General features: G+C 45.0%; 3 protein-coding genes across 6 annotated transcripts; 1 reads left to right on the forward strand and 2 right to left on the reverse strand.

Moving 5' to 3' along the window:
• The first annotated feature begins 8,529 nt into the window (after positions 1 to 8,529).
• On the forward strand, positions 8,530 to 41,441 carry CNNM3 (cyclin and CBS domain divalent metal cation transport mediator 3). 2 transcript variants are annotated; one of them, XR_009632082.2, is made up of 9 exons: positions 8,530 to 10,062; positions 20,811 to 20,954; positions 23,940 to 24,092; positions 25,265 to 25,434; positions 29,309 to 29,405; positions 32,884 to 33,020; positions 34,951 to 35,086; positions 35,962 to 36,064; positions 38,265 to 41,441. XR_009632082.2 is itself a non-coding variant. In XM_060787190.2 (8 exons), exons 1-8 carry the CDS (start codon positions 8,643 to 8,645, stop codon positions 38,321 to 38,323), a joined length of 2,316 nt encoding a protein of 771 aa, XP_060643173.2. In that variant the 5' UTR covers positions 8,530 to 8,642; the 3' UTR covers positions 38,324 to 41,441. The 2 variants fall into 2 exon arrangements, 1 of the variants encoding a protein (XP_060643173.2); XM_060787190.2 differs by lacking the exon at positions 35,962 to 36,064.
• On the reverse strand, positions 40,767 to 72,873 carry ANKRD23 (ankyrin repeat domain 23). Its single transcript, XM_060787192.2, has 9 exons — positions 71,051 to 72,873; positions 57,025 to 57,186; positions 54,132 to 54,263; positions 52,431 to 52,538; positions 51,164 to 51,262; positions 50,390 to 50,488; positions 48,368 to 48,466; positions 46,531 to 46,629; positions 40,767 to 45,913 (listed from the first exon to the last, which is right to left on the reverse strand). Exons 1-9 carry the CDS (start codon positions 71,075 to 71,077, stop codon positions 45,812 to 45,814), a joined length of 927 nt encoding a protein of 308 aa, XP_060643175.2. The 5' UTR covers positions 71,078 to 72,873; the 3' UTR covers positions 40,767 to 45,811.
• A 2,744-nt stretch (positions 72,874 to 75,617) lies between these two features.
• Positions 75,618 to 88,249, reverse strand: ANKRD39 (ankyrin repeat domain 39). Of its 3 annotated transcripts, none has more exons than XM_060787195.2 (5): positions 88,187 to 88,249; positions 83,114 to 83,284; positions 80,561 to 80,664; positions 78,958 to 79,161; positions 75,618 to 76,068 (listed from the first exon to the last, which is right to left on the reverse strand). In XM_060787195.2, exons 2-5 carry the CDS (start codon positions 83,247 to 83,249, stop codon positions 75,919 to 75,921), a joined length of 594 nt encoding a protein of 197 aa, XP_060643178.2. In that variant the 5' UTR covers positions 83,250 to 83,284; positions 88,187 to 88,249; the 3' UTR covers positions 75,618 to 75,918. The 3 variants fall into 3 exon arrangements, with proteins under 3 accessions (XP_060643178.2, XP_060643177.2, XP_060643176.2); XM_060787194.2 differs by having other exon boundaries at positions 88,097 to 88,194; XM_060787193.2 differs by having other exon boundaries at positions 88,037 to 88,194.
• Between the last annotated feature and the right edge of the window lie 24,922 nt (positions 88,250 to 113,171).

Below are 113,171 nucleotides of genomic sequence, written 5' to 3' on the forward strand. Positions count from 1 at the left end.
CTGGACCCCACCAGTGATAGAATTGGGCCAAACTTCCCACACAAAACCCCCATGATCAACAGAAAATATTGTGTTTTCTGATGGTCTTTGGCGACCCTTCTGACACCCCCCTCACCAACCCTCCCCCAAGGATCCCGACCCCCAGGTTGAGAAATGCTGAGCTAGAAAATGCCTAAAGAGGCCACTCTACCTCCTTTCAGGTGTATAGACCAGGTGATAGAGGTGCAGCCTGTATTATGAAGTCCACAAGTTTTACACAAATATGGACCTTAAAACCCTGCTTTTCTTAAAGGGCTTCCCAGATCCTACAAACCAGTCTCAGCAGTGTTTCAAATCAATATTTTGGGTTGTTTAAGCATCATCGTCAGGAAGTGTTAAATACACGAAACCTTGACCACGGTATTAAAACAAGGCAATTGGTCACAAATTGAAAATGGAGTTTGCAATAAACAGCGCCACAGGGCCCGTCCAGACAGTACCTTTAACCCAGGAGCTTCCGCAGCAAACAGGAGGGTGTCCAGATGCCATTCCCTGTAAACCCAGAAGCAATCTATTGTCGAAGGTTTTCATGGCCGGAATCAATGGGTTGTTGTAGGTTTTTTCGAGCTATATGGCCATGGTCTAGAGGCATTCTCTCCTGACGTTTCGCCTGCATCTATGGCAAGCATCCTCAGAGGTAGTGAGGTCTGTTGGAACTAGGAAAAAGGGTTTATATATCTGTGGAATGACCAGGGTGGAACAAAGGGCTCTTGTCTGCTGGAGCTAGGTGTGAATGTTTCAACCTACCACCTTGATTAGCATACAATGGCCTGACTGCCACAGCAACAGCACCACAAAATTGTGCAACAGCACAACAACAGAGAGGAAGCAGGCAGGGACATCTAATCACCTCTCAACAAAAGTTTGCCCCAGGCACAGTCAGGCCATTGTATGCTACTCAAGGTGGTCAGTTGAAACATTCACACCTAGCTCCAGCAGGCAAGAGTCCCTTCTCTCACCCTGGTCATTCCACAGATATATAAACCCATTTTCCTAGTTCCAACAGACCTCACTACCTCTGAGGATGCTTGCCATAGATGCAGGTGAAACGTCAGGAGAGAATGCCTCTAGACCATGGCCATATAGCCCGAAAAAACCTACAACAACCCAGAAGCAATGGCTACAAAAGGCAAAAAAGTGAGATTTCCAGGTGCGGCAATATTGTGGTTTTGAGCCGAATATGCGGATCTTTGCATGTCTGTATGTCCCTGCAACCGGAAATCACAGGATTTTTTAAATCAGAGTTTGTTCCTGATTGGTTGGTTCATTAAAAGAAGGTGACACTTGAATAGAAGGCGAAAACTTTGTTTGTGTGCCAGAAACTTCATGAAACGTGTGGAGGGAGCTACAACATGACAAAGTTGTAGCTCCCTAGTCATTGTTGTACATCTTTTCCCAAGAAGAGCAATCAGGAACAGCCATGTATAACCCAGGAACAGCACCCTGTTGTATGATGCCACAAGTACACAACTAAATCTGTTTGTACAGATGGCCAGGCAGCCAGGCTCTAAAAAGTGTCAATAATGACAAAGTTCTGTTCCTGGCTTGAAAGTGTGTATTCCTGTTTGATTGTGCAGTGCTGACTTGGGCAGAAGTGGTCTTACCTGTAAACTTTGTGTGGCAGATACTTCATGAAACGTCTGGAGGGTATGGTTTCTCTGGCCAGGAAAAAAGAAGGGAACTTTTGCAGTGATTCGCCTATCCAAATCTCTGTATCTTGACTACCAGTTTCTGGCGGAAGTCCCGCAGTGGCCATCTTAGGAGCCTTTAAATCTTGCAACAAAGCATCAACTCTGGACAATGGAGGCAGAAATCCCGGGACCAACAGGTCTGTTTGTGGACCTCTTCCGAAGTCCCGGGATTTTTTGCCCCTGTTTAAAACCCGGGATTTAGTGCTGTCTGGAAGCATCCACAGTCTCCTTGGTGAATTAGTGGCAGCGCTGTCACAGTTTCCCATAATGTTTGAGAGATGAAAGAAAGGGAGCATGAAGGCTATGCCTTCAAGAGCTGTTTCCTACAAAGGCAATTGTCTTGTTTATAGCCCTGTGTTCTGCAGACTGAGGCTGGGTCTACACTGCCATATAATCCAGTTCCTGAATATATTCTAGATTATGTGCTTTGAATTGGATTATATGAATCTACAGCAGGCATGAGCAAACTTGGGGCCTCCAGGTGTTTTGGACTCCAGCTCCCACAATTCCTAACAGCCTAAGAGGCTGTTAGGAATTGTGGGAGTTGAAGTCCAATACACCTGGAGGGCCCAGGTTTGCCCATGCCTGATCTGCACTGTCCTATAATCCAGCTCAAAGCAGATAATTTGGATTCAGAAACTAGATTAAATGGCAGTGTAGATCCGGCCTCACTTTGCAGAACTTACTTAGGCAATCCCTCGTTTGTCTTCCAGTATTCTTGTGGGTCCGTATGTGGCTGTGGAGCTCTATTCTTGCTCTGCATCTTCTCCTGCACTGAGGGCATTGGTTTCTAGGTGGAAGGCGGTCTCAGTTGGGGTTGGCTTGATGCGCCTTCCTCTTGGCACGCTTCTCCCTTTCGCCCTCCATTCGTGCCGCTTCAAATTCTGCAGCACTGCTGGTCACAGCTGACCTCCAGCTGGAGCACTCAAGGGCCAGGGCTTCCCAGTTCTCAGTGTCTATGCCAGAGTTTTTAAGGTTGGCTTTGAGCCCGGCTTTCAATCTCTTTTTCTGTCCACCAACATTCTGTTTTCCGTTCTTGAGTTCGGAATAGAGCAACCGCTTTGGGAGACGGTGGTTGGGCATCCGGACAACGTGGCCGGTCCAGCGGAGTTTATGGTGGAGGACCATCACTTCAATGTTGGTGGTCTTTGCTTCTTCTGACGTTTGTCCACCTGTCTTCCCAAGAGATTTGTAGGATTTTCCGGAGGCAGCGCTAATGGAATCGTTCCAGGAGTTGCATGTGACATCTGTAGACAGTCCACCTCTCACAGGCGTATAGCAGGGTTGGGAGGACAATAGCTTTATAGACAAGCACCTTGGTATCCCTACAGATGTCCCGGTCCTCAAACACTCTCTGCTTCATTTGGGAAAATGCTTCACTTGCAGAGCTCAGGCGGTGTTGTATTTCGGTGTCGATGTTGACTTTGGTGGAGAGGTGGCACCTTGGTCTCCCTACGGATGTCCCAGGATGTGCAGAAACCATAGCTATGAACCAGTAGCAGATCTGCTACAAAAGGCATAGCGATAAAAGAGGCTGATTTCTTCTCCTGCATTTGTTTCCAGATCACTGGAAATTTATTGAATTTTTCATAAAAATAGGGTGAGGGGGGATTATCACGTTTCACACATGCAATTATCACGTTTCACACATGGATTAAGGGTTCCTCCGATTCTGTTTCAGAAGCAATACTCAGGAGAGTTCCTTCTTTGGCCCAAAGAATTTTTTCAAAAAAAAATACTATGCAAGAGGCCAAGATCCATGAAAGTGGTCTCCATCTCTTCCTCTTTAAATTGATTTGAAACGATCTTCTTGGGATCTGTGTGCTTTAATGTTCATTGGACTGTCATGTGTACGTCTCTCACGCGAATGTAGCTTTTTGTTTGACTTTTTGATGTTCTTGGTTGTGTGCGAGGATCGTTGGGGTGATCTTTCCCACCTTTACAAACTCTTACTGTGATTATTATTATTATTCCTAAGGAAAGCGCAGTGGTTTCTCAACATTGGCCCCTTTGTGGGTGGCATGATGTAATTTATTGTAATTTTTGTCTTTGTTTTTTCTTCCGATTTTCGAAACACTAAACTGAAGATCCTAGCTCCCCTAAGGGAGATATGCTTCTTTGAAAATGGAAATAAATAATACCAAATCAAAATGTGGCGCATAACAGTGATTATTTTTTCATAGATAGATAGACAGAGATATACACACAGATGCACACACTATTATTTATTTATTTATTTGTTTATTTGTTTATTTATTTGTGGTGTTTATATCCCGTCTCTTCTCTACCCCGAAAGGGGGACTCAGGACGGCTTACATAGGCAGCAATTCGATGCTGTTACATGAACAACTAATATAATAACCATTAAACAAAACCATCAAACCATTAAAATACATAAGCCATTAGTTAAACAATATAAAATCTTAATCTATATAAATAAAAATGTAACGTTTGTTTGTGATATTAACAGAACTCAAAAACCACTGGGGGAATTGACACCAAATTTGGACACAAGACACCTATCAGGCCAATGTATGTCCTTCACTCAAAAAATTAATTTTGTCATTTGGGAGTTGTAGTTGCTGGGGTTTATAGTTCACCTACAATCAAAGAGCATTCTGAACCCCACTGACGATGGAATTGAACCAAACTTGGCACACAGTTCTCCCATGACCAACAGAAAATACTGGAAGGGTTGGGTGGGCAGTGTCCTTTGGTTTTGGAGTTGTAGTTCATCTACATCCGGAGATCACTGTGGACTCAAACAATGATGGATCTGGACCAAACTCTACATGAATACTCAATATGCCGAAATCTGAACACTGGTGGAGTTTGGGGAAAATAGAATCTTGACATTTGGGAGTTGTAGTTCCTGGAATTTGTAGTTCACCTATAATCACAGAGCATTCTGAACCCCATCGATGATGGAATTGGGCCAAACCTCCCACACATAACCCCCATGACCACCAGAGTGGGCCACAGCAATGCGTGGCAGGGGACAGCCAGTTACCAATAAAACCGTATCCTCATGAAAAATTGTCTTTCCAGTCCATTTCAACCAAAGTGCTGCTTTAGGTCTGCTGACCAAAGGCCTGGTCCCACAACCACGATTTTACTTTCTTCCTGAAAGCCAGGAGGGTTGGGGTCAATCGTATCTCATTTGGAAGCGCATTCCACAGGTGGGGGGCCACAGCCGAGAAGGCCCTGTCCCTCATCGCCACCAGCTGCGTTTGCGATGGTGGAAGCAAGAGCAGAGCCTCCCCGGATGATCTTAGTTTACGAGGTGGGACGTAGAGGCAGATGCGTTCAGACTAGCATGGGTACCGACAAAGTTAATTTTGTAAGTGTCCAAAATGCATAAGGTTGTGGGTGAACTACAACTGCCATCATGCCAGGTTAAACCCAAGAAACTCCCATCAGTACTTAAAATTTATCATGTTGGGTAAGTTTGCTCTAGAGTCATCATTGGTGGGGATCAGTGACTGCAGGGTAAACTACAGCTCCCAGTATGGTGAGACAGTCTCCTCCAAACCCTCTAGTAGGTTCAGTTGATCGTGGGAGTTCTTTGTGTCAAGTTTGGTCCAAATCTGTCGTTGGTAGTGATCACAGGAGCCCCCGGTGGCGCAGTGGGTTAAAGCACTGTGCCGGCAGGACTGAAGACCGACAGGTCGCAAGTTTGAATCAAGGGAGAGGCGGATGAGCTCCCTCTATCAGCTCCAGCTCCTCATGCGGGGACATGAGAGAAGCCTCCCACAAGGATGATAAAAACATTAAATCATCTGGCCGTCCCTTGGACAGCATCCTTGCAGATGGCCAATTCTCTCACACCAGAAGCAACTTGCAGTTTCTCAGGTCGCTCCTGACACTACTATATATATATATATATATATATATATATATATATATATATCTCACAGTGTCTCTGGATATAAGTGAACTACAGCTGCCAGAAATGAAGGTCATCCCCCCCCCCCCCCCCCACACACACACACACACCTCCAGTATTTTCAGTTGGTCATGATAGTTCTGTATGCCAAGTTTGATTCAGGTTCATCGTTGGTGGGGTTCACATTTTCTCTGGTTGTAGGTGAACTAAAACTTCAAAAATCAAGGTCAGTCCCTCCCAAACCCTCCCAGTATTCAAATTTGAGCGTATCAGGCATGTTATGTTGCACAAGTTTACTCTAGATCAGGTATGGGTAAACTAATGCCCGGGGGTTACTTCTTATTTTCCTTGTCCTCTCGGCATAAGGACATGGTGCCCTGCTGCAACCTTATGTAGAAAGGATGGAGAAGGAAGGTACACGCCTGCCAAGAGCCCTCTGGAGCACTCTCAGCCACTACATGTCTCGTCCTCCTCCCAGCATAATGCCGAAAGGACAGCCTGAAGATCAGAGGTGGGAGGATTGGGTCAGTCATCACATGTCTCATTTTCTTCTCGGCATAAAGATGGGTCGAGCTGCCCTGTCCTTATGTAGTGTAGTCTGACATAGTGGTTGTTGGAGTGGTCCATTATTTCCGTGTTCCCAAATAATATGCTGTGTCCAGGTTGGTTCATTGGGTGCTCTGCTATGGCTGACTTCTCTGGTTGAAGTAGTCTGCAGTGCCTTTCATGTTCCTTGATTTGTGTTTGGGCAATGCTGCTGCGTTTGGTGGTCCCTATGTAGACTTGTCCACAGCTGCATGGTATACGGTAGACTCCTGCAGAAGTGAGAGGATCCCTCTTGTCCTTTGCTGAACGTAGCATTTGTTGGATTTTCTTGGTGGGTCTGTAGATAGTTTGGATGTTGTGTTTCCTCATCAGCTTCCTTATGCGGTTAGTGGTTCCCTTGATGTATGGAAAGGCACTGCAGACTACTTCAACCAGAGAAGTCAGCCATAGCAGAGCACCTGATGAACCAACCTGGACACAGCATATTATTTGAGAACATGGAAATGCTGGACCACTCTCACAACCACCATGTCAGACTACACAGAGACGCCATTGAAATCCACAAGCATGTGGACAATTTCATCAGAAAGGAGGAAACCATTAAAATGAACAAAATCTGGCTACCAGTATTAAAAAACTCTAAAATTACAACAGCACAACAACAGAGAGGAAACAAACAAGGACATATAATCACCTCTCAACAAAAGACTGCCCCAGGCACTGCCAGGCCATTATATGCTAATCAACGTGGTCAGTTGAAACATTCACACCTAGCTCCAGCAGACAAGAGTCCTTTGTCCCACCCTGGTCATTCCAAAGATATATAAACCCATTTTCCTCACAACCTCAGGATGCTTGCCATAGATGCAGGCGAAATGTCAGGAGAAAATGCCTCCGGAACATGGCCATATGGCCCGAAAAAACCTACAACAACCCAGTGATTTCAGCCATGAAAGCCTTCGACAATACATTGAGCCTGAGGATGTTAGGAATTTTGGAAATTGAAGTCCAAAACACCTGGAGGGAGGGCCCAAGTTTAACCATGCCTGGTGTAGATGAACTGTACATCAACTCCGCTGGACCGGCCACGTTGTCCGGATGCCTGACCACCATCTCCCAAAGCAGTTGCTCTACTCTGAACTTAAGAACGGAAAACGGAATGTTGGTGGCAAGAAAAGAGATTTAAAGATGGGCTCAAAGCCAACCTTAAAAACTCTGGCGTAGACACTGAGAACTGGGAAGCCCTGGCCCTTGAGCGCTCCAGCTGGAGGTCAGCTGTGACCAGCAGTGCTGCAGAATTCGAGGAGGCATGAGTGGAGGGTGAAAGAGAGAAATGTGCCAGGAGGAAGGCATGTCAAGCCAACCCCGACTGGGACCGCCTTCCACCTGGAAACCAATGCCTTCACTGTGGGAGAAGATGCGGGTCAAGAATAGGGCTCCACAGCCACCTGCAAACCCACAAAAATAGTCATCAAGGAAGACCATCTTACTCGTCCAACGAGGGATCGCCTAAGTAAGTAAGAACTGTACATGGAAAATGTATTGTCGAAGGCTTTCATGGCCGGAATCACTGGGTTGTTGTAGGTTTTCCGGGCTTTATGACCATGTTCTAGAGGCATTTTCTCCTGACGTTTCGCCTGCATCTATGGCAAGCATCCTCAGAGGTAGTGAGGTCTGTTGGAAGTAGGAAAATGGGTTTATATATCTGTGGAAAGACCAGGGTGGGACAAAGGACTCTTGTCTGCTGGAGCTAGGTGTGAATGTTTCAACTGACCACCTTGATTAGCATTTCATGGCCTGGCAGTGCCTGGGGCAATCTTTTGTTGAGAGGTATTTTTGTTGAGAGGCCATGTTCTAGAGGCATTTTCTCCTGACGTTTCGCCTGCATCTTTGGCAAGAGGTAGTGAAATCTGTTGGAAGTAGGAAAATGGGTTTATATATCTGTGGAAAGACCAGGGTGGGACAAAGGACTCTTGTCTGCTGGACCTAGGTGTGAATGTTTCAACTGATCACCTTGATTAGCATTGAATGGCTTGGAAGTGCCTGGGGGAATCTTTCTTTGAGAGGTGATTTGATTGTACATGGACATCCCAACACCATGTTTTCCATCATTTCCTTGCTGGTTGACTTCTGGGAGCTGAAGTCTAAAAGAGAGAGTTGGAGACAAAAGAAAGAGCCGCGGCCCCTTTAAATCCCAGCGCGCTCCTTCCTTCCACCCCCCTCCTCCTCCTTGTTTATAACACGGCGCCACCGAACTTGAGTGCCGTCTCCCCCCTCCTCGTTTGTGAATGGCCGCGCCCAGGTGGTTTCCTATTGGCGGATGGAGTCCAGCGGCGCGCACGTGTTGGCCGACTCGGCTGCAGCTAAGTTAGAGTGCGGCAGAGGGGAGTCAGCTGACAGCCTCGTCCTCCCCTCCCTTGCGCGCTTTGGCTCAGTCCACTCCCACTTCTTTGCTGCTGCTGCTGCATCTGGCTCCAGCCATGGTGGGCAGTGGCAGCTGGCTGTGGCTCTTCTGCGCAGGCGCACTAGCACAGGCCTTGGTGGGCAAGGGCCCTCAGGAGCCAGGGGCCACTCAGGAGAGGAAGGGCCCTCAGAACCTGGAGGCCAAGGGGCTGCAGGAAGGCAGCTCTTCCCACCTTAAGGTGCTGGGCTTCCGCTTGGAGGAAGGAGCCTCGGCCACTGGGGGCCTAGTCAAGGCCACCCCAGGGGCCACTTTCCGCCTGAGGCTCTATGGCACCGGCCTCAGCAACCGGACGGGCCCTTGGGTGGCCTTCGTGGCCACAGGAGACCCCTGTGCGGTCACTTCGGCCAGCGAGGTCCGCGTCCACGACATCCAACCACTTGGGGACCACGCTGCCTTGGTGACCGTCAAAGTGGCCCCGCTCGGCGCCAGGGGAGAGTACCGTCTCTGCAGCCCGGTCGGACCAACCGGTCACTCATGGGCTCCGGCCGCTCCGGGGGACGCGATCTTAGTCACCGAAGACGAAGGCGGCGGTGGTGGAGGTGGCCCCGGCGGGAAAGTGGCCACATTGGTCTTGCCCGCTCCCTTGGCGCCATGGCTTTTGGGCACCTTAGTGGCCCTACTCCTTGCTCTCTTGTCCCTTTTGCGGACTTTGCAACTCGGGACCTTGTGGCTGGACCCGGCAGAGCTCTACGTCCTTCGGGATTGTGGCTCCGAGTCCGAAAGAGAGGCCTCCAAGACGTTGGAGCCCATCCGGCAACGAGGGACCTTCGTGCTCTGCTCCTTGCTACTCCTAAGTTCTGTGGCCAATGCTGCCTTGGCGGTGCTTTTCTACCGCGCTGTGGGACTCCTAGCGCCCGCCATCCTAGGAGTAGCTGGCTTGGTCTTCCTCTTGGCGGAGGTGCTGCCCTTCGCCATCAGCTCGCGCTGGGGGCTCCTGCTGGCCCCGCGCGGCCTGTGGTTGACCCAGCTCTGCATGCTGTTGACGTTTCCCATCTCATTGCCCCTCAGCAAAGTGCTGGAGTTGGCTTTCCACCACGACACCAGCACCTGCCTCTTGCGGGAGAAGATCCTGGACATGGTACGCAACAGCGACCCATACAACGAGTTCGTGCGGGAGGAGTTCAGCAAAGGGGCCCTGCGGAACAAGACGGTGGAGGACGTCCTGACGCCGCTGGACCAGTGCTTCATGCTGGACGCCAACGCGGTGCTGGACTTCAACCACATGTCCACCATCATGCAAAGCGGCTACACCCGCATCCCCGTCTATGAGGAGGAGCGCACCAACCTGGTGGACATGCTCTACGTCAAGGACCTAGCCTTGGTGGACCCAGACGACTGCACCCCTCTCAGCACCATCATCAAGTTCTACAACCACCCGCTCCATTTCGTCTTCAATGACACCAAGCTGGACGCCGTGCTGGAGGAGTTCAAGCGAGGTAAAAAAAAAAAAGAGAAGCTCTCAATACACATATCGAACATGCAGAACATGCTAGGGATCTTGGATAGTCCTTCTCAGGAGCTTCCCAGATTGGAGTATTGAAGCCAAAGGTTTTCCCCACTGGTGGCGGTTCTCCATCTGATCTCTTTCCTAAACCTTTGGAGCTTGAAAAGGATCTTGGGAAGGAGGTGTGTTGGAGTACCACCACCAGTTGAATGGACTCTTTGCCTTCAAACTCTATTCCAGGAAGCTCCTGAGAAAGTTTATCTAAGATCCTTGGCACAAAGATCTGTAATGGTGAATATACTTTCTTAAGAGACAGCTTGCTTGTCATTCCTGATCTTCTAAGGCAGTGCTTCTCAAAGCCTGGAATAGAGTTTGAAGGCAAAGAGTCCATTCAACTGGTGGTGGTACTCCAACACACCTCCTTCCCAAGATCCTTTTCAAGCTCCAAAGGTTTAGGAAAGAGATCAGATGGAGAACCGCCACCAGTGGGGAAAACCTTTGGCTTCAATACTCCAATCTGGGAAGCTCCTGAGAAGGACTATCCAAGATCCCTAGTCCTTCTTCTCAAAGCCGCTTTGAGTCTCCTTGTTGAGAGAATAAGCGTGTTATAAATAAACATCATAATAATAAACATAATAAGGGTGATGATGATATGATGGTAGGTAAAGGTAAAGGTTTTCCCCTGATGTTAAGTTCAGTTGTGTCTGACCCTGGGGGTTGGTGCTCATCTCCATTTCTAAGCTAGTGTTGTCCATAGACACCTCCAAGGCCATGTGGCCAGCATGACTGCATGGAGCATCACCAGCTCTTGACCAAGATGTATTTAAAAAAGAAAGAAACTATGGTAACCAATGAACACAAATGTATTGTTGAATCCCTGGCACTGTGGAATGAGAATAATTGCAAGCACCTCCTGTCATATCGTTTGAGGAGCACTGCTCTAGTGGACCTTCCCATTTTGAAAGCATTGCATTGTATCAACATGGGAGTCCTCAGCATGCACCTTGGGAACTGCTACCAGGCTAGGGCAAACCTTTGTCCTCCAAGTGTTTTGGATTTCAACTCCCACATTTCCTAACAGCTAGGCCAGACACCTTAGGGAAGGCTGAGCGAAGGAAGATAGATGCTTTTGAACTGTGGTGTTGGAGGAAAGTTCTGAGAGTGCCTTGGACTGCGAGAAGATCCAACCAGTCCATCCTCCAGGAAATAAAGCCCGACTGCTCATTGGAGCGAAGGATACTAGAGACAAAGTTGAAGTACTTTGGCCACATCATGAGGAGACAGCAAAGCCTAGAGAAGACAATGATGCTGGGGAAAGTGGAAGGTAAAAGGAAGAGGGGCCGACCAAGGGCAAGATGGATGGATGGCATCCTTGAAGTGACTGGACTGACCTTAAAGGAGCTGGGGGTGGTGATGGCCGACAGGGAGCTCTGGCGTGGGCTGGTCCATGAGGTCACGAAGAGTCGGAGACGACTGAACGAATGAACAACAAGGCCAGACATGGACAAACTTGGGCCCTCCATGTGTTTTGGACTTCCACAACTCGGAATTGTGGGAGTTGAAGTCCAAAACACCTGGAGGGCCAAAGTTTTCCCATGCCTATACTAGAATCTACAAGGTGAGTAATCTAGGTTTCTCCTGGAGATCCTTTACAGACAAGTGTAAAAAGCTTTCCCAAAGGTTTGAAACCAGTGCTAGACTGATCTGATTTGCTTTGGGCTTCCACTCCCACGCTGTGTTGTTTTGGGGGGCAGGAATCCATGTTGTGGTTGGCTTTTCCTCTAAGTAGGGTCCAATTCTTATAACTGTGTACAGGTTGGGCACCCCTAGCTGAAATTCCAAAGAACTCCAAAATTGTCCACATAAGTGACTGAGAGAGGGACGCCTTTGCCGCCTGATAGTTCAGTGTACACAAGCTTTGTGTTATGCACATAATTATAAGAAAATAATTGTACAAAAGTGCATGTGCATAATCAGTGAATGCCATGTATTAGGCATGGAACCCATCTCCAAGATATCTTATTATGTACATATATACCAGTGGTTCCAACCTTTTTATGACCAGAGAGCACTTGACCAGGGACTACTTTGACCAGGGACCACTCTCCAGCATTAGAATCAAAAGGGCTACAAATCAGTGTTTGGTCAGCTTTAGATTTGGTTTGGTCATTTGGGGTGCCGATTCAGAAAATTGCATTGGATAGACCACATCAGCTCTAGTTTCTGATACAAAACCTATGACATCCAGGAGTCGCCATCTGCTCACCCACAGAAAACCATATTTAATAATCTAGAGCTGATGTGGTATGTAATCTTTCGTGGGTCGTCAGCCTCTCTCTTCTCAACAGCCCTGTTGCCTTAGCATTAGAAGAGGGTTTTGCAAGACCAGTTGCTCTCATTGCCGCGTGGTTTTGAAGCAACGATGTAGTAACGGTGAGGCCGCAGATCATATTTTTGTTCTTGGGGTCCACGGATCACAGGTTGGGAGCCACTGATATATACAATGACAAGTATCCCAAAATCTGAAACACTTCTAGTCCCAAGTATTTTTGGATAATGGATACTATGCTGTACTGAGCCAGAAATTGGTTTATGTCAGTGTTTCTCAACCTGGAGGGGTTGCGAGGGGATGTTTATGTCAGTGTTCCTCAACCTGGAGGGGTTGCAAGGGGACACCAAAGACCATCAGAAAACACAGTATTTTCTGTATTGTCGAAGGCTTTCATGACCGGAATCACTGGGTTGTTGTAGGTTTTTCCAGGCTATATGGCCATGTTCTAGAGGCATTTTCTCCTGATGTTTCGCCTGCATCTATGGCAAGCATCCTCAGAGGTAGTGAGGTCTGTTGGAAGTAGGAAAATGGGTTTATATATCTATGGAATGACCAGGGTGGGACAAAGGACTTTTGTCTGCTGGAGCTAGGTGTGAATGTTTCAACTGACCACCTTGATTAGCATTTAATGGCTTGGAAGTGCCTGGGGGAATCTTTTGTCGAGAGGTGATTTGATGTGCCTGATTGTTTACTCTCTGTTGTTTGCTGTTGTAATTTTTGATTTTTTTAATACTGGTAGCCAGATTTTGTTCATTTTCATAGTTTCTTCCTTTCTGTTGAAATTGTCCACATGCTTATGGATTTCAGTGGCTTCTCTGTGTAGTCTGACATGGTGGTGGTGAGAGTGGTCCAGCATTTCTGCGTTCTCAGATAATATGCTGTGTCCAGGTTGATTCATCAGGTGCTCTGCTATGGCTGACTTCTGTGGTTGAAGTAGTCTTTTCTGTTGGTCATGGGGGTTCTGTGTGGGAATTTTGGCCCAATTCGATTGTTGATGAGGTTCAGAATGCTCTTTGATTGTAGGTGAACTATAAACCCAAGCAACTACAACTCCCAAATGTCAAGGTCTATTCTCCCCAAACTCCACCAGTGTTTACATTTGGGCATATTGAGTATTCGTGCCAAGTTTGGTCCAAATCCATCATTGTTTGAGTCCACAGTCTCTGGATGTAGGTAAACTACAACTCCAAAACTCATGATCAATGCCCACCAAACCCTTCCACTAGTTTCTTTTGCTCATGGGAATTCTGTGTGCCAAGTATGGTTCAATTCCATTGTTGGTGGAGTTCAGAATCCTCTTTGATTGTAGGTGAACTATAAATACCAGCAACTACAACTCCCAAATGACAAAATCAATCCTCCTCTCCAACCCCAAATGTGAGCATATTGGGTATTTGGTGCTTTGAATGAAAATACATCCTGCGTTTCAGATATTTCCATGATGATTCATAACAGTCACAAAATTACAGTTATGAAGTAGCATATACGAAAATAATGTTATGGTTGGGGGTCCCCACCACATGAAAAATGTATTAAGGAGTTGTGGCATTTGAAAGGTTGAGAACCACAGGTCTATTGTCTATTAGGGTCTTGAGCCGGGATTCTTTCCAACCTCCCTAGAAATCCCTGGTATTTTTCTGTTGATCTTCCGCCCAAGTGTTAACCAATCTGATTTTGCTTTACTTCTGCAATTGGGTTGGGTGTGTTCAGAAGGCCACAACTTCACTCCTGTTTTGAAGACAGTCAGGTAACTTTGGAAATTATTGCTGCCAGTCAGACTGTACTGGATTAGCTGGCATTCTGTAAGGAAGCCTCCAGTGAAAGTGGGTTTTGATCCTGGAGCTTTGAAGAACCCTGGTTTCTCTCTTTATGAGCCTTATCAAAGCAGCTGCTTTTAATAGAGAACAAAGGCTGGGTAAAAAATAACTTTTATTGGTCCACTTAATTATCTTGCCAGCTATTAACCCTTTTAAAGCCTTTCACCTGTTAATATTTGAATATGCACCCTTTGTAAAGTGCTTATAAGTTTCCTTGGCTCGCTGAAAGGACATGTCTCAGCATTGCCTCCAATTTGAATGGGTTTTTCTTTCTCTCCATGGACAGCAGTAATGTGCGTAGGGCCACATGGGTGCCCATGAGTTGTTGCGTGAGATCTAAAGCATGCAAATATTTGTGTTTTTATGCGCATGGACAAATCAGAGCTTCATTTCTTTGCAAGACGTGTGTTTGTGAATGAATGAAGCTGTTATTGCTCAGATATAGCTTATATATCTGTTTCTACATGGAAGGGTTTATAGCATGTAGGAAAACAACACTTATAGCCCATCTCTATTTCTAAGCCGAAGAGCTGGCATTGTCTGTAGACGCCTCCAAGGTCATGTTGCCGGCATGACTGTATGGAGCGCTGTTACCTTCACACTATGTTATTTATTTTTATTTATCGTGTCAGGAGCAACCAGACATTTGTATTACTTTTTTTGACCAAACAAACAAACAAACAAACAAACAGACAAAATACAAAGTTTGCAAGCATGGTAATTGATTAAATGTTCTTTGACCAGTAGTAGGCCACATGGAGTGCCTCTGGTGTTACCTCAAGGAGGTCCTCCATTGTGTATGTAGCAAGGCTCAGGTTGCATCACAGCAGGTGGTCAGTGGTTTGCTCTTCTCCACACTCACATGTCGTGGATTCCACTTTGTAGCCCCATTTCTTAAGGTTGGCTCTGCATCTCGTGGTGCCAGAGCACAGTCTGTTCAGCGCCTTCCACATCGCCCAGTTTTCTGTGTGCCCAGGGGGGAGTCTCTCATTTGGTATCAGCCTTTGATTGAGGTTCTGGGTTTGAGCAGGCGTTCCAAACCTGTTACAAAACATGAGCTTTTTTGTTGAGTTCCAGGGACAGAGAAGCAGATGGCGGAAACAGAAGTTTGGACTCTCACTTGCTGGGGTGTTCCAATGAGAGTCTCTGTAGATCTTAGAAAACTATTTCTTGATTTAAGTCGTTGATGTGCTGGCTGATAACCAAACAAGGGATGAGTTGGAGATGTCACTGCCTTTCACTATTGGTTACTACTCCTTGGTGGATGTCAGGTGGTGCAATACCGGCTAAACAGTGTAATTTCTCCAGTGGTGTAGGGCGCAGACACCCCGTGATAATGCAGCATGTCTCATTAAGAGCCACACCCACTGTTTTAGCGTGGTGAGATGTGTTCCACACTGGGCATGCATACTCAGCAGCAGAGTAGCACAGCGCAAGGGCAGGTGTCTTCACTGTGTCTGGTTGTGATCCCCAGGTTGTGCAAGTCAGCTTTCGTATGATATTGTTTCTAACACTTACCTTTTGCTTGATATTCAGGCAGTGCTTCTTCTAGATCAGAGCACGGTCCAGAGTAACTCCCAGGTATTTGGGTGTGCTGCAATGCTCTAATGGGATTCCTTCCTTCCCAGGTAATCCTCAGAGCTCGGGATGCTTGTCTGTTCTTAAGGTGAAAATCACATATCTGTGTTTTAGATGGGTTAGGGATCAATTGGTTTTCCCTATAATAGGCAGTAAGAGCACCTAGAGCTTTGGATAGCTTCTGTTCAACCATCTCAAAGCTCCCTGCTTGAGCGGTAATGGCATGATCATCAGCATAGATGAAACTCTCTGTCCCTTCTGGCAGTGGCTGGTCATTTGTGTAGATGTTGAACATGGATGGAGCAAGCACGCTCCCCTGAAGCAGGCCGTTCTTCTGTTTCTGCCATCTGCTTCTCTGTCCCTGGAACTCAACAAAAAAGCTCCTGTTTTGTAACAGGTTTCCTATGAGGCAGGTGAGGTGATAGTCCTTTGTGATACTATACATTTTTCTCAGGAGGAGGCAGTGGTTTACAGTATCATAAGCCGCTGACAGGTCTATGAAGACAGCTCCTGTGATCTGCTGCCTTTCAAAGCCATCTTCTATGTGCTGAGTCAGGTTCAGCACTTGCGATGTGCAGCTTTTGCCTTTCCTGAAGCCAGCTTGCTGTGGAATCAGACATGGGTCTATTTTTTCCATAATTCTATGACAAAATAAGTCTGTCCAGAACTTTGTAGAGGTGGCACAACAGGGAGATTGGTCTATAGCTTTTTGCATCATTACAGTCTTCGCCTGGCTTCAAGATGGTGATGACTCTTGCTTTCCTCCAGATTTTGGGGATCTGACAGGATGCAGTGCAGTTGTTCATCAACCTCAGCAACCAGCACCTTGCTTTTGGGCCAAAGTTCTTGATTTGTTCCATCTGTAGATCATTCAGGCCAGCTGTTTTGCCATTTTTACATATATTGAGAGCCATGTCCAATTCAGTAGATGTAAAAAGTTCATGAAGGTTGTTGTTCTCAATATCTGATTGTCTGGCTATTGGTTTCTTTCCTACTTTGGTAGCAAGGTTGGGTTTCCCATTCTTCAAGAGTTGGTGTGCAATCTGATCTGCCTTTATATTGGCATGGGTATTAGTTTGTGAGGGGTCATTGCTCAACTTTCTTAGCAGCCTCCACTCCTTCTGGCTGCTCCTGCCCATGTCGACCTCTGTGATCAGCTTTATCCACTGTTCTTTCTTGGCTTTAGAGATGGAGGACACAATTTTCTGCTCTGCCTGAAGAGTTTGCTCACTAAATGGGTCTTCGTTGTGGAGCCTGTAATAGTTTTCCAACAAGGCAGCTGTTTCAGAAGTAATGCCCTGAAGGTAGTTGGTTCTGCAGCCTCTCGGTATAGAGGCCCGTGAGCAGGTTTTCACTATTTCAATGAAGTGCTCGTATTCTTCAGGGATTGGCGCGACCGATATGATCATGTCATCTAACATATCTGAGAATTTAGTCCAATCTGCCTTTCTGAAGTTGAATCTTCGTTTATGAAGAAAGTTGCCTGTCCCTTGTGGACAAGATTTAAGCAAGCCACCAGTTGATTCAAAGCCTTGAAGTATTTGTTTAGTATATTGAAGATTTAAGCAACAATAAAAACTTTGTTGAACTTTCTAAGTCTTTAAAAGAACTTTGTGTGGGGAAATCCGAAGGGCCTCTCAGCCAAGGCACCCCCGGTGTCCCGTTGGGCATTCAGAAAACACGTCCTGTTTACAGACTCTTCACAGGCCCAGCGCATGACAGCACAGTGTCAGTTTGAGCTACCGGGCAGGGCACATGGAGACAGAATTAAATGAAGTCAGCCCCCCACATTCATGAGTCCTGCAAGTCGTTTCCAGCAAATGGCACTTCTACAATGAACCTGTTGTGAGAGGGAAGTTTGTTCTTGCCTCCCTCTAAGGCTGAGAGAGTGTGACTTGCTCAAAACGTTGGATGGCCAAGTGGAGATTTCAACCTGGACTCCAGAGTTATATCCCAGCGTTCTAAGCCTGATGTGATTTGTTCAAATGAGCTCTGCATCATTTTTGGGGATCTGGCGAAAATGCCCCAATTGCCCATTTCTGTCGTCCCCCAAAAGCTCCCCTCCGGCCATTTGGCTCCAGGAATTAAGCTTCCTAAGGCTCTTAGCCTTTCGCTCCTTCCTTCCTCCTAAAATCTCCGGTGTAATTATATCTTTGCTTTGAACTGAGAGGTTGTTTTCTGCACACACTTCTCCTGGCATGTGATGGAGATGAATGGGAACCAGCAAGCCGCTTATAGGCAGCCAAAAAGGGAGAAGAAAACAGTCTTTGAAGGAAGGATGGTTTCCTTTCCTCTCTTGGTCCTTTTCTTTGCTTCCACAAAAGAAATCTTAGCGCAACCAGCCAAACGCTTTAATATACGGGTATTCATTAAAGCTGTCCCCTGACCCACTTCTATTTAGCACAGAACGCTGAAACTGCACGTGTGTAATGATATAAGTCTCTATAGGTTACGTACCAATTTACAACTTGGAAATGATAATGGTTTTGATGTGAGAGGTGCTGAAGTGGTGTGAGGTTTGAGAATGGACCCAGTGGAATACAGAGCGGTCCTCCAGTGCCTTTACTTGGAAGGCTGCACACCAAAGGAGATGTTCGATGAGATGAACGAGGTTGATGGTGAGGATTCCCCGTAAATTGATGGTGAGGACTCCATCATAAGATGGAAGCATCTTATGATGGAGTCAAGAACTGGCATCGTCAATTCCAGTGTGGTCGGACTTCGGTGCTGTTGATGAACACGACATCCAGAAAGTGGAGGTCGCCCATCAGTACAATACAACAATATAACACAAAAACATAATAGAACAGTGATGGGCAACCTTTTGAGCTTGGTGTGTCAAAATTCACCAAAAAAGCGAGCATAATTCAGGTGGGGTGCCACTTTGAGGAAAAACCCCATAATTTTGTGATATTTATAGTTTAAATAACAAAAATGCATAATTTTAAAATATAACCGTATTTAATAACCCAAAAACTAATTATTTAACTTACCTGCTTAGTGACTTCTTTGTTCATCCTTCAGTCGGTTCCTTTTGTTGGTCTTGATTTTGTTTAACTTGTGTGGGTTGCCGTAAATTAAGATAAGTGAAGGGGAGGGGAAATTCTTTAACTAAGCTGATTAATGACTTTTTTGTTGCTGAATTTCATTGACTAAATCTTCAATTGAAGGTTGGTATTTTGTACACTTCAAGCCCAAGCAAGTCTGTCAATCTGTTTCTTTTGATGGTTTTGATATTATTTAACACTGGGAATAAGGTCTCACAAAAGTATATGGCCGCATGTCATCAAAAATGGTTACGCGTGTCAGTGCTGACACACGTGTCATAGGTTCGCCATCATGGTAATAGAACCAAGCAGAATACATAAAATGCAAAATCAAAATAATATACGACACAACAATATAAAAAAAGCATTAAAACAAAGAAAATTTCACTAGGCAGGGCCAGATTCAAGGATAATTTTTTTAAAAAAATTAAAACACTGGGAGATAGGACAATGTAAATTATAAGGAGGAGGCTCTGGGAATGAGGAAGGATTTCATTGCATCTCTATCCTTATTAAATCCTTATTCAATCCTCCACCCCAACGCACTAACCGTAACATTTTATGTATAATCATGAAAAACTCTTGCAATAAAGATGATTTTTAAAAAGAGACAGTAAGAAGCCAGACCTAGAAACTGCTAGGCCATTAAATGCTAATCAAGCTGGCCAATGGCAACATTCACACCTGCCTCAAACAGACAAGAGTTCCTTCTTCCACCCTGGACATCATTCCACAGAGATATAAACCCCACTTGCCTAGTTTCCAACAGACCTCACAACCTCTGAGGATGCCTGCCATAGATGTGGGTGAAACATCAGGAGAGAATGCTTCTGGAACATGGCCAGACAGCCCAGAAAACTCGCCGCAACCCAGTGATTCAGGCCACAAAACCCTTCGACAGCACAAGCATAAAGATACCATATTCAATTAGTGAGGGCATCTGCATAGAAGTAAACGTGGCCTTTTGAATTGCTCCTTTTGAATTGTTTGCTGCCTGGAGACATCCATAGCCTGGGTGGTGTTCTTAGCCTGGGTGACACAAAACCCTTGATAGTTTACTGCCTGAAGACTCCCTGTGTCTTGATTCTAGTGCAGTGGTTCTCAACCTTCTTAATGCTGCGACCCCATAATACTGTTCCTCAGTAACTGTAATTTTGCTACTGTTATGAATCGTAATGCTAATATCCGATATGCAGAATGTATTTTCATTCCCAGGTCCAAATTTGACACAATACCCGATATGCCCAAATTTGAATATTGGGGGGTAGGTGGGTGGATAGGTGGGTTATTTTGTCATTTGGGAGTTGTAGTTGCTGGGATTTATAGTTCACCTAAAATCAAAGAGCATTCTGAACTCCGCAAACGATAGAGTTGAGCCAAACTTGGCACACAGAGCTCGCATGACCAAGAGAAAATACTGGAAGGGTTTGGTGGCCATTGACCTTGAGTTTTGGAGTTGTAGTTCACCTACATCCATAGAACATTGTGGACTCAAACAATGATGGATCTGGATCAAAATGGGCATGAATGCTCAATAATGTGAACACTAGTGGAGTTTGGGGGAAAGAGACTTGACATTTGGGAATTGTAATTCCTGGGATTTATAGTTCGCCTCCAATCAAAGAGCATTCTGAACTCCACCAATGATAAAATTGGGCCAAACTTCCCACACAGAACCCCCATGATCAACAAAAAATACTGTGTTTTCTGATGGTCATTGGCGACCCCTCTGACACCCCCTCACGACCCCCCCAAGGGTCCTGACCCCCAGGTTGAAAAATGCTGTTCTAGTGTCTTTCAATACTGGTAGCCAAATTTTGTTCTTTTTCATGGTTCCTTTCTTTCTGTTGAAATTGTTCACGTGCTTGTGAATTTCAATGGCTTCTCTGTGTCCAGGATCCCATCCATTACAAGGTTCGTGCCGCTTTTGCTAAGCCCTGGCTTCCCCTCCTTCCTCTCTGCTCAGGGAAGTCCCACCTGGCCATTGTCCAGAAGGTCAACAACGAAGGTGAAGGGGACCCTTTCTACGAGGTCATGGGCCTGGTGACCCTGGAGGACGTCATTGAGGAGATCATCAAGTCGGAGATCATGGACGAGTCGGATGACTACAGTAAGTGGGGTTTCTTCCAGGTATGGCCTGTGAGGGGCTCGATTCTTTTCATTCTTCTAGTCCTGGCTTTCTTTCCCTCCTTTTTTGCCCCCCAAGTCATAGATGTCTTAGGACATGTTGGGTATCCTTTTATTTTGTACTTGGACACCCAAATCAGCAACACAGTACGGCTGGGTTAGGAGGTGCCTTCTTGCATCTTCATGCCATTGAGATCCTTTCTGTATGATTTTGGTCTGATTGCCCTTAAAACAGGTTGAAAGTTGTGTGGGTTTTGCAGGCCACAAAAGTGGGATCCAATAGAAACTTGTGATATAAATTGTAAATTATCTATATAAATAAAAATGTTCATCTGGAGAGGCCCTGCTCACGATCCCACCTGCGTCGCAAGCATGTTTGGTGGGGACGAGGGACAGGGCCTTCTCTGTGGTGGCCCCCCGACTCTGGAACTCTCTCCCCAAGGACATCAGACAAGCCCCAACGTTGGTAGTCTTTAGGAAGAGCTTGAAGACCTGGCTGTTCCAGTGTGCCTTCCCAGAATAGGAAACACCCAGCATCATGTCCCAAACGCACTTTACCAGGGATTTAAGATTGCCTGCACATCGCACCTACCCTAAAATCTTTACATTTCACCTGTCATGTCCAGCACTTTTAATTTATTCATTACATTTGGCCCGGCCCTAGTTTTAAATGTGTCATGATGTATTATTTTGATGTTTTACTGTTATTGCTTTAATGTTTATTGGTTTGCTTTATGAGTTTTATTGTTGTACTTGTTATGCTGTTGTTTTATTGAGGGCCTTGGCCTTTGTAAGCCGCACCGAGTTCTTCGGGAGATGTTAGCGGGGTACAAATAAAGTTAATAATAATAATAATAATAATAATAATAATAATAATGTTCATTTGTGGGATTAACAGAATTCAAAAACCACTGGATGAATTGACACCAAATTTGGCAGCAAAACACATTCTAATCCGATCTATGTCTTTCAAACAAAAAACCTTTAAAAATGAAGGGGAAATAAGTTAAAACTCCCAAAAAGAAAAATGCCTTACAGAGCATGTGCAAAAGTCCCTCTCCCCATCACACGAGAAAAATGAAGCACCAACCATTGTGAGGGAAGAGAAGCCTCGCCATGGAGTGCCTTTCCATGCCGGAAGGCAGAGTTCTTTTTCTTTTGAGGAGGGATTGAGGAAAGGTAAGAGGGAAGGAAGGAGAAGGCCTGGCCCAATGGAGGGGTGGAGGCTTGGCAAGACAAGCCCCGGCAGCAGCTGGAGCCACCGCAGTGGCTCCATGAGGCCCACGTGGCTACCAGGCAACTCTTCCCCCAAGACCAGAGGATTGCAAGGCAAGCCTGGCTGCACCCCCCCCCCCTCCGTGGTTGGGTGAAGGGAATATGTGAACCATGGGAAGGCCAGCAATTCTCCCGCTTGGGCTCCACATCCCCCCTTTCACCCCCTTTGAAAACCCTTACAAACTGTCCAGGAGGAAAGAGGGGAAAGGAAGGGAAAGGAGAGAAGAAAGGAAGAAAAGGATTGGTGAAGAGAAGGGGGAGATTATGAATGGAAGGAAAGGTAGAACACAGAAATGCTGGAGCACTCTAATCACCACCATGTCGGATTACACAGGGAAGCCATTGAAATCCACAAGCATGTGGACAATTTCAATAGAAAGGAAGAAACCATGAAAATGATCAAAATCTGGCTACCAGTATGAAAAAGAACCCTCTAAAATCAGGACAGTAAATAAAGACAGGGGAGCTCCAGACAAGAAACAATCAGAGACAGCTAATCACCTCTCAAGAAAGGATGCCGCCAGGCAGTAAGAAGCAACACCATGAAAACTGCTAGGCCATTTATTTATTTAGTATATTTGTATACGGCCTTCTGGCGACTCGAGGCGGTTCAAAAGGCAAAAATTCAATGCCACCAAAAACACAGATACAATATACAATATAAAATGTCAACAACAATAAAATCAACACTATAATAAAACATACTTCAGTCAATTAAATGCTAATCAAGGTGGTCAATTAAATTAAAATTAAATAAATAAATAAAATAATTAAATGTAAATTAAATATAAATAAATAAATAAATAAATAAATAAATAAATAAATAAAATGCTAATCAAGGTGGACAATGGAAACTTTCACACGTACCTCCAACAGACGAGCATTCTTTCTCCCACTTTGGACTTTCCACAGATATATAAACTCCACTTGCTTAGTATCCGACAGAACTCACAACCTCTGAGGATGCCTGCCATAGATGCAGGCGAAACGTCAGGAGAGAATGCTACTGGAGCATGGCCAGACAGCTCGAAAAACTTAACAGCTTTGGAGGTTGCAATTTCTAACATTCTTATTATAGGATGGGGTAATAAAACAAATCTGCCCCAGGTTATCCAAATTTATTGATCCGTTATCCATTCTGTACAAGCATATAGGTGTTGCTCCACTTCTGAGACTGTCTTACAATCATGGCTGTGTTGATAAGGACATTGGTCCGACTCTGTACAGCAGGCATGAGCCAACTTTGGCCCTCCAGGTGTTTTGGACTTCAACTTCCTACCGGCTGTTAGGAATTGTGGGAGTTGAAGTCCAAAACACCTGGAGGGCCGAAGTTGGTTCACGCCTGCTGTATGGGATACATTCTTCTAATTCAGTGCTTCCACTCTTCCAAGTGTTTTGGACATCGGCTCTCAAAATCCCCTACTCATTGGCCAAAAGAGGGGAGGATTCTGGGAATTGAAGTCTATTAAAGGCTAGACACCTATGCCTTCCTTTCTGGGGGGAATAATGGAAATACATCTCCCAGAAAACTGAATTCTACCCTGTTGTATTAAAGAAACACCTAGAGTCAACTCCGAAAATTCTCCAGCCTGCATGGCCAGTGTTGTACTGGTGCCACTGGGTGGACTGGGTTTATCTCTCCTTTTCCTTCTCTTCCTCCCCACTTCTTTCCTTCCTCCGTCCTTCTTTCCAGGGGACAACAAACTGAAGAAGAAGCCAGCCCCACTTGGGTCCTTGATGGATCGCAGGAAAGAAGACTTCTCTCTGTTCAAAGTGTCCGATAATGAATACAAGGTGAAAATCTCTCCACAGCTTCTCCTGGCGACGCAGCGCTTCTTATCCAGAGGTAAGATCTGCGGAGAAACCGGCCCAATCATACATTTGGAAGGGATTATCTGATACCGTATGTACTCGAGCATAAGCCAACCCAAATATAAGCCGAGGTGCCTAATTTTACCACAAAAAACTAGGAAAACGTATTGGCTCAAGTATAAGCCAAGGGTGGGAAAGGCAGCAGCGACTGGGAAATCTATATAAATAAAAATGTAATGTTCGTTTCTGGGATTAACATAACTCAAAAACTACTGGATGAATTGACACCAAATTTGGACACAAGACACCTATCAAGCCAAAGAGTGACCGTCACTCATAAAAACACTGAAAAACACAGCGGAAGGGACTTAAAAAGCCAAAAATAAAAAATACATTACAATGCATGCACAAAACTACATATATACACATATACATAAATATACACACACACACACATATATACACACAGAGACTGGGCCACAGCAACACGTGGCAGGGGACAGCTAGTTTCAAAATAAAAATAGATACCAATGAAATTACATTAATTGAGGAGTGCCATGAGTTCCTGCTGTTAGCTCCAGCTTCTGCCAACCTAGCAGTTCAAAAACATGCAAATGTTCACCTTTAATAATATATAGAATCATAGAGTCATAGAATTGGAATAGACCTCATGGGCCATCTAGTCCAACTCCCTGCCAAGAAGCAGGAATATTGCATTCAAATCACCCCTGACAGCCTCTCTTTAAAAGCTTCCAAAGAAGGGGCCTCCACCACACTCCGGGGCAGAGAGTTCCACTGCTGAACGGCTCTCCCAGTCAGGAAGTTCTTCCTAATGCAGATGGAATCTCCTTTCTTATAGTTTGAAGCCATTGTTCCGCGTCCTAGTCTCCAGGGTGGCAGAAAACAAGCTTGCTCCCTCCTCCCTGTGACTTCCTCTCACATATTGCTGTATATACATTTTACCATTATGTGCCAAGCTGCACCATAAATTGTCATCTGTGCTCATTGATCCACACACATTAGGGTTCAATCTAGGTCTTGTGTAACTGAACCAATGGACACCAAAGTCTTGTAAGGCATTGGGCAGTGAGTATAATCTTGATTTTGGTGATTTTTTTCCCCTTACTTGTTTTCACATGCTTTATTTTTAAATGCAAAGCTTGAGCCCCTTGACACTTCTCTCTCCCTTTCTCCCCGTTTCTGAAGAGGTGGACCTCTTTGGCCCGGCCCGCATCTCGGAGAAGGTCCTCTTGCATTTGCTGAAGCATCCCAGCGTCAACCAAGAGGTCAAGTTCGACGAGAGCAACCGCCTGGCCGCCGACCACTATTTGTATCAGCGCAACCAGCCCGTCAACTACTTCATCCTCATCCTGCAGGTGAACATCTTCTTCTTCACTGAGCCAAGGCATAGGGCAGGGAATCTGCTTCTTCTTTCTCCGCTTTTTCTACTTCTTCACAATTCACAATCCCGTTTACCAATGCAAAGACTAGAGTTGTGTATCCTAACAGATTCATCTTCACAATCTGGTGCCTTTAAGACAGGGATGGGTGAGCTTCATCCCTCCAAGTGTTTTGGATTCGAGATACTTGTCTGTTCTTAAGATGAAAAGCATATGTCTGTGTTTTAGATGGATTAGGAATCAGGTGGTTTCCCCTGTAATAGGCAGTAAGAGCACCTAAAGCTTTGGAGGGCTTCTGTTCAACCATTTCAAAACTCCCTGCTTGAGCAGTGGCGCGATCATCAGCATAATTGAAACTCTCTGTTCCTTCTGGCAGTGGCTGATCATTTGTGTAAATGTTAAACACTGATGAAGCAAGCAGCTCCCCTAGGCAAGCCGTTCTTCTGTAGTACTACTAGTAGTAGTCATAATTCAATTCTAAAACACACATCGTAGAATCGCAGGTATATCTTATATATTTTTTGTTGGTGGCGTTGGTACTGAAATTTGGGTTTGTCTTACAATTGATGGCATCTTACAATCGAATAATTAAGGTCAATGACCATCAATGAAACAAACAATATCTATATAAATAAAAATGTAATGTCCGTTTGTGGGAATAACAGAACTCAAAAACCACTGGGCAAATTGACACCAAATTTGGTCACAATACACCTATCACGCCAACGAGTGACCATCACTCATAAAAACATTGAAAAACAGCAGAAGAGACTTCAAAAGCCAAAAAATAAAAAATACATTACAACGCATGCACTTCCCAGATTCGAACCTGCAACCTTTCGGTTAGCAAATTTAACAGCTCAGCAGTTTAACCCAAATTTGGACACAAGACACCTGTCAGGCCATATGGTTCCCCTGACATTAAGTCCAGTCGTGTCCGACTCAGGGGTGTGGTGCTCATCTCCATTTCTAAGCCCAAGAGCCGCCATTGTCCATAGACACCTCTAAGGTCATGTGGCCGCATGACTGCATGGAGCACCGTTACCTTCCTGCCGGAGCACTACCTATTGATCTCACATTTGCATGTTTTTGAACTGCTTGGTTGGCAGAAGCTGGGGTTAACAGCGGGAGCTCATGCCACTCCCCAGAATCGAACCTGCAACCTTTCGTTTAGCAAATTTAACAGCTCAGAGGTTTAACCCAAATTTGGACACATGACACCTGTCAGGCCAACAAGTTATCATCACTCATACAAACACTGAAAAACACAACAGAAGGGACTTAAAAAGGCAAAAAACCAAAAATGCATTACAACACATGTGCAAAACCACATATATACACAAACACACATATATACACACATACACAAATATATACGCACACACACACACACACACACACACATATATGCATATATGCACACAAATACACAGAAAGGGGGAAGGAAGGAAGGAGGTAGGAAGGAGAGAAAGAAGGAAAGAAGGAGAGAAGGAATTAAAAAATGAAAGAAAGAAGGAAAGAGAGAGGGAAGGAAGGAGAGAAGGAACGAAAGTGAGAAAGAGGGAGGGAAGGAAGGAATGAAAGAGAGAAGGAAGGATGGAACCAAAGAGCAAAGAAAGGAAGGAAAGAAACAGAGAAGGAAGAAAGAAGAAGGAAAAGAAAAAGAGGGAGGGAAGGAAGGAAGGAGGGAGGGAAGGTAGGCCACAGCAATGCGTGGCAGGTACAGCTAGTAGAGTATATAAAACATGAGGTGAGTCATAGAATCATGGAGTTGGAATAGACCCCAAGGGCCATCTAGTCCAACCCTATTCAGCCAGGCAGGCAAAGCACAATCAGAGCACCTTTGTTTAAAATACAGTATTAACACACTTAAAAACCAGGGTTAAGACAATCTTGCAGTCAGTGACCAGTTCACCAGAAATGTCACTTTTGGGGGGCAGTCCTCTAATCTCCAAAATGTTGGTGGATTCTGCGAGTTGTCATCCCCCCCAAAAGGAAACTTTCCCATGCTTTGTAGCTTCCTTCTGCTTTGGCAACGTATTAGAAGTTCTAGAATGGACTGGAGCATTTGACACTGGGAGATGTCAACAAATTGGAAACTTCTTACTCCTTTTACTGTCAGTCCTTTCTAATGTACCACGAAGGATCTGGTTTTGCATCCCTAATATTTGCAAGGAATATGGATTTGTCCGTCGTGTCCTTCATAACCCCGCCACCCAAGGTGGTACGGTCCATTGTGTTGCTCCATCATCATCATTTCCTGGTCCTGAGTCAAAGCCATGCAGAAGACGACCTGCTCTGGGGCCAAGGAAGCTGGTCTTCCTCCTCTCCACAGCCCCATCCGGCCCCAAATGAGATACTCTTCCCTGCAGTGCGTAGGACTACCCAGACCCCTTTCTTTTCCTGCATAAATGTAAGAGAGGAATCATAGAAAAACAGAGTGGGAAGAGGCATCCATTGGGTCCCGTCCTAAGCTTGGGCAAACTTGGGTCCTCCAGGTGTTTTGGACTTCAACTCCCACAATCCCTAAAAGCCAGTAGGCTGTTAGGAATTGTGAGAGTTGGTCCAAAACACCTGGAGGACCCAAGTTTGCCCATGCCTGGTGTGGGATCTCTAGTTAGATAGCCAAGGCAAAGACTTGAGTTGGGAAGTCTAGCAGAGTCACATCTTCTGCCTTGATCAAGGAAGTCACATTTTGTGGCCCTGGATACCTAAACCTGGAATTCAACAAAATGGGACAGATGTCCTCTTCCAAGATGGCACCTTCCAAATTTGGGCTTCAATTACCATGCCTATGCCTATGGATGTTCTTGGGTATCCAAAGGCCTTCAAAATAGGGAACTTGCTCCAGAACACCCTCATGGACATCAAGTAGAGACTTACAATGGCCACCCAGTGACATCTGTTGGGGCTTAGGTTACACATAAGTGTTAGTGGGCCTTGATAGCCCCCTAAGAAGCCATGCTGGATCACAACAAAGGCTGTGTATCGAGTGTTCTGTTTGTAAAATGGGCAACCTGGTGGAGAAGAGGACAACTCAAAAACTTTACACAACCTTCTCTCTTGAATGAATGGGATTGAGTGACTCTTCCAGTCATTCCCTCTTACATCAATGGGATTGAATGACTATTCCATGAGACTATTTGAGTCTCATTGTAGAGAGAAAAAGCAGAGTATAAATAAACATAATAATGTCTGTGTTTTAGATGGATTAAGAATCAGTTGGTTTCCCCTGTAATAGGCAGTAAGAGCACCTAAAGCTTTGGAGGGCTTCTGTTCAACCATTTCAAAACTCCCTGCTTGAGCAGTGATGGCGTGCTCATCAGCATAGATGAAACTCTCTGTCCCTTCTGGCAGTGGCTGGTCATTTGTGTAAATGTTGAACATGGATGGAGCAAACATGCTCCCCTGAGGCAGGCCGTTCTTCTGTTTCTGCCATCTGCTTCTCTGGCTCTGTAACTCAACAAAAAAGCTCCTGTTTTGTAGCAGGTTTCCAATGAGGCGGGTGAGGTGGTAATCCTTTGTGATATTATACATTTTTCTCAGGAAGAGGTGGTGGTTTACAGTATCATAAGCTGCTGACATGGCTATGAAGACAGCTCCTGTGATCTGCTGCCTTTCAAAGCCATCTTCTATGTGCTGAGTCAGGTTCAGCACTTGCAATGTGCAGCTTTTGCCTTTCCTGAAGCCATCTATTTTTTCCCATAATTTCCATAAACTGACTAACTAAAAGGGACAAAGGGAAAATCATGTTCAGATATCTGAAAATGATGGAATGGGTGTCTTCCATTGTGTCTTTGTCTGGCTTCCTCGCTTTGACAATAATGTATGTGTTTACCTTCCCCTCCAGGGCAGGGTCGAAGTTGAGATCGGAAAAGAGGGGCTGAAGTTTGAGAACGGGGCCTTCACATATTACGGCGTCTCCGCACTGACGGCGCCTTCTTCCGGTGAGTCCTACACTTCCTTCCCAACTCCTTCCCATTACAGTAGCGTTTCCCAACCTGGGGGTCAGGACATCTGGAGGGGTTGTGAGGGTATTTCAGAGGAGTCACCAAAGACGATCAGAAAACATCTCTTTCTGGTGGTCTCAGGAACCTCTTTAGCTGAAGATCTCTCCGCCTGTCCTTCTCTTCCTTTTTGGAAACAGACAGTGAATCCTCCCACCAAAAACCCTCCTCTGCTGTGATTGGCTGGCCTCTCATCCAAGGGGAGGGCTGTTTCTGAGACTCCAAGCGGGAAGGGGAAAGCAGGTGTGCTCGGCGCATGGCAGCATGGTGAACATGTATGAGCTAGGAAGAGCATGTGAGGCTGGAGGGAGGCTCACGCCAGTGAGTCCCTTCATGGTATGGGAAGTTTGGCCCAATTCTGTCGTTGGTTGGATTAAAAATGCACTTTGATTGTAGGTGAAGTATAAATCCCAACAATTACAACTCCCAAATATCAAGGTCTATTTGGTCTAAATCCATCATTGTTTGCGTCAACAGTACTCACTGGATGTAGGTGAACTTCAGCTCCAAAACTCAAGGTCAATGCCCACCAAACCCTTCCTGTATTTTTTGTTTGTCATGGGAGTTCTGCGTGCCAAGTTTGGTTCAATTCCATCGTTGGTGGAGTTCAGAATGCTCTTTGATTATAGGTGAACTATAAATCCCAGCAACTACAACTCCCCAATGACAAAATAATCCCCCCCCCCCCCGATCCCACCAGTTTTCAAATGTGGACATATCAGGTATTTGTGCCAAATTTGGTCTATCCTGCTTATCAGGTATTTACATTATGATTCATAACAGTAGCAAAATCACAGTTATGAAGTAGCAATGAAAATAATGTTGTGGTTGGAGGAACTGTATTAAGGAGTCGCAGCATTAGGAAGGTAGAGAAACACTGCATTACAGGAAACTCCCGTTTCGGAGGATTTGGCTCCAAAACCTCATGGGTTTTTGTTCAAGGTCATATTCCGAAGTGATGAGAGAAACCCCAGAGGGACTACAATCGATCCGGCCAACTGTCAGTTTGGTTCTTCCAGGACATCAACAAAAGGCATTTCCCAAAGCCTGGCCCTTTGCAAGTGTGTTGGATTACAGTTCATTCCACCCTTGAGCAAAATAACAATAACGCCATTTTTATTCTTTGGTTATAAATTCCATTTCCTAATTGGATGCATCATAAAAACATGGGGAAAGTTTATTAAACTGCAAAACGGAGGACCAAAGACTTGAGAACCACTGGAGTAGAGACTAGACCAGGCCTGGTCGAACTTCGCCCCTCTGGGTGTTTTGAATTTCAACTCCCACAATTCCTAACAGCCTACCAGCTGTTAGGACTTGTGGGAGTAGCAGTGGAAGGCCGAAGTTTTGCCTATGCCTGATTTAGATAGTGAATGTGGATTAGACAGCAGGACTAGAGCTGATGGGAATTGGGATACAGCAACATCTAAGAGGCTGCATTTTGTTCTGTTTAGTCAGTGGTTTCAATTTAGAGGTAAGGCTTGTGGATCAGATACCTGGCTCTAAAATGCCCTTTCACCTCCCCGCCGCCTCAGAGCCACTGTTGGGTTGCACTGCCCATTATCCCCATATAATAACAGATGGGCATTATCGTTTGATAACATCTGGGGACCAAAAGTGGGTAGTAGTAGTAGTAATAATAATAATAATAATACTTTATTTATACCCCATTACCATCTCCCTGTGCCGTCCGCCCAGACGATATAAAAAATAAAACTGTGATGTGCTTCTCTCTATGCCTGAACGAATTGCAGGTGTCTATATTGAGAAGCTTGAGATACTCAGACTGGTTTAAACATCAAAAAGGGATATTTATTTATTCAAAGTCCTTGAAGACTTGGCACAGTTAATCACAGTTCATCAAAGTTGCAAACAAACAAACAGTCAATAGAAGAAGCTACAAAAATATTCTTTCTTTTCTTTAGTACAGAGGCAACCCTTTCTCCAGATGACAGATAAGATCCTGAAATCTTAACACTCTAACCTTAAGCTGTTGTGGTTTAGAAAAAGGCAGGCTTTTTCCCTATCTATAACTTAAGGTCAGTCCTGGAGACAAAGCAGTCACAACTCCCTCTCTATAACTATAACTCAATCTTCTCAAATAAGCTTATCTGTCTAAAATATCTCAATACAGCTCAATACACAATATACTATCTATATTAACTCAATATAGCTTACTTAGTTTAGTTTTTGCAATGGTTTTCCCAGAGCTAACTGCCTAGCCATCAGCACGTCTGAAGTCTTTCCTCAAACTGAAAAGGCAGGGGAGAATCTAAAATGGAGATCTTTCCCTGGGAGAAAAGGCGGTCCCTAAACTCTGCTCTCTAAGCCAATAGTTGCAAAGAGGCCTGCAGACTCTGATACTATTAACCTTTAGGACTCTTGCAAAGATGCAGCAGCCCTGGGAGAAAATGCAAGAGGAAGCAACCTCAAGCAACTATAAAGTAAGGCAAATCAGGCTCCTGGGAGACAGAACACTCCCCAAGGGACTCGGTGCGGCTTACGTGAGGCCAAGCCCACATCAATAACAAGAGCAATAACAAATACAATCAATATAATACAATTAGTATAAATCACATAAACAAAAAAAAATCACATAAACAAAAAAACAATAAACAGTAACACGCAAGCATTTAAAAACCAATGGCCGGGCCAAATGTAATAATTTAAAATTTAAAAAATAACGCTGGGCATGAACAAGGCAGGATATAACTGGGATAGGGTTTTCAAAAAGAGATGAGGGAACGCAGTCAGTCCTAAATCAGTGGTAAAGTGCATTTTGAGGACATATTGCAGAGAGTTTTCCTTATTCTGGGAAGGCACACTGGAACAACCACGTTTTCAGGCTCCTCCCAAAGACTGCCAAAGTTGAGGCATGTCTAATGTCGCTGGGAAGTGAGTTCCAGAGTCAAGGGGCCACCACCGAGAAGGCCCTCTCCCTCGTCCCCACCGTTTGCGCCTGCGAAGGAGGTGGGAGAGCGAGCAGGGCCTCTCCAGATGATCGAAGAGATCATGTTGGTTCGTACACAGAAATGTAAGAAGCACCAGTTAATAACCTGGCTGTCGCCTGTTGTACCAATTGAAATTTCCGGGCCGTTTTCAAGGGCAGCCCCACGTAGAGTGCATTACAGTAGTCCAATCTGGAGGTGACTAAGGCATGGACCACCCTGGCCAGATCCGACATCACGAGGTACGCTCGCAGCTGGCGCACGAGTCTTAATTGCCACCTTCCAGCCATGGTTATTAACAATAACCATAATAAGGCTGATGTAGTCCTCGACTGAAATAGTTTGAGAACTAGGTCTTAATAATAATAATAATAATAATAATAATAATAATAATAATAATAGTAATAATAATAATAATAATAATAATGTGCAAACATCACCCTTTGGCTCCTTGTGTTTTTCTCCAATAGTTCACCAATCCCCAGTATCCACCCTCCGAATGAACCGCCGCGATCAGTCCTCGCTGGACTGCACAGAAGCCACCAACTACTCCGCTTACTGTCCGGATTACACTGTCCGAGCCTTGACCGACCTGCAGTTCATCAAGGTGGGCACCGTCCGGAGGGTCCCAAGGGAGTCAACGGCCCAGACATCCTCCAAAACTTTGCAAGGATTGGTATCTCGCAGGAGATTGACAATCTTTTCTCACACCTTGTTGGAATGTAGATTAGGCAAAATAGACTCCCCCCTATAATTTGGATTTGGGTTCTTGATATAATGTGCAGATATTCAATTTCGTAAGGATTTGGTTTAGGAACTTGCAGCATATCCTGGCACAAAGGAGAACCTTTACTGCCTGCCCCACTTGAAAAGAAGGCCATCGGGGAACTCGCACCTTGTTTCCCACTCAAATCTGTCCCATTGTATATCATGGGACTGAGCATCCATGGGTTTGGGTAACAACAACAACAACAGTTGTGGTGGTGTAATTGTGCCGGCAGGACTGAAGACTGACAGGTCAGAGGTTCGAATTCAGGGAGAGTGTGGATGAGCTCCCTCTGTCAGCTCAAGCTGCCCATGCGAGGACATGAGAGAAGCCTCCCACAAGGATGGTAAAACTTGAAAACATCCAGGCTTCCACTGGACAACGTCCTTGCAGACGGCCAATTCTCTCACACCAGAAGCCACTTGCAGTTACTCAAGTTGCTCCTGACACAAACAAAAAATATCTCTAACGAATAATAATAAGACTCTGGCTTAAGCCAGTCAAGGTGGTCCCAGTGGTGATCGGCACACTAGGTGCAGTGCCTAAAGACCTTGGCCTGCACTTAAAAACAGTCGGCACTGACAAAATCACCATCCATCAGCTGTAAAATCACCATCCATCAGATGTGTGATCAAATACAAAAGCCAGCAGAGAGATCTTGTTTGCTGTGGACTAATCTTGTTGTGTCTATAATAATAATAATAATAATAATAATAATAATAATAATAATAATTCTATGATTCTATTCTATTATTCTATTATATATGTGTGTGTCTGTGTATAATAATAATAATAATAATAATAATAATAATAATTGTTCTGTCACTGCTGGGCTTAAAATGAAGTGCTTTTTAAACAGGATGTGTAAGTTGAGCCCAACGGGAAGCCAAGGGACCTGAAGAGAAGCCCTTAGAGATTTTCCCCCCATAAACAGTCTTTAGAGGGCTTGAAAATATAACAAAGTCTTTATTGATGAACAGAAACTTCTTTTGTCTTCAAAGGTTAAACAAATGCTTCCAGGCTTTAAACAACTGGTGGCTTCTAACTGTTTCTTTGCTTTACTTCAAAGGAAAATCCCTTTCTAGCTCCTCCCAGGCTAACTGTGAACCTAAACCTAACTGATGTGGATCCACTACCGGGCTGAACTGCGTCTCAAAACCGAGTGGACCTACCAGTAGGCCTGTAGTCACTTAGCTGGAGTTCTTGATGTTTAAAGCTGTTATTCCCTCCGAAATTCCTCAGGGCTGTAAGGCTGTTTCCCTGGAACCTTTGGGAATCTTAAAAATGTTCTCCCCCAGGAAGTCTTAAGGGTTGAAGCTTTTGCACAGGAGAACCTTGACACATCCTGTACATTAGCTTCTTGCTGAGACTAAAAAATGGCTCCCTTCCCTTCTCTAAACCCAAAAGGGGGCGGGACTAGAGAACCTAATGATGATGACCAGGTGGCCTGCCCTATAACTGCAAACTTTAACAGGAAGCCACCCTGCTGCAGAATCCCAAGCCTAGGATTGCAAGCAAACATTTAATACAAAGCAAATAAAGTTGGAGCCCCTGGTACAGCCGTACCACAACAACAACAACAATAATAATAGTAATAATAATAATACATTTATTACCCATGTCTCCTTGTAGCGCGACGCAGGGGTTCCTGGAGCTGAACCCCAACAGATACTAAGAACGTATTGTAAACCCATGTCCACTTTTGCACTTGTGAGATGCTTTGCTCTTGACTCTGTGCTCAAAGGGTCTCAACGGCGGGCTCTTTCCGCAGGTGACCCGTCTGCAGTATCTCAATGCCCTGATGGCCTCCAGGATACAGAACTCCCCGCAGTCTCCGGACAACATCGAATTGAAAATCATGCCCAGCAGCCAGACGAAGCTCCTGAATGACAAAAACGCTGCAACAGGTGTGTTTTCCTGTGTGTGCTTACCTGACCCCTTTTGAGCCATGACTGCACCTTTTCATTGATGGCTCACAGGCATCTCATGCACGAGGCCTGAAGATAATTATGTCAGGTGCTCTGTTTTCAATAGTGAACAAAAGTTTGTGTACACTGCAACAATTAGAAAGCGAAGGAGACATTCTTTCAACCTGTCCCGAAGGAAGAGGAAGAGAGGGATAGAGAGGAAAGGTTGAAGGAAGAGAGGGAAAGAAAGAGAAAGAAAGAGATCTTGGGGTAAAAAAAGAAGGGTTGTTTTAGATAGAGGAAGAGAAGAAGAAGGTAGAAGGAAGAAAGGGAAGGAAATAGAGAAGTGGGTCTTAGAGGAAAACAAATAGAAGGAGGAAGGAGATTAGAGAAGAAAGGTAGAGAGAAGGAAGAGAGGGAAGGTAATAGTAAAGTACAGAAAGAGATCTTGGAGGAAAAGGAGGAATGTAAGAGGGAGGAAGAGAGGGGTAGAGAGGAAAGGTAGAAGGTAAATAGGGAAGGAAATAGAGTGGGAATTGGGTCTTGGAGGAAAAGAAATAGGAGGAAGAGAGGAGGAGCAGAGAGAAAAGGTAGAGGGAAGGAAGAGAACAAAGGAAATAGAGAAGGAAGTAGATCTTAGAGGAAAAGGATCTTGGAGGGGGAAGAGAGGGAGCGTATTGTAGGGAGAGAAGGGGGTCTTGGAGGGAGGGTGTGGGTCTTGGAGAGGAAAAGGAGATGGAGTGGAAACACCAAGGGAGGCCTGGCCTTTGTCTCTTTTCACTTTGCCTTTTCCACCACTTGTTCTCTTTCTCCCTGTGCTAAACGCCTCTGTCTCTTCTCTCTCCCCTTCTTCTCTCTCTCCTTTCTCCTTCCAGCCTTCCCGCTAAATCTCTCTTTCTTTGGCACAATTGAGAACTGCATTTAATACAGGCCCCCTCTGCCATATTGCTGGAGTGCCTTTGTTTTGAAAGCCACAAGGTAAATATACTTACTCCACTTTCAGACATTTCCCACCCACGGTCTCCCAGAGAGGGAGGGGGGTGGCCTTTCCTTGGCACCAGGCTGCTGCGTTTGGGGTTTGCAGGGTCATAAATGGCCACCATTTGTCAGGACTTGTCAGGATTTTAAGGTTTCCCCTAATATTAAGTCCAGTCGTGTCCGACTCTGGGGTGGTGGTGCACATCTCCATTTCTAAGCCGAAGAGCCGACATTGCCCGTAGACACCTCCAAAGTCATATCGCTGGCATGACTGCATGAAGCGCCATTACATTCCCTATTGATCTACTCATATTTATTTTATTTATTTACTAGCTGCCTCCTGCCACGCGTTTCTGTGGCCCAGTCGCGTGAGCTGGAAAAGAAAGTAATGGTTTCTAATCTATGTAATTTCTTTATGCTTGTAGGTAAACGATATTTCTTCTTGTTTCTTTGTCAGTGTTGATGTGGAGAGTGTCTGCTTTGCCTACTCTGGAATATGCAACATATCACTTTCCTTCTTTAGGGTTCCCTTTCAAATCTATGATACTATATCTCTCTGTGTGTCAATCATATATATCTATCTATATCTATGGCTGGATGGCTCTTTGTCAGGAGGGCTTTGATTACGTTTTCTTGCCCTGGTGAAAGGAGTTGGACTGGATGGCCTTAAGTATTTTCTGTTGATCATGGGGATTCTGTGTGGGAAGTTTGCCCCAATTCTGTTGTTTGTGGGGTTCAGAATGCTCTTTGATTGTAGGTGACCTATAAATCCCAGTAACTACAACTTCCAAATGTCAATGTCTATTTTCCCCAAACTCCATCTGTGTTCATATTTGGGCATATGGAATATTCGTGGCAAGTTTGGTCCAGATCCATCACTGTTTGAGCCCAAAGTGTGCTCTGGATGTAGGTGAACTACAACTCCCAAACTCAAGGTCAATGCTCTCCAAACCCTTCTAGTGTTTTCTGTTTAAATGTAGTTTCTGGTTGCTTGACCATACCATAAATTTTGTATTGACTTGATCTCCATATTGAAATAGTTATTAAACACAAATTAAAATGAATAAACAACTTAATGTAGTTGTGGGTACTAAAAGTATTATCATCATTAATATTATTATAGACAAAGTAAAGGTTTTCCCCTGGTATTAAGTCTAGTTGTGTCCGACTCTGGGTGGTGGTGCTTATCTCTTTTTCTAAGCCAAGGAGTTGACATTGTCCATAGAAACCTCCAAGGTCATATGGCCAGCATGACTGCATGGAGCGCCATTATCTTCCCACCTGAGTGGTTCCAATTGATCTACTCAAATTTGCATGTTTTCAAACTGCTAGGTTGGCCAGAACTGGGGCTAACAGTGGGAGCTCACCCCACTCCCCGGATTTGAACCACCAACCTTTTGGTCAGCAAGTTCTGCAGCTCAGCAGTTTAACCCGCTGCAGCACCCGGGGCTCCGGCTGTATTATAAGAAGAGCTTATTAAAATGTTAATATTATTTCTCCAGGTTTTTTTTTTTTTTGGCTGGTTGCTTGAGAGATATAGGTTGCTTCCCATAGTTTCCCGAGTGGTCACCTGTGAATTCGCCTTCAAGAGGTTTTTGAGACCCAACCGAGAAAGGGATAAGAACACTAAATCATCTGCGTATATCAGAATGAAAATCTTTCTATTCCTGATTGCTGGTGAAGGGGAGTCAATTTTGGATAAACATGTCACTAAATCATTCACATAGACGTTAAAAAGAGTGGGAGCCAATACACATCCCTGTTTTACTCCACTTGTTGTGAATTTGCAGGCCCAGAGATTACCATATGTGCAATTCACAGTTGACCACGATGGGAAATTCTGGTTGCTGAATTTCCAGTTAACTAAGAGTCTACTGTGGTTTTCAATCTTTATTGTGGTTTTTAAATAAAAGTGTTTTGAAAGTTGTCTTGGGAGACCCAGGCCCCATCTACACTGCCATATAAAATCCAGATTATCTACTTTGAACTGGAATGTATGGCAGTGTGCAAATAATGCAGATTATGTGCTTTGATAGTCTGGATGTTATGGCAGCGCAGAAGGGACCTTAGAGTGGCTTTGAAGTGCATTAGAAGTGGCCGGGATTTCTAATACAGCTCAATGTAGCATTGATGAAGTCCTACTCGTGGTTCATGGGAATTTGCGTGGCTGATCTCTCTCTCTCTCTCCTTTCCGCTGCAGGAAACAGTCGAAGCAAGCTCAACCTTCTGGAAGAGGAGATCCAGAGTTCAGGGGTCTGATGCCGTGGACAATGAGTCAGCTGGGCCTGCAGAGGAGCCCCTTCCCCGAATCCCTTGACCCTCCTGGAGCCCTCCGGCCTCGTTTCCGACAGAGCCTTGTTCTCTTGCTTCCAATCTTGAAAAGACCCCCGAACTCTGTGTGGGGCTTGAGGGGATGCTCTCGATGTTTTGATGCCGGTGCTCTTAACGGGCATTATTTTCCATCGACTCTGGAGGGTGAGCTGAGCTGAGGGGGAACGTGGACTGCGAGGAACTGCCCTCCTAACCCAGCACCTCATTCGCTTTGGCCGAAGCCGGTGCCGTGAGCAGGGACTGGGCCAAGGTGCCGCAGCAACAGCACGTTCCTCTCCTCCCTTGACAGCGTTGTGGTCCCTTGTGTTCCATGCAAAACTACCCCCTTTATCTCCAAACATATGCACTTATCTTTCTTGCACACTTGCAGCAAGTGTGCACATGACACCCCTGGGGTCCGGTCCACATTTTTTCCTCCCTTGAGGTGGAGACTTTGTGTCGGGTCAGCCTTGCTCGGTTATGAGCCGCTGCCCACCCACTCACCAGGCCCAAGGCTTCTTTCGCCTCTCATCCAGGGATTGTGAATGCACCCACTTGGCTGGCAGGGATTGAGAGCATTTGGACCAGTTGTGGGCACCATTCCCTGCCCAGCCTGGCCACACAGAGGCACCCGGAAGGCCTCCTCCCACCCTGGCTCCTGCTCCCACCACTTGCCCAGAATCGTGCCAAAGTCTGCTCCCCAAAGACAAACACCTCCATTCCTTTTCCCTTGGCTTACTGGCTACATGGTAGAGGGGAGTGTGTGCCAAGACGGGGAACAGTCTCTTTCGTCAAAGGAGACCCTCCCTGCCTCTACTTTCCTTTTCCTTCCTCACTCCATCTCTTTCTCTTCATTTATTTTTCCTTTTTTTGCTTTCTTGTCAAACCTTCCTTCAGTTTCTTGTCCAACCTTCCTTCCTTCCTTGTCCTCCCTCCCGCTTGCCTATCCATACTTCCTTCCTTCATGTCTCCAACCTTCCTTTAGTTCTTCTCTTTTTTAAACTTCCTTCCTTTTTCTCTTGTTCAATCTTTCTTTTCATGTCCACATTTTTCTTTTCCTTCCTTCCTTGTCCACCTTTTTTTCTTTCCTTCTCTTGTACAACGTTCCTTCTTCTCTTTTCTAAACTTCCTTCCTGTCTTCTCTAGTCCAACCTTCCTTTTCTTGTCCACACTTTTTCTTTTCCTTCCTTGTCCACCTTTCTTTCTTTCCTTCTCTTGTACAACCTTCCTTCTTCTCTTTTCTAAACTTCCTTCCTTTCTTCTCTAGTCCAACCTTCCTTTTCTTGTCCACACTTTTTCTTTTCCTTCCTTCTCCACCTTTTTTTCTTTCCTTCCTTCCTTCTCTTGTACAACCTTCCTTCTTCTCTTTTCTAAACTTCCTTTCTTCTCTAGCCCAACCTTCCTTTTCTTGTCCACACTTTACTTTTCCTTCCCCCCTTCCTTTTCTTCTCCACCCTTTTTTTCCTTTCCTTCCTTCCTTCTCTTGTACAACTTTTCTTCTTCTTTTTTCTAAACTTCCTTCCTTTCTTCTCTAGTCCAACCTTCCTTTTCTTGTCCACACTTTTCTTTTCCTTCCTTCCTCTTTTCTAAACTTTCTTCCTTTTTTCTCTTGTCCAACCTTCCTCCTTTTTCTTTCTTTGCCTCCATCTCCTTATCCTGAAGGAGCTGGTGTTTTGTCTCTTCTTGATTTTCATGCCAGCCATTGAGTTTGGGAAGGGGGCAGCGTTGGAAAAGAAGGTCTGGAAATGTTTGATTTTCATGTTTCATCTGTTGACTCCCGGGCCCCTGGAATGGATAACCATTGCATTTTGCCGCTGACAACTTCATCACACTAGAGAAAAAATCCACTTAAAATCCAGTTTCTGCCTCCTGAAGAATTCTGGAGTTTGTCATTTAGTAGTAGTAGTAGTAGTAATAACAACAACAACAACAACAATAATAATAATAATAATAATAATAATAAACTTTATTTGTACCCCGCTACCATCTCCCCAATGGGGACTCGGAGCGGCTTACATGGGACCAAGCCTGAACGACAATTACAATAAAAAACGACCGAACACAAACAGAAAACGCAAACAATAAATATCATAATTACATAAAACATATACAAACACAAACACAGTGACAATGGGCGGGCCACATGAAGAACTAATGAAAAGAAGAACTAATGTTGAAGTCTCCCCCCTAAACTACAAACCCTAAAAATCTACAGGAGGCAGCAACCGGATTTAAAGTTGATTTTTTCTCTAGTGTGATGAGGCCCTTCGAGACAGGAGGACATCTCCAACATTTTGTAGTCACTTTGGGGCCATTTCGATACACTCCCTATTGTTCCTAGAATCTCTTCCAGGCGCTAGAAACAAGACGAGAACGTTTAGTGGCAAAAATGTAGAATTCAATTCTTTATTTAATCATTTTTGGTGGAAGATTCCAAGCCCTATAACCTGCCAGAGTTGCCCATTCCTGACCTACAGAAACTGGGGCAGGGAAAGAGAAACGGAGAGGTGCTTTGTCGCTGTTGAAAGGTGAGACACGTCCATCAATCCCACCAATCCAATAAGTAAATTGGGCTCCTCTGCGTTCCCAGACAAGGATGATTTGCGGGATTTCTTTCCCACTTGCCCCTTGAATGGTACGTACCTTCAATAGGACTTGTTCTACACTGCAACTTGTTTTCTCAACATGGGGTTGCCCTATGGCTCCCATAGTTTGGCCTGAATTCACAGGTTTCCTTGCCTCCAGACTGACCACCGCTTCTATTGTCCACGACTCATTTGCCCTCCACTCCAGCTTTGGCAGAGAAAGACTGTCTTTTCCTTCTCCTAGTTGCTACTAACAGTATTTTTCTTCACCCCCCCCCCAAAGGGTTTTATTATTTTTTAAAGGAACACAGAGACTGAAGAGCAAAGAACCCACCTTTTTCTTTTCCTCAACCGACCGCCGCCTTTTGTCTTTAGAAGCCAATGTTACTCTCATTTCAGGTAAATTATTTGTAACCTGCCTCTTCTGTTGTAGACCTTCCTGCTGGGGACTGTACCTTTGTATGGAAAGAAGTCTAAAAAGATCAATGACTTATTTATATACAGCGTGTCGGGAGCAAAGTGGGTTTGCCGACGGCAAAGGAACCTTTGGAGGGGAAACAAAGGAGGTCGGAGGAAAGGAGTCTTTCATCTTGCTCACCCTCAGGAGCACCACAGCTTGTGTTTTGGGTTTAGACTTACAAGGGACATTCAAGAAAGATTTCCCCTGACCCACTTTTATATATCACAGAACACTGAAACTGCACATGTGTCTCTCTAGGTTACATGCCAATTTACAGCTCAGAACTGAGAACGGTCTTGATGTGACAGGTGCTGAAGCTGTGTGAGGTTTGAGAATGGACCCAGCAGAATCCAGAGCCGTCCTCCCTTTGCTTGGAGGGCCGCACACCAAAGACAACGTTTGATAAGAAGAAAGAGGTTTCTGGTGAGGATTCCCCATCATATGATGGAGTCAAGAACTGGCATCGTCAATCCAAATGTGGTCGGACTTTGGTGGAAACAGCTCCAATTCCAGGGTGACCCCATTCTGTTATTGAGAAACATACCATCCTGCAAGTGGAGGTTGCCATTTTGAAAAAACACCACATAACCATTCGCCACCTAGCCCAAAATGTCAAGATTAATGTGGAGTCTGTGGGGAAAAAAATCACCCAAGACTATATTCACCCGCATAAGGTATCTGCTTGCTGTCTCTTGGGCTCTCTTGACAATGATGTGCCGTGGAAACCAGGACTTTGTCAATAGACTGACCACACAGGATGAAAGCTGGGTCCAACACTCTGATCCTGAGACTCAAGTACAGTCAATACAATGGAAGCATCTTAACTCACTGGCTCCAAAGGTGGCACGTGCCCAGCTCTTGGCAGGAAAGGTCATGCTCACAGTATTGTGGGACCAGCATGGAATAGGATTGATGGATTTCCTAGCAAAGGGTGCCGTGATCACCGGGGCATACTATGCTTCACTGCTGTGGAAATGGCAGAAGGCCATCCAAACCAAGATACAATGTGACATGCTCCTCAAAGGTGTCAACCTTCTGCAAGACGATGCACCTGTTCACAACTCACCTGTTGCCCAAATGGAAGATACATTCTCTGGTGGCTGTGACATTCTACCACACACCCCTTATTATGGAGCCCCTGGTGGCACAGTGGGTTAAACCCCTATGCTAGCAGGACTGAAGACTGACAGGTTGCAGGTTCGAATCTGGGGAGAGGCAGATGAGCTCCCTCTATCAGCTCCAGCTCCTCATACGGTGACGAGAGAAGCCTCCCACAAGGATGATAAAAACATCAAATCATCTGGGTGTCCCCTGGGCAGCGTTCTTGCAGACGGCCAATTCTCTCACACCAGAAGCAACTTGCAGTTTCTCAAGTCACTCCTGACATGACAAAAAAAAAAAACCCTTATTCACCCCGACCTCGCACTATCAGACTTCTTGCCAACAAGAAAGTTATTTCTCAGATGATGAGACTCTTGATTTCCGAAGTCACCAAGTGGCTTTTGCAACAACCTGTTGACCTATACAAGCAAGGTGTTTACAGTTGCTTCAAAAGATGGGAGAAGTTTGTGTCCTGAGGTGGTATCCATGAAGAGGAGAGGGACTCAGAACTGGGCCCGGTTTCATTGCTCTCAGTCCACAGGAAGTGGTTCAGGGGAAATCTTTCATGAACACCCCTTGTAAATGCAGTGTGTTGTGGTCTCTGCACATTCTTGAGGGGCAATTCTGGAGCTTTTTTTAAAGAGGCTGGATGGCCATCTATATTGGGAGCTTGTTTATTTTGTCTTCCTGCCTGGCAGAAGGGGGTTGGACTGGATGGCCCTTGGGGGTCCTCGCATTACACTTTGTGCACACAATGTAGGCAAATCCCAATACAATTCTGCTTGAGGTCAGGGAGGGGCAGATGCAGGGGGCAGGGCAGCAAACCCCACCCTCCATGGATTACAACATGTTTGGGGGTATTCAACAAAAGTGATGCTGTCTCACTTCCAGACCCCATTTTTGTCTGTAAATTGCCAATCTGGAATAGCAAACGAGAACTAGATATTCAGTATGGTGTCTGCAATCAGTAGAGCGTGATACATCTTTTTTGTAATTACATTTAGATTCGTCTTGCATAAGAGGTAAGTCTTTGCGTCTATCCTTTTGTAAAGATCCGTTCCAGTCATTTCCTCCAGCCCATGCTGCAATAATTCTCTGCAACTTGGGAGGGGCTCAGATTTGGTCAAAGACCGTTCTCCAGAGTCCAGTTTGATCCCGTGTGACCCAGGAAAGGCCAAGTAGGGTGCACGGGGCCAAGCCCAGCCGGGCTCCGGGGCTCTTTGCGTCACGTTTTTCATCCATAAATAGGTAAGTCTTGGTTTGTTCCTCATTGAAACCCAGTTCCACGAAGAAAGGTCGTTCTCAGCTGGGGAGCTGCTCTGCGCTTCCCAGAAATGTAAGAAAAGTTAGGTAGCAAAGGTCAACTGGCCAGCCAGTGGCAAATATCTTTTCAGGCAGCCAGCTTGACACCAGGACCGGTGCTGCATCCAAGGGACCCTCTTTGGAGCCCTGTTGTTGGGGGCCTTGGCCTGACTGGCAGCACCAAGACCAGCAGATGAGGAATGAGAGGTCCAGGGAATTAATGGCAGGGAGGAGGAAGCGGCTAATGGCACCAAAGGCAAAGAGGAGGAGGGACTGTACTGGCAGGCAGCTGCCTTCTCCAGGTCAATTCATCCTGTCCAGAAATTGCAGGGGAAACGAAGGTGGCAGAGAGAGGAGCGTGTTTCTTTGCTTGCAAAACAAACTGGGAGCTGAAAGGAAAGGCCTAGAGAGAGGACAATCTATGTGTTTCCCTTCCTCCTGAAGCATCTCCCAGCCCTCAACTAATACACCAAGGAAGACTATCATCCTTGAAAGGGAGGACCGGGGCTTGCAAGGGAGAAATGGGGCATCTGGGGAAAGCCGAGGCAAACGCCTCCAAGCTGGGTCTACCATAGTCTTGCTTATCCAACATTCAGTCCTTTCTGAGTTTCCACCCAGAACATTTAAGTGTTGGTGGGACTGAGAGAAGACTCTCCCAAGTAGATCGTAGATGTCTCCCTGGTTCATAGAAAGAGACACAGTCCTTCAGATAACCTGGACCGGAGCCATATAGGGCTCTGTAGGTCAAAACCAGCACTTTGAATTGTGCCTGGAAACGTGTTGGCAGCCAGTGAAGCTGTTGCAACAGAAAAGTTGTGCACTCCCTGTAGCCAGCCCCAGTTTGCAGACTGGCTGCTGCTCTTTAAACCAACTGAAGTTTCTGAGCACTTTTCAAAGTCAGCCCCACTTAGAGTGCATTACAAATACAGTAGAGTCTCACTTATCTGACCTTTGCTTATCTGATATTTGGTTTTATCTGACCCCCCCCTTTTCCTCCAGCATTTTCCCTTCAAATAAAAGAGCTCTCCCCAGTCCTTTCTCCATTCCCAGTAAGTGAAAAAGGCAAGATGAGGAGGGAGGAAAGGGGGAAAAGAGGCAGGACTGGAAGCAGACGCGTCCTCTCCTTCCCTCTGTGATTTCCACACTCCTTATCTACACACTTCTTGCTGGGCTGCTCTAGCCCTGAGGCACTGCCTCGCCGTAACCCTATTGTTAGTATTACCAGCGTCAGACTGGTAACAGTAGTAGACTCCGTATTATCTGACAGTTTCGTTTATCCGATGTTCTGCCAGACCATTTATGTCGGATCAACAAGACTACTGTATCTCCAAAGCACTTCAAAGCAATTCCTCGCTGTGTCCTTAATGCTGCCCAAGATCCAAGATACAGGTAGGGTAAAAGTCTTATCACAGGCATGGGCAAACTTTGGCCCTCCAGGTGTTTTGGACTTCAACTCCCATAATTCCTAACAGCCTCAGGCCCCTTCCTTTTCCCCTTCAGCCGAGAGGGGAAAGGAAAGGGCCTGAAGCTGTCCGAAATTGTGGGAGTTGAAGTTCAAAACACCTGAAGGGAGGACCCAAGTTTGCCCATGCCGGTTGTATAAGACCCAGTCTTAGGGGGAAATACAGCATGGCTTCCTTTCCCTTTTCCCAATTCTGCTTTCTGCCTCGAGACAAAGCAAAGATACAATATCCTTCCTCTCTGTGGTGCCTTCATTTTCCCTCTGAAAAGGGACACTAGATGAGGGACACAAAGGTTGCATCCTCAATGCAGCGCTTGGGAAGGCCTGGGCTGCCCAGCATAGCTGCCAGGCCTGTCCCAGACTGCAGGGAGGCCAAAGGTGGTCTTCCTCCTCCTCCTCGGTCCAAAGGAGTGCGCTAAATCCCCCATGGCACCAAAGAGGAGTGGGGCCCACAGCCCAGTGCAAGAAAGGGACCATGAGGGGACCTTGGTCGCAAGTGGCGAATGGACGACCCCAGCCTCCGCTCCTCAGTTCCTGGCGGTTGGCCCCTGGCGGTCAGCGCAGGCCTGCAGCATCTCCCGGATGCCCTTCTGCCAGTCCTTCACCAGGTCCACCGGCGTCACTCCCTCCTGCCGAGACAGAAAAAGATGGTCAGGAAGTGAGCCCTCCCATTCCTCTCTGGCTGCCTATATTTCAGGTATGGGCAAACTCAGGTCTGGGGGCTGGATGTGGCACCTTGGGCTTTTTTCTCAGGCACTCCTCTCAACATCATATCGCTCCTTCTTTCTCTCTCCTTCTTCTTTCCCTCCCCCCATTCTTTCCTTACCACCCTCTTTCTCCCTCCCAACTTCCTTCTCTTTCACCCTTCCTTCACTCTTTCCTTTCCTTTCTCATTCTTCCTTCTCTTTTGTATTTCCTTCCTTCTCTCTTCCCTTCTTCCCTCCCTCATCTCCCTCTTTTTATCTCTCTCCTTTCCTTTCACCCTTCCTTTTTCCCCTTTTGTCTTTCCTTCCTTTTCTTTCCTTCCCCCTTCCCTCCCTCCCTGCCCTTCTTCTTTCTCCTTCCTTCCTCCCCTTTTGTCTTCCTTCCTTTTCGGTTTTCTCTCGTCCCTCTTTCTTCCTCCCTCCCTCCAAGGGAGCTTATTAACAAAAGATCCTCCTCCAAAAGAACATCCACAAATTCCCATTCATCCGGAAACCTCCAAAACGTTCCCATTGCTCCCACTGCAATAGAAGGCATTCCTCACCTCATTCTCGATGCCAAGCTTTGCACCGTACATCAGTAGCGTCTTCACAGCCTTGAAGCGGCCCAGGCGGACGGCATCGTGGATCGGCGTGTCTCCCTCCTGGCCAAGGGAAACCGCAGGGATGGAGTAGTAAGTAAAGGTACATGGGGCTGAATAAAGGCTTGAGGATCCTATAGTGCCTATAGTGCAGGCACAGGCAAACTTCAGCCCTCTGGGTGTTTTGGACTTCAACTCCCACAATTCCTAACAGCCTACCTGTTGTGGAATATACGTTACTCGATGTTCATTAGAGTGCAATCAGGAAGGAAGAGAACGGAGACAGCAATCGATTCTCAGGCCTTTACTATCGAGCAAGATAGGGTGTATAGAACAAAAGACTGTCACACTTTTGAAGTTGCAATTGCTTCAGTATTTATAGCATAAAATCACTTTTCTACTCATGCGTAGAAAGAGTCTGACATTTACACAGTACAATCATTAACAGGTGTTTCGATGTATAGTTGCCAAGGACATCTTTATCCGGTCTTGGCAGCCATGTTGTGAACACAAATATGTGCTTGATTATGTAACTTATCCCAACCTTCACCCGTTACCCTAAGATGACATGTATAAGTTCAATTGCTTAAATCTCTAATTGAGTTATGACTTATATGCTTATAACATAAGATTTGATCAAGGCAATCTCCTTTAGTTAATTCAGCCTTATAACTTCATTATAACTTATTTCTTTATATGAATAATCATGAAGGAAATTACTTAGGATAAAGCTTTTCTGAAATTGACTACTATTTACATTAAGTAGTCAGAGGATGGCGCTCTCTCACCATATGACCTTAGATGTTCCAAGTCTTGGATCGATACTATTGATCTCTTTGTCCTGCCAAACTTCTCTTGTTGACTTCATATCTAAGTAAACATCGGCTACAGCAAACACTTCTAACTGACCAAGGTCCAGTGACGATCAATAACATCTGTAGGTTTTCTCATGCTTGCAAATGGTCTTGTCCTTTCAAAGGATCAGGTAAGAACTTAAATCTTCTATTCTATTCTAAATTATTATTATTTCCCTTTATTATTATTTTCTCCTAATGGCTGACACATACCAACTGTTGGGAATTGTGGGAGTTGAAGTCCAAAACATCCGGAGAGCTGAAGTTTGCCCGTGTCTGCTGTAATAGCTATCATGGCTGGGAAACTCGAGAAGAACACAGGTGTCATGCAACAAAACTAAAAACAATATGCAATATTCAATATATAGGACCAATGAATGGTTCAGAGTGATATATATATATGAGCTTGTGACAGTTATTCATATAGCAGAAGACCAAGTACGTGGTCTGAGAGATTCTGAAGACCTGAATCTCTCAAAACCAATTTGAGATTCTCAAATCCCCATTCAGCCATGGAAAACCACTCTCTCAGTCCCAGAGGAAGGCAAATGTAAATCCCTTGTGGACAAATCTTAACCAAGCTCAGTCTTGTCAACTCAGACGTAATAAATCAAGGTTACCTTCTGGGCCAACCTAGAGTTTCCTGCGAGGCCTGGCATTTTCCAATCCATGTCACAGGGAAATAAGAAATGGCGTCATTGCACATGAAAACATAGCCCATCCAACCCAGTACCATGAATTCCAACTGGCAGCTAATGCTTTTCAGGGTTTCCCTGGCTTTCCCATCTCAGTATAAACCAGGCCTTGCTTAGCTTCCAAAACTAGACAAATGTATTCAAGCACTGGACAAAACCAAGAGAGTGTTTCCAGCTGAGCTACCTCTTTTTGAGAGGCAGGAAAAGGGATCGCGAAAGCAAACTCAACCTTGTCCATGCAGCTCTTCATACCTTATCTTGCGCATTGATGTTGGCCCCGCAAGCGATGAGGTGCTCTGCACAATCACAGTGCCCTGTCCGGACAGCCACGTGCAAAGGAGTGCTCCACAACTGCCAGGCAAAGGAAGACCATCAGATCCACACCCAGTTCCCAAAATATTAACAGTACAACCCCCATTTCCATGGGAATAGACTTCACAATTTCAATTAAATTATGTCCTCTGGAGACATTGTCTAGATCAGGTATGGGCGAACCCAGGCCCAGGGGATGGATGCGGCTCCTTGGGCTCTATTCTCAAGCCCTCCTCTCTCATCACCCTATCCTCCTTCCTTCTCTCTTTCTTTCCTCCTTCCCTCCCTCCTTCCTTCGCTTCCACCCTTCCCTTTTGTCTTTCCTTCCTTCTCTTTCCCCCCTTCCATCCTTCCTTCCTTCCATTCTTACTCCCTTTCTTCCTTCTCTCTTTCCCTCCCTCCCTCCCTCCCTTTCCTCTCTTTCCCTTAAACCCTTTCGATCTTCTTTCCTTCCCTTTTTCCTCCCTCCTCTTTCTTCCTTCCGTCCCTCTTTCTTCCCTCCTTCCCCCTCATCTTCTTTTCCTTTTCTTTCCTTCTTTTTCCTCCCTCCCTTCCCTCCCTTCATTCCCTTCCACCCTTCTTTCGTTCCATTCTTCTCTTCCTCCCTTTCTTCCTTCCTCCTTCCCTTCCAACCTTTCATTTTTCCTTTCTTCCTTCACTCTTTCCTTTCTCCTTCCCTCTCTCTTTCTCCTCCCTTCCTTACTTCTCTTTCCTCCCTCCATTACCTCCCACTCTTCCTTCCTTACATCCTTCCCTCCCGCCCTCCCTTCCTTCTCTTTCCTTCCTCCTTCCCTCCCTTCCTCTTTCCCTTCCACCCTCCCTTTTGTCATTCCTTCCTTCTCTTTCCCCTCCGTCTCCCCTTCCTTCCTTCCTTCCTTCCATTCTTACTCCCTTTCTTCCTTCTCTCTTTCCTTCCCTCCCTCCCTCCCTTTCCTCTCTCTTTCTTTCCCTTCCACCCTTTCGGTCTTCTTTCCTTCCCTTTTTCCTCCCTCCTCTTTTCCTTCCTTCCCTTTTATCTTTCCTTCTTTTTCCTCCCTCTCTTCCACTCTTTCTTCCACCTTCTCTTCCTCCTTTTCCTCCTTCCCCCTCTCCCTTTCTTTCCTCTTTCTCCCTCCCTTCCCTTCCACCCTTTCTTCCTTCCCTCTTTCTTCCCTCCTTCCCCACTCAACTTTTTTTCCTTTTCCTTTCCTTCTCTTTCCTCCCTCCCATCCCTCCCTTCATTCCCTTCCACCCTTCTTTCCTTCCTCCTTCCCTCCCTCCTTCTTTCCCCTCCACCCTTTCATTCTTCCTTCCTTCACTCTTTCCTTTCTCCTTCCCTCTCTCTTTCTCCTCCCTTCCTTCCCTTTTCTTTCCTTCCTTCTCTTTCCTCCCTCCATTCCCTCCTACCCTTCCTTCCTTCCATCCTTCCCTTCCTCCTTCCCTTCCTTCTCTTTTTCCTTCCTCCTTTCCTCCTGAGGGGTGTTCAGCTGAGAGAAGCTAGAGAGGGAACATGAGAAACATGTTTCAAGATTTTCAAGGGTGTCACATTGAGGAGGAGGGGATACCGGAACCCCCAGCCGATATCAGATCTGGACCAAACTTGGCACACAGACCCAACATGGCCAACTGTTTGTATAGGTGAGGTTAGGGGGTGAATGACCTTGGATCTGGGAGTTGTAGTTCGCCCTTATCCAGAGAGCACTGAACCCAGCCAACGACGGATCTGGACCAAACTTGGCACACAGACCCAACATGGCCAACTGTAAATACTGACAGAGCTTGGGAAGGATTGCCCCCCCCCCGACTTTTTTCTAATAAATAGTGTTACAAATTACCAAACTGATATTACCTAACACTCCAAAACAAACAATGCATTTTTCACGTAACCCGGGCTTCACCAGGTCCCCAACTAGTAGGGATTTATATTTCATCAGCAGCACTTTGAATTGTGAGAATCAAGCCAGCAGCCCGCGGAGCTCTCACCTTGTCACGTGTGGAGATTTTGGCTCCCCGGCTGATCAGGCGCTTGAGGATCTCCAAATGGCCCCCACGACAGGCCCACAGGATAGGGGTGGCTTCCAGCTGGGTCCAGAAAAAGAACAGGATTAATCCACAAGGAGGACAGACAAGAGACAAACATTCAGAAAAGCTGCATTTCAAGACCACAGCTGTCTTCAGTTGCTGTTTTCATAGACCTGTTAGCAGCATATGATCATCACCCTCTCCTGACAAAAAATTATAATATTACAAAGGGCTACCACCTCACCCGCTTCATAGGAAATCTGCTACAAAACAGGAGCTTTTTTGTTGAATTCCAAGGCCAGAGAAGCAGATGGCAAAAACAGAAGAACAGCCTGCCTCAGGGGAGCGTGCTTGCTCCATCAATGTTTAACATTTACACAAATGACCAGCCACTGCCAGAAGGGACAGAGAGTTTAATCTATGCTGACGATCGTGCCATCACCGCCCAAGCAAGGAGCTTTGAGATGGTTGAACCGAAGCTCCGAAGCATGGGGAGCATGACTTCCCTAGATCTAGACACTGGATAGGCTTTTACTAAATGGCTGGATGGCCTTTACTAAAAAAGGAGGTATAACAGGGCTGGACTGAATTGCCTTTGGGGGTCTCTTCCAACTCTAGGATATTTCCTGCTCTGTGCAAAAGCCACTTTCTCCCATTCCCATTATCACTGTAGTGCTCCAAGAGCAGTCAAGTGTTGGACCTGCAGGTATTATCCCATTAGATAATGGCACTCACCATGTCCCTGGGCTCCAGCTTGGCTCCGGCCTCCAGCAGCCTGTCCACGACCTCCATGTGGCCACGCAAGGAGGCCCGGTGTAGGGCCGTGCATCTGAACTGCAGCCGGAAAGACACAAAACGAAGGTATTGGCACGTGGTTTGGGGATACCTGACCCATACAAGCCTCCGCCCATCCCTGTTAAGAGAGACCATTGGCATCCTGCCCAGAACAAAGTTGCTCTGTGTCAACTGCAAGGCACAGACAAAGGAATCCCCTGTCAGCATAAGTAATACAAGCAGTCCCCAAGTTACAAACATATGACTTATGTCCAACTACTAGTTAAGGACAGGGCTGAGAGAAATATTCTCCTCAGAAGGAACGGAAATTCACTCCTGGAAGAGTTATTATCATGGGGAAAAGGGGGCTCCAAAGAAGCTTTATCTCCAATCCTTGTTTGCACAATAAATCACATTTTCCAAAATCCAGTTCTCACAGGGCCAGAAAGTGATGCGAAACCTTCTAAACAGGGACAGCAAAGCAAACAGGAGTGTTCACCCTTCCCTATGCTATCCAAAGCTATAGTTACAGATTGATAGACAGCCCCCCCCCCCCACTCCCACCCCGGTAGCACAGCAGATTAAACTGCTGAGCTGCTGAACTTGCTGATCAAAATGTGAGTGGACCACAACTTAAGAAACTGCAAGTCGTTTCTGGTGTGAGAAAACTGGCTGTCTGCAAAGACGTTGCCCAGGGGACACCAGGATGTTATGATCTTTTTACCATCCTTGTGGGAGGCTTCCCTTATGTCCCCGCATGAGGAGCTGGAGCTGACAGAGGGAGCTCATCCGCGCTCTCCCTGATTCGAACCTGCAACCTGTGAGTCTTCAGTCCTGCCGGCACAGGGGTTTAAGCCTCTGCGCCACCAGGGGCTCCCCATTAACATGCCTTTTAATGATTCTGTAATGATTCCTTTGAGGCAATACTTCCCGCAGCCAGCAGGGGGCATTTGTGTGTCAGGAATATAGAATTGGTTCAGCCTTGAAATCTAGATTTTTAGAATTTTGGACAGCATGCCTTACACAATTGTAGTACATTTATCCCATTTTTAGGGAATCCTGGGGCCTGGGTTGCATTGATTTCCCTGTTGCCCCACAAAAACTACAAATCCCAGGGCTGGATAGCATGCCGCCGTGAAGACTAAAGTGATATCAAATTGTTCTACCCCCTTTCCCTGTTTTATTGGGCCGCAAACACTGGATCCACCTTCAACCCTCTAAGACCTACCTTGTCGTGAGCATTGGGGTCCCCTCCGTCGGCCAGGAACCTCTCAATCACCGGAAGCCTGTTGTCCAGCGCTGCTTGGAGGAACTGCGCTGGGCCAACAGGCCCTACCTAAGGAGCAGAGAAGCCAGTTTAGCTGACAGAGGAAGGCACCCAGTATTGATTCACTAGAGTAAGACCCTCGTATCTGTCGGGGGGAGGGAACATGTTCTCAGCAAGACAAGGGAGACCTGAAACCGCAGAAATGACCAAACGCCTTGAAATTAGCTCACTTCCAGTCCTTACACACATCAATTGTGACTATCTGCATGCCCATCCCCCTCCAAACACCCTACCTGGTCATGCCCAGTACTTTTTAATTTTAATTATTAAATTATTAAATTCTGTAAATAAATAAAGAAATTTTGCTTTTGAACTGCTAGGTAGGCAGAAGCTGGGCTAAGTCCCATTATCCATAAAGCCCAGCCCTATTTGAGCGGCTGATTCAAAAAGCGGCCCCAGTTCCCACCCATCAGTGCTAGTTTTTGAGATGTAGAACATGTAGCAAGTCACCCACCGAAAACCATGAGAATCATATCTAAGAAGCTAGAGCTGGTGTAATCTATCCAATGCAATTTTCTGATTCAGCTTCACTCACTTTCTGAGACCACTGCAATCCTCATCCAATGGCCAATCCAGACCAAACTTGGCACACAGAGCCCCTGTGACCCATTCTACATCTTGGTGCAGTTTTGAGGAGGAGGCACCATGGATAATGGGACTTGAAGTACCTCCAATCCCTTCCCAAGATCTCTGCGACCCTCATCCAATGACCGATCAAGACCAGACTTGGCACACAGAGCCCCCGTGATGCATTCTACATCTTGGTGCAGTTGCGAGGAGGATGCACCATAGATAATGGGGCTTGAAGTACTTCCAATCCCTTCCCAAGATCACTGCAACCCTCATGCAATGACCGATCAAGACCAAACTTGGCACACAGAGCCCCCGTGACCCATTCTACATCTTGGTGCAGTTTTGAGGAGGATGCACCATAGATAATGGGGCTTGAAGTACCTCCAATCACTTCCCAAGATCACTGTGACCCTCATCCTGGATATCCAGATATCCTGGATCAAAACCAAACTTGGTACATTGAGCCCCCATGACCCATTCTACATCCTGGTGCAGTTTTGAGGAGGATAGACCACAGATGATGGGAGTTGAAGTACCTTCACTCACTTCCCGAAACCCTTCATCTAATGACCGATCAAGACCAATATTGGCACACAGAGACCCCATGACCCACTCTACATCCTGGTGCTGTTTGGAGGAGGATGGATCATGGACGATGGGACTCGCAGTACCTTCACTAACTTCCTGAGACCACTGCAAGCCACATAAATAATTGGTAAAGACCAACCTTGGCACACAATGCCTTTCTCAAATAATCCAGGCACCGCCAGGTCCCCAAGCTAGTAAATAAATAAAACTTAAAAGCTGAAATTTCCACACAAAAGAGCTTTAGTATAGTATGGTAATGATGTTTTTAACTTTTCCATGATGCCAATTCTTTCACTGTATTTGTTTTATTTGTATTTGTTTTATCAGCTACTAAAAATCCAAGCCTTTGAAATAAAGGCAGAATACCCAGGAATACTGTAACAAGAATAACAGCAGAACTTTTCCCTAATTCTATTTTGAATAAAGTTGATGGATGCTCACAATCTCTTCCGGCTCTTTCTTCTTGGGGCGGACCACTTTCTTCAACTTCTTCCTCTCCTTGCGAAGTTTAATAATAGCCTGCAAGTCCTCCAGGCTGTCCAGCTTCAGCCTGGAATTGCTAAGCATCTCCAGCTGGAAAAAAGGAGGAGGAAGAAGTCAGGCAACCGACAGCCACAGTCATCAATGCAAACACAGAAGCTTTTGGAAATGGAGTGGGTTTCCAACCTGGAAACTACATCCTTCTTCTTGTAAATTATACAAAATGTTGGATTCAAACTTCTTCAGCCAGGAAGTTTAAATCCAACATTTTGTATAATGCCCTCTTGCAAAGGTTTCATTCATTGTGTTGTTGTGAGTTTTCTGGGCTGTATGACCATGTTCCAGAAGCATTCTCTCCTGACATTTTGCCCACATCTATGGCAGGCATCCTCAGAGGTTGGGACATCTGTTGGAAACTAAGCAAGTAGAGTTTATGTATCTGTGGAATGTCCAGGGTGGAAGAAAGAACTCTTGTCTGTTTGAGCCAAGTGTGAATGTTGCCATTAGCCAGCTTGATTAGCATTGCATAGCCTTGCAGTTTCAAGGTCTGGCCGCTTCCTATTGGGGGAATCCTTTGTTGGGGGGTGATTAGCTGGCCCTGATTGTTTCTTGTCTTTCTTTGTTTCCGGGTCTCTCTTGGGAGGGAGTTCCACAGTCTGGGAGGTGCAGCCACCGAAAAGACCCCCATCTCCTGAGTTTCCACCAAATACACTTGAGAAGGTGGTAGGACCGAGAGAAGACCCTCCCTAGTAGATTGTAGATGTTTCCCCAGTTCACAGAAAGAGATACAGTCCTTCAGATATCCTAGACCGGAGTCATATAGGGCTCTGTAGGTCAAAACCAGCATTTTGAATTGTGCCCGGAAACGTGTTGGCAGCCAGCAAAGCTGTTGCAACAGAAGAGTTGTCCACTTCCTGTAGCTAGTCCCAGTTAGTAGACTGGTTGTTGCTTGTAACGGATTGGCCTAACCTGAAGGGTTGTGTGTAAAGGGTTGGTGTTTAAGGGTTGGTGTATAAAGGGTTGATGTAGAAAGGCAGAAACCAGGCCCAGCTTGCCAAAGCTAAGCAGAGCTGAGGGGTGGAGCAATCAAGCACTCTCTAAGCCAGAATTGCAGTCTGATTGGCTGATAAAATTGGAGGGAAAAGTTCAGTAGCTAGATATGGGCGGAGCCAGAGCCAAAGGGAAGAAGACAGCAGCCATTTTTAGAGCAGTTAGGAGTTTGGTGGGGAAGAATTAGGACCAGGAGTTTTGAAGGGGGGAGGAAGGAAGGAAGAGATTTGGGAACTGCTAATAGGCCTCTATAGTGTTTAGAGAGCTGTGAAGGGAGATTTCAAAAGGTTTTAAAAGATTCCTGTTTGGATTTCTGTGTGGGAAGCTTTGTTTAAAGAAACTCAAGATAGAAATACCATCCCCTGTAACAAGAAAAGCCTGACAAATTATCTGCAACCATTACGCTTATTGGTTGTTCTAAATCAGGGGTCCTCAAACTAAGGCCTGGGGCCCGGATGCGGCCCTCCAAGGTCATTTACCTGGCCCTCGCTCAGGGTCAACCTAAGTCTGTTGCAACCCAAAAGCACACAACAACAACAACCCCATCTCATCTGCCAAAAATAGGCCCACACTTCCCATTGAAATACTAATAAATTTATAGTTCTTAAAATTGTTCTTCATTTTAATTATTGTATTGTTTTTAAGTGGCTTTTGCACTACAAATAAGATATGTGCAATGTGCATAGGAATTCATTCATTTTTTTTCAAATTATAATCCGGCCCTCCGACAGTTTGAGGGACTGTGATCTGGCCCTCTGTTTAAAAAGTTTGAGGACCCCTGTTCTAAATAAACAACAAATTCTGTTTCGTTCTAATTGAAGTCTTTGCGTGACTTTATAAAAATCCCAGTAAAGGAGGTGGCCTGAGAAAATAATAAATTGGTGGCAGTGAAAGAAACCTTTATTAAGAAATTGGAGAGAGCAAAGACAAAACCACTGTCTGGTTTTGTGAGAGTGAGTGTGTATGTGTGCACTGGTTCCCTCACGGCCTCGCCTTGGGCCAAGCCTTGTTGTTTGCCTTTTGTCCTCCATCTTGTGCTGATGAGGAGATATTGGAAAAATAGATATTTATTGATTGATTTATGCATAAAATCATATGTACCTTACAAACACTGAAATGCATAGAAAAATCTCTCTCTGTGTGTGTAAGAAACCCAAGCTGACAAGCGGGCTACATCCCAGGCACAGCCAAGAGGAAGGGGGGGGCATGTTATCTCTACATTCCAGAAGAGAGATAAGCCTGTCCGAGAAGCCCATACTAGGAGCAATGGACTGGTACTAAGAAGCCTCTTGACATCTCAGAGAGGGCCCTTTGATGGATGAGTGTAAGGTGCTTGCTCTGCAGCAAGACACAGACATGCTTTTTCGTATGTTGGAGGGGGAACCTGATATTCTTATGATGCTCAGATGACGTAGGGATGACGATGATGTATGTTGTAGCATGTTCTTTGTTTGATTGAAGCTGAAAAACTATAAAAGCCACAGTCCGCACCTATTTCATTTGCTCTGGTGTTTTTGGGAGTTGACTCCACACCAGGCCCCAGCTGGTAAATAAATCCGTGCTTTCAAACCTCCGGACCTCTCTTGGTCTCCTTTCCTCAAAACCTATTCCCTGCCATTTCAGTGTGTGCATGGTTTTCCTTGCCTGCTGCTGTGGCAAAGGTCTGCCTTCCTCTCCCCACTCCACATCTGTTTGCGATACTGCTCTTTGAACCAACTGAAGATTCCAAACATTTTCCAAAGGCAGTCCCACTGCTATTATGTCCCCTAGGAAAACACCTTGCCCTCCTCACTCACTCACTCACCTTCTTCTTCTTCTCATCTTCTGCCCTCTGCCTCTCCTTGCTGACAGCTTCCCAAACGCCAGATGGGCCTGGAGACCAGCTCTCGGCTTCTCTGGCCACGGAGCCTCGGACCAGCCCCGCAAAACCTCCTCGCACCTTCCCCTCGGGCCTCTCATCGCTGACCTAGAGAACAGGGGAGAAGAGTAGTATTAGGACAGGTGGTTCCCCCATAGCCATACATACTGCACTCACAGACTCAATCAATCACGGTTTGAAAATATTTGGGAAAGCATCCAAAGAAGCAAAACTTGTTTTCCGCACATCACACATTAGGCTGGATGTAAAGAAACAGCCTGATGTTTTCTCTCACCATTCCATAGATGCTCACACTCTTTTCAGAAGTCACTTGAGTTATGTGCAACTGGCCCTCAAAAGGGCCCCATTTTTAATCCCTTAACATTCAACATGCTAGTCAGAACATCTAGCATTTGTAGGCCGGAAATGTTTGAGAACCACTGAGTTAAAGATTGCATGCAGACATGATATTTGTGGCAGGTGAATTGTTATTTGAATCCCAATAGTTGTCTACTGTTTTGCACTAGAAGCCCCAGAAGCCCCCCTCTAGCAAAGCCACTGATTGCTGTGTTGTTGAAGGCTTTCATGGCCAAAATCACTGGGTTGCTGTTGAGTTTTGTTCCAGAAGCATTCTCTCCTGATGTTTCACCAGCATCTATGGCAGGCATCCTCAGAGATTGATGGATCTGTTGGAAACTAAGCAAGTGGGGTTTATATATCTGTGGAATGTCCAGGGTGAGAGAAAGAACTCTTGACTGCTTGTTGCAGGTGTGACTGTTGCAATTGTTCAACATCAAGCAAAAAGTGGGTGCCAGAAACAATATCATACGAAAGCTGATTGGCACAACCTGGGGATCACAACCAGATACAGTGAAGACATCTGCCCTTGCGCTGTGCTACTCCGCTGCTGAGTATGCATGCCCAGTGTGGAACACATCTCACCACACTAAAACAGTGGATGTGGCTCTGAATGAGACATGTCGCATTATCACGGGGTGTCTGCGCCCTACACCACTGGAGAAATTACACTGCTTAGCCAGTATTGCACCACCTGACATCCGCCGGGAAGTAGCAGCCAATAGTGAAAGGACCAAGGCAGAGACATCTCCAGCTCACCCCCTGTTTGGGTATAAGCCAGCACGTCAACGACTTAAATCTAGAAATAGTTTTCTAAGATCTACAGAGACACTCGCTGGAACACCTCAGTAAGCGAGAGTCCAAAAGTGGCAGGCTCAAACCCAACACCTCAACCAATGGCTGATACCAAATGAGAGACTCCCTCCTGGGCACAGAGAAGACTGGGCGACTTGGAAGGCACTGAACAGACTGCGCTCTGGCACCACGAGATGCAGAGCCAACCTTCAGAAATGGGGCTACAAAGTGGAATCCTCGACATGCGAGTGAGGAGAGGAGCAAACCACTGACCACCTGCTGCAATGCAACCTGAGCCCTGCCACATGCACAATGGAGGACCTTCTTGCAGCAACACCGGAAGCACTCCAAGTGGCCAGATACTAGTCAAAGGACATTTAACCAACTACCAAACTCACAAGTTTTGTATTTGTCTGTTTGTTTGCTTTGTTCTGTTAGAAATGTAATATAATGGACTGGTTGCTCTGACACGACAATAAAATACTGTTGCAATTGGCCACATTGATTAGCACTGAATGGCCTTCCAGTTTCAATGCCTAGCTGGTTGCTGCTTAGGGGAATCCCTTGTTGGGAGGTGTTAGCTGGCCTTGATTGATTCTGATCTGGAATTCCCTTGTTTTTTTACTGTTACTGTCCAGATTTTAGAGTTAAGAGTTCAGAGCAGAGCACCTGATGAACCAACCTGGACACAGCACATTATTTGAGAACAGAGACATGCTGGACCACTCTAACAACTAACATGTCAGATTACACAGAGAAGCCATCAAAATCCACAGGCATGTGGACAATTTCAACAGAAAGGAGGAAACCATGAACATGAACAAAGTCTAGTTACCAGTAATTTAAAAACTCTAAAACCAGGACAGTAAATAAAGAGCAATACCCAAAAAACAGGAATTACAGACAGGAAACAATCAGGGCCAGTTAACACCTCCCAACAAGGCATCAACCAGCCAGGCATTGAAGCTGCAAGGCCATTAACTGCAACATTCACACCTGCCTCAAGCAGACAAGAGTTCTTTCTCCCACCCTGGATATTCCACAGATATATAAACCTCACTTGCTTCGTTTCCAACAGACCTCACAACCTCTGAGGATGCCTGCCATTGATGTGGGCAAAATGTCAGGAGAGAATGCTTCTAGAACATGGACATACAGGCCAGAAAACTCACAGCAACCCTCACTCTGCCTAATGACAGGTCCATCCCTGATAACTTTTAGGTAAACTCTGGATAGATGAAAAGACAACTCTTTTGAAAATAACTGTGGTTTTGAAAATAAATTCTTGCTTTGTACCCTATTTTTAAAAAGTGAGCTACTCTGTGTTTCTATCTTGATACAGAAAGGTAGGATACAAATTAGAGAAAACAACATACATCTGGCTGGTCTCCGTGAAAAGGACGGTTCTAACAGATGCTCTCTTTGATCTACCTACATCTTTTTCTTCCAACAGAGAACAAACATTTGAACACCAAAAACACACACATACAAAATTTGGCCTAAAGCATCTCACAAACAGAACTTTAGGAGTGTTAAAGAGTGACATAGGTTGGACTGCAGCTTTCCCAGCTGACATATTGGTTGGAGGATTCTGGGACACGTAGCCTAGAAAAATCTAACTTTTCCAAGCTGTGAACAGATGCTGCTACCCTGATGATGGCACTGAAAATGTCTCATTGTTGGTTAGTCCCAACTTGTTGTTCATTCGTTCAGTTGTCTCCGACTCTTCGTGACCTCATGGACCAGCCCACGCCAGAGCTCCCTGTCGGCCGTCACCACCCCCAGCTCCTTCAAGGTCAGTCCGGTCACTTCAAGGATGCCATCCATCCATCTTGCCCTTGGTCGGCCCTCTTCCTTTTACCTCCCACTTTCCCCAGCATGATTGTCTTCTCCAGTCTTTGCTGTCTCCTCATGATGTGGCCAAAGTACTTCAACTTTGTCTCTAGTATCCTTCCTTCCAATGAGCAGCCATGCTTTATTTCCTGGAGGATGGACTGGTTGTATCTTCTCGCAGTCCAAGGCACTTCTCAGAACTTTCCTCCAACACCACAGCTCAAAAGCATCTATCTTCCTTCGCTCAGCCTTCCCTAAGGTCCAGCTCTCACATCCGTAGGTTACTACAGGGAATACCATGGCTTTGACTAGGCGGATCTTTGTTGCCAGTGTGATGTCTTTACTCTTTACTATTTTATCGAGATTGGACATTGCTCTCCTCCCAAGAAGTCCCAACTAGAGTAGACCTATTGACTTGATTGCTGAATGCAGGTGAATCCCATGGATGCAATGGGTCTCCTATAATCTCATTAGATTTCAGGCATACATGCAAACACACACACGCACGCACACACACACACACATATATATATACACACACACACATTACATGCCTGGTGTAAAGGAGCTGAAGAAATGGTCATTTTAGTAAATACTTACCTACCTAGATGGCTTTCCATGCCACCTTTGTTTTTCTGCCACTGAGTCTCAAATGACAGGAAAGGAGATTCCAATTGCACACTAGGTGTCAGTCTGAGGTAGACCTCAGTGGGAGAAAGGTCTCTGTCTGTGATAAGGTCATACAGTGTGAGGTAGGCCTTCATCTGTAAGAGCAGGCCTCACCGTCTAAGGTAGACCTCAGTATGAGAAGCCCTCATGTGAACAAGCCCACTCGCCCAGAGGTCTCCTAAGATGGCCACCAGAAACTTCAGTGGGTATTTTTTTAAGCCTTAAGATGCGAACATGTGAAGATGCAAATCATTGTCTAAATTCCATTTCTGGGTTATATAAGCTGCAGGGCCATCTGTTCAGACAGGGTGTTGTTCCTGGGTTATACATGTCTGTTCCTGGTTGCTTTTATTGTGAAAAGACGTACAAAGTCAACTTTTTTTTTGTCATGTCAGGAGCGACTTGAGAAACTGTAAGTTGCTTCTGGTGTGAGAGAATTGGCCATCTGCAACGACGTTGCCCAGGGGACACCCGGATGAATTGATGTTTTTATCATCCTTGTGGGAGGCTTCTCTCATGTCCCCGCATGAGGAGCTGGAGCTGATAGACGGAGCTCATCCGCTTCTACCTGGATTCGAACCTGCGACCTATCGGTCTTCAGTCCTGCCGGCACAGGGGTTTAACCCACTGCGCCACTGGGGGCTCCAAAGTCAACCGGGGGGCCACAACTTTGTCCTGGCCAGAGAAAATGTGCCCTCCACACATTTCATAAAGTTTCTGGCACACAAACAAAGTTTTTGCCTTCTTCCCAAGTGTCACCTTTATTTTAGGAACTGACTAATCAGGAATAAATATCTAAAACCCGGGAACAAACCTAGATAAAAAATCCCGTGATTTCCGATTGCAGGGGCATTCAGACATTTGAAGATGCAGATTTTCGGCTCAGAACTGGGATATTCCCACAACTGAAAATCTTGTGCTTTTTGCCGTTTGGAATGCTTCCTCTCGTGTTTTGAGGGAACGGCGTCTGACCACCCTCCTGTGAAAGCTCCTGGATGGACCCTGTGCTGGTACAGTTATACCAGGAGCTCCATTTCTGTTTGCTTTGCATTAAATGTTTGTTTGCAATTCCAGGCTTGGGATTTTGCAGCAGGGTGGCTTCCTGCTATAGTTTGCAATCATAGGGCAAGCCACCTGTCAATTATAGTTAGGTTGCCTGGTCCCGCCCCTTTTTGAGTTTTGGAGGGAATAGGAGCCTTTTTGAATCAGTTCTCACAGAGAAGCCTTTCACACAGGACATAAAACAAAGTAGCTCCTGTAGAAAGCTTCGTCTTCTACGGCTTGGCCGAGGAGATATTCAGCCTACAGCCTACGGCTTGGCCGGGGAGATATACAGTCTACAGCTTGGCCGGGGAGAAAAGGCCCCACAGCTTGGCTGAGGATTTTACAGCCTTACAGCTCCCTTTGCTGAGGGACTTCAGCCAGCCGTCACAGCAACCTGAACTCCTTCTTTTCCCCTGGAAGTCTACAAAGCTCTGCTTGGCAAGGGTCGCTCGCGGAAGCCAGACGCAGTTGGTACCGGGTGCAGGGGCTCCACGCCAACAGAGGCAAAGACAGACTGCCCAGATTAGAAGTTAAGGATTTCCCCATTAGTTAGTACACAATTATGAAGATAGTTCCTGTTCCCAGTGAACAAGATTGCAAGAGCCAATAGACTGTTAAGAAAGCTTGAAAGTACCTGTTTGTTTTCATCAATAAAGAACTTTGTTGGACTTACTTTAAGCCTCTACAGAACTCTGGGGGAATCTAAGGGCCTTTAATCTGAGGCAGCCCCGGCGCCCCGTTGGGCACACAGAATTTATGTCCTGTCTACAGTCATATGCACAGGCCCAGCGTGCGGCAGCACAGACCCTATTATAAAGTGGGGTATAAATTAATACCATAAATATTAGAATACTAATAATCCTTGTCCAGGGGGATTGGTTTCTCTAAGATTGCTGACTCATCTCAAAATGCCACTTTCTTCTTCTTCCTCTGCTGCCGCCAATGGAAATAGTGCCACGTTCCCAGGCCCCGTCTTGCCAAATGCTTGCCATGCCATCGTAGGCTCCTGACCCGGCTGAAACAGCCTCTATTTATACAAACATGTGTTATGTAGACAGCAACAGCATCAGGATGAGACATCATGTGAAATGCCTGCCTGGCGAAGGGGGCAATGGGGCCGGAGTCGGAGACATTCGGGCGCCAGAGGTGGAAAAGTCCATCAGAAAAGCCTTGTGCAAAGGTGCCCTTCTTTCAAAGCAGGCTTGGGGGGGGGGGGGGGAGGCATTAGTTTCATCCTCAAAAAGGTGCCCAAAATCTACTGCCTGAGATGGAGGCAAGAGGTGGCCCTTTTTGGCAACTGGCACCACACTTTTCATTACTAAATATGTTATACTTGAATTTGAAATCCCAGGAATGAAGGCAGTATTTGCTGATGTGCTATGGTACCAAAAATACTTGACTTTGGCGTATTTGGCATCTAAACACATCTACGACAGTGTTTCTCAACCTTCGTAATGCCGCAGCCCCTTAATATAGTTCCTCATGTTGTGGTGATCCCCAACCATAAAATTATTTTCGTTACTACCTCATAAACTGTAGTTTTTCTACTGTTATGAATCGTCATGTAAATATCTGATGTATTTGAAGATGCAAGGCTTTTCAATGCTAATCAAGGGGATTAATTACAACACTCCCACCTGCCTCCAACAGACAAGAGTTCTTTCTATACCCTAAACATTCCACAGATATATAAACCTCCCATGTTTAGTTTCCAACAGACCTCACAGCTTCTGAGAGTGCCTGCCATACATGTGGGTGAAACCTCAGGAGAGAATGCTTCTGCAACATGGCTATACAGCCCGGAAAACTCACCACAACCCAGTGTATGGAAATTATTATTATTATTATTATTATTTATTAACTTTATTTATACCCCGCAAAATCTCCCGAAGGACTTGATGCGGCTCACAAAGGCCAAGGCCGCAACAACAACAACATACAGATATAACAATAAAACTCATAAGCATATAATAAAACTTCAAGCAAAAACAATAAAACACTAAAAACAATGACACCATGACGTATTTAAAACCTAAAGGCCGGGCCAAATGTAATGGACAAAATTTAAAAGTGCTGAAAATTGACAGGAGGTATGTAGAGGTTTTTTGGAGGTAGGTGCAGTGTGCAGACAATCCTGGTCTCTAACGAAGTGCATTTGGGACATGATTCCAGGAGTTTCCTAATCTGGAAAGGCACACTGGAACAGCCAGGTCTTCAGGCTCTTCCTAAAGATGGCCAACGTTGGGGCTTGTCTGATGTCCTAGGGGAGAGAGTTCCAGAGTCGGGGGGCCACCACAGAGAAGGCCCTGTCCCTCGTCCCCACCAAACGCGCTTACGACGCAGGTGGGATCGTGAGCAGGGCCTCTCCAGATGATCGAAGGGAATGCATGGGTTCATATACAGAGATGCGGTCACGCAGGTAGGCGGGTCCCAAATCGTTTAGGGCTTTGTAGGTGAGCACCTGCACCTTGAATTGGGACTGGAAGATGAACGGCAGCCAACGGAGCTCCTTAAGGAGCACCAGTTAACAGCCTGGCCGCCGACCGTTGGACCAGTTGGAATTTCCGAGCCGTTTTCAAGGGCAGCCCCACGTAGAGCGCATTACAGTAGTCCAATCTAGAGGTGACCAAGGCATGGACCACCCTGGCCAGATCAGCCTTTACGAGGTACAGTCACAGTTGGCGCACGAGTCTCAATTGTGCAAAAGCCCTCCTGGCCACCGCCGACGCCTGAGCCTCAAGCGTAAGTGATGAGTCCAGGAGGACACCCAAACTGCGGACCTGTGACTTCAGGGGGAGTATAACCCTGTCCAACACAGGTTGCCACCCTATACCCTGATCCTGTTTACGATCGACCGGGATTAATCTTCAGCTTGTTCCTCCTCATCCAGACAGCCACTGCGGCCAGGCACTCGTCCAGCACACGAGGGGCTTCCTTGGAGTTTGGTGGAAAAGAGTAGTAGAGTTGTGTGTCATCTGCATAGAGATGGCACCTAACTCCAAAACCCCGGATGACCTCTCCCAGCGGTTTCATGTAGATGTTAAAAAGCATAGGAGACAGAATGGAGCCTTTCGGGACCCCACAGGTCAAAGGCCAGGGGTCCGAACAGGCATCTCCTAGCTTCACCAACTGGGTGAAGCTGGTTTAACATGCTAACCAGAACAAAGGCAGAGGCCGTGACAGTGTCAATACTAGGATTTTCTCAATCTCTGCCAATTTGGAAGCTGTAGTCCATAAAAGTATCTTTCCCAAGTTTTGTTCAAATGCTATTGTTGACAGTACAAAATCCAACCATTTTGTCACTATCTATGAAAAATATCTGCCTCTAGCTCTTCCTGTTGGCTTCATATATGACATTTATAATATTAATTATATTAATATTTAATATTAATGTAGTCATCACTACATAGCCACAGATTCTGTACACATAGATTCAGCCATCTATGGCTTTAAAATATAATACATTTGAAAAAGCAGTCGCTTTTGTCATTTTATATAAGGGACGGATCCGCATAGTCAAAGCTATGGTATTCCCCGTAGTAACCTACGGATGTGAAAGCTGGACCTTAGGGAAGGCTGAGCGAAGGAAGATAGATGCTTTTGAACTGTGGTGCTGGAAGAAAGTTCTGAGAGTGCCTTGGACTGCGAGAAGATCCAACCAGTCCATCCTCCAGGAAATAAAGCCCGACTGCTCATTGGAGAGAAGGATACTAGAGACAAAGTTGAAGTACTTTGGCCACATCATGAGAAGAAAGGAAAGCTTAGAGAAGAGTATGATACTGGGGAAAATTGAAGGAAAAAGGAAGAGCGGCCGACCAAAGGCAAGATGGATGGATGGTATCCTTGAAGTGACTGGATTGACCTTGAAGGAACTGGGGGTGGTGACGACCAAAAGGGAGCTCTGGCATGGACTGGTCCATGAAGTCACAAAGAGTCGGAAACAACTGAATGAACAATAAGGGATGGACACCATTTCACTCCAACACTGGATAGAACACTATGTAACATGATTTTTGTTGCTGGGTTATAAATGTCATTTACTAATTGGTCCTATCAAAGCGTTTCTCAACCTGAAGATCGGGACCCCTGGGGATCACGAGGGGGTGCCAGAGAGATCGCCGAAGACCACCAGAAAACACAGTATTTTCTGTTGGTCATGGGAGTTCTGTGTGGGAAGTGTGGTCCAATTCTATCGTTGGAAGGGTTCAGAATGCTCTTTGATTGTAGGTGAACTCTAAATCCCAGCAACTACAACTCCCAAATGCCAAGCTCTATTTTCCCCAAACTCCACCATTGTTTACATTGGGCATATTGAGTATTCGTGCCAAATTTAGTCCAGATCCATCGTTTTGAGTCCACAGTGCTATCTGGATGTAGGTGAACTACAACTCCAAAACACAAGATCAATGCCCACCAAACAACTCCAGTATTTTCTGTTGGTCATGGGAGTTCTGTGTGCCAAGTTTTGTTCAATTCCATCGTTGGCGGAGTTCAGAATGCTCTTTGATTGTAGGTGAACTATAAATCCCAGCAGCTACAACTCTCAAGTGACAATATCAATCTCCCTCCCCCAACCCTACCACTATTCAAATTTGGACTTATCGGGTATTTGTGCCAAATGTGGTCCAGTGAATGAAATATACATATACATATACATATACATATATATATGTGTGTGTGTGTGTGTGTGTGTGTGTGTGTGTGTCGTGTCAGGAGAGACTTGAGAATCTGCAAGTCACTTCTGGTGTGAGAGAATTGGCCGTCTGCAAGGACATTGCCCAGGGGACGCCCGGATGATTTTTTGATGTTTTTTATCAACCTTGTGGGAGGCTTCTCTCATGTTCCCGCATGAGGAGCTGGAGCTGGTAGAGGGAGCTCATCCGCCTCTCCCTGGATTCAAACCTGCGACCTTCAGTCCTGCCGGCACAGGGCTTTAACCCACTGTGCCACCGGGGGCATATCCTCCATATCAGATATTTACATGACAATTCATAACAGTAGCCAAATTACAGTTATGAAGTAGCAAAGAAAATAATTTTATGTTTTGGGGTCACCACAACTTGAGGAACTGTATTATAATTATATATTTATATTACATGTAATATTACTAATAATATTACAGTATAATTGATATAGTGCAATATAGCAATATTTAAAACTGATATTGCACTATGTTAATAATATATTGTATGTATATATACCTTGTAAGCCGTTCTGAGTCCCCTTCGGGGTGAGAAGGGCGGCATATAAATGTCGTAAATAAATAAATAAATATTAAGGGGTGGCGGCATTAGGAAGTTTGAGAAACACTGTTCTATCATAAAAACATGGAAAAGGTGTATTAAACTGCAAAAGCCTTGTTTTTGCGGGACATCCTGTAGCATATTTTGCTCTAGTTATTCAATTAATGTCTCATAAAGTCTCAACCCATTCAACCTAGTTTGTGACAGCCACAAAAACAAAGTTTCTGGTGTACAACAACTCCTTTCAAAACAAGTACCACAAAATTAATCAGGAAATAAAACTTTCAAACCAGGAACAGATTTTTTTTTCCTCCAGATTTTGTTACATAGTGTAATGCAACTGGAGCATCCACAAATTTGGGTCCTGAAGCCAAACTCCAGCAGGTACTAAGGTCTCACCGGAATACGTTTTGATTCTTTTATAATCTATTCCTCTCGTAAAGAGCGTTGTTATTTGCCACCATCTGGAAGACTTGACAAATTATCTTCGAAACGGGAACGGTTAAATAAAACATGGGGTATAGCTAAATGTGACAGATTGACAACATACATAAAAATCTATAGCAAAAAAGAATATTTGAAGAGAGGCAATTGCCACGCGACACGCGGCCCTTTTATACCCTTTTCATTGATACGCCACAAACTACGTCAAGAGGTATTTTTGTCATAAAAGGGACGCTTGTTGCCATGACGAGCGCTCTTAAATTATAATGCCTTTCTTCCTTCTGCCAACTTAAACTTTACATCTTCCCATAAGAAGCAGGTCTTTTAACACCTGCTCCATAACCTTTTCTTTCTCTCCAACGAAAGCGTTGCGGCCCACGCCAACACACATTTGCCCAGGAAGCCTAGGACTGACCCCGTCATCTTGGTGAGTGTAAATCATCTCTTAGCTGCTCCCATTGTGGAGAACTGACATCAAGTTGACTTCAAGCAATGGCAACCCTATGAATGGGAGACCAAGAGCTCTCCCTGTTATCAATATGATTTCAATGACTCAATTGACCAATGTTCTCCCCAAGCAATATATGGCCCACCATGCAAGGAATGCTTTCATTCGGGGACAATTTCATCCTAGGGTTTACATGTTTCCTCCACCACAGGCATCCCTATGTTTCTTATTCTCTCCATTGGAGTGAGATTTGCATGAACCCACCCACTCTTTCTCCCTTAACCCTTTTCTACCTTTTTCTATGGCACACAACAAACAAGAATTTGTCAATGTTCTCCCCAAACACCATACTTCCCACCACCCAAGGAGTGCTTTTATTCGGGGATGATTTCATCCTAGGATTTACATGTTTCCTCCACCACAGACATCCCAGTGTGTCTTAATCTCCCTGTTGGTGTGAGATTTGCATGAACTCACCCACTGTCTCTCTATAAACCCTTTCCTACTCTTTTCAACTCTGCACAACAAACAGAACAGAACTAGCCAGCAATGAAACATACTGGGGCCGAATCCACATGATGGAAGTTGTAGTTCACCCTGCATTAAGTCAGAGCACTATGAACCCCTTCATACAGACACCTGGACCATTTGGGATCTTGGAGGGTGGATTTAAATATACTGTAACATTTTTATGTTCCATTGAAATCATGGAGGATTTTAAAAGGGTCTGGCCCTGTAGGAGAGACCCTGCAGACCCACCAAAGAGGGATCGCTACAATGGTGAGCAAAGAGAAGCCCAATTTAAAATAATTTCCCTAGGTTCCCAAAAAGAATCTCACCAAAGTTGAAGAAAGCGCCACCGAGATGATTTTATTACGATTCAGTTGAAAAGGATGCAAAGCAGAAATCTTTCGCCAAGCTAAGCATAACATGTGTACAAATAAAGGCCATTTTTATAGAACAACAGAGTTGTCCAGTTTGAACCTCCCGCTCCCCGCCCCCCTGCTGGCTTGACGGTGATTGGCTGGCGCTTGAACAGCTGGGAGGAGGCTCAATTGCCTCTCGAGCACCTGGGCCAATCACAAGCCTTCTGCTGCGCGCCTGGGCCAATCAGAGGGCTTCTGCCGCCTTGCTGCTTCAGAGAATCAGGGGAGAAGGAGGCGGGACGAGGGAATACAATGCATTCTTGAATGGATTATGGAAGTTCAGGAAATGTCCAAGGGGCTGGCGAGTCCTAAAAGGCCTACAAGCTTAGCCTTGCTATTGTTTCCAATAAACATTGATGTTGGCGATACCGACATAATCCGGGTTTTCCTTTTACGCCAAGACAGAGGAACAATGGGGGGAAACTTAGGTAGATGTCTTCAGTGAGAGATTGAATGGGTGACAGGTCAGGAGGGGGGAAGCTTTTCGAAGGCTCCCCGCTGTCCTATTGAATATATAATCAAGGTTTGCCAAGCGGCCGTTTCCCTTGGTGGTCAGGACCTTCGAGGCCAGGGGGCACGACCCTTTGTTATAGTCCATGTTTTCTTGTAGTTTGAAGAAGAGAAGGCTGAGAGGAGACATGATAGCCATGTATAAATATGTGAGAGGAAGTCACATGGAGGGAGCAAGCTTGTTTTCTGCTTCCCTGGAGACTATGTCGCGGAACAATGGCTTCAAACTACAAGAAAACATGCCCAGCTCTTTCAGCCACTCCTCATAGGGCTTGTTCTGCAGTCGTCCACCTCTTGACACATTTTAGTCGCCCTCCTCTTGACACATTCCAGCTTGTCAATACATCATAGCTGTTACGTCATAATTTGTTTTTATATATTGGGTTGTCAAATTTCGTTATTATGAGCGTATTGTTTTATGTTCTGGCACTGAATGTCTGCCTTTTATGTTTGGAATCTGCCCTGAGTCCCTACAGGGAGATAGGGCAGAATATAAATCTATATAAATAAAAATGTAATGTTCGTTTGTGGGATTAACATAACTCAAAAACCACTGGACAAATTGACACCAAATTTGGACATAAGACACCTAACAACTCAATGTATGCCATTCACTCAAAAATTTTTTTTTTAATTTGGGAGTTGTAGTTGCTGGGATTTATAGTTCACCTACAATCAAAGAGCATTCTGAACCCCACCAACGATGGAATTGAACCAAACTTGGCACACAGTTCTCCCATGACCAGAAAATATTTATTTATTATTTATTTGCATTATATCTACCCCGTTCATATCAGCCCGAAGGCGACTCAGAGCGGAAAATACTGGAAGGGTTTGGTGGGCAGTGTCCTTTGGTTTTGGAGTTGTAGTTCACCTACATCCAAAGAGCACTGTGAACTCAAACAACGATGGATCTGGACCAAACTCTACACGAATACTCAATATGCCCAAATGTGAACACTGGTGGAGTTTGGGGGAAATAGAATCTTGACATTTGGGAGTTGTAATTGTTCGGATTTGTAGTTCACCTGAATCACACCAACAACAGCCAAACCTCCCACACAGAACCCCCATGACCACCAGAGTAGGCCACAGCAACGCATGGCAGGGGACGGCTAGTAAAGTCATAATAATAATAATAATAATAATAATAATATGAGTATGCCAACTATCTCATGAATAGTATCCTTCTCATCAACCAGTAGTGAACTTACATATGTATACATATAAACATTCACATACATGTTCGCCTGGCCTGGGCAAACTTGGGCCCTCCAGGTGTTTTGACTTCAACTCCCACAATTTCTAACAGCTTACAGGATGGAGAAAATTGTGTTAGACGTGGGCGAATTAATCCACAGATACCGGTCTCATAGGGGTGATGCTGTACTGTGAAAAAGGAGGCAGCAGTAAACCACTTGGAAGTGTCATAGAATCATAGAGTTGGAAGAGACATTGTGAGCCATGCAGTCCAAGAAGCAGGAAAACCGCATTCAAAGCACCCCCAACAGATGGCCATTCAGCCTCTGTTCAAAAGCCTCCAAACAAGGAGCCTCCATCACTTACCATGTCCCTTATCATGATAGCATTACATTAAGACAACTGCCCATCCAAAGTCCTCAAGCGGCCCATCCCGGAGACCAGTAAACCCAGTATGGATGGGCCCTCCCTCCCTCCTCCTCTGCCTCATCCCCTTCTCTTACCAACTGCTGAATGCTGAAAAACTCCATGGTCCCCCCTGTTCCCCAGAGCTGCCAATGCTCACTCTCTGGCAGCTGGGTGTGCGTCCGGTTTTATTCTGGCCCCAGAAGGGTGGGGGCAGGAAGATGTCCAACATTCCCACCCCATCCAAGCAAATGCGATGATTTGGGTGTTATGTCACCCCGGCTAAAATAACTTCATAACTTTAAAGGTTTGCAGAGCAAGGAGGGGAGGGACGGGGAGGAATAGATAGGATTCCCAGACCCAGAGAAGCATGGACGAGTCACACTGTTATTTGGTTGGGAAAAGAGGTTGAGATGGGGACTGCCTTTTCCAAATAAGGATTGCTTTTTTTTCTCCATTTATTATGAAAATCAGCAAAGAAAGGTGAAAATTGCACTCTCAGGTTCTGTAACCCAACTAGAGACATTCAGATTTGTCCTTTTTTTTTTTTTTTTACTAATGGCAACTTGGTGGCACAACGGGTTAAACTGCTGGGCTGCCAAACTTGCTGAACAGAAGGTCGGCAGTTTGAATCGGGGAGCGGGGTGAGCTCCCACTGTTAGCCCCAGCTTCTGCCAACCTAGCAGTTTGCAAACATGCAAGTGTGAAATCAATAGGTACCGCTTCTACGGGAGGATGATGGCGCTCCATGCAGTCATTGTGGCCACATGAGCTTGGAGGTGTCTACAGGCAACACCGCTCTTCGGCTTAGAAATGGAGATGAGCACCACCTCCCAGAGTTGGACACAACTAGACTTAATCTCAGGGGAAACCTTTACCTTTGTAGTGGCAACTTGTAATCTTGTTGTGAGAAGCTACTGTGAAAGGAGATTCCATCTGAACATGAGGAAGAACTTCCTGACTGTGAGAGCCATTCAGCAGTGGAAACTCTCTGCCCCGGAGTGTGGTGGAGGCTCCTTCTTTGGAAGCTTTCAAACAGAGGCTGGATGGCCATCTGTCAGGGATGCTTTGAATGCAATATTCCTGCTTCCCAAGAACAGGCCTCAAACACCAAGAATTTTGGAGAGGTTGTGCTGTATTGTTGTTATTAACACAACACAACCCTCCTGTGTTGTGTTAATCAATAGGGAAAGCACGCTGCTTCTACTCAAAAGACCTCGAGCCCCAAACAGCCCCGCAGATCGTCTCCTCTCCTGCCAAAGTAAGAGTGTCATCACAGGCCGAGAATGGAAAGGAAGGAGTTATGAGGATCTGAAAGCCCTGATTCTGTATCACTAGGCTGCTGGGATACAGTTCATGTTACAGGTACAAGGCAAGCAAGACGGAAATAGCCTTGAGATAGGATGATACTTAATCCCAGTGTGATGATATAGGGTTTCTTCTCCCCCTCCCCTTCCATCCCTCTCTGTTGTCAAGGCTCTCAAGGTGACACACACACACATACACACACACACACACACACACACACACACACACACACACACAGAGCCTCCATGGGTCTCCTTCAGGAAGTCTGTCCTTTCAAAGGGGACACAGATGAACCTGGGGAGCAAGGGAGGGGGGGTTCACAAGGGATCAAAACCTAGCACAGTGTTTCTCAACCTTCCTAATGCTCCAACCCCTTGATACAGTTCCTCGTGTTGTGGTGACCCCCAACCATAAAATTATTTTTGTTACTACTTCATAACTGTAGTTTTGCTACTGGCATGAATCATAATCCTGATATGCAGGATGCATTTTCATTCACTGGACCAAATTCAGCACAAATACCCAATACGCTCAAATTTGAATACTGGTGGGGTTGTGGGGGATTGATTTATCATTTGGGAGTTGCAGTTGCTGGGATTTATAGTTCACCTACAATCAATTATAGTTCACCTACTGATCAGTATCTAAGCCATTCTGGTCTTCCCCAAGATGTTGTGTTTCTTGGTCAAGTGTTAGTTGTGTGAGAATTTGGAATCTATTGTGTAACTGCAGCTGAGCAGAAGTATTCTGAGGCTTCCTGGTCCTATGTCTCTTTCTAAGGGTGACATTCCTCCAAGCCCGAGGGTTGTCCACATCTGAGGTGATTTCCTAATGAGCCTCCCCATTTGTTGGTCATTCGTTCAGTCGTCTCCAACTCTTTGTGACCTCAGCCTCCCCAGAATGTTGGTGTAATATGGGTTGTGTGTCTAGGACAGTGTGCTGTGTAGTGTCTAAGAACAGCTCAAGTTCCTGAATGTCCTTAAGGGTCTTAATACGGTCCTCAAGTTGTTGGATCCTCTGTTCCATGTGAGTGATCTGTTAACACTTGGGACAGATGTAATTGAGTAATTGTTGCATGAAAAAGCTGAGCATGCCACAGCTGAGATGGGAAGATTTTGTGTTTGTTCCATCTGCAGACTGCTAATTACCTCCCTTTTAGTGTGTTTTATGTTGTCTGTATGCAGGGGTGAAGGTGTAGGTTAGTGAATGTGTGAGTGTGACCCTGGCTTATAAAGAACTCCCATGACCAACAGAAAACACTGGATTTGGTGGGCAGTGCCCTTGAGCTTTGGAGCTGTAGTTCACTTACATCCACTGTAGACTCAAAACAATTGTGGATTTGGGCCAAACTTGGCACAAATACTCAATATGCCCAAATGTGAACACTGGTGGAATTTGGGGGAAATAGATGTTGTCATTTGGGAGTTGTAGTTGCTGGGATTTATAGTTCACCTACAATCAAAGAGCATTTGGAACCCCACCAATGATAAAATTGGGTCAAACTTCCCACACAGACCTCCCATGCCTTGAAGGGACTCGCTACTGCGAGCCTCCCTCCAGCTTTGCACACTCTCCCTTGCCCGCACATGCATAACATGCTGCCATGTGCCGAGCATGTTTGCTCTTTCCTCCACCACTTGAAGTCTCAGCAACAGCCCTCCCCATGGCTGAGAAGCCAGCCAATCAAAGCTTGAGGAGGGCTTTTGGTGGGAGGATTCACCTCTGTTTCCAAAAGGGAAGAGAAGGACAGGCAGAGAGATCTTCAGCCTTCTCTGCTAAATGGGTTCCTAAGACCATCAGAAATATGTTTTCTGATGGTCTTTGGTGACTACTTTGAAACCCCCTCGTGACTCCCCCCCAGGGGTCATGATCCCCTGGTTGAGAAACACTGACTTAGTGGCACTTTATCCTTCAGAGGTCGATGTGCAAAAGATGGAGCAGTGGAGAGAGATGAACAAGATCCCCTTTACGGCTGACCAGGATGATGCACCAAGATCCCTCCGTGCGATAAAGGGGATACCATTACAGGATTATATCATCTGCCAGACCAGGAAGAAGTGTTCACTCACCTGCTGCAACTCCCCAATGTGAGAGATGCCATTGCCACTCTGTCATGGCCTCCTCTGGTTTCTACCATCGCGCAGTTCATCCTTTCTTGGGAAAAATAATGAATGGCTGCAAACTCAGCACTACAGGAAATAGGGAGGAGCCCTTTTCAGTCTCCTGGGATGCTTCTTTTTCCGATCCTGAAGCCTTTCCACTAAGTATTTTGGAGTGGTCTTCACCAAGACTCATGCGATTTCCAAGGGAATCATAGAATCCTAGAGTTGGAAGAGACCTCATGGGCCATCCAGTCCAACCCCTTGCTGAGATGCAGGAATATTGCATTCAGATCACCCCTGACAGATGGCCATCCAGCCTCTGCTTAAATGCTTCCAAAGAAGGAGCCTCCATCACACTCCGGGGCAGAGAGTTCCACCGCTGAACGGCTCTCACAGTCAGGAAGTTCTTCCTCATGTTCAGATGGAATATCCTTTCTTGTAGTTTGAAGCCATTGTTCCACATCCTAGTTTCCAGGGAAGCAGAAAACAACTTGCTCCCTCCTTCCTGTGGCTTCCTCACATATTTATACACAGCTATCATATCTCCTCTCAGCCTTCTCTTCTTCAGGCTAAACATGCCCGGCTCCTTAAGCCGCTCTTCATAGGGCTTGTTCTCCAGACCTTTGATCATTTTAGTCGCCCTCTGGACACATTCCAGCTTGTCAATATCTGTCTTCAATTGTGGTGCCCAGAATTGGACACGACATTCCAGGTGTGGCCTAACCAAGGCAGAATAGAGGGGTAGCATGACTTCCCTAGATCTAGACACTATGCTCCTATTGATGCAGGCCAAAATCCCATTGGCTTTTTTTGCTGCCACATCATATTGTTGGCTCATGTTTAACTTGTTGTCCACGAGGACTCCAAGATCTTTTTCACACGGACTGCTCTCGAGCCATGCGTCCTCCATTCTGTATCTTTGCATTTAGTTTTTTCTGCCTAAGTGGAGTATCTTGCATTTGTCACTGTTGAACTTCATTTTGTTAGTTTTGGCCATTCATCTCTCTAATCTGTCAAGATCGTTTTGAATTTTGCTCCTGTCCTCTGGAGTACTAATGGAGAGTCAGGGCAAGCAAAGGGGCTGGAAGCCACAGGCACTCTCCACCCAAATAAGAAATGCAGTTGTTCCCTCCCTGTTGTGCTTTTGACTTTGGAGGATTTGATTAAAATGTTCTCTTTAGGAATTCTCAGGCCCTTCAGCATGACTCTAGGCTCTTCTGGGGATGGCCAATGGGAGCTGCAGTTCAACAACATCCAAAGGGGCAAAAGACGCCTAGCCTTGTTCCAAACAAAACAGAACAAAAAGCAGATTTGGTTTCCAGTTGCTGTGTTGCAATACTGGAAGACAACAAGCACATAAATGGTATGAAGTCTGTTCCCTATGACAATAGTTCTCTAGCTTTGGCCCTCCTGTCATTTTTGATGTAAAACTCCAGCCAGCAAAACTAGTGGCAAGGGAACCTAGGAAAGGGAGTGCTAAACGTCTGGAGGATGCCAGAGTTGAGAAACAGAGGCCTCAAAGAACAGCCTGGTTTCTTGAACCATCAGCAAACAATTCATTGTTCAGAAAGCTGTTTCCTCAGGTCTTCCTTCTGGTCTGGAACCAGGTCACAGGGGCGCCGAAGGCTCTTGTCCCGCACCTGCCTCAGCCCTGCGCTGTGCTCCAGAAGAAGGTGGCAGACCTCACGGTGTCCATTCTCAGCTGCCTAGAGCAAGAGAGGGAAAGGCTTACTCAGTATGCGATACGATCAAGCCAAAGTGCTAGATCAGTGGTTCTCAACCTTCCTGATGCCGCGACATCTTAATGCAGTTCCTCACGTTGTGGTGACCACCTAACCATAAAATTGTTTTCGTTGCATTTTCATAAGTGGAATTTTGCTATTCTTATGAATTGTAATGTAAATATCTGATATGTAGGATGGATTTTAATTTACCTGACCAAATTTGGCACAAATACCCAATATGCCAAAATTTCAACACTGATGAGGTTGGGGGCGGGGGGTTGATTTTGTCATTTGGGAGTTGCAGTTGCTGGAATTTATAATTCACCTACAATCAAAGAGCATTCTGAACTCAACCAACAATGGAATTGAACTCCCATGGCCAACAAAAAATACTGGAAGGATTTGTCGGGCATTGACCTTGAGTTTCTGGCATTTATAGTTCACCTACATCCAGAGAGCACTGTGGACTCCCAACAATGATGGATCTCGACCAAACTTGGCATAAATCCCCAATATGCCCAAATGTTTTTTTTTAATACATCCCAACAATCAACAAAATTTTGCCATATAGGACAAGCTAAAAGATGATAGAGGACATCTGAGATCATCAGATAAGGAAATCAGGGAGATCATGGCTAGCTACTATGAAAAACTTTACGAAGGCAAAGAATTAATCAAATGAGATGGCCTCTTGGAAAAAATCATAAATTCACTGTCACAAACCAATCTAAATAGCACAATAACTAACTCAGAAATTGGAAAAGCGATAGAAAGCCTAAAAGCAAACTCATCACCTGGGCCAGATGGCTTCACAACAAACTTTTATAAAATATTCAAAGAGGAAATCACACCGAACCTATTTATACTATTTAATGAAATAATGGAGAGGCAAAAAGTGCCAAATTCCTGGCAATCCTCCGAAATGCATACAATCTTAAAACCAAATAAGGATGAAACTGATCCTAACTCTTATAGACCAATATCCCTTTGTAATGTGGACTACAAAATATTTACTAAAATTTTAGCAAACAGAATGAAGGAAATAATACCGGAAATAATTCATGACGATCAATACAGATTTATAAAAATATGCCCAAAAGTTAACATTGGTGGAGTTTGGGGAAAATAGACGGGACATTTGGGACTTGTATTTGCTGGGATTTATAGTTGACCTACAATGAAAGAGCATTCTGAATCCAAGCAACAATAGAATTGGGCCATACTTCCCACACAGAGATCCCCATGACCAACAGAATATACTGGGGGGATCTGGGACGAATTTACTGTGATTTAGGGGAGATGTAGTTCACCTACATCCAGAGAGCACTGTGAACCCAAGTGACTATACCAAAGGTATTCCAAAACCATCAAAAATATGTGTTTTCTGATGGTCTTTGGCGACCCCTCTGAAACCACCTCGCGACCCCCCCAGGGTCTTTTCTACTGCAAGCTTATTTGAATCTGACTTCTGCTTTCTTACTCTTTAGTATGGAGACTATGTGCTGTGTGCTTTGAGATCTCTCTCTGCTTGTGTGTGTCAGAGAGATGTAGTGCTTGATGATTTTTGCCTCCTTTGAAGAAATGGGTGTTAGAGTAGCTCAGACCCAGTTCTTTACCAGTTCTTTATTATTGTAAAGAAACCTTTTGTGACGTTTTAAGATTGGACTCTGCATCGTTGCCTGACTAAGCTATGAATTCTTTACAGCCACATCACACAACACTTCACGCTTTGCTGATGCTCAATTTTAAGTATCCTGTATATGTTTTTGGATGCTCTGATATTTTAGGGTAGTTTTCCCTAACACCTTTTTTGTCAATGAAACCTATGGCATATCTAACAGATCTTGAGGTACTCAACCATCAGAGGGCCTTTACCCTGGCACAATGTCAAACCCTCCCATCTGCTGTACTCCAGAGAGACTCTGTCCCTGTGAATCTGAACATATAGAAACAACTGAACATGTGCTCCACCAATGCCTGTTTTACAGAGACGTTTAAAGTAGACTCCTCTCACCATTGCTATATAAACATCTGGGGCGCTCAGGACCATATTACACCACCCTGATGCTTTCAAATACCAAATCTGTTACAATCTATAATGTTGTCAAGTTCTGTGTGGCGGTACTTAAAATTCGCCGGATTAGAACTGGTACCACAAGTTAACATTCTAACTCAGTGGTTCTCAACCTGGGGTTCCCAGATGTTTTTGGCCTTCAACTCCCAGAAATCCTAACAGCTGGTAAACTGGCTGGGATTTCTGGGAATTGTAGGCCAAAAACATCTGGGGACCCCAGGTTGAGAACCACTGTTCTAACTAATAGAAAATTGAAACTATAGACATCAGGATCGCCGTATCAGCCCGGGATTGGCTGCTTCAGTTCTCTGTTATTGAAGAAGGGAGGTGTGGGTGGAAGCTGAGTACAGTTGGGGAAGGTAGTCTAGATAAGACATCTGTTTTCTGAGGGAAATTGAAACTGCAGATAACAGTCTATGGGAACAGTGTTTGCTCACCTGGGGGCGGATGGGAGCTGGGGCCGATATATATACAGGAGGTTTATGCAGGAAAACTTTAGAACTATCTTTTAGGATTACGGAAAGAAGGAATAAATCACTTGTCTCCAGTGTTTTACTGTTGTGAGCTTGATTTTAACTCCACAATTTTTCCACAAAAATACCAGTTAGACTAGAGCAGCCATGGGCAAACTTTGGCCCTTTTGGACTTTAACCCCCACAATTGGGAGTGGGGGTTAAGGTCCAAAACTCCTGGAGGGCCAAAGTTTGCCCATGTCTGGTCTAAATGACATGACTCTGGGGATAACCACCCCAGGAATGAATTCAAGGAAAGGCAACAGCACTGTTCTTTGCCTAGACCTTGTGCAAGCAGGTCTTCCCCTCATCGTCTGTGGCACCCGGGTTGGCCCCATGGGACAGCAGAAGCTTGGCAACATCCATGTGGCCGCAGTAAGCCGCGCGGTGGAGTGCCGTGGCCCCACCATGGGTCTGGGCATCGCAAAGGGCTCCCCTCTCCAGGAGGAAACGGCAGACGTCATAATGCCCATGGCGGCTGGCGTAGTGCTGCAAGGCAGAAAAACACAAAGACCTAGAACATTATTTTTCTCAAGTACAGGCCGTCCCTAAGTTCCAAACATCCAACTTATAAACAACACATAGTTAAGAACGGTGATACTGTTATGAGTGAAAGCAAAGTGCGTAAGTGGGTACGACAATTCAAAGATGGCCGTGACAATGTCCATGATGAGGACCGCTCCGGTCGCCCTTCTTTGATTACAGACGATTTGATTTGATCGCACACTCAAATCTTTGGTTTTTGTGGTCCTCTGTTAGGAGGTTCGGGACCCAACGGGAGCACAGTTTCCTAAACTTTAGGTGTTCAGAAACAATGTTGTAAAGCATTGATCTCGACACGTCAGGAAATTTGAGAGACCTGTTATTGTGAAGCGCCTGTTCGCACGAATCCTCGCTTCAACTGAAGCCACAAAATCGTCTGTAATCAAAGAACGGCGACCGGAGCAGTCCTCATCATGGACGTTGTCACAGCCATCTTTGAATTGTCGTACCCACTTATGCACTTTGCTTTCACTCATAACAGTATCACCGTACACTTCATAAATCTGTCGATGAATTTCTGCAGCAGGCAGGTTCCTTGCTGACAAAAACCGTATCACTGAGCAAACCTCACATACGGCAGGTGAGTTAATAGTCTTAAACATTTTTAAAGCACAGAACAGAACCGTACAGGTTAGCTACAGAGCGGAACCCTCTCCATCTCCCCAGCCCTACATTGTTCTGCTCTGTTCTTGGCCCAGCCCCCTTAAGACATTTAGGCCCACTCGACTACCCTGGCCTTTTGCAACTCATTCCAGATGATAGAATGGTGTCTGTATTTGGTTTCAAATTGTATATTATTTTGCACAGAAGCCCTATGGACCTGCTCTTCTTTTTGTGGTGTATCCCTTTCCTTTTCATGTTGTTTCTACCTTTGGTTACCAAATTCTCCAATAAAGAAATAATGAACAGGGATGCATCCACTTAAGTTAATGGAGGTATATCTTCATTTCTCTGACCTGGCAGAGAAGAGCTGTCCTTTAGTCAACTCCAAAATATATCTGCCTATACATCAGGAAAGGGCCAACTTGGACCCTCCAGGTGTTTTGGACTTCAACTTCCACAATTCCTAATAACCTGCCAGCTGTTAGGAATTCTGGGAGTTGAAGTCCAAAACACCTGGAGGGCCCAGGTGTTTTCATGACATTGGTCTTATTTGCCAATGTAGGAATTAGACTTCCTATATGTTCTCCCATGGATATCTATGTTGGATTCATACATGTGCTCATAATCCAACATCACAGCAAAGATTTTCCCTTCCTGAAGCAGACAGGGGCACTAGCTTGTGGTAGTCTGATTGACTCCCACTGGCAAAATCTGGCCAAAGAGGCCATAAAGGTCAGCCTACCAAAGCTGTATATCCAAAGGCATCGGGCTCACTGGGGTTTCCATGATTCAGGACGTGCCGTTTGACCTTCTCGAGGTCTCCGTTCAGAGCAGCACACCAAATCCCTACACATAAAGGAAACGTTTGATTAAACCACTGTTTCTGATTAATCCCACTCCATATTAGTGTAGGAAATGGCAATGAATATTGTGCATAGACTTGGGTCCCAACACCAAGTTATCCGATTACATATGTCTATGTAACAACAAATGGCGCCCCCAGTGGGGCAGTGGGCAAAATGCCAATTAGTTTCAAGGAAGCTGTTGTAAGACCACTACTAAAGAAACCAGCACTGGATCCCACTTATCTCAACAACTCCATGCCAGTGTCAAATCTCCCCTTCCTGGGCAAGGTTCTGGAGAGGATGGTGGCCTCACGACTCCAAAGTTTCTTGGATGAAACCAATTATCTGGATCCATTTCAATCTGGTTTCAGGCCTGGCTACAGGACTGAAAGGGCACTGGTCACCTTGATGGATGATCTACCAAGAGAGCTAGACAGGGTGAGAGTGTCACTGCTGGTTCTCCTGGATCTCTCGGTGGCTTTTGATATCATCGACCATAGTATCCTTCTAGGCTGCCTTTCTGGGATGAGCCTTGGGGACACTGGCTCCGGCACTTCCTGGATGGGCGAACTGAGATGGTGGAGCTGGGGGACTCCTGTTCGACTCTATGGCCTGTCACCTATGGGGTCCCTCAGGGCTCTAATTTGTCCTCCACGATGTTCAACATTTCATTGAAGCAGCTGGGAGAGATCATCCAGAATTGTAGAGTTTGGTGCCAAATTTATGCAGATGACACCCAACTCTACCTCTCCTTTCCACCAAATGCCAAGGATGCTGTTCTGGTCCTGAACCGGTGCCTGTCATCAGTGATGGACTGGGTCAGGACCAACAAGATGAAACTAAATCCAGGTAAGACAGAGGCACTACTGGCCAGTCAGAAGGTGGATCAGGGTGTGGGATTTCAATTTGTGTTGGACGGGGTCGCACTCCCCCTGAAGATTCTTGTCCGCAGCCTGGGCGTGATCCTGGACTCATCACTGACCCTGGAATCCCAAGTTTCGGCGGTGGCCAGGAGTACCTTTGCACAGTTAAAACTTGTGCACCAGTTGCACCCGTACCTTGAAACGCCATGGTAGTCCATACCTAAGTTACATCCCACCTGGATTACTGCAATGCTTTCTACATGGGGCTGCCTTTGAAGACAATTCAGAAGCTGCAATTGGTGCAGAGATTGGCAACCAGATTGCTAACCAGAGCACCGTATACTATAATAATAATAATAATAATAATAATAATAATAATAACAACAACAACAACAACAACAACACTTTATTTGTACCCCGCTACCATCTCCCCAAGGGATTCGGTGCGGCTTACATGAGGCCAAGCCCAAACACAACAGTACAAACAATAATGACAACAATACAAGCAATAAAACACATAGACAATAAGATAAACAACATTATCAATAAAACAACACATAATTAAAAACAGTGGGAAGGCCAAATGTTAAGTTAAAATTGGAAATAATGCTGGGACATGAACGGAAGGTGATACTGGTGTTTGTGGAAGGGAGGATGACTCCCATGCTGCAGCGGCTCCACTGGTTCCTGGTACGCTTCCAGGCCAAATATAAAGTGCTGGTCTTTACTTACAAAGCCCTAAATAGTTTGGATCCAGGCTATTTGTCCAACTGCATCTCCCTATACAGACCATCCCGTACTCCGCGATCAGCGGAGGAGGCCCTACTCTCAGTCCCACCCCACTTTCAAGCTCAGCTGGTGAGAATGAGAGGGGACCTTCGCTGCTGATAACTCCCCACCTCTGAAATTCCCTCCCTAAAGAACTAAAAATGGACCCCTCTCTCACCTTTACAAAGCTTTTAAAAACCTATTCATGCACCTTAGCTTATAGAGAGATCTCAGTCAGAGATAGATCTCAGTGTGAGAGCAGCCTCTCTGTGTGAGAAGACATCTCAGTGGGAGAATAGGTCTCAGCATTAGTCTGCCTCAGTGGGAGAAAGGTCTCAGTCTGTGAGAAGATCTCATCGTGTGAGGTAAGCCTCAGTTTGTGAGAGAAGCCTCTGTGTGAGGTAGGCCTTGGCATGAGAACGCCTCGGCATGAGAACGCCTCATGTGTGAATCTCCAGTGTGAAGGTTGAACTTTATTTGTGTCACAGAAACCTTGTTCGTGTAAATAGTGCAACCACATTATCTCACTACAAAGAAAATCCTCCTATGGAAGAGATAACATTAGTCTGTGTGTTTTAATTCTTTTTATCACTTTGGCCTACTGGTGCTGGGTCACGCTGCTGCTAATAAGTTACTCTGGTGTGCATTTATGAGGAGGGTCTTTTTTAATAAGCCCACTTGCCCAAAAAAGGAACCCTGGATATTGTTGATTTTTATTTCCCAGGTAGGCTAAGCACAGGAGGAAGATAATTTGACCTACATTTGTGTCGTTGTCCCTGCCTCACTCTGACGCCGACCCACAAGAGAAGCCCTTCTTACCTCTCTCAAAATCCATCTCGTCCAGAGTCTGGTGAACGCTGGGCACTGCCATCCGGTGGGAGCAACAGGAGTCCTTCTTGCCGCATCCCGGGGAGGAAGCCATTTTCAATTGCCCTCCTTGGGAATACCATCTCATCTAAATGTTACAAGTACGAGGAGCAGCTACAGGTCCTGCCGCAGAAGAGACATGAGCTATGATGCGTAAATCTCCAAACCTTCAGGCATAAAAGATTATTTTATCCCCTGCAACACAGATACTGTTTCTTCACTATGGTCCAACATCATCATATACAACCTAATGCAGGGCTGGGCAAACTTGGGCCCTCTAGGTGTTTTGGACTTCAACTCCCACAATTCCTAAAAGCCTACAGGCTGTTAGGAATTGTGAGAGTTGAAGTCCAAAGACACCTAGAGGGCCCAAGTTTGTCCAGGCCTGACCTAATGGAATCCTTCTCATCCACCTTGTCATCACAAAGATATATGTTTGTTCCTCCTTGTTCTTCCTTGTCTATTCCTTTATGTTATACAATAATTTTAAGGACTGTTATGGTACTTATTTCATAAGTTTCCCTTGGATTCTCTCAGCCTCAGAAGAATTGTCCTCCAAGGGTGTTTGGATACCTTTTTAGTAATTATTTTCAAAAATTAGGAGGATGCGATGAGGATACAGGGCCAAATCTGGGTCCCACCTGAGTCTCCCTAATCCCAAGCAATTAACCAGACTGATTAAACCTTACAAAAACATGAGATCGGAGGAAGAAAGATGGTTCTCTACACAAATCTTTGTCTTTCACCCACATTTTGTCTTCCTCTGGGGGCTCTGAACTCATAAACAAAGAAGTGAGCCAAGCTCTTCCTCCTCAACTGCGCTCTCAATGCCTCCCAATAGAAATCTCAACACAACCCAAAAACCACACAAAAGGGACCTGCTATTTCCCATTTCACGGGGATGCTGCAAAACCTCGGGAGAATGTAAATCAGAATGAGCATTTCGTTCTGGCAAGGCCTTCAATGCTGAATTTCAATGGCAGGGATTTATGTAAAAAAGAGAAATGTTCTGTTCTGTTATTGAAGGCTTTCTTGGATGGAATCACTGGATTGCTGTGAGATTTTCGGGCTGCATGGCCATGTTCCAGCAGCATTCTCTCCTGACGTTTCGCCTACATCTGTGGACAATGGCATCCTCAGATATTCTGTTGGCAGCGAAGTAAGTGGAGTGTGTGTGTGTATGCACCGGGATTGCGGCGCAGCTGGCTGAGTGTTGGCTGCATTAAGATCACTCTGACCAAAAAGGTCATGAGTTCGAAGCCAGCCCGGGTTGGAGTAGGTTTCTAACCAATTGTGTGTAGCCTGTTGTTGACCGTTGCAACCCGAAAGACAGTTGCATCTGTCAAGTAGGAAAATAAGGTACCACCTTAAAGTGTGGGGAGGCTAAATTAACTAATTTACGAGGCCATAAGGAAGACTCCAGCAAAGCATTCCAGCGGGGAAGCATGCAGGGAATGCGGAAGTGCTTCATCAGCGTCGCAGATGGACGATGAAAGCGACAGCTCCCCTGGCGGCCAGAAAAAAGTTAAATAGTGTATGTCTGTATATGTTTGTATGTCAAAAATTGGCATTGAATGTTTGCTATATATGTGTACACTGTAATCCGCCCTGAGTCCCCTGTGGGGTGAGAAGAGTGGAATATAAATGCTGTAAATATAAAAGCTGTAAAATAAATAAATATATCTGTGGAATAATATCCAGGTTGAGAGAAAGTACCCTTGTCTGCTTAAAGCAAGTGTGAATGTTGCATTTAGCAAGCTTGAATAGCACACAGTATTCCTGGTGTGGACTAACCAAGGCAGAATAGAGGGGGAGCATTACTTCCCTAGATCTAGTCCAGTGGTTCTCAACCTGTGGATCCCCAGGTCTTTTGGCCAACAACTCCCAGAAATTCCAGCCAGTTTACCAGCTGTTAGGATTTCTGGGAGTTGAAGGCCAAAACATCTGGGGACCCACAGATTGAGAACCACTGATTTAGACACTATGCACCTATTGGTGCAGGCCAAAATCCCATTGGCTTTTTTTGCTGCCACATGACATTGTTGGCTCATGTTTAACTTGTCCATGAGGACTCCAAGATCTTTTTCACACTTACTGCCCTCGAGCCAGTATCTTTGAATTTCGTTTTTCCTGCCAAAGTGGAGTATCTTGCATTTGTCCCTGTTGAACTTCATTTTGTTAGTTTCGGCCCATCTTTCTAATCTGTCAAGATCGTTTTGAATCCTGCTCCTGTCCTCTGAAGTATTGGCTATCCCTCCCAATTTGGTGTCGTCTGCAAACTTGATGATCATGCCTTCATGCCTTGAAGCAGTATGGGGGGCAGAACCGAACCCTGAGGGACCCCACAGGCCAGGTTATAAGGGATTGACCGGGTTTTCATCTATTTTTATTTTTACTTTGTATGTTCTTCTTGCACTCTTAGCTGCTTTGAGTTTCGCCTTGGTGCGGGAGGAAAGTGGGGTAAACATCGACTCAAATAAAAACAAGATAAATAAATGTATGAATATTACAGGTAAAGATAAAGGTTTTCCCCTGACTTTAAGTCTAGTCGTGTCCGACTCTGGGGTTTGGTGCTCATCTCCATTTCTAAGAGCCAGCGTTGTCCATAGACACCTCCAAGATCATGTGGCCAGCACGACTGCTTGGAGTGCTGTTACCTTCCTGCAGAAGCTGGGCCTAACAGCGGGAGCTCACCCCACTTCCCGGATTCGAACCACTGACCTTTCGGTCAGCAAGTTCAGAAGTTCAGCGGTTTAACTCATCATGCCACCTTGGGCTCCATATATTATAGACAACAGACAATAAATATAAACACTAAAATTCACTGAAAAGCAGTTAAAATAGTTTTCTAAAACGTTTTGAGATGCTGTGAGAGATAAAAGTTGTTGTTGTTCATTCGTTCAGTCGTCTCCGACTCTTCGTGACCTCATGGACCAGCCCACGCCAGAGATCCCTGTCAGCCGTCACCACACCCAGCCCTTTCAAGGTCAGTCCAGTCACTTCAAGGATGCCATCCATCCATCTTGCCCTTAGTCGGCCCCTCTTCCTTTTACCTTCCACTTTCCCCAGCATAATTGTCTTCTCTAGGCTTTGCTGTCTCCTCATGATGTGGCCAAAGTACTTCAACTTTGTCTCTAGTATCCTTCCCTCCAATGAGCAGCCGGGCTTTATTTCCTGGAGGATGGACTGGTTGGATCTTCTCGCGGTCCAAGGCACTCTCAGAACTTTCCTCCAACACCACAGCTCAAAAGCATCTATCTTCCTTCGCTCAGCCTTCCCTAAGGTCCAGCTCTCACATCCGTAGGTTACTACAGGGAATACCATGGCTTTGACTAGGCGGATCTTTGTTGCCAGTCTGATGTCTCTACTCTTTACTATTTTATCGAGATTGGACATTGCTCTCCTCCCAAGAAGTAAGCGTCTTCTGATTTCCTGGCCACAGTTTGCATCTGCAGTAATCTTTGCGCCTAGAAATGCAAAGTCTGTCACGGCCTCCACATGTTCTCCCTCTATTTCCCAGTTGTCAATCATTCTTGTTGCCATAATCTTGGGTTTTTTTTATGTTTAGCTGCAACTCAGCTTTTGCGCTTTCTTCTTTCACCTTGATTAGAAGGCTCCTCAGCTCCTCCTCGCTTTCGGCCATCAGAGTGGTGTCATCTGCATATCTGAGGTTGTTAATGTTTCTTCCAGCAATTTTCACCCAGCTGTGCATTCATCCAGCCCCGCACATCGCATGATGTGTTCTGCATACAAGTTAAAAAGGTTGGGTGAGAGGATGCAGCCTTGCCGTACGCCTTTCCCAATCTTGAACCAGTCTGTTGTTCCGTGGTCAGTTCTTACTGTTGCTACTTGGTCCTTGTACAGATTCCTCAGGAGAGAGACAAGGTGGTTTGGGATGCCCATCCCACCAAGAACTTGCCACAATTTATTATAATCCACACAGTCAAAGGCTTTAGAATAGTCAATGAAGCAGAAGTAGATGTTTTTCTGAAACTCCCTGCCTTTCTCCATTATTCAGTGGATATTTGCAATCTGGTCTCTCGTTCCTCTGCCTTTTCTAAACCCAGCTTGAACATCTGGCAACTCTCGCTCCATGTATTGCTGGAGTCTTCCTTGCAGGATTTTGAGCACTACCTTACTGGCATGATGAGAAATAAGGGCCACTGTACGGAAGTTTGAGCAGTCTTTCGCATTTCCCTTTTTTGGTATGGGGATATAAGTTGATTTTTTCCAGTCTGATGGCCATTCTTGTGTTTTCCATATTTGCTGGCATATGGCATGCATCACCTTGACAGCATCATCTTTTAAGATTTTAAACAGTTCAGCTGGGATCCCGTCGTCTCCTGCTGCCTTGTTGTTAGCAATGCTTCTTAAGGCCCATTCAACCTCACTCCTCAGGATGTCTGGTTCTAATTCATTCATCACACCGTCATAACTATCCTCAATATTATTATCCTTCCTATACAGATCTTCTGTATAGTCTCGCCACCTTCTCTTGATTTCTTCAGCTTCTGTTAGGTCCCTGCCATCTTTGTTTCTTATCATACCAATTTTTGCCTGAAATTTACCTCCAATGTTTCTAATTTTCTGGAAGAGGTCTCTTGTCCTTCCTATTCTGTTGTCTTCTTCCACTTCCATGCATTGTATGGAAGTGGAAGAAGTGGAAGTGGTATGGGGATATAAGTTGATTTTTTTCCAGAGATAAAAGTAGAGAATAAATAAAGACAATATAATATAATTGATAATAATATCAATGGGATGGGATAGTAAATATAAGTCACACATTTCTGGGAACTACAAAGCCCATGAGCCTGAAACAGCCAACTCTAAGGCACAGCAATCTTTTTACTGGGGGAAAAAATTAATAAAACCAACCATTTCAAGGCTCCCTCCTTTCTCAGCTGCTCCCAGTTTGGAGAGAAGGGTTTCTCTAACCTCAATTTCCTAAAAATCCGTTGAAAACATGGTGAAATTCGCCTTCCCACAACAGCACTCCCCCCTTCTCCTTGGCAGCCGCCATCTTACCTCTCGCCGTAAACAGACAACTGTGCCGTCCAATCACAGGAAGGGAGAGGGCGGGGAGACGTGATGTAAGCAATATGCAAAACAGCAAGCAGCGGGGCGTGGCTACAGCTGTTCCCTCTGCAGTGACCTCAACCCTCCACTAGAGGGGGAAAGAGAACACAGGAATTCTTCTATGCAAAATACTGTGCACAATGTATTATTCTCCCATCCCATCTTATATTATGATATGATATAATATGAAAGGATTTGTGATATGATTTACAATATGATATTATTATCCCACCCCATTTTATATTACATGAAATGATATATGATATGATTTATATATTTTAATCCCATCCCATCTTCTTTTATATTGTGGTATGAAATGATGTATAATACAATTTACAATATGATATTATTATCCTACCCCATCTTAAATTATATTATAATATGTAAGGATATAATATATGATATGCCAGTAAATATAATATGAAATGATATATATATATGATACGATATTATTTCATCCCATATTATATTATTCTATATTATATTATTCCATCCCATATTATCCCATCCCATATTATTTTATATTATATTATAATATATTGTAATGATGTATGATATATTATTTTCCCAGCCCATCTTATATTATATTGCAATGTGTTGTATTATATAATAATAATAATAATAATAATAATAATACATCACACAGTCCTAGATGCTTGGGAAGTGTATGTGTGTGTGTGTGTATAATTTGCTATGACATACTGTTTTTGTGTCAGTAAAATAATAATAATAATAATAATAATAATAATAATAATAATAATAGGGTGTATCAGATATGTGTGTCAAGTTTGGTCCAGATCCATTGGTGTTTGGGTTCACAGTGCTCTCTGGATGTAGGTGAACTACAACTCCCCCAAATCAAGCCAAATTTTCCTCAAAGACCTCCAGTATTTTTTGCTGGCCATGGGAACTCTTGTCCCAAGTTTGGTCCGATTCCAACTTTGGTGGAGTTCAAAGTGCTCATTAATTATAGGTGAACTACAAATCCCAGTACCTAAAATTAACAAATGTCAAGGTCAATTCCACCCCAAACCGACTAGTATTCAAATTTCAGCATATTGAGCATGTGTGCCAAATTTGGTGCAGATCCATCAATGTTTGCATTCATAGTGCTCTCTAGATCGGCGTTTCTCAATCTTCCTAATGCCATGACCCCTTAATACAGTTCCTCGTGTTGTGGTGACCCCCAACCACAACATTATTTCTGTTGCTACATCATTACTGTAATTTTGCTACTCTTATGAATCGTAATGTAAATATCTGATATGCAGGATGTTTTTTCATTCACTGGAGCAAATTTGGCACATATACCCAATACGCCAAAATTTGAATACTGGTGGGGTTGGGGGAGATTAATTTTGTCATTTGGGAGTTGTAGTTGCTGGGATTTGTAGTCCACCTACAACCAAAGAGCATTCTGGACTCCACCAACGATGGAACTGAACCAAACATGGCTCACAGTACTCCCATGACCAACAGAAAATACTGGCAGGGTTTGGTGGGCATTGAGTTTTGGAGTTGTAGTTCACCTATATCCAGAGAGCACTGGATGGACAATGATGGATCTGGACCAAACTTGGCATGGATACTCAATATACCCAAATGTGAACACTGGTGGAGTTTGGGTAAAATAGACCTTGACATTTGGGAGTTGTAGTTGCTGGGATTTATAGTTCACCTACAATCAAAGAGCATTCTGAACTCCACCAATGATAGAATTGGGCCAAACTTCCTACACAAAACCTCCACGACGAACAGAAAATACTGTGCTTTCTGGTGGTCCTTGGCGACCCCTCCAGGGGTCCCGACCCCCAGGTTGAGAAATGCTGCTCTAGATGTAGGTGAACTATAATTCCTATAAATCAAGGTGAATTTCCCCGAAAGCCCTCCTGTATTTTTTGCTGGTCATGGAGGTTCTATGTGCCAAGTTAGGTCCAGGGCCATTGTTGGTGGGGTCCAGAGTACTCTTTGATTGCAGGTGAACTATAAATCCCAGTACCTATAATGGCTATAAATAAAAGTGAATTCCTCCCAGACCTCTGCAGTATTTTTCTTTGGTCCTGGGGGTTCAGGTCTATTGTCAGTGGGGGTCACAGTGCTCTGACTGGATGCAGGGTGAATTACAACTTCCAACATGTGGAGTCTGCTTTTTTTGCTGTGCAGACAAAATTTAAAAGAATAGGAAAGGGTTAAGGGAGAGACAGTGGGTGGGATCATGCAAATCCCACACTAACTGAGAGAATAAGAAACACTGGGATGTCTCTTTCAATAAACTTTTCTTCTCCCGGGCTGCTGGCCCTCCTGGGATGCGATTTTCGCATCCCGGGGAGGCCGAAACTGTGTTCCCTTAAACCGCGGATATGGAAACCCCTCGGGGCTCCGTATCCACGAGTCAACGGATTGCTTCATGTAAAATCTAGGATGAAATGGTACCTGAATGAAAGTATTCCTTGGGTGGTGGGCAGTATGGTGTTTGGGGAGGAGATTGGCAGGGGTTGGGCTACATGTTCACGGCACTCGCTATAACCTGAAATGTCCTTGGAGGGCTTGTGGTGGCTCCTCGGCACTGTGGGTTAAAGTGGGAGCCTGTCTGTGGAAGTGGGCACCCTCAGCCACATACACATGTACATATTTTCAGTTTTATTAAATGTGAATAGATATTGTATTGTATCGTATTGTATTGTATTGTATTGTATTGTGTTGTAACCTGCCTTTCTCCTGATATAAGGAATCCAAAGTGATGAACAGCAAACCTGAAACAATTAAAAACAGAGCAAATGTGTAACAAATGTTAAAATATATTTAAAACCACACTCCAAATTCCCAAATTGTCCATCTGGCTGGCTGAAGGTACATCTATCTACACTGAAGAATTAATGTTGTTTGACACCACTTTAATTGCCATGGCTGGATGCAAGAGGATCCTGGGAGTTGTAATTTGGTGAGGGCACCAGGGCTTTTTGGCAGGGATCTTGCAAGCTGCAACTCCAAGGATGCCATCGCATTGAGCCACAGGAGTCAAAGTGGTATCAAACTGCATCAATTCTACAGTGCAGATGCACCCCGAGTCTTCTTCTCATTTCTCGTCTTCATCACTTACATTTAAGATCCAGCTGAGTCTCTGCCTTGTGGGAAATCACTACCTTTTAAAAATAAATTGCTTAGCGTGAGTTGTTATGTGTGAGTTTTCCAGCCCTAGGTTTCTCACCAGATAGAAGTGAGTGGGAGGCAAACCATTCTGTTCTCATGCAGATATTTAGATATATATAGATATAGATACACCCAGAAAGGCACGTATATGAAGGCATATGCCATTTCATAAGCCAGCATTATGTTTCGGTTTGATTAAACCAGGCATGGGCAAACTTCAGCCTTCTGGGTGTTTTGGACTTCAACACCCACAATTCCTAACAGCCTTAGGACCTTTCATTTCCCCCCTCATCCGCTTAAACCTGGGAGATATGTTTGGACAAGTAAGCTGGGCCAGAGCTGTAAAGGGTTTTATAGGCCAAGACCAGCACTTTGAATTGTGCTCGGAGGTGGACCGGCAGCCAGTGGAGCTGACATAAAGGGGGGTAGTGTGCTCCCTGTATGGCGCTCCGGTGAGTAATCTGGCTGCTGCCCATTGGACTAATTGAAGTCTCCGAACAGTCTTCAAAGGCAACCCCACATAGAGTGCTTTGCAGTAATCTATTCAGGATGCAACCAGAGCGTGGACCACCGTGGCCAACATGGCCTTGCAGCCTGAAAAACCACAGCAACCCAGTGATTCCGGCCATGAAAGCCTTTGACACACGTTATTGTTGTTGTTTCCCTTGTATCTATTGACCAACATGTAAAGCTCACAACATCAAAACAACACAACCAGATTCAAGTCAGTGATCTAGAGCTGGAATTTAGGGGTCTTTGCCAGGAGGCAGAGACCAATTAGACTCATCAAAGAGTTCTTTTTCCTTGGCGAGCCAGAGAAGCACCCAATATTTTTCCCTGATTTCCCAATGGAAGGTCTCACCAAGTTAAAGAAAGGCCATCGAGGTTTAATGCGATTCAGCTGAAAAAGATGCAGAGCTGCAATCATTCACCAAAGCTAAGCATGAGGAGAATACACCAATACAGTCATATTTATAATAAATTCAAAGTTGCAGAGTTCAAACTTCCCACCCCAGCCTCCCTGTCGCCCTCCGCCATGATTGGACAATGGGCAAACAGCTGGGAGGTGGCCCTCCCACCCCCGGCGCCTCTGGACCAATCAGGAAGCTCCAGTGGCCCTAAGGATCCAATGGGGAGACCTCTGCCACCTGGCGGCGACAGCAAATCAGGAGAGAGGGAGGCGGGACGATAGAACACAAAGGAATCTGTGAATGAGTCTTTAAAAAAGGAAATGCCATGTGGCCTGTGAGGCAAAAAGCTCAAGCAGGGCTGACCTATTGTGTTTTGAGTGTTGTGAATCAACATGTGTAAAAATATCCAGATCCTTCCTGGCTGTGAGACAGGAGAACAATGAGGGCAGCCTGGGGTGCATGTTATCAATGGAAGGCAAACAGAAACAGAGGGGAAGATTTTCCCTTATCTTACTTGAAGAGTGACAAGGACTTTGCCAAACAATTCTTACTCTAATGGGCCGTCTCCGAAGTTAGAAATAAGAATCCTATTATCCATGCAAGAGTGTCTTTGGCTGGGGGGTTTCTTAATCGCGAATGGCGTTTGTTCCTGAAGGCCAGGTGATCCCCTTACATATTTCTTTAGGAGGAGAATGGGGCAAAGGGTCAGGTTAGGGTCAGGAACACAAGGAAACATAGAAATCACATAGAGATTATACACAGGGGAATCATATGCAGGTACCTTCCCATCCAGGTCCCCAGAAAGGAATTAATAATAGCAATAATAAAATGCAAACGATATCATGACACAACATGAATTCATAAGTTGTCTTGAAGGAAGTTCATGGGTAGAAAGCGAGTCCTTGAAGAGAGTGAAGTCCAGGAATGTGGCAGAAATCAAAAAGCCACCATAATGAGTCTATGGACTTCCACTGGGCCAAAACACAAAGCCCTGCAGCACTGGGATGGAAGCCGGTCCCATGGTCCTTGGAAAACTGTAACTCCTTCCATGGGCTGGAGCCCAGGGACCACTCTGCTCCCTGAAAGCCTCATGGGGTCCTTGCTGTTGTTAGTGTCTTTGCAAATTGACCAAGACTCAACCCCTATTGTGCAGTCTGGTGCCCTTGCCCTTTGCAGAACTATAAGTTACTATCTCTTATTGGGAGGGGGGGTCATGCTCGGCTTCATCAGGGCTGCTGGGACCTGTAGTTGGGCAGGGCAGCATGGTTCCCATCCCTGCCCCATGAAATCCCAAAAGGCCGCCAACTCCCGTATTGATTCCTTTGGGAATCTTGCCCTTTGCCACAAAGTGGTAGGTACATCCCAGAGTCCTCTAATTTCAGAGTTTTCTCCTTGTTTAATGAAAGGGACAGCGGAAAGAGACATGCGGCAAGCAAGCATCTGTCCCCCCCCCCCCCCCCCCGCCGTGCCATTCAAAGGTCATGCAAAGTTGACTCTGAGTGCATCTACACTGAAGATTTAATGCAATTTGGCACCACTTTCATTGCCACGCTTCCTATGGAATCCTGTTATTTGCAGTTGATGATGGGGCATCTCCAATTCTCAGCAGAAATCTCTTGCAACCGACTTAGAGCTCATCGACACTGTAGAATTGATCTAGTTTGACACCACTTTTACTGCCCTGGTTCAATGCTATGGAATTGTGAGAGTTGTAACTTGGTGAGGCACCAGCACTCCTTTGGCAGAGAAGGCCAAATGTTGTAAAACTACAACTCCCGTGGTTGCATAGAATCGAGCCCTGGCACATCTCTTAAATATTGAAGGATATTCAAAGTTGTCCCCCCCCTCCCCCCTGCAGTCGATGTTGTATATCTTTTCACAAGATATACAACCAGGAACAGCCATGTATCACCTTTTGTTTGATGCCACAAGTACACAGCCAAATCTGCTGAAATTGTCCGCATGCTGGTGGGTTTCAATGGCATGTAGTCTGACATAAACAGAGGATGTCTCTAGGCAACAACAGCCAAGCTACCTCTATGCATATACTCCTCACTGAATGACTTTGGAAACTTCATGGCTACTCAATCTGCCAGGCAGCCAGGTTCTAAAAATCATAGATAATGACAAAGTTCCGTTCCTGGCTTAAAAGTGTGTGTTCCTGTTTCATTGTGTAGTGCTGACTTAGACAGAAGTAGTCCTACCCCATAAAATTTGTTTGTGTGCCAGAAACTTTATGAAGCGTGTGGAGAGCACAGTTACTCTGGTCTGCACAGAGAACTGCACTTTTGCAGTGGTCTGCATAACTGAATTTCTGTATATCTGTATATCTGCATCTCGTGGGTTTTAAAAGAACTGACAGTTTTCAGCAGGAGTCCCAAGGCAGCCATCTTGAGAGCCTCTAATTCTCAGAACAAAGCATCAAGTCTGGACAACGGAGGCAGAAATCCTGGGACCAACAGGTCTGTATGTCAGCCTGAGCCGGACTTTTGCAGGATGACGAGGAGGCTGATGGGTTGCAGATTCCTGTACATGCTCCAGACGGGGCTGATAGTGTGCCTTCTGAAGAAGAAACAGCAAGCCTGTTCCCCGGGGAAAGGAATGTACCTTTAGATAGAGACAGTGAAATCCCACAAGTGCAGGTGGAGACTCCTTTCGGTTCCCAGAGTTTGAAGATAATGGTGAATTAATGAGCAGACAGGACCGTTTACAATTAAGGGTTCGCAGAAGCACACGCCTTGCTAGCAAGCATGAAGCCAAAGGTCAACGCAATGCTTTCATGTCAGGGAAGCTTATTTAATGATGTAGCTGACAGGCATTTCTTGTCAGTCCAATGTTGCTTCTTACCTGTTAACTTCTGTGGAATTGCCTTGGCTTTTGCAGAACGCTTCTGGCTTCTTGGAGAATGGGATTCTGTTCCTGATTTTACCTGTTTGCCATGGACTCTTGTTTGACCATTGCTAAGGGATTATGCTTCATGTTATTTGCCTGTGGATCTTGGGAATCTTTGCATTTAAGACTCTGTTTTGCCTATTGAACTTTTGCATCTTTATTTCTCTGTTTTGATTTTGCTTTTTCTCAATAAACTACAAAACTACAGCCTTGGTGTGTGCTAGTGTCTTGAGTAAGGTGAAAACTACCCTGAGTTGCGACATCAGGGCGGATTACAATGTACATGTTGCAACCCAGAGCAGGAAACTGGACCCTCAGACAACAATCCACTACACTTGGCTTCAGGAAACAATCCTTTTTTATTGATAAAAGATGAATACAAAATAGAGGAAAAATGCAAAAGTAAAAAGCCACAGTAAAAATCAGCAACAAGAAATGTCCATAAACAAGATCATGAAACCCACAGAAAAACTGCTAAAACCTGGAAGCTGTTAGCAAATCACTAGGACATCTAGAAAACCTCCGAGGAACAAGGCTACTTGAATCAGGAGACCTGCAAACGCTGGCACATGAAACTGGAATGATGCCTGGTCTGAAGCTGTATTCAAAACAGTCATATTTAAGGCCAAGAAATCTATTGCGAGACACGCCTGAAGATTTTGTTTGGATTTCTTTCAATCTGCTGACCTGCGTAAACATTGGGCTTCTCCCCGACTCTGCCAAATCTGCCCCCTCCTATCCTCATGAGGCAGGCCAGGTGCCTGATTCTCTGGGGAGCTAAAACTGGGAGGAAAAGGGAGTGAACCGTCTCTGCTTGGCTCAGAAAGTATGTTCCAAGGCTGTAGGATTTTCACTACTCAACCCATCATCATCTAAATTGGCCTCAGAATTCACATGGGCATCAGGAAATACAATCAGAGAGTCATGTTCAAGTTTACACACAGGCTGAACCCCAACAGTACATATACATGGGAAACATTCAATGCCATAGACACACAACATATATAGACAGACACTCAGAGGCTACTTAACATTCCAGCTTTTTTTAATGAGGGTATTCTGGCCACCAGGGGAGCTGTCGCTTCACCGTCCATTTGTGACACTGATGAAGTATTTCCTTATTCTTTGCATGCTTGCTGGAGATTTTTATGGCGTGGTAAATTAGTTAAATTAGCCTCCCGGCATACGCGGTACCTAAATTTCCTACTTGAAAGATGCAACTGTCTTTTGGGCTGCAAAGGTTGACAGCAAGCTACACAAAATGGTTGGAAGCTCACTCCGACCCGGGCTGGCTTCGAACTCATGACCTGATCTTAATGCAGCTGCGCCACAGTCCCGGTGCAGTTCTTCCTAATGTTTAGATTATGGAAACTCTTCTCAATGTCTGGTCCTCGCCGGAAAGTAATTTTGTGCTTCAATTAAACGTGGCAGCACTTGGGCGTCCCCCAATGCCGTTTAGGGTCATTGCAGAAGCAGATTCTTCCCTTTGCGGGTTCCTTTGCAATTAGCAGCCCATTGTTTTCCCCAAATTACTTGGGGGCCTTTGGCTTTTTGGTCTCCTTCGCCTCTTGCAAATACGCCCATTTCTTCCAATTTCACGGCCGCCGAGACTTCAGAGGCACAAAAGCCTTCCCCGCAAACCCCTTGATTAACTGTCTCAGCTCTTTACCGTTTAATCAATCAGCAGCTGATTAAAATGATACCGCAGCGTCTCTCTACGCCAAGGAAAGGGTACGAAGAGGCGCTGAACCCAGCCCAGAATTCCACTTTCCACATAAACAAGAAAAGGAAGCGCAAACCCATATTGTTTTTGGTCTAATGGAGAGTGAGCACAGCAGCCGCTTCCGACGGAGAAATGGCCAAGTATGCATAAACACTGTAGAATTAATGCACTTTTAAGCCCCTCTCTGAACTACAACTCCCAGGATCCCATAGCATTCAAGTGACATCAGATTGCTTCAGTTCCACAGTGTAGACGCACCCTTTAAAAGCTGGAAAGCATGAGACTATGGAAGCTTTCAAAAATCAATCCAAGCGGTCCATCATTCTTGCTGTTCTCGGCCCTAAAAATCCTATTAAGCTTTCCACTTGAAACCCTCAATTTAGTGAATTAATCAATCCATCATATTGATAAATAGAGAGAGGCTTTCAAGACTAATTATAAAGGGTTTCTGTTACTATTATTCTTGGCGCTTTCCTTCAAAGCTTGAGGCCATCTGCAGATTTGATATGTAACAGCATCCCGCCTTCCTTTCTTCCAACCACAACAGAAAGAAAATGGATAATATTTGAACCAAAGAATATAATTTCATGGGCCGAAGCCTGCTGCTTCTTCTCTTCCTTCAAGACCAAGGCAGTGGCAGTTGGGGGGGGGGCTTTTGTCTGTTTCAGGGCTTAGGTTTGGTGGAGGTCTGGGAAGTGGCAGTTGGGAAAGAGGGAGGGTCTTTCCTATGTTCTCAAACCCAGGCACAATGGAGTTGCCCTCTTCCTTTCTCCATTCTAGTTCAGGGCAGCGGCAGTTGGGATGGTTTCTAGGATTAGGCTTGAAGGAGGCCAGGACAGTGGCAGTTGGGAAGGAGCGCCTTTCCTCTGCTTCCAAACCCAGACACAATAAAGTTGCCCTCTGCCCCTCTCCTTTCTAGGTCAGGGCAGTGGCAGTTGGGATAGATTGAAGGCCTTTATCTGTTTCTGGGATTAGGCTTGAATGAGGCCAGCGCAGTGGCAATTGAGATGGAGGAAGGGCCAGTCCCTGCCTCTGAAACCAGGCACAATGGAGTTGCCCTCTTCCTGTCTCCTTTCCAGGTCAGGGCAGTGGCAGTTGGGATGGATGGAGGGCCTTTATCTGTTTCTTGGCTTAGGTTTGAAGGAGTCCAGGACAAGGCAGTGGCAGTTTGGATGGATGGAGGCTCAGGACAGTGGCAGTTTCTGAGCTTAGGCTTGATAAAGGCCAGGGCAGTGGCAGTTGGATGGGAGGGAGGTCCTTTCCTCTGCTTCTAAATCCAGACACCATGGAGCTGTGCCTTTCTCCTCCTTTCCCCTTTCCAGGTCAGGGCAGTGGCAGTTGGAATGAAGAGAGGGCTTTTGTTTGTTTCTGAACTTAGATTTGATTTTAATTATTTTTTTAAAGATTTAAATGCTTTAATTATTTAGTTTTAATGTATATGTTTGATTTTATCCTATGTATGTATATGTGGTATCGAATTGTGCCTTTTTTGTGAGCCGCCCTGAGTCCCCTTCAGGGTGAGAAAGGTAGGATATAAAAGCAGTAAATAAAATAAATAATAAATTAATAATTGAGGGTGCTATACCTACGTCTTCTCCTCTCCCTCTGAGATCAGGGCTGTGGCAGTTGGGAGGGAGACGGAATCTTTCATCTGCTCCTGAGCCTAGGCCTGATGGAACAATGCCTGCTTCTTCTTCTCGTTTTCCAAGACCAAGGCAGTGGCAGTTGGCATGAAGGGAGGGCCTGTATCCGTTTCTGTATATAGGTATGGCAGAGCAATGCCGCCTCCTTTTCTTTACCTCGGAGGACAGGACAGTGGCAGTTGGCATGGAGGGAGCTCCTTTTGTTTGTTTCTAGGCTCAGGCTTGATGGAATTACAGTTGTGTCTCCTCCTCTCCCTTTGAGGCCAGGACAATGGCAGTGGGGATGGAGGGAGGGCCTTTATCTGTTTCTGGGCTCAGACTTGATAGAGTTACACTTGTGTCTGTGCAGGTACAGCTGTATCAGGAGCTCAAATTTTGTTTGCTTTGCATTTAATGTTTGTTATAGTCCCAAGTTTCAGGGACTCTGCAGATAGGTGGCTTCTTTTGGCTGCAATCATAGGGCAAGCCACCTGTCAATTATAGTTAGGTTCCCTGGTCCCGCCCCCTTTTGGGTTTTGGAGGGAATAGGAGTCAGTTTGGGTTCAGTCCACACAGAGAAGCCTTACATGCAGGACATAAAACTAAGAGCTCCTGTAGAAAGCTTCGTCTTCTACAGCTTTGCCAGGGATATACAGCCCCACAGCTTGGCCGGGGAGAAAGGTCCCATAGCTTGGTCAAGGATCATACAGCCTTACAGCTCCTTTGCTGAGGGACTTCAGTCAGCCACCACGGAAACCTGAGTTCTTTTTCCCCTGGAAGTCTACAAAGTTCTGCTTGGTAAGGGTCACTCGCAGAAGCCAGAAGCAGTTGGTACCGGGTGTAGGGGCTCCACACCATCAGAGGCAAAGACAGACTGCCCAGATTAGAAGTTAAGGATTTCCCCATTAGTTACAGTTATGAAGATAGTGCCTGTTCCCTGTGGACAAGATTGAGAGAGAGCCAATAGACTGTTAAGAAAGCCTTGAAATACCTGTTTGTTTTCAATAACAAAGAACTTTGTTGAACCTTTAAGCAATCTAAAGACTCTGTTTTAAGGAAATCCAAAGGCCTTTAATCTGAGACAGCCCCGGCGTCCCGTTGGGCACACATAATTTATGTCCTGTCTACAGTTTTATGCACAGGCCTAGCGTGCAACAGCACAGTGTCTTTTCCTCTCCCTTTGAGGTCTGGGCAGTGCCTTCACTTTGCTTCTGAACCCAGGCATAATAGAGCCCACTTTTTCTTCTCGCCTTTCAAGGTTAGGGCTGTGGCAGTTAGAATGGCGACAGGATTTTCCACTGACTTCTGGGGACAGCCATGATAGAACTGTGCCTGCTTTTTCTTGGGGCAATTCTAAGCCGTAGATGGCTAAGCTCTGGTTTGGCCCAGGCATAGAGAAATCAGAAATATCCCAGAAGCTGTACATTTCTGCAGATTGAACACATAGCCCTCTCCTCCATCGATTTCCTTAATCTATTTTGAAAAGCCACCTGACTCCACTTGGGGGTTGCATTAATGGTTACGACCTCCGTAAGTTAACTATGCGTCGTGTGCAAACCTAGCTCCTCTTCTTTGTTTATCAATGTTCAATTTCTTCACCCCAAAAAAGGCAAAAGACAGTCATAATGTTATTTGTTTTGATAGCCTCAGTGCAAAGCATGCTCTTAGGTAATAAACTGAGGGCGACTGGGGGGGGGGGGGGAGCTCGATATTTTGTAGAATTCCTCTGCAGAGTTTGCATAAACTCTCTTCCCAAGCAGCTAATCCTCTGCCAAACGTTGCTTAATTCGCCAAATCCCGCGTTGCTTAATTCGGCACGAACTCTCAGCCCCAGTCAAACCCGACCTGCTTTTTCTCAGAATCGGAGCTGGAACCATCCCAAGTTGGAGGGAAAATCCATTGACGGCATGTGGGGAGAAGGAGAAGCTAAATCCCCTTTGATTAAGGGGTTTGAGAAAGGAAGGTGCCCCCAAATTCAACTTGGAATGTTGCTTGGTCAGGATTATCCCAGACCCTGAGAGTTTAGGACGAAACGCTAGAGTAGGAATAGGTAAACTTGGGCCCTCCAGGTGTTTTGAACTTCAACTCCCACAATTCCTGACAGCCTCAGGCCCTTTTCTTTCCCCCCTCTGTGGGAGTTGGCTATTTCCACTACCTTGGCAGCCACCTCTCCACCAAAGTCAACATCAACACCGAAATACAACACCGCCTGAGCTCTGCGAGTGCAGCATTTTTCCGAATGAAGCAGAGAGTGTTTGAGGACCAGGATATCCGTAGGGATACCAAGGTGCTTGTTTATAAAGCACCTTGAGTAACCATGAAGCTGCAAAGTCAATCAGTGAGGCTGTTGTTACTTGGCTGTTGTTACTTGGAGGCATCCTCTGCTATGCCAGACTACACAGAGAAGCTATTGAAATCCACAAGCATGTGGACAGTTTTAACAGAGAGGAGGAAACCATGAAAATGAACACAATCTGGTGACCGAAGTCAACTACAGCAGAAAACTTGATGAACCAACCTGGACATTTGAGAACACAAGAAATTCTAGACCACTCTGAAAACCATCATGTCAGACTACACGGAGAACCCACAAGCACAGAGACAATTTCAACAGGAGGAAACCATTAAAATGAACAAAATCTGGCTACTAGTATTAAAATCACCGGAATCAAGACAGTAAATAAGTAACACCACTCAGAAATGGGAGAACTCCTGAGAGCAAACAATCAAGTGCCAGTTAACACCTCCCAAACAGGTGATGCCTCCAGGCAACATAAGCCAGGCCACCTCTATGCAGATGCCCTCACTGATTGACTTTGCAGCTTCATGGCTACTCAATACTATTCAAGCTTGCTAATTGCAACATTCACACTTACTTTTAAAAGACAAGAGTTCTTTCTCCCACACTGGACTTTATTTCACAGATACACACACACACACACCGCTTGCTCACTGCCAACAGAACCTCTGAAGATGGCATTAGCCACGGATGCAGGTGAAATTGTCAGGACAGAATGATACTGGAACATGGCTATACAGCCCAGAAAACCCACAACAACCCAGTATTAATTGTGTTTATGCGACACAAATGGGTTCGCTTGGAGGTTATATTAAGTATACCAGAGATCCTCAAACTAAGGATACGGCCCTCCAAGGTCATTTACCCAGCCCTCACTCAGGGTCAACCTAAGTCTGAAACAACTTGAAAGCAAACAACAACAACAACAACAGGAATCAGCCAAAAGCAGCCCCACACTTCCCATTTAAATACTAATAAGTTTATAATTGTTAAAATTGTTCATTTTAACTATTGTATTATTTTAAGTGATTTTTGCACTACTTTTGCAGTGTGCATAGGAATTCATGGTTTTTTTTCTCCAAATTATAATCTGGCCCTCCAACCGTTTGAGGGACTGTGACCTGGCCCTCTGTTTAAAAAGTTTGTGGACCCCTGAAGTATACTATTGAAATGAAAATACCGTACAAAGCTCAACACATATGGACAATATAATGGGTCCTCCAGATCTGTCAGAGTTTGGACCCAAGACCCACTGTAGATAGTAAACATGTGGACAGGTCTTGGCAGATATGATTTAACTGCCACAAGGTGCACACATCTGTGTCAGTGCACCCCAACGCGCATTGCGACCATTATAGATATGGGCTCTCGCCCTGAGATTCCTCCTTAGGAATAAGAGAAGCATCTCCAAGATCGTCATATCTAGCGGGAAAGGGTCACGCTCAAAAAATAACAATGAAACAAAATCTCTGCAAAGCCATTGCAATGAAAACAAGACGGTGGAATATTAATTCTCTCCCCCTTTTTGGACCATTAAATTAAGATTAATCGCCTGGAAAGCGTCCAAGCCAAACTTAGAAGGGAACCGGGCCTCTGAGAGCTCTCTGGACCTCGGGATCAGGGCTCTGCTTGTGGGAAAGGCCAGGAAGGCAGCCAAATCGCTTATTTTCCCATCCCCTTTTCCTCTTGGGTATGTGTGTGTGTGTGTATTTCAGCCTTGACTCCTGACACAAAAATCAGGACCCTGGTGGGAATTTGTCACAATCTCTGTACCGAGCAGTGGCTCTTTTTGCCATTGAACCCATTGCTTTGTTCAGTGTCAACGTCATTGAAGAAGGAGAGAACTTTTTCAGGAAGCAACGTGGCGCAAACTGCATTGAGTCAAGGTCCAAATGGGCACAGAGTCATAAGAGTGGATATGAAACAGTTGCTGTTGGCTTTCATATGATTTCCAATCAATGACAAACCTATCACAGACTTTTTGGGGACAAGATTTGGACAGAAGAGATGTGCCGCTGCTTTCCTCTGAGGCTGAGAGAGTGTGCCTTGCCCAAAGAGTGGGTTTCATGCCCAAGTGAGCATTCGAACACTAGTCACCGGAACTTCTGTTTATTGCCAAACTTTTAAAACATTCGAAGCCAGGGGGGAAAGAAAAGACTATACACATACATACACCCACACACACACACACAGCCTTTATCTCTCCATCCATCCATCCATCCATCCATCCAGAGCCTATATCCATCAGTAACCTTATCTATCTATCTATCTGTCTGTCTGTCTGTCTATTATGGTTTATTTATTATTATGTATATTATTATGTATATTTTTATGTATATTTTTATTATTATATAAATAATAATAAATAAACCATAATTATTAATTATTATTAAATTATTAAATTATTATTAAATTATTAAAATATTTAATTATTAAATTAATTATTAAATTATTATTATTATTATTATTATTATTATTATTATTATTATTATGGAGCCCCTGGTGGCACAGTGGGTTAAACCCCTGTGCCGGCAGGACTGAAGACCGACAGGTCGCAGGTTCGAATCCAGGGAGAGGCGGATGAGCTCCCTTTATCAGCTCCAGCTCCTCATGCGGGGACAGGAGAAAAGCCTCCCACAAGGATGATAAAAACATCAAAATCATCTGGGCGTCACCTGGGCAACATCCTTGCAGATGGCCAATTCTCTCACACCAGAAGCGACTTGCAGTTTCTCAAGTCACTCCTGACACGACAAAAAAAATATATTATTATTGTTGTTATTATTATTATTTATACCCCGTTTTTTCTCTCCACGAAAGAGACAACATGGTCATCCATCCATTCAGGTTCTGTATCTATCAATAGCCTCATCTTATCTTTTATCTATCTAGTATCTGTCTGTCTATCTATTATGATGTTTATTTATCTCCCACTTTTTCTCTCCCCAAAGGAGAAAACATGGCTATCAATTCATCCATCTATTCAGGTTCTATATCTATCAACAGCCCAATCTAATCTAACCTAATCTAATCTAATCCTATCTATAATAATAATAATAATAATAATAATAATAATAATAATAATACTTTATTTATTTTCTGCTCTATCTCCCTGGAGAGACTCAGGGCAGATTCCAAACATAAAAGGAAAGCATTCAATGACCGAATACAACAACAATACATCCATACTAACAACATTTAAACAACCTGACATATAAACACAAAATTATGACATCTATCTATTATGATGTTTATTTATACATCGCTTTTTCTCTCCATAATGAAGACAACATGGTTATCAATTCATCCATCCATTTTCTATATTTATCAATAGCCTAATCTAATCTATCAATTTATTATTATTATTATTATTATTATTATTATATTTATTTATAGTGCTTTTTCTCTCCACAAAGGAGACAACATGGCTATCAATTCATCCATCCATCCAGGTTCTATATCTATCAATAGCCTAATCTAATCTATTTATCTATTATTATTACTGGCCTTTTGCAGCTGACAGGTGGTAATTTTGTCAGTGCCGATTGTTTTTAAGTGCAGACCAAGGTCTTTAGCCACTGCACCCAGTGTGCCGATCACCACTGGGACCACCTTGACTGGCTTGTGCCAGAGTCTTTGTATGTATCTATGCTGTACATCTATCTATGCTATCAATCAATTTATCTGTCCTCTATCTATGTATGCTTGCTACCTCTACGTCTCACCAATGAGATGAAAGTACATGCAACAAGTATGCAAATTGACTTAATTCAAATGTGGAGATTCAGCACACCTTGATTCCCCAATTAATTAATACTGGCAGATATTAATAATAATCGCATTCCTGAACTGCTGTCTCTGCCCAAAGGCAACAGACAGTGCACAGTAATGAGAAATCTCTCTTTGCAGGCAGCCCTGGGGGGACGTGGGGCCCTTCTCTTGGATCTGTGGCTGAGCGCCTTGATGCCTATGGGGCATCAAAAGAAGCAGCAGAATACTGGGATCTCATCTCATAACCATATTGATAAAATGCCAGATGCATTTGTCTGTGAAATGCTGGAGAGTGTTGTTTCCCTCCTTCAAAAAGCCTGGCCTTCCTCTCTTAAGGCTGAGATCCTAACCGGGGGGGGGGGGGGGGGGGATTTAATCTACAATTGCACATAGAATATGGTTATGAAAGGTAGCAGATTATAGGAGCTGTCTTCACAGACCTGTCAGCAGCTTATGACACTGTAAACCATTGCCTTCTCCTGAGAAAAACGTATAATATCACAAAGGCGGACCACCTCACCCGCTTCGTAGGAAATCTGCTACAAAACAGGAGCTTTTTTGTTGAGTTCCAGGGCCAGAGAAGCAGATGGTGAAGACAAAAGAACGGCCTGCCACAGGGGAGCATGCTTGCTCCATCTGTGTTTAACATTTACACAAAAGATCAGCCACCGTCAGAAGGGAGAGTTTCATTTACACTGACGATCGTGCCATCACCACCCAAGCAGGGAGCTTTGAAATGGTTGAATAGAAGCTCTCCAAAGCTTTAGGTGCTCTTACTGCCTATGACAGGGAAAACCAGCTGATTCCTAATCCATCTAAAATGCAGATGTGTGCTTTTCACCTTAAGAACGGTCAAGCATCTCAAGCTCTGAGGATGACCTGGGAAGGAACCCCACGGAGCATTGTAGCACACTATAATGAAACATCTCACACCAAGGAACTTATTTTAGCAGGGAGAAGGAACAGGGAATTTTAAAAATAGAGAATCCCACACACTACCAGCTATTATAAGGAATATCACCGGAGGGAGATTGATAAAACAGGGAAATATATAACTATGTATAGATATATTTGAATGACGTCTGAACTGAGAGATTTTTAAAAAGCTTCTTCAATTGGGTACGCTGCCACCTTATGGTTTAATACTCAGGCTGAGTTGTACGTGTGTTAACTATACTAAAACATTTATTTAACAGGCTTAAACTCTTCTGGTACAAATGTGTAATGGTTTCTGTAAGTTAATGGCACAAAAGTTGTTGAGAGAGTAAACAATCAGGCACATCAAATCACTCCCAACAAAAGATTCCCCCCAGGCACTTCCAAGCCATTAAATGCTAATCAAGGTGGTCAGTTGAAACATTCACACCTAGTTCCAGCAGACAAAAGTTCTTTGTCCCACCCTGGTCATTCCACAGATATATAAACCCATTTTCCTACTTCCAACAGACCTCACTACCTCTGAGGATGCAGGCGAAACGTCAGGAGAAAATACCTCTAGAACATGGCCATACAGCCCGGAAAAACCTACAACAACCCACTGTGGATTACGTTTGATGTACAATTCTTAGATGGGTACTGGGTTCAAATCTAGAGTTAACAAACAGGAGATTATCTCAGGAAACTAATCTCTGATGATAATTCCAAACCAAATTCCCACTTTCTGGAATCTAACCAAACAATCTTGGCCTAGCCTTCCTCAGGAATAAAAGAAACAGACCATAAGCAAGGTCCTGTTCCCACTGTCAGTATTCCTGGCTAATTCCTCTAATTCCCCTTGAATACTTCCAAAGATTAACCCAGTTCTCCTATCTAGCACTATCCAACTGTGAACACCAACCGACTACGTAACTCCCAACTGACAAATCCCAACTGCCAATACTCAAGCCTCCAATTCAAAAAGTAAACTTTTTTCTCTATTAGAATGTTAGGTTCCACCCCCTATTCTTAACCAATCCTGGCCATCTACTCCTTGCTTACTGGACTAGGACACGCCCCCTCTAAGAAAACCGAACCTAAGATGGCATCTCCCTTTCTCTCTATCCTAAGATGGCTGCCAGGGCTTCGCTAGGCCCACATTCTAACTGTTTAGGCCGTCAGGCTATGCTAGGCCCACATTCTGGCTGCTAAAGGTAAGGGTTCTTCACACACACCAACATACCTGGGAGTTACTCTGGACTGTGCTCTGACTTACAAGAAGCACTGCTTAACTATCAAGCAAAAAGTGGGTGCTAGAAACAACATAATACCAAAAAAGCTGACCGGCACAACCTGGGGATCGCAACCAGACACAGTGAAGACATCTGCCCTTATGCTTTGTTACTCTGCTGCTGAATATTCATGCCCAGTGTGGAACACATCTCACCATGCTAAAACAATGGATGTGGCTATTAATGAGACATGACGCATTATCACAGGCTGTCCATGCCCTACAGCACTGGAGAAATTATACTTTTGAGCCGGTATTGCACCACCTGACATCCGCTGAGAAGTAACAGCCAATAATGAAAGGACCAAGGCAGTGACATCTCCGGCCCATCCTCTGTTCAGATATCAGCCAGCACGCCAATGCCTTAAAAATCAAGAAATTCACAGGAACACCTCAGCAAGCAAGAGTCCAAAAGTGGCAGGCTAAAACCCGAAACTTCAAGCCATGGCTGAAATCAAATGAGAGACTCCTTCCTGGTCACACAGAAGAACAGGCTACTTGGAAGGCACTGAACAGACTGCGCTCTAGCACCACGAGGTGTAGAGCCAACCTTAAGAAATGGGGCCGCAGAGTGGAGTCCATGACATGCGAGCGCGGAGAAGAGCATTCCACAGACCACCTATTACAATGCAGCCTGAGCCCTGACACATATACAATGAAGGAGCTTCTTATTGCAACACAAGAAGCACTCCAAGTGGCCAATTACTGGTCAAAGGACATTTAGTTGTTGTAGGTTTTTCGGGCTATATGACCATGTTCTAGAGGCATTCTCTCCTAACGTTTCACCTGCATCTATGGCAAGCATCTTCAGAGATAGTGAGGTCTGTTGGAACTAGGAAAATGGGTTTATATATCTGTGGAATGACCAGGGTGGGGCAAAGAACTCTTGTCTGTTGGAACTAGGTGTGAATGTTTCAACTGACCACTTTGATTAGCATTTGATGGCCTGGCAGTGCCAGGGGCAATCTTTTGTTGAGAGGTGATTAGATGTCCTTAAAAGCCTTCGACAATACAAAGGACTTTTAGTTTAATACTAAGTTTTTAAACTTTGTTCGTGTTTTAAAATACATTACAACTGTATCCTCGATAAATAAATAAATCTACAATACGGGACTTTTTGACAGCATTCATCAACAGAGACGGATGAGGCGAAAGGCCGTGGGAAAGGAAGCCCCGTTTTCAGGCATATAAGGAAGGCTGGAGTCGCTCTTCTCCATCTCGTTCTTGGACTTCTGAGTGTTTTGGATTCTTCCAGACCAAGTCACTGGAGGCTCTCAGTTAACCAGAACTCTCAAGCAACCAGCGGTTAAACTGTTTTTCATTAAGTTTGTCTTTATGTGCTTTTAGTGACTGCATTTCAATTTCAATATCAAGTCATAGAATCATAGAGTTGGAAAAAGAGAAAAAAGGAAGGACAAAAAGGTGGAAGGGAATGGAGGGAGGTAGAAAGAGGGAGGGAGGAAAGAGAGAAGAAAGGAAGGACAAAAGGGAAGAAGGGAAGTATTGCAGGAGAAAGAGGGAGGTAAGGAAGGAAGGGAGAAAAGTAAGGAAGGAAAGAGAAGGGAAGACAAAAGGAGAGAGGGAGGGAGAGAGGGAGGGAGGGAGGGAGGGAGGGAGGAAGGAAGGAAGGAAGGAAGGAAGGAAAAGGAGAAAAAAAGAAAGGACAAAAGGGTGGAAGGGAATGGAGGTAGGGAGAAAGAGGGAGGGAGGAAAGAGAGAAGGAGGAAAAGACAAAAGGGGAGGGAGGGAAGGAAGAAGGAAAAAGGGAACAAAGGAATGACTAAAGGGTGGAAGTGAATGGAGGGAGGGAGAAAGAGCGAGGGAAAGAGAAGGAAAGACAAAAGGGAAAGAAGGAAGGAAGGAAGGAAGAAGAAAGGGAGAGAGTGAAGGAAGGAAGGTCAAAAGGGTGGAAGGGGAATATTGCAGGAGAAAGAGGGAGGTAAGGAAGAAAGGGAGAAAAGTAAGGAGGAAGGAAAGAGAAAGAAGGAAAGACAAAAGGGAAGCGAGGGAGGGAGGGAGGAAGGAAAAAGAGCAAAAAAGAAAGGACAAAAAGATGGAAGGGAATGGAGGGAGGAAGAAAGAGGGAGGGAGGAAAGAGAAGGAGTGAAAGAGAAAAGGGAAGGGAGGGAGGGAGGAAAAAGAGAAAAAACGAAGGACAAAAAGGTGGAAGGGAATGGAGGGAGGTAGAAAGAGGAAGGGAGGAAAGAGAGAAGAAAGGAAGGACAAAAGGGAAGAAGGGAAGTGTTGCAGGAGAAAGAGGGAGGTAAGGAAGGAAGGGAGAAATGTAAGGAGGGAGGAAAGAGAAGGAAGGAAAGACAAAAGAGAAGACAGGGAGGAAGGAAGGAGAAAGAGGGAGAGAGGGAAGGAAGGAAAGACAAAAGGCTGGAAGGGAAGGAGGGAGGGATAGAGAAGGCCTGAGAAAAGAGCCCAAGGGGCCGCATCTGGCCCCCGGGGCCTGGGTTTACCCACACCTGACCTACGGTGTATCTTAAACTTAAATAAACCTTGTGTTTAGGCTTGGATCCCATCTCCAAAATATCTCATTATGCATGTATATGCAAATACAAGTGTTCCAAAAAAGAAAAATCAAACGTTTCTGGTCAAAAGAGATTTAGATAGGGAATACTAGGAACAAAAAGTTCAACGTGATGTTAAACCAGGACACAAGATGGAAACGGCAGGGACCTTGCGACATCGCATTCCGCTCTAAAGCGTTGCTGGAAATCTTTTGAAAGGTCCATTTCATCTCTCTTTTTTCCTGCACTTTGCGTGGGACGGAGGGGGAAACAAAGCGTCCTTCTCTTCCAGAAAGGAAGCCGGCGACAAGGACGCAGGGAGGGCTATTGCGAAAACCCATCATTAGTTTCTCCCCGGATATATTTATACTTGTGTGTGTTTTAAAGTCAAGAGGTGCGGGAAATATATTCTGCTGGCAGCTACTACAAGGGCAGAGAGTGGGGCCAGCTGTTCCTGAGAAGTCCTCTTTCTCTGCCTTTGCAGGGAGGCTCAGCGTCCCTTGAGATGGCCGATCCCTCCCATCCACTTTGGGAACCAAAAAATGCCCTTTTATAGCCCTGCTGCTCCTTTTTCCATGCGGAAAGAGGCCCAGCCAACCGAATGCTAATGAACGGGAATGCAAGATACCCAGAACTAAACCCCAGGGGCAGCAGGAAGAAGCTCAAAGAGAAAAGAGAGATAAAAAAGAGTTTATCCCATCTTGGGTAACTTTTCAATCTGAGACGTGCCAAGAATTTTTTAAAAGGATGCATAAAACAAACACCAAACATGCACGTTATGACACTTAGGAAAGAAGACAATGGAATGCACAGATATACAATGAGTGACATCTGGATGGAAAACAGTCCATGGGAAAAGGATGAGCAAGAGTGGGATCAGTTTAAAAAGCCAATGTAATTCTAGGCTGCATCAATACGATAGTGTCTGAATCGCGGGATGTCCAAAGAACATCTATCTGGGCTAAGACTCCAAAGAGACATGCACAAGAAGTGGAAAAGGGGAGACCAAGCTGTGGTGCAGCTAGTTAGTACAATAGATGGCCATTCAGCCTTGTTATCAATACTATCATTAATAATGATAGATTTGGAAGGGAGCTCATTTAGCACACCTGCTCTCTTCATTCAGCACACGCAAATTCAAGGTACAGCACCTCCTGGTCCCGGAAGTCAAGCAGGCAGGTATAGCATACCACAATATTCGCAGTATGTATCACTATATTGTACTCTTCCACTATACCAGAACATTAGTAGTAATTTGACATGAAATATAGAATATATAACTAATACTCTGATTATTCAATATTTTTCAGAATTCTTCCTTAATTAAAGGGCTAGATTGCTGGCAATATTTTTTTAATATATCAAAACTACAGCACAACTGCAAGTCTTTGATTCAGAAAATGTTTCTTGACCATATTTGAGGTTGAGATCTATCCTCATGTTTAGACGATATTCCCATTTTGGGAAAAATCGAGAAGACAGTCCTTCTGGGGTCGTTCTTTCTCAGCCTTGGTTCACCTCCTCCATAGAAAAACCATCCAAAAGATCTACCCGCATCGGAGAACGGTGCTTTCCATCCATATTTCCAATCTGGTTCTTATTCCTAAAGGACAGGGAGCTCCTGTGAAGATCAGCTCCCAAGGCACCATGATTTTGGAACATGATTCCGAATGTGACATGAATTAAAGCACCTTTGTACAAGGCAATCGAGAAAGGAACGTTGTGAGTATTGCAAGCACATGATGAATTGAGAGGATGGTCAAAATGAAAATCATCAGAAATATTAGTGGTCTCAGAGAATGGAGAGGGACCTACGAGCAGCATTGATGTTTGATTAATCCTATCGGTAATATAAAAAACATACTTTCAAGCCATTATGCGCCATCGTAAAAAAGAAACAACAGACAAAAGGGAAAGGAATTATCATTATTTTTATTGTCCAATAAAAAACAAAAATTCCAAGGGGACCGTCCAGTGACCGCGTCATCCTGAGCCGGATTCGAACTCCTACCATCAGGCCCGTAGCCAGGATTTTGTTTCGGGGGGGGGGGGGGAAGCTGTGTTTGGTTCAGGGGGGCCGAGTCTGAGTGAAAGAGGGTCTACCCTAGCAAACCTTTTGTATTGTTACCCCAATACCCCCATGCATATGGGATATATTGAGCATGGTGATCAGATCATGATATGAATAAACATAACAGTTTAAATAATGTACCAGTAAGGCCTTCTCGCGGACCACCATCAAAATTTCGGGGGCCTGTCTGGGGAGGTCCTACTCTTGCCACTGCCAGTGTCACAAGCTCACCTGGTAAGTACAAGGAAGAGAGCTTTTTCCGCTGTGGCTCCCTGACTCTGGAACTCATTGCCTGGAGAAATTAGGAAAGCCCCTTCTCTAGAAGTTTTTAAAAAGAACCTTAAAACCTGGCTCTTCCGCTGCGCCCTTGGATGAGTAGGTATACAATTTCACATGACTGTTTAGCTTCAAAGTTCTGTCATTGGAGTAGATGTCCCCCTTCGTGGGAAAGCTTGACTCCACAACCCCCTGTCATAATGAGCCCTCCTCCGCAAATTATCTGCTTCTCTCTTTTATTTCGTCTGAGCTTTTAATTAGTTTTAATCAGTTTGTCTTTCAATCATTACATGTAGCCCGCCCATTGTCACTGTGCTTGGGTCCACTGTAATTTTATATTGTTATGTATCCACATGTTTTATGTAATGACTAAAGGGTGCTCCTATGTAATTATGATGTTATTGTTTATTGTTCACGTTTTCGGTTGTGTCTTGGTTTTCTTTATTGTAATTGTTGCTCGGGCCCGGCCTCATGTAAGCCGCTCCGAATCCCCATTGGGGAGATGGTGGCAGGGTATAAATAAAGATTATTATTATTATTATTATTATTATTATTATTATTATTGTTTGAGTCCACAATGCTCTTTGGATGTAGGTGAGCTACAACTCCCAATAGTCAAGGTCAATGCCCACCAAACCCTTCCAGTATTTTCTGTTGGTCACTCGAGCTCTGTATGCCAAGTTTGGTTCAATTCCATCTTTGGTGGAGTTCAAAATGCTCTTTGATTGTAGGTGAACTATAAATCCCAGTAACTGCAACTCCCAAATGGCAGAATCAATCCCCGCCCCAACCCCACCAATATTCAAATCTGGGCATATTGTGTATTTGTGCCCAATTTAATCCAGTGATTGAAAATACATCCAGCATGTCTGATATTTACATTACAATTCAAAACAGTAGCAAAATTACAGTTATGAAGTAGCAACGAAAATAATGTTATGGTTCGGTGTATTAAGGGGTTGCGGAATTTAGAAGGTTGAGAACCATTAAACAAACCTTTTGTAATTATAAAGATAGAACTCTGTGTGTTTACTTCCTAAGCTCTACATTCTTTACAGCCACGTGGCACTTCACACTCTGCTTGCTATGAGCTGAATGCTTAACTACATTAGAGTCTCGCTTATCCGACCTCCGCTTATCCAATGATCTTATCTGAGGAGGAGGAGGACGAGGAGGGAGGGAGGAAAGGGGGAAAAGAGGCAGGACCGGAAGCAGAAGCGTCTTCCCTCCCTCTTTCTGTGATTTCTACACTCCTCTTACGGATCCGGGCACTTCCTGGGTTGCTCTAGCCCTGAGGTGTTGCCTTGCCTTAACTCTTTGAGTCCTTGTTGTTAGCATTCTAGGTGTCTAGCGCCGCGTCAGATAGGTAACAGTAGGAAACTCTGTATTATCCAACATTTTCGTTTATCCTACGTTCTGCAGGCCTGTTTATATCAGATAAGTAAGACTATACTGTATAAGCATCCTGTTTGTATTTGGGGTGCTCTGCTGTGTTTT

Source organism: Anolis sagrei, chromosome 7 (genome assembly GCF_037176765.1).
Source record: "Anolis sagrei isolate rAnoSag1 chromosome 7, rAnoSag1.mat, whole genome shotgun sequence".
NCBI classification, from domain to species: Eukaryota; Metazoa; Chordata; class Lepidosauria; order Squamata; family Dactyloidae; genus Anolis; species Anolis sagrei.

Coding starts and splice junctions, on each gene's coding strand:
- CNNM3 (XM_060787190.2), top strand. CDS start 8,643: ATGGTGGGCAGTGGCAGCTGGCTGTGGCTCTTCTGCGCAGGCGCACTA. Junction 20,955..23,939: donor GGACGAGTCGGATGACTACA/GTAAGTGGGGTT, acceptor CCTTCTTTCCAG/GGGACAACAAACTGAAGAAG. Junction 33,021..34,950: donor CCGACCTGCAGTTCATCAAG/GTGGGCACCGTC, acceptor CTCTTTCCGCAG/GTGACCCGTCTGCAGTATCT.
- ANKRD23 (XM_060787192.2), bottom strand. CDS start 71,077: ATGGAGTTTTTCAGCATTCAGCAGTTG. Junction 57,187..71,050: donor TTTTCAGCATTCAGCAGTTG/GTAAGAGAAGGG, acceptor CCTGTTCTCTAG/GTCAGCGATGAGAGGCCCGA. Junction 52,539..54,131: donor AGAAAGAGCCGGAAGAGATT/GTGAGCATCCAT, acceptor TCTGCTCCTTAG/GTAGGGCCTGTTGGCCCAGC.
- ANKRD39 (XM_060787195.2), bottom strand. CDS start 83,249: ATGAGATGGTATTCCCAAGGAGGGCAATTGAAAATGGCTTCCTCCCCG. Junction 80,665..83,113: donor CGAGATGGATTTTGAGAGAG/GTAAGAAGGGCT, acceptor CTTTATGTGTAG/GGATTTGGTGTGCTGCTCTG. Junction 79,162..80,560: donor CCTTTGGATATACAGCTTTG/GTAGGCTGACCT, acceptor TCTGCCTTGCAG/CACTACGCCAGCCGCCATGG.